The 124,897-nt window shown below is 43.6% G+C and overlaps 5 protein-coding genes across 10 annotated transcripts; 3 read left to right on the forward strand and 2 right to left on the reverse strand.

Moving 5' to 3' along the window:
• Positions 1-49,557: 49,557 nt before the first annotated feature.
• Positions 49,558-67,864, reverse strand: CFAP210 (cilia and flagella associated protein 210). Of its 3 annotated transcripts, none has more exons than XR_014551936.1 (10): positions 67,745-67,864; positions 66,505-66,719; positions 63,788-63,961; positions 62,175-62,368; positions 60,624-60,780; positions 58,662-58,801; positions 56,952-57,144; positions 56,277-56,441; positions 54,015-55,336; positions 49,558-49,968 (listed from the first exon to the last, which is right to left on the reverse strand). XR_014551936.1 is itself a non-coding variant. In XM_083630163.1 (9 exons), exons 1-9 carry the CDS (start codon positions 67,818-67,820, stop codon positions 54,998-55,000), a joined length of 1,659 nt encoding a protein of 552 aa, XP_083486289.1. In that variant the 5' UTR covers positions 67,821-67,852; the 3' UTR covers positions 54,880-54,997. The 3 variants fall into 3 exon arrangements, 1 of the variants encoding a protein (XP_083486289.1); XR_014551937.1 differs by having other exon boundaries at positions 67,739-67,863; XM_083630163.1 differs by lacking the exon at positions 49,558-49,968 and having other exon boundaries at positions 54,880-55,336; positions 67,739-67,852.
• Positions 67,865-67,909: 45 nt separating this feature from the next.
• Positions 67,910-75,348, forward strand: PHOSPHO2 (phosphatase, orphan 2). Of its 3 annotated transcripts, XM_083572955.1 has the most exons (4): positions 67,910-67,998; positions 70,684-70,814; positions 71,798-71,840; positions 72,793-75,348. In XM_083572955.1, the coding sequence occupies exon 4, from the start codon at positions 72,814-72,816 to the stop codon at positions 73,534-73,536; it is 723 nt and encodes a 240-aa protein (XP_083429081.1). In that variant the 5' UTR covers positions 67,910-67,998; positions 70,684-70,814; positions 71,798-71,840; positions 72,793-72,813; the 3' UTR covers positions 73,537-75,348. The 3 variants fall into 3 exon arrangements, with proteins under 3 accessions (XP_083429081.1, XP_083429080.1, XP_083429079.1); XM_083572953.1 differs by lacking the exon at positions 67,910-67,998 and having other exon boundaries at positions 70,688-70,821; positions 71,804-71,840; XM_083572954.1 differs by lacking the exons at positions 67,910-67,998; positions 71,798-71,840 and having other exon boundaries at positions 70,682-70,814.
• Positions 75,349-78,053: 2,705 nt separating this feature from the next.
• KLHL23 (kelch like family member 23) lies at positions 78,054-88,055 on the forward strand. Its single transcript, XM_083629971.1, has 4 exons — positions 78,054-78,240; positions 81,658-82,872; positions 83,781-83,933; positions 85,662-88,055. The coding sequence occupies exons 2-4, from the start codon at positions 81,660-81,662 to the stop codon at positions 86,006-86,008; spliced, it is 1,713 nt and encodes a 570-aa protein (XP_083486097.1). The 5' UTR covers positions 78,054-78,240; positions 81,658-81,659; the 3' UTR covers positions 86,009-88,055.
• A 1,700-nt stretch (positions 88,056-89,755) lies between these two features.
• Positions 89,756-111,964, forward strand: SSB (small RNA binding exonuclease protection factor La). The gene is made up of 12 exons (XM_083571289.1): positions 89,756-89,914; positions 95,438-95,512; positions 96,225-96,328; positions 97,427-97,601; positions 99,307-99,414; positions 99,522-99,622; positions 102,402-102,473; positions 102,578-102,620; positions 104,964-105,104; positions 109,138-109,324; positions 110,246-110,374; positions 111,098-111,964. The coding sequence occupies exons 2-12, from the start codon at positions 95,447-95,449 to the stop codon at positions 111,196-111,198; spliced, it is 1,227 nt and encodes a 408-aa protein (XP_083427415.1). The 5' UTR covers positions 89,756-89,914; positions 95,438-95,446; the 3' UTR covers positions 111,199-111,964.
• On the reverse strand, positions 111,012-121,654 carry METTL5 (methyltransferase 5, N6-adenosine). 2 transcript variants are annotated; one of them, XM_083572731.1, is made up of 8 exons: positions 121,609-121,654; positions 120,127-120,247; positions 118,681-118,795; positions 116,998-117,179; positions 115,650-115,732; positions 115,342-115,393; positions 113,588-113,637; positions 111,012-111,316 (listed from the first exon to the last, which is right to left on the reverse strand). In XM_083572731.1, exons 2-8 carry the CDS (start codon positions 120,233-120,235, stop codon positions 111,251-111,253), a joined length of 657 nt encoding a protein of 218 aa, XP_083428857.1. In that variant the 5' UTR covers positions 120,236-120,247; positions 121,609-121,654; the 3' UTR covers positions 111,012-111,250. The 2 variants fall into 2 exon arrangements, with proteins under 2 accessions (XP_083428857.1, XP_083428856.1); XM_083572730.1 differs by lacking the exon at positions 121,609-121,654 and adding an exon at positions 121,266-121,451.
• Between the last annotated feature and the right edge of the window lie 3,243 nt (positions 121,655-124,897).

Raw genomic sequence — 124,897 nt, forward strand, 5'->3', positions numbered from 1 at the left:
TTGCTACCCTTAATATATTTTAGTGACATATTTGCACACACAATGCATTGACTAGATTTCCCACCCAACTCCTAATACATCCTTTTGGGTGAATTAAATCCATATTAGTAATTGTGAGTGGGGAGAAGGGAAGGATAATAATTCTGGACTAATTAATCCAGAGTAAATGAATACATGTATTTGATATAACTTCTAGCTGGTTTTTTTAATTATTATTATTAAATTTCATGCAGACACAAGCTAGGCTTTGTTTAGCCATTAAGTAGAAAGAGAGAGAGAGAGAGAGAGAGAGAGAGAGAGAGAGAGAGAGAGAGGTTTTCCTGTGTGTTTGTCAAGATCAATCATCAGTCAAAGCTAAGCCAGGCTTATCAAAAGCAAATTCTCATTTCTTGTGAAACAAAGTAAGTTTATACCCAACGCTGTACCCAAATGCATAAGTAAATAATAATGTGCATTCTGTGCAGATTTATGCCACAAGTTCATAAGCAGTGCTGTTTAAATCATGGTTTCTGTAAAATATGTTGCCGATTTTAGATGAGCAACCAAATATGTTGATGTCGTGTGTGTATGTGTTTAAAAAAGCCTACCCTGGATTTTATTTGGAGATCAAAGTGCATACCCTGAAACTATTTATTTGACTTCTCTCCATGTATCAAAATGAAATCATCTGCTTTCACTAGATTTTTCAACCTTGTCATACTGAGCCAAAAAAATATTCTTACAGCTGGTGAAAGGAGATCAGCTATACCGTATCTTGGAGCAAATGATGAATTTATTAAGATGTTGAAACAGATCTTAATTACCTGGCTTACACTGAAATGATTTGCAGTGTTTATTTATTCTTTCCTTCAAAATTATGAACTTTGAGGTGGGTAGAATTCAACCAGAAGTTTGTAAATTCTGGTCACACGTCAGCCCAAGCCTCACTTGTGGTGATGGTTGTAATTGAAGTTCAAAAAACTGGTTCGAATGGAACAGGCCGTTCACATATTCTCAGGGTTTACCCCACAGTTTGAAAAGTTGAACTATTTCATCAGTTTTCTTCCCTGTCACCACACAAATGGAAGCTCTCTTCTTTGCTGACAACAGATAATTGGATTTATGCTTGCTCGTGGTTAGATAAAAAGGCTCCCTCCTTAGTGCAGAACCGCTGTACAGACCTCCTGTTATCTGTACAGTTTGGTTTTTTTTAATAAAAAAAAAGCATCCTCTCACATCAGAGAAATGAAAAATGCCATTTTATTTGATGCTTCTGGTATTAAATGCCTATTGCCACTATTGGGGTCATTGTCATCATCTATATTTATATCCTGCCTTTTCCCTAAAGAACTCAAACAGTGCCGGATTTAAGTATAAGCTAAACAAGCTATAGCTCAGGGCCCCACTCTCTTGGGGGCCCCCAAAAAAATTAAAGGGGAAAAAACTGGATGTACATTTCCAAAATATAAGATAAAAAACAAATAAAATAAAACCTACATACAGCAACAGTGTTTGCGTTGTGTAGGCTCCTATGGTGTAGGTAATGGCCTGCTAGCCCACTCCCTAAATTTTCACTGGTTTGTTCATTTCTGTATGTAGGGTGCCTACATTCTGCATGAACTGGTTGCATGGCAACATGTGCAAAAGGCTTTAGATACCTATTGTTGTTGTTGTTTGGTTGTTTAGTTGTGTCCGACTCTTTGTGACTCCATGGACCAGAGCACGCCAGGCACTCCTGTCTTCCACTGCCTCCCGCAGTTTGGTCAAACTCACATTGGTAGCTTCAGGAACACTGTCCAACCATCTTGTCCTCTGTCGTCCCCTTCTCCTTGTGCCCTCCATCTTTCCCAACATCAGGGTCTTTTCCAGGGAGTCTTCTCTTCTCATGAGGTGGCCAAAGTACTGGAGCCTCAGCTTCAGGATCTGTGCTTCCAGTGAGCACTCAGGGCTGATTTCCTTCAGAATGGATAGGTTTGATTTTCTTGCAGTCCGTGGGACTCTCAAGAGCCTCCTCCAGCACCATAATTCAAAAAAAAATACCTATTAGGTCCATAAATTACCATATAGCATATATTCAACACAAAAAACAGCTGGACAATTTGTTGTTGACAAAGGACAGCTGGACATATAAAGGGCCCCATGACCTTCAGTAGCTTAGGGCCTCATCAAATGTAAATTTGGCCCTGAGCTCAAAGCAGCATAAATAGTTTGACTTCCGAAATGTTGGAAAACCAAGGCGCAGCTTCTGATTGGTGCAAGCACCCCAGAAACAATAGCCAACAGCTGCATCAGACGTTCGGCTTCTGAAAAATGTTCAAAAACTGGAACACTTACTTCCAGGTTTTCGGTGATTGGGAACCCAGGCGTTTGAGAACCAAGGCACCACTGTACTGTGTTGCAAAACGATGTGTGTCTAAAAAGTCTTTCGTCACCAGCTTGAAAAATTTGGAAAGCTCTGCCCTAGGGGCCGGGATAGCATTGGACTGTGGGCTGCATCAATAGTACTGAAGGTCCCAGAATCATATTAAAAGCTTTCAAAATCAGGTTGTGTTTTTTTTAAAAAAAGGCAAGAAAGCATCTCTTCTGTAAACCCACATCAAAGCACATCAAACAAGCAGGTGGTATTTTCATATCGCTCTTTCCTATGGGGTACTGATCTCAGGTCAGTGAGGGCTCATGCGTGAAAATCCTAACAGTTCATCATAGCAAAGCTTTGTATCAGAAAGTATCAGAGGATAAGGAAGCCATGCATGTTATGGAGGAAGCTGTTTTCACAACCCTCTTTGAGAGGTGCATTTTGAATGATGGGGGTCCCTTGAAATGGAAGATAAGGAAGTAACTAGAGGACATGCCCTTATCCAAGATCAGAATGTTTTTATCACCCACAGCAATTTTCCATTGCTGGATTTGCTATGAACCATAAGGTGCGGCTGAACCGAGTTCTACAAAAAAGGCTCCCAAAATAAATGGAAAAAAACTACATGTATATATGACAATATTGAGCGTGCCTTTCCAAACGTAGACATTTGCTTTCGTATATTTTTAACATTAATGGTTACAAATTGCTCGCTTTTGACAAGATTTGGCTTCTTTCCCTTTCGAGAAAAGAAGATACTTTTATTCCACCCACAACACAAGAATCTCTGTGGAGAGGACAATTGAATTGATAATGCATCAATAAACTTCTAGCTTGTGCGCTGCGCACTGCACATGAAACATAATAAGAATGTACCACGGGACAAGTTACTGTCGTTATATGTTGTTCTTGTATTTACATGAAAACCAATGAAAATTATTGGGGGTGGGGGGTGGAGTTGCTCAGCTGAGAGTTCATTTTCTCAGTTGAAGCATATGTTGAAAAATAAATTTTTGTTTCGCAGTTTATTGTTGTATATATTTTTAATTAGATATATATGGGGGCAGCAAAGTCTTTCAAGTGCTTAGGGTCCCTGAAGGGTTGCAGCCCTGCTTCATATTTCTGTGCTCTTATTTTACCATTATCATTATTGCTCTTATTTTACCGTCATCATGTGCTCATATTTTACCATTATTTTATTTTTTATTGAGAGCCAGTGTGGTGTAGTGGTTAAGAGTGGTAGTCTCGTAATCTGGTGAACCGGGTTCGCGTCTCCGCTCCTCCACATGCAGCTGCTGGGTGACCTTGGGCTAGTCACACTTCTCTGAAGTCTCTCAGCCCCACTCACCTCACAGAGTGTTTGTTGTGGGGGAGGAAGGGAAAGGAGAATGTGAGCCGCTTTGAGACTCCTGAAGGGGAGTGAAAGGCGGGATATCAAATCCAATTTACTTTTTTACATCACAGCATGTTGGCTTCTTCGCTGTTTCAATTCCCATTTTGGGATTCCCCACCAAACACATACACACAAAACTCAATGTGTCATGTAAGTGAACCCAAAGTATAACCCCCGTAAGGGATTAGTGCGAATTAAGCTTGCCAAAGACTCAGCCACTGTTCAGCTTGGCGAGAAAAGAGGAGACATTCTATACGTCGAACTGCAAAGCCGCTGTTGCCAGCACAAACTCACTTTGTTTTCACATCTGCTCATGTGCTTAATCTCACTTATTTCTTTAGGAAACTCAGGAGGCGTATCTATAGCTGGAACCCCTTTAGGGATGGGGGCAAACTTGGTTAAGAATGGCAAAAGCATTCTGTGAACTTTAATATATATATATATTCAGCTAATTCAGAGTCACAGCAAAGCCACTTTCATAACATGAGAAGCAGAGAGAGAAGCCAAAGTTTGCAGCAATATCAAGACTAGCTGGTTGGGTCCCTCCTCCTCCTCCGGTTTCAAAGATCAGGGGGAAATTAAATGCTTCCTCTGCTACGACAACAGGGTCCACTTAGGAATGGAAATTAATTGTTGGATTCAGAGTTAACTGTTAATAAATAACAGGGCTTTTATTTTTTAGCCAAAACTCGCCGGAACTGAGTCCTGGCATCTTTCAGGTGGGAAATAAGGACACTTGGAGGGTCTGCATGTATTTGTGGTGTGGATATTATATTGAACATAATGTACGTTCTTCGGGATTTTGGATTATTTTGATCATACTCTCAGGCTGCAATCTTACACCCGGTTACATAGAACCAAGCTTCACTGAACCCAAGGGGGCTTACTTCTGAGCAAACAATGCATAGAGTCCGGCTGCACAGATATTGCTACGATTCTCAGAGATTACGTTGCAAAGAAAGTACTTCTGTCTGAAAATCGGCAGGTGTCCAAGAGATGACAAATGAGAATCTATTTTAAAATATTATTTCAATGTGAGACATCTGACTCCGCTAGAGCTAACAGGCCATGCTTTGATCTCTGCCCAGGTACCATCAGAAACAATATTTCATTCTGAAGCCAACCTCAAAATCTATATTGAGATGGCGACTTGAAACATAAGACTGCTCACCCCTTGAGACCTCCCTCAAGTTTAATTAGAGATAACAGGTGTTACAGCAGATCACACTGACTCTCAGAGGCAAGGAAACTTGCCATGGTGCATTTTTGCGGCTATATTAACGTTGATCTTAAACTGAGCGAGCACTAGCTTCAGTGGATAAATAGCAGTGTTCCGTTTATAATGAGAGTGTGCTGGTAATGCCATTCTGAGTGTTGTTCTGTAAGTCAGGGAAAGGGGCACAGTGACATAGAGTGAGGGTGCCCCGGGCGCAAAATTGTTAGGGCTACAAAATGTCCACAACCGGTGCTGCCTCAATACAGCTATGTGCTTCCGTCGCTGGGCTCGGTGGAAAACGGCCTCTCCTTGCGAACCAGGAAGTGACCTCTCCAGACAACGGAACGACTCTTCGTTTCTTATCTCTGCGGCTTCAATCTCCTGGGTGATGCGGATGCCATTAGGCAGTTGAATGCACATGTGTAGTCCACCCGTTTCCCTCCCACCCACCCCTCCATGTAGCCCCGGACACTGGCAACCCATGTTATGCCACTGAAGGGGACATGTATTCCTCTGGTGTTGTTTGACTACAACTCCCACGGTGGTGGCTGGGGCTAATAGGAGCTGGAGTTCAACAACGTCCTATTATAATGTCATAAACAAAGTGGGGGGTAGAGGGGAGAGCCGTAGCCCATTGCCCAGTACCTCTTTGTGAATTTGTCTAATCCACTCTGAAAGCCACCGAACTTAAAATAACGATAAGCGTTATAGTCTTGTGATCCTCCCATCACACAAAATGCAAGAATTAAAGTCGTTATCTCCTGGCTTAAATAATGGACAACGAAGACTGATTAATGACTATTTAGCAACTCATAACCTTTTGACCCAGTGAAGGTTTGGCTAGCAAGGTTTGTGATAGAGACAGGCGTAATTATGAATGGACAATTGATAGCTATTGTGTTTTGGATGGATGCAGGCTAGTTGATCACCAAGACAGAAAACTTCGCCTTAAGAGGGACATTAATCAGAGAACAATAAAATATCATCTTTTTGTGATCCTCCTGTCATACAAAATGGAAGAATTAAATTTCCATCTCTCCTGATCCTGGACAAACTGTCTAGAAGATGGAGAAGGAGGGCTGATTAAGGGCTATTTAGTAATCATAATCTTTTGACACAACACAAGTCTGGCAATCAAGATTAATACTTTCACCCAGTGATGGATACAAGCATAATGATGAATGGATATTTAGCAACCATTACGTTTTTGGCTGATGCAGTCTAGCTGACAACCAAGATGGATAACTTTGCGTTATAACGGACATTATCAGAATGATTTTTTTTAAAAAAAAACCTGTTATAAACTTCTGACCATATGATACAGGCCTGTCTCTGAAGATGAATCCCTTAGCCATTATAACAAGCAAAGAACATTTTCTCCTGCACCCCTTGGGAGATACTTAGGAGTAATCTTCCCCCAAGCTTCTTCTATCCTGAATCCAAGGAAAACTGACACAAAGGCTCTCCTGAACCTTGTTGAGGCAAGAGGGGAAACGAAACAATACTGTAATACACTGAGGGATTTTGTGGTGAAGTCTTTGGCAGCGAGTGTCTGAGATGTTGTAATGCCACAGAGGAGAGGGGCACATAGAAGGATCTTTGGCTGCCATTGACTGAGTTGCGACAGAAGGCAAAGGCAGGCTGAAAAGCCTCAACAAGATTGGAAAGAAGCAGCAAAAACCTAGAAAATGAGAAATCTATAGACTGAGAAGCTAAACAGACTGAGAGAAATAGAGTTAGACCAGCGGAACCCCATCAAACCAAACTTGCCCTCTTCCAGTTTCTCACCCCAGGTGAGGGTTGCAGGCCTGTCTCCCACAATGCCTAGCTTTCTGATTCCATACCCTGACTGACAGGAGAGCACCCATAACCATGGGAAGACCCAAAGTGATGACCCAAAGAGTTGATATCCTCTGGTGTCACCCTGTTTGAGGATAACTTTGCTGCAGTCAACCTCACCACCCGTGGCAGAGCCTGTTCTAATAATAATAATATGAATAATATGAATACAATAGTACCTCGGGTTACATACGCTTCAGGTTACATACGCTTCAGGTTACAGACTCCGCTAACCCAGAAATAGTGCTTCAGGTTAAGAACTTTGCTTCAGGATAAGAACAGAAATCGGGCTCCGGCGGCACGGCAACAGCAGGAGGCCCCATTAGCTGAAGTGGTGCTTCAGGTTAAGAACAGTTTCAGGTTAAGAACGGACCTCCAGAACGAATTAAGTACTTAACCCGAGGTACCACTGTAATTTATTTGTACCCCGTCCATCTGGCCGGGTTCCCCCAGCCACTCTGGGCGGCTTCCAACAAAGATAAAAAATACATTAAAATGTCACACATTAAAAACTTCCCTGAACAGGGCTTCCTTCAGATGTCTTCTAAATGTTAGGTAGTTGTTTATCTCCTTGACATCTGAAGGGAAGGCATTCCACAGTGAGGGTGCCACTACCGAGAAGGCCCTCTGCCTGGTTCTCTGTAGCTTTGCTTCTCGCAGTGAGGGAACAGCCAGAAGGCCCTCGGCGCTGGACCTCAGTGTCCGGGCAGAACGATGGGGGTGGAGACGCTCCTCCTTACAGTAGGACAATGTCACGGACTAGCTAGATGCAGAAAAATGGTGGGAGGTACCAGCCAGGGAGCCCCCAAGGTAACCACCCAGGGAAGAAGTATCAGAGCCAGGGGAGTGGCAGTAGGACAATGATGAGTGCTTGGAGGGAGACAAAGGAGCAGACTGGAAGGAGGAGGTGCTGGAAGCTGAAGAGGCAACAGGGTTTCGTGAGCAGGAAGAGGCCGTGAAAGAGAGCAGTCCAAAAGCAGAGGCAGAAGCAGAGGCTGGAAAAGAAGGAGGTGAAGAGGCAGAGTTGACGCAGGCTCCCTGGCAAGAAGGCAGGGAGTCTCCCCCTCCTGCTGTGACCAGCTCCCCTCACCCTGGTCTCACAGAACATGCAGGGAAATGAAGAGAGCAGAGCAACGAGAGATAAGGTGGGGGAGCCATAGGCTGCTGGGGAAGAGTCTTAGAGAGCAGTGGGAAGGTGAGGACCTTCAATCCTCACAACTGCCTCATTGGGGCAAGACCTACTGGGAAGAGTTGCTGCGACCACTAGGCTGGCACTGTTTGGGTTTCTTTGAATAAACATTGGGTGTTTTATTGCTCACCTACCTCCAACTCTGGCTTCTGATAGACACAGGACTCGTTTCCATGCCCCTTTGTCTCACAATTTTCCCCACGTGTCCTGTGGAATTGACGTTTCTTCCGATTCAGCAGTAAACCACAGATTTTCCCAGAGAAAGCAGAGGGGCATAAGAAAATACCTCTCAGACCTGTGCCTAGAAATCTCAAGACAAACAGAAGTGTGGAAGAGTCCACACTCTGGATGGCTGGGATTAATTGTTTGAAAAAACAACAACCTCAAAACAGTTTACAAAAGCCCTCTTTGACTTAGTCCTCTGTACGCCTGCTCCTTGCGGTAGCACTGATCATTAGCCCAGGTAAGCTATTCAACACCTCTTGTTTGATCTTTGGAGGTCAGTCCAAAAAATAGGCACAAATTAAATATTTCAAACTTAAATAGAGGTAGTGGACCAAACATTACCCATATGGATTCCAGGATGCCGGTGAGCTGGAAGGGAGATAAATGTGCTGTCAGAGTAGTACCTCTGCATGAACCTGCTGTTGATAGTGGCTCTTTATCTGCAGATCATTTATGGAGGTGAGTTGTGAAGTCAAATCTGGGTCACATATACATGGATAACAGTTCCTACGCTGGTATATACAACAAGTACAGGGCCGTCTTAAGCATATTGTGCCGGTCCCGATGGTTAACCGTGTGGTGAGGTCCCAGTCCAGTCCGAGGTCGAGGGTGCGGTATGGAGGCTGTCCATCAAAGCTGAAGCAGGGTCCAAGGCAGGGAGTCAGGTGAGGTCAGGAACTTTGGCACAGGAGCAGGACAGGATGCAGGCAGGAACAGGCTAGCAACAATGTTGCTCCCGCAACCTGGGACTGTGGCTGGCCGGCTTTTATCTGCCCCGAGGCATAGGGTGGCCCCAGTCCACAGGTGACCTGCCTCTGCTGGCCTGGAGGCGAGCACTCCTCCTGCAGGAACTTAGTTCCCTCTGCCTTTCTGCCCTGAGCCTCTGCAGCTCAGGAGAGGCTGGAGGGCTACCAGACCCAGAGGCAACCTCCTCCTCCCCTGACGGGGCTGAGAGTGGAGCACCTGCAAGCAATGGGTCCTCCATCACCTCAGGAGCCAGAGCAGGCTCAGCTGATGCCTGCAACTGAGGATCCAGCACAGGTGAGGACCCTTCAGGCTCATGCCCCAGCCCCGGCCCAGCTGGTTCTGGAGGCGTGGACTCCTGTGCAGGCTGGGATTCCTCAGGTTCAGCCTCCGAGTCCGAATCCCAGGCCATCACAAATAGGCACAAATATTTCAAACTTAAATAGAGGTAATGGACCAAACATTACCAATATGGATTCCAGGATGCCGGTGAGCTGGAAGGGAGATAAATGTGCTGTCAGAGTAGTACCTCTGCATGAACCTGCTGTTGATAGTGGCTCTTTATCTGCAGATCATTTATGGAGGTGTGTTGCGAAGTCAAATCTGGGTCACATATGCCTGGATAACAGTTCCTATGCTGGTATATACAAGTACAGGCCCATCTTAAGCATATCCAGTGCCATGGTGCAAAGATCCCTCCAGCGCCTCCCCTTCCCAGAGTTGTTGACCTTTTTTTAGGGATGGAGGAGGCAGGCAGCAGCTAGAGGGCAGCTCCTCCGGCAAGGAAGAGGTGGAGGCTGAACACGGCGCCTCCCGGCTCAGCCAGCCGCTTCATGCCGCAGTGGCTACGGCAGGCAGCACACCGAGTGAGCGGGCCTGTGCTGAGCGTAGGCTCGGTTTTTTCCCTTTTAGCTTTCTGGCGCCCCGCAGAATTCAGCACCTGCAGGCTAAAAGGGAAAAAACCGAGTCGCTGCTCGGTGGAAGCAGCTCACACGCCCCCCCCCCCCCGCTCACTCAGCGTGCTCGTTTGGTGTTCCCCAGACTCTCGCCTGGTGCCCTCTAGAACTTGCTGCCCTGGCGCCCCGCGCCACTAGCCTCTATGGATAAGACGGGCCTGAACAAGTGCAAATGCAATCTGGAGTGCAGTGGGTGAGGGGGGGAAATCATAGAATTAGAAGGGATCCTGAGGATTATCTAGTCCAACCCCCTGAAATGCAGGAATATGCAGCTGTCCCTTACGGGCATCGAACCTGCAACCTTGGCATTATCATCACCATGCCCTAACCAACTGAGCTAGGATAAGCTTGCTGTGTTTCAAGCTCCTAATGTGTACATAGCCTTGTTCTCCTTTCCTGTTTCTCTTCTCCCTCGGCCTCCCCTCAAGCACAGAGAAGGCTGCCTTTGACTGCTTTTAAGAAAACACTACCTGACATTAAGGTGCCTCCCCATTGCACTAAACTATCCGAGCTCTTTAAAATAGCTCACAATAGCTTTTCTTAAAAAAAAAAAAAAAAGTTCAGGTTTCCATTGTAAAATGAAAATATATATATATTTTTATGCCAGGGAGGCAAAAGTCATGACATCTCATTAGGAACTGGGCACAAAAGATAATAATCAACAGTAACAGTATGATGATAGCAGCTTAAGAACATACGGTATCAACTCTCTTAGCAGTGTCAGGGTTTTGTTTTGTTTTTAATAAGATTGTATAATTATCCAGGGCTTCGTCTTGCAAACATTTGAGTAGAGATTTTGTCACCCACAACTAATTAGTTGTTCCTTTTGTTCGCCGCCTTCTTTTTCCTCTCTCTTTTATTATATAAAAAAAGCTCCTTTCTAAATCTCTGACCATTTTGAAACCATTTTAAAGCATGTGCTGTGGATTCTGTTTGGAACAATTACACTCACAGTAAATAAAGGTAAAGGGACCCCTGAACATTAGGTCCAGTCGTGACCAACTCTGGGGTTGCGGCGCTCATCTAGCTTTACTGGCCGAGGGAGTCAGCGTACAGCTTCTGGGTCATATGGCCAGCATGACTAAGCCACTTCTGGGGAAACCAGAGCAGCGCACAGAAACGCCATATACCTTCCTGCCGGAGCGGTACCTATTTATCTACTTGCACTTTGACGTGCTTTCGAACTGCTAGGTTGGCAGGAGCAGGGTCCAAGCAACGGGAGCTCACCCCGTCGCAGGGATTCGAACCGCTGACCTTCTGATCGGCAAGTCCTAGGCTCTGTGGTTTAACCCACAGCACCACCCGTGTCCCTCTCACAGTAAATACTACTCACCAATCTGTCCTCTTTCCCACGGGCCCGATTACGGCAATGAAAGACTTGATATTTCTGCCAACTATGTTTTACTCAGAGAAGACCTACTGAAAATTAGTCATGGCCATTTATTTCAATGGGTCTACGTGGCAGTCATCTACTGTTCAAGGATTTTATATGTTTCTTTTACTGCTGAGGCATAAAATGGGTAGAAATCAATGAAAACATTGCATTGGTGCAAGAATTTCTGCATGCCTGACAGAACAATTTCCCCTCTCCCCCTATTCTTGGGGTGCTCTTGACTCCCCGGAGCAGATTGCGGGGTGCATAGGGGGAGGAGAGGGGGCAATCCCCGGTTTCTCTAGCGGGAGCCCTTGTGCTGGCTTCCACTAACTGCTGCTGCTTCTTCTTCTTTGGCGACCACTCATAGCCAGGTAAGATTGTCTTCCATAAACACGGTTTTAACAGTGAGTCTGTAAGTGACTGTGGAGGTCAATTCTGGATCCACATGTCCCTCCACAGTGGGCCAAAGGTTTCTGGGTGGGAGTTGATCATGGTGAGGGTTTGCCAAGTGTGCCTTCCTCTTAGCACATTTCTCCCTTGCGTCCTGAGTTTGAGAGTCTTCAAAGCCCATGACAACTTTGGTAAAGGCTGTTCTCCAGTTGGAGCACTCGCAGGCCAGTGTTTCCCAATTGTTGGTGTTTATACCGCATTTTTAAAAATTTGCCTTGAGAGAGTCTTTAAACCTCTTTTGTTGACCACCAGCACTACACTTTCCATTTTTAAGTTGGGAATAGAGCAGTTGCTTTGGAAGATGATAATCAGGCATCCGCACAAAATGAACAGTCCAACGAAGTTGACGTTGAAGAATCATTGCTTCGACACTGCCAACCAAGCAGTTCGAAAGCACGTCAAAGTGCAAGTAGATAAATAGGTACCACTCCAGCAGGAAGGTAAACGGCGTTTCCGTGCGCTGCTCTGGTTCGCCAGAAGCGGCTTAGTCATGCTGGCCACATGACCCGGAAGCTGTATGCCGGCTCCCTCAGCCAGTAAAGTGAGATGAGCGCCGCAACCCCAGAGTTGGTCATGACTGGACCTAATGGCCAGGGGTCCCTTTACCTTTACCTTTATACCAGTCAGGAGGCAAGAGTCAGAGGCAGGGGAAACTTCAGAGCTGGAGGGTGGAGCACAGGATGAGTCGGAGGAAGAAGCCAGTTAGGCAAAAGTGAAGGGTTGGGTGCTTCCCTACCCTCTTCTACACCACTGCCACCCAGAACCAGGAGGGGACTGCAGAGGGAAGAGCAGAGGCATATTCTAGGCAGGCTTAGTCTCCAGCTGTGTGTGTGCAGCCTGTCAGGGAGAGGTACATAAACGGTTGGAAAGGCAGTGGTCCTTTGTTGCTGCAACTGCAGACCTTGGAATGGCTGCCTAGACACTAGACAGGTGTGTGTTGGCCATAGAAACAACTGTAAGTGTCCGTGTCAGCCATCGACAGACGGAGCCAACTAATTCTAGTTTTCTTGCCGTCCTAGGGGAAGCGAACAGCCAGGCCACTCCCTAGACTGGTTATAAGTACGGATGAAGGAAAGTGGGACTGCCTGAGGGCAGAATGTAGCTGGTGGGGCAGCATCCCACTTGCCCTAATTAACCAGCCTCAACTGGTCTTTAATTCATTGCCATAGGAGCCAATTCCTAGGGGCCAAGGTCCCTAGCTAGACTGGTGACTGGGAACAGCTGCTGAGACCATATAACACCGGTCTTGAAAGAACTACACTGGCTCCCAGTACGTTTCCGAGCACAATTCAAAGTGTTGGTGCTGACCTTTAAAGCCCTAAACGGCCTCGGCCCAGTATACATGAAGGAGCGTCTCCACCTCCATCGTTCTGCCTGGACACTGAGGTCCAGCGCCGAGGGCCTTCTGGTGGTTCCCTCGCTGCGAGAAGCCAAGTTACAGGGAACCAGGCGGAGGGCCTTCTCGGTAGTGGCACCCGCCCTGTGGAACGCCCTACTACCAGATGTCAAAGAGAAAAACACTACCTGACTTTTAGAAGACATCTGAAGGCAGCCCTGTTTAGGGAAGCTTTTAATGTTTAATAGGTTATTGTATTTTAGTGTTTTGTTGGAAGCCGCCCACAGTGGCTGGGGAAACCCAGCCAGATGGGCGGGGTATAAATTATTATTATTATTAAATATTTGAGGGGGCCAGGGGCTGTGCAAAGTTGATGGGCATCGCCTTTCAAATGGGGTGTGTGTGTGCTGTGTCTTAGGATCAATTATGTAAGGCAAGCCCAACCCCCAATATTTTATTCAAGATGGCACCCCTGTTTCATGTCATGCTTTGCATCTCCTATTTAATGGTCCCTGCAGAAGATGCGACCTTAATAATTGCTGTGGTATTTGGAAAGGACTTTGTTAAGCTTAAAGGCTGCGAACCACCACCCATTTACACTATTATAATTGGAATAATCGTAACAGGGCTATTTCCTATAGAACAGCCTCTGAAATAATGAGCTGGGAAGGGGGAGAATAATTAAAGTGCATTTCAATACCTAGGCAATTTAAGGGATAAGGGTTAACAACTGGCAAAAGATCCACATCTTATTAAGTGTTTGGGAATTGATGGCCTTTTGTGAAATGTGTGTAGAGATTCTGGGCATTTTTTGAAGAAATGCTGTAAGATGCAAATCATAACACCCACAAAGCTAATTCCTTTTTTATTGGCCATTACAGGGACCCATAAAACAACAACAACAAAAAGATAATTAACTTCAATATAGCTGACATTTAAATAATCACTACTTGGTATTTCAGATATATAACTGTTGGTAACCTTTATGGTGAAATCACATCTGTTCTTCAGAATGGCATTTTTGAAAAGTAGCTCTGTGTGCAAAGCAGAAGGATGAAATTAATTTGTGGCTATTATTTACACCCATCCATCTGACCAGGTTGCCCCAGCCACTGTCAGTGGCTTCCAGCATATATAAAAACATAATAAAACAGTAAACAGTAAACAACTTCCCTATACAGGGCTGCCTTCTGATGTCTTCTAAAGGTTGTATCTCCTTGGCTGAGGGGTTGCATAAGTCCATACTCTCCAACATTTCTCTCATGAAAAGAGGGATATCCTAAGGAAAAGTGGGATCAAATCAGAAACCAAGATGGCCTCTGTAAATCCAGGATTGTCCCCGGAAAATAGGGACACTTGGAGGGTCTGAGATAGGGATTCTCTGGCTTTAGCAAAACAAACAAACAGCAAAACTAATCACTAAGCCCCTCTGGGAGTCTACCCAGATCTAAGGGCTGTTGAAGTCAGTGGGGCTGATTTTCAGATAAAAGGGGTTAGGATTGCAGCACAATTCAAAGAAAATGTTAAAAAGAGGGGCAATGAAAATCTTGCCTGATAGCGGAATAAAAAGCAATGAAATGCTTTTTCGTACCTGTGGGAATGTTTAGGGATGCGGGGGAGGATATATTGCCTAAGATATCCTATCCCAACTTGTCTTTACAAGTTCAACAAAATCAGCAGAGTTAACATTCCGCTTTTTTAAACACACGCACAGCAGATAGCTTGCTCAAACTCGTTGGAGTCTCTGTAAATATTTCCTGGTATTTTCCCCGTTTAATCCCTCCTAAAATAAGATGCTACACAGTCTTCTGTATAAAACGTTTACTCACAAGTAATCATCTGTTCACACAAAGGTTCCCAGAAGGCAGACTTAAAAGGTTAGAACATAGTTTAAATGTGGTGACTATCTCCTTATGGGAGAAAGCCCCCCTTTTCTTCTCTTGGCCTGGAGCCAAGGGTACATTTAAGTAGTGCTGTTGTTAAGATGGCATCTATAGAGACAAAGAGGAGACAAGATGGTCGCCAACCTGTGGTTCTGATTCTTTCTACTCCATCTCAAGTTACACATAGGAAGTTTCGTCTCAGTCCTGGAAAGCAGGAAGTTCCGGCTGGAGGACTGAGACAACCTTCATGTCTACTCTAGCAATGTTGTGTTTGACTGCACCTGATTCTTACATCCCACAGTACCTTGGTTGATGAACACCTTAGCAGTCGAATGTTTTGGCTCCCAAACACCGCAAACCCAGAAGTGAGTGTTCCGGTTTGCACAGGTTCTTTTGGAAGCCAGATGTCTGGCACGGCTTCCGATTGGCTGCAGGAAGCTCCTGCAGCCAATCGGAAGCCTCGCCTTGGAAGTCAAAAGTTTTGGAAGTCAAAAGGGTTTCCATTTGGCTTCCAAGGTACGACTGTATAGTGATACAGCAGGGGTGAGAACCTGTGGCCGTCCATATGTTTTTGGATTACAGCTCCCATAATCCCTGGCTGCTGCTACTGATGGGAGTCCAGCAACATCTGCCGGGCCACAGATTCCCCATCCCTGTGACACAGTGTGGGCAATACCTAGCAAACATTATTCAGCTTTGTAAAATTGTCACTAGGATTCAGACAGGCAATTTTCATGTTCTGCCATGGGATTACATAGCTGTTAAATAAAAACAACTAATGAATTGTGGGTTTCATACTTGTATTATGTCAAGCGCTTTCTGCAAAAACAGCATGTAGCGTTCTTAAAATACAGGAGCTGACAGATGTAGCAAGGCTTCCAGCATTGCAGAAAGACTTCACGTGAAACGAAAATGACATTCTTCCTGAGAGTTGGAACATATATTTATAAAGCCTTTCATCGTTTCCCCCCCTTCCATTTGTAGATAGAACATGTGTTGCTTTTGCTTGTCTTTGACAGAGTGGAACTCCAAATGTTTTTTGGCCGGGAGTCAGTGAGACTGTTTGAAGCATTCTTAAGTGTATGTGTGTCAGTAGTCAAAGGGACTTTGAATGTAAACACAGAAATGGAAGGAAATCATAAACACAGAGATGATTTTCCACTTAGAATTAATGGCCAACTTTAGGCATTTTTCCTTGTTTTTGTTAAAAGCGTAGGAGTTACATGAGAGAGAAAACGATGGCAACATGAGTGACAGAAAATAAAGTCTGTGTTGTTTTTTTCAAGGCATCTAGAAGTCCTCATGTCTGATATAAATAGTACAGACCAATCTAGCTAGGGAAAGGGTTTTTTAAATAAAGCATTGGTGCTTAGTTAGGGCTCCCATACTTCCGGAGGTGAAAATCTGGACACAAAAATTGTTGAGCTGCTTTTTCTTTTTGCGTGTGTCAAAGTTGTTGAGCTTCCCAAAATCTCCCCCCCCCCAAAAAAAAAACAGTTTTAAAGCAATTTCAAAAGCATTTTGGCAAAAAAACCAAAAACACACACAATGGGTTGCCATACGCCCGGGTTTTCCTGGACATTTTAAACAGCTGCCAGAATTTCCACCCAGACAAGACTTTCGGCAGCCGAATCCTGGCAATGTCCAGGTTTTTCCGGACGTATGGCAGTCCTGTCTTAGTACAATGATGAAGACCATGTGATTATGTACATAACTGCCTAGAGAAATCTTTGTGCAGGGTGAGGTACCTAGGGCCTTCCAGAGGCTGGTATTCTATCTCATCATCCCTGTGTCAGCATCGCCCTTGAGCCAGTGTCACCAACTGGACTCATCCACTTCAGCCCCGACTGGGCTAGGCGAGCTGGGTAGCACTTCCAGAGACCACCTTCTGCACAGGAACAGGTCAAAGTGCTGTGGACTCACAGCTTAGAGTTGTGAGCACCGGATTCACTTCCACAAGAAGACAGTCATCACACAGCAGAGTATAGGAGAGTCTAGCAGAGCATATAAACAACTCAGAGAGCAGCTCTGTAGAATATCTTCTTTATTCTATCTACAACTATTATACAACTATATACAGAGCTAAATAGGTCTAAGCATAAATGAATGCTGCACTGCACTGAGTGTCTGCAGCTGCTCTTAGCAGCAACCTTATCTATACACACGATCTCTAACACTCAGTCTCTCTCTCTCCGACACACTGACTGACTGACTCTTTGATGTGGTGCTGGAGCAGAATAAGTAGAGAGCAGAACACCGCCCCTCCTCTCTGGAAAATCACCAGACTCATCAGGAGATTCTTGGATATGGGAGGGGTGAAATCTCCTCACCCTGACCACTGGCCATGTTGAGAAGGCACCATCTCAGAAACAGCTCGCGACAAGGCTTTTGAACTGCCTTGGGTACCAGTTCCATTTCCAAGACAGGTGCAGGGTAGAGGACTGGATTGGAACCAATACCATCAGCTGAGGGCAGCAGGACAGCTGGCCCAGATTCGCCCCCATTTTGCTCCCCAAATACCTCCTTTCTGGAGTTTCTTGTGGCTACTGCTGGTAGTTAGTTACAGCTTTCACCCACCTGCTATTTGGGCAGGTTCTCTGTGTTGTATTGGAACCCCATGAGTCTCCCTGCTGGCAGCGCTGGGTCAAAAGGCATCTCTGCATCATCCAAACTCCCTCTGACCTGGAGGGGAACCCAATGACTCTCCATGCTGGCAACGCTGGGTCAAAAGGCATCTCTGCATCATCCAATCTCCCTCCAGCACAGTAGATTGGAGATTTGGGTTTCCATTGTGACAGTGTAAACAGAGGCGGGTTCAGGGCAGTGTGATTGATTCTTGCACCCGCCACCAAGCCTAAGGGGCGCTGCAAGGTGCTGCAACTGTGACAAAGCGAATTGTGCAGAACAGGAAGCAAGAGATGAGGGGCGCCAAATTTTCGCCTCAGGCACGGCACCGCTGAAATTTGAAAAACCAAAATCTACCCCTGGGTGTAAATGCCACAAGTGAAACAGGACATGTATTTTGGTGAACTACAGTACCTGGACTTAAATACAGGAACAGATATAAATCTGCTTGCCTGAGGCTTTTATTTTCTCCTTCCTTCCCCTTTCACACACCCCTAGCGCCTGATATTTATCTAGATGAATAAAAAGAGCAAGGAAAAGCTAGCAGACAAACACTACACATTCATTCTGAGTCTTAAAAAAAGAAGTCCAGAAATAAAGACATTGTTCAGTAGTTCCTAGAGATACCATCAGTGCACTCAAAAGTCTGCGGAGAAGAAGAGTATTCCTTTCCCACATCCCAAAAAGGGTGTTTCCACTGGCAAGGATAATGCAAAACTAAGTAAATGGCAAAAAATAGCTCCACAAAAGCTTTTCTCACAAATTTTCTATGGTAGGAAGGAAGATAGGGCTTATGAAAGTGTACCCAACATTTGAACTTTAAAATCTCTTAACAGTAAGCACCTATGACCCTTTTTCCACCGATGATATTTATTTTGAGGGGATAGTGTTGAAGTTGAGATAAAGCTATTGACTGCACATTTTCACTGTGAAGTACAGAGGTACCTCGAGTTACAGACGCTTCAGGTTACAGACTCTGCTAACCCAGAAATAGTACCTCAGGTTAAGAACTTTGCTTCAGGATGAGAACAGAAATCGCACGGCAGTGGTGCGGCGACAACCTGAGGCTCCATTAGCTAAAGTGGTACCTCAGGTTAAGAACAGTTTCAGGTTAAGAACGGACCTCCAGAACAAGTAAAGTTTTTAACCCGAGGTACCACTGTAAGCTGATTTTGCTGGATGATGATGCTCTCTGTGGAAATTTGTTTACTGTAGAGAATCATAATGTCTAGATAGCTGTGCTACTTTCTTTATGCAGCAAGCAAACGTTAAATTCCAAAATGCTATGCCGTAGTTGCCTGCTAAAAATATTGCTTACTTAAACAGGCACACAAGAGTACCATTCTCATATTAGTTGTGAACCGGTTGTTGCAGAATACATACTTTGTATCTAGAAGGTCCCAAGGGAACATTGGAAAGCTTGGGAAAACGAAGCCCTGAGAAAGACCTCTCCCCCCAGACCTTAGAGCGCTGCTGACAATCAGAGCCGACAGTACAGGAATCATGAATCAGTCGTCTGAGCGCAAGACAACTTTATATGAGATTAAAATCTAGTTCCAAGCAAACACTATCCCTTAAAAGCAGGGATGGGGAACCTGCAGGTCTACCAATTTTGTTGGAACTAGTAAAGGTAAAGGGACCCCTGACCATTAGATCCAGTCATGACCCACTCTGGGGTTGAAAAAGCGCTCATCTCGCTTGGCCGAGGGAGCCAGCATACAGCTTCCGGGTCATGTGGCCAGCATGACTAAGCCACTTCTGGTGAACCAGAGCAGTGCATGGAAACACCGTTTACCTTCCCGCCGGAGCGGTACCTATTTATCTACTTGCACTTTGACGTGCTTTCAAACTGCTAGGTTGGCAGGAGCAGGGACCAAGCAATGGGAGCTCACCCCATCGTGGGGATTCGAACTGCCAGCCTTCTGATCGGCAAGTCCTAGGCTCTGTGGTTTAACCCACAGCGCCACCCGCATCCTACATTCCCCTTAAGGAGTCTCAAAGCAGCTAACATTCTCCTTTCCCTTCCTCCCCCACAACAAACACTCTGTGAGGCAAGTGGGGCTGAGAGACTTCAGAGAAGTGTGACTGGCCCAAGGTCACCCAGCAGCTGCATGTGGAGGAGCAGGGAATCAAACCTGGTTCACCAGATTATGAGTCCACCGCTCTTAACCACTACACCACACTGGCTGCAGAGTTGTAGAGCTGGAAAGGGACCACAAGCCCAACTCCCTGTCGTGCAGGAATCTTTTGCCCGATGTGGGGCTTGAACCCATGACCCTCATATTAAGAGTCTCATGCTGTACTGACGGAGCTATCCACAGTCATGGATGCTGCCCTGCTTGCTGGCATTAGTGGATGATTTTGAAATCTGGGCAGGCATATGTGGGTCAAACTCTGGAAGCAGTAAGGAGTGAGGGAGGCCCTGAACCCAAACCCAAATAAATACATTCTTGTTCTTTATTTGCACACGATTTGGCTGTGGGCAGTCTTATTTATGCATCCAAGAAAAGAACCAGAATCCAGCTATCTATCCTTTTTCCTTTCATACTGGAGAAACTTAAGAGTATGGCTTGTTTACAAATCGCCAGTACTTCAAACAAAGACTCCAGTAGGATGGGAGATGCACCCAGCAGACAGAAGTATCAGAGAAGTTCAGACATAAGGAAAGTACAGCAACCTTACTTCAGAGAAAAGTCCAAGTGTCTTTGTCTAATGTTATATTTGGCAGCACTGCTGGGTTATATGGTTACAACAAAGCAAAAGAAAACAGAGCTACAGGCAGATTAGAATTAACTGGATTTCATGCATGTGAATTAATTCCCCGGAAGCTCAAGGACCATGTGCGCAACTTCTGCTCATCTTGCTGAAATCTGACACTGTCACAGCTTTGCTGATGGCTGAATTGCCACTCGTACCTGTGGCGTATCACCAGGCTTTGGCAAAATACAGTCCACACTTAACCAGAGCTTCACACAGTGATGTGGGACAGAATATAGTGGTACCTTGGGTTACATACACTTCAGGTTACATACGCTTCGGGTTACACACTCCGCTAACCCAGAAATAGTGCTTCAGGTTAAGAACTTTGCTTCAGGATGAGAACAGAAATCGTGCTCCGGTGGCATGGCAGCAGCAGGAGGCCCCATTAGCTAAAGTGGTGCTTCAGGTTAAGAACAGTTTCAGGTTAAGAACGGATCTCCGGAACAAATTAAGTACTTAACCTGAGGTACCACTGTACTTTAAAAATTGCATTTTCCGGTGGATAATTTTCCATTTCTAACCATCTACTAGATATATTTTTGGCAGGTAGCATCAACAGAGATTCTTGGCTTGCTTGGGAGCTCAGCTTTTCCTCTCTCACACAGCAAGAGCTGCCCATATGTTCAAACCCTCCAAGTGTCCCTATTTTCCAGGGACAGTCCTGGATTTACAGAAGCCATCCCAGTTTGTGATTTGTCCTGCTTTTCCTTAGGACATCGCTATTTTCATCAGAGAAATGTTGGAGGGTATGGAGTTATGCGACCCCCGAGCCAAGGAGATAAGTACAGTGGTACCTTGGTTCTCAAAGTTAATCCATTTCAGGAGTCCATTCGACTCCTGAAACGATTCAAAAACCAAGGCGTGGCTTCCAATTGGCTGGAGGAGCTTCCTGCACTCAAACGGAAGCCGCGTCGGACGTTCGACTTTCGAAAAACATTCGCAAACCAGAACACTTCCAGGTTTGCAGCATTTGGGAGCCAATTTGTTAGACAACTAAGCCATTTGAGAACCATTTTGTGGTGTTTGTACAGAGCCCCCAGTCGTTTCACGGACTATTGACCTGTACATCACTGCTTTATTTTTCCGCTGCCACCAGCCAGGTTTCTTCTGGTGAAATACTGGTCTCAGTCAGGTTGTAAAGTCAACAATGAAGATTAAAGTTTATTGAAGCACAAACAAGTTTTTAATATGTTCAGAACAGTTTCTCAAATGTGCGCCCTTAACTAGATGTGGCACTATCTCACACTGTCACACTCTTTTCTCTCAGATCTATCCCTGTCTCTCACTCTGTCACAACCATTATGTTCAACTTTTTCTGCCTCTGTCTGACCCTCACTCCTCTATCTCCCCATGGTGAATCCCTATACAACCTTTAAAAGACATCTGAAGGCATCCCTATATAGATAAGTTTTTCAATGTTTAATGTTTTATTATGGTTTTGTATATGTTGGAAGCCACCCAGAGTGGCTGGGGAAACCCAGTCAGACAGCTGGGGTATACATAATAAAATTATGGTTATGACTATGGAATAGGACATTGATATTTTCATCGGTGAAATGTTGGAGAGTTTGACATGCAACCCAGTCAGACGTTCAGGGCATTATTATTATTATTATTATTATTATTATTATTATTATTATTATTATGAAATAGTACGCCCCTATTTTCATTGGAGAAATGTTGGAGGGTATGTCTGCTGGATGGTGTCCATCATTTACAAATCTATAGTCATACCTTGGTTTTCAAACAGCTTAGTTCTCGAACACTTTGGCTCCCAAACGCCGCAAACCCGGAAGTGACTGCTCCGGCTTTCAAACTATTTCTGGAAGCCGAACGTCCAATGGGGCTTCTGTAGCTTCCGACTGGCTACAGGAGCTTCCTAAAGCCAATCAAAAGATGCACTTTGGCTTCCAAATGTTTTGGAAGTCGACCGGACTTCCGGAACAGATTCTGTTCGACTTCTGAGGTTTGAATGTACTTCTGATAATAGTACACTTGCATACAAAAGCAGATGGCGGAAATAAAAGTGAATGGAGAGAGTGTTGAAGTAAGACCTGGGAGACCAGGGTTCGAATCCCCACTCAGCCATGAAGGTCACTGGGTGACCTTGGGCCAGTCACCATCCCTTAGCCTAACCTACCTCAAAGAGTTGTGAGGATGAAATGGGGAATAGGAGAACCATGTGCCCCACCCTGAGCTCCTTAGAAGTTAAAAGTGGTATATAAATGTAAAAACACTGCAGATGTTTGTGACAGCAGTCATGAAATTAAAAGACGCCTGCTTCTTGGGAGAAAAGCAATGAGAAACCTAGACAGCATCTTAAAAAGCAGAGACATCACCTTGCCAACAAAGGTCCGTATAGTTAAAGCTATGGTTTTCCCAGTAGTGATGTATGGAAGTAAGAGCTGGACCATAAAGAAGGCTGATCACCGAAGAATTGATGCTTTTGAATTATGGTGCTGGAGGAGACTCTTGAGAGTCCCATGGACTGCAAGAAGATCAAACGCATCCATTCTGAAGGAAATCAGCCCTGAGTGCTCACTGGAAGGACAGATCCTGAAGCTGAGGCTCCAATACTTTGGCCACCTCATGAGAAGAGAAGACTACCTGCAAAAGACCCTGATGTTGGGAAAGATGGAGGGCGCAAGGAGAAGGGGACGACCGAGGACGAGATGGTTGGACAGTGTTCTCGAAGCTACCAGCATGAGTTTGACCAAACTGTGGGACGCAGTGGAAGACAGGAGTACCTGGCGTGCTCTGGTCCATGGGGTCACGAAGAGTCGGACATGACTAAATGACTAAACAACAATAACAACAACAAATGTATAACGAAATAAATGGGTTCTAATATTCAACATATGGCAAAATTTCCTATCCAGGTAAGGCAAGGCAACAAGTTTCTCAGGCTGAAAGGTTGGCTTAGAAAGAAATGATTTATAGGGCTCAGTGTGTCTGCATTGCCTTGTGTCCAAAAGACGTGCGTTCACAGTGTTGCCTTTTCCATGGTAATTCATGAGGATGCTCTCCAATGAAAAACCCAGTTCAAGCACCAGAAATTTCAGGAGGCTCTGGACTGGGCGAAGAGCTTTTTTCTTAAAGACAATCGCACAAACAAAAATGAGGTGAAAGGTTTTTGCAAAATAAGGGCTTTGCATCTGAGGTTTTCTTAATTTTCTATACGGCACTTGTTTCTTTAGGCTCACAAAGTGTATGCTCGCCAGGAAGGCTATAAGCAAAACTACACTATTTGAACAGCTGAAGATCAGTTCAGAGAGTTTTTGATGGGAATATTGTGACCTCCGGACACTCTCTTTTGGCAGCTGTTCTCAAAAGCTGGAGAAATTCAAGGGGCACAAGAATTCTTCTCTTAATTCAATGAAGATTAAAAAGACACAATGTTTTTGGCCGAGACACCAAAAGTGCATTTCATATAACTTTTTTAAAATAGGCATCTTTTCTGACAGATTATTATACATGTTATAAAATGTTCTCATTTATATCTACAGTGTCCATCGTTACACAAATATCCTCCTGCCTCATGAAGGCTGCAGTCCCATACCCTGCAAGGATGAATGACCTAACTCAATGGGGCTTGCTTCTGAGTATACATGTATGGCATTTTGCTGTTAATTAAGGTTTACCTCTCCATCAGTTCTTTAAGACAAAGGCAGGTGATAGGCTAACCGGCCTGTAATTTCCAAGATCCACCCTGGATCCTCCAAGAGGTAAGGTTTATTGACTGCCATCTATCAATATCTCGAGAATCCTCTTTGATTATTTTGTTTATATTAACAATTACTAAGTTATATATTTTGGAATCAACCTACCTAAATATTTAATAGAGCTGGCACAAATTCAGAATTGGTATTGGTTAAGTGAATGGACAATTAAATTTTCACCTATTGGCATCAGTTCCAATTTGGACCAATTGGTAGAGTATCCTGATATCTTACCAAAAGCATCAATTGTTTGCATCCATTGAGGATACTGGTTTGAGGCTTCAAAAGAAACAGAAGAATTTCATCCGCAAATGACACCAATTTGTACTCAACTGAATTGTGAACTGCTCCGTGAATCTTACAGTGTTGTCTAATAGTGCGAGCCAGTGGACTTCCGGTTAGCGCCAGCGCTTAATGGCGGATCTCACCCGGAGCTCCGGGAGAGATCTGCTTCGTGGGTTCGGGTCCTGTCAGCTACGGCGAAGCGGGGACCCTCAAAAATCACAGGCGCATTGCCTGTGAACCGGAGACTCGGCGGGCACCTTTGCGCCCCCCCGACGCTGTGAAATAGCCTTTTTAAAGGCTGCGGAGCAGCGGAGGGGTTTTGGAGCGGTGCTGAGAGTCGTCTTCACCCAGCCTGCGAAGCAAAGCCGCGTCGCCATTAGCGGAGAGCGCTGATTTCTTCCGGTGAAATTGGATTAAATGAACAACTATCCGTGAGTAGGATTGACCGCTAAAATATAATTGGACTCTAAAAGTAAAGAAATTGGGCACCGAGACGGACAAGCACTAAAAAGGAAGTCTGCTTTCCGTTCTGTAGCAAGATCAAAGCGAAAGGCACTCTAGCTGTAACTGCTTGAGAGGAAATTTGTGGGAATTAAGAAATCCACCACCAAAGCAAAGAACTCCCTCCCCGAAGGCAGGAGGGGGGGGAAGAAGATTTTAAAGTGTTTCCCTGCCAATTTAAAAGAATTGAATTAAGTACCGCTGCTCTTTTACCTGGGATCGGACTGCCGGAGAAAAGGAACCGGCTAAGGACTGTTGTTATAAGAAGGCTAAAAAGTATCTTTAATTGACTTTGGCTACTTCCAACTTGAAACATTGATTTTGTTGCATTGCAAAGTTACTTACAGGACACTATTGATTGGGATCCCCTTGAAAGAGAAAAGAAAAATTGGACTAGGAAAACTTTTGTTATTTTTTTTGAAGAGTGTGGGACTATTTTGAGAAGTAAAGAATTGACTCTACGCCCTCTAGAGGACTTACAAATTGTTTCAGCAACAAGTGGAGTTTAAAATCTGAGAACTTTTGTTTGATAGCTCAAAAGTGTGGGAATGACCTTGACTAAAAGACTTTGTTATGGCAGATGGTAAAGAGAAAGGGGATTTACAAGAAACAACCTTGAGATCTGGCAGACAATACAAAATTGACCCTTCCATGCAAAGAAGGGCTTCTGTAATAGGAGCCTCTGGAACTACAGTTGTTGCAAAGTCAAAAGTGAAAGCAATGTCTACAGAAGAATCATTTGCTAAGGTACTGGAGAAGATAAATGACTCTTTGGAGGAATTAAAAAAGCAAGGCGCAGAGACTAAACTACAAGTTGCTGAAACTAAAGTACAAGTTGCTGAAACAAATAAAAAAATTGAAGAAATCTCTGGGAAAATTGACTTAAATACAAAAAGTATAACTGACCTTGGGAACAAAGTGAACTCAAATGCAGAAGCAATTGGGAAATTATTGGAAGATTCATCTACAACACGAAAGATAGCCGAGGAAGCTAAGGAAATTGCAACTGCTGCGGAGGAAAAATTTCCACCAGTTTACAAGAAACTGGATGAGTATGAGTTGGCACTCTCTATGCAGGGTATGCAACGTAAGGAGAGGAATTTAAGGATTAGACTTGTGCCGGAAAAGGAAGGAGATAACTTGGTGGACTATTTGACAAAAGAATTTTCTGATTTTTGGAAGCAGGAGTTGGAGAAAGAAGATTTTAAGATAGAAAGTGCATTTAGATTGGGAACAAGGCAGAAGAAGAATCGACCCAGAGATTGTCTTATAACTCTAAAATCAAAGGAGGAGCGAGATAAAATACTGAACCTGCATTACCAAACAACCCTTCGAATTGAATATTTTTATATTGAGATCTTTAAAGACATTCCTAAGAGTATCTTGGACGCAAGAGGACATTATAAGGACCTGGTGATATTGCTGAAAAGGAACTACATACCATTCAGGTGGGAGTTTCCCCAAGGCTTGTCTTTCAAATACAAGGGGAAGAAGAGAAGAATAAAGACTGTGAGTGATAAAGACAAGTTCCTGGGAGAACACGAAGAAGACCTACAGAAAGAGACATTTCCAGGACAAGGGCATCCGTCACTGGACACGAACACGGTACCACCGACAGATGAGGAACAAAAACAGGGAGCTGTAGGAGGAAGGAGTAAATAATCCCATCATGGCTCTGCAACTTCTAACCTGGAATTGTAACGGTTTGAACATTCCCAGAAAGAGGAAAAATATATTTCATGTCTTAAAGAAAGACCAACTGGACTTGATTTGTCTACAAGAGACTCATGTGACAAGAGCACATAGAAAATTATTAATAAATAAAAGACTGGGACAGGAATTTATATCCTCAGACAGAGTAAAAAAGAGAGGAGTGGTGATTTATGCAAAAGAAAAGTTGCAACCGAAACAAATTTTTAAAGATGATCAAGGAAGATATTTGGCAATTGAAATTCAATCCCAAGGAGAGAAGTATTTGATAGTGGGAATCTACGCACCAAATGAAGGGAAAGCTGAATTCTTTAAGAAGTTGCATGAAATCTTGATGGACCATATGGATTACAAATTAATTTTGATGGGAGATATGAATGGAGTAGTTTCAACAAATATGGACAAAGCACAAAGACAGGTAATAACAAAAGATGGAAGACTACCAAAGACTTTTTTTGAAATGACTGACAATATGGACTTGATTGATATTTGGAGAACAAAACACCCATTAGAAAGAGAGGGAACCTTCTTTTCTGAAGCCAAAATGACATGGACAAGGATTGACCAAATTTGGGTGACTAGCAGTATGGCGCCGAATATAAAAAAAGTAGAAATCTGCCCAAAAACTTTCTCCGACCATAATGCTGTAAAGATGGTGATGAGGCAAACAACAACTGGTTCCTTCAGATGGAGAATGAATGACACCTTATTCAGAGATGAGGAGATTTGCAAGAAGGCCCAAAAAACTTTGAAAGACTACTTTGAAATCAACTTAAGGTCTAAAGTAGAAAAAAGAATAGTATGGGACGCAAGCAAAGCCGTGATGAGAGGGTTTTTAATTCAGCAAAATACTTTAAAGAAAAGAAAGCAAAATGAGAAGAAGGAGAGAATTTTGGAAAAGATAAAAGAAGGGGAAAAACAATTAAGATCGAAGCCAAAATCCCAAGAGATTTTAAGAGAAATTAAATTTCATCAAACACAATATATGGAACTGATGAATCAAGAATTAGAGTGGAAAATTAAACAAATGAGACAAAAGACCTTTGAATCTGCTGACAAATGTGGTAGGTTATTGGCTTGGCAAATAAAGAAGAGACAAAAACTCAACACGGTGACAAATATAGAGGTGGAAGGAAAGAATATAAGCAACCCAGCGGAAATCAGGAACTGTTTTCAGAACTACTTTAGACAACTCTACACACAAGGGCCGCAGAATGAAATGGATATACAACAATTCCTCGAGAAAAATGGGCTGAAAAAGGTTTCGCAGGAAAGTAAAACAATTTTGAATCAGGAGATATCAGCACAAGAAATAGAAGATGCCATTCAAGGCATGACGCTGGGCAAATCCCCCGGGCCGGATGGACTGACTTCTAAATATTATAAAGTTTTGAAGGAAGGACTGATACAGCCTTTGAAGGAAGTCTGTAATGAGATTATGGAGGGGAAAAGGGCACCTGATACGTGGAGTGAGGCCTATATCACACTTATACCAAAGACAGAGACTGAAAAGACTCAACTTAAAAACTACCGACCCATCTCGTTATTGAATGTGGATTACAAAATCTTTGCTGACATTTTAGCAAAGAGACTGAAAAGAGTTTTGATGGAGGAGATTCATGGGGACCAAGCGGGCTTTCTCCCAAAAAGGCATTTGTCGAACAATGTAAGGAATATAATTGACATTTTGGAAAAGCTGGAAGTGAATATAAACACTAAGGCTGTTTTGATATTTGTGGATGCCGAGAAAGCCTTTGACAACATTTCTTGGAGTTTTATGTTGAAGAACCTCCGGGGGATGGGGGTAGGCCAAGGGTTTGAGAATGGTATAGGTGCAATATACTCTGAACAGAAAGCGAAATTAATTGTAAATAATGTGGTTACAGAAGAGTTCAAGATTGAAAAAGGGACACGTCAGGGGTGCCCTATCTCCCCACTACTTTTTATATCGGTCCTGGAGGTTTTGCTTAATATGATTAGGAGGGACCAGTTGGTTAAAGGGATTCAGGTCGGAGCTAAACAATATAAATTGAGAGCATTTGCAGATGATTTAGTACTTACATTGCAAGAGCCAGAAGCTAGCACGAAAAGAGTTTTGGAAATAATTCAAGAGTTTGGTCAAATGGCAGGATTTAAATTGAATAAGTCTAAGACAAAGGTTTTGGAGAAAAATTTGACACAGATAGAAAAGGAAAGGTTTCAGAATGAGACAGGGTTGACTGTGGTTAAAAAAGTGAAATATTTGGGTATAAATATGACAGCTAAAAATGTGAATTTGTTTAAAGATAATTACGAAAAAACTTGGAGAGAAGTGAAAAAAGATTTGGAGATTTGGTCCAACTTAAAGCTTTCCTTGTTAGGCCGTATTGCAGTTATAAAAATGAATGTATTGCCAAGAATGTTGTTTTTGTTCCAAGCATTGCAAATAATGGATAAAATGGATTGTTTCAAGAAGTGGCAAAAAGACATATCTAAATTTGTCTGGCAGGGCAAAAAGCCCAGAATTAAATTTAAGATATTAACGGATTCAAAGGAAAGAGGGGGGTTTGCCCTGCCGGACTTTAAATTGTACTATGAAGCGGCAGCCTTCTGCTGGCTGAAAGAATGGCTGCTTCTTGAAAACACAGACATTTTGGATTTGGAAGGTTTTAACAATATTTTTGGGTGGAATGCATATTTGTGGTATGACAAGGTTAAAGCACATAAAAGTTTTAAAAATCATATTGTCAGAAAAGCACTATTAAATGTCTGGGTTAGATATAAAGACTTGCTGGAAAATAAAACTCCAAGGTGGCTGTCGCCAATGGAAGCTAAGGCAGTTAAAAAGTTAAATATGGAGTCCAAGTGGCCAAGATACTGGGAAATTTTGGAAAAGGAAGGGGACAAACTGAGATTGCAGAGTTTTGAGAAATTAAAAGGGAAGGTGAGAGACTGGTTGCACTATCATCAAATAAATGAAGCGTTTAAACTGGACAGTAAAATTGGCTTCCAGGTGGAAAAATCAAAATTGGAGACAGAACTGTTAGAACCCAGTACTAAAAATTTGTCAAAAATGTACAATTTGCTGCTGAAATGGAATACACAAGATGAAACGGTTAAATCGGTCATGATTAAATGGGCTCAGGACATTGGTCATAATATTTTGTTTGCTGACTGGGAAAAGTTGTGGACCACCGGGATGAAATTTACGGCATGTAATGCCTTAAGAGAAAACATTATGAAAATGATATATAGGTGGTACATAACCCCAGTCAAGCTTGCAAAGATTTACCATTTGCCTGACAATAAATGTTGGAAATGTAAAGAAACTGAAGGTACATTTTTTCATCTTTGGTGGACTTGCCCGAAGATTAAGGTATTCTGGGAAATGATCTATAATGAACTTAAAAAGGTATTTAAATATACTTTCCCCAAGAAACCAGAGGCCTTTCTCTTGGGTATTGTCGGCCAAGGGGTGTTAAAGACGGATATAACTTTCTTTATGTATGCTACAACAGCAGCTAGAATACTCATTGCGAAGTACTGGAAGACGCAAGAGCTACCCACACTGGAAGAATGGCAGATGAAGGTGATAGACTACATGGGCTTGGCAGAAATGACGAGCAGAATCCGAAACCAGGGAAGAGAAGCAGCACAAGAAGAATGGAAAAAATTTAAAGACTATTTAAAGAAATATTACAAAATTAATGAAAGTTAGAATGATGTTGGACTGGAAAGTAAATGGTTACTATTAGCTATGGTTAAGACAAGGAGAATAAGGAAGACTAGTCTAAATTTAAATTAAAATAAGGGAAGATTTGCTGAACAATCGATAAGAATTTGGAATACAGAAAAGGGAGGCATGAGGAAGTCGGGGAAGAAAGGTATAAGAAATTAGGATATGAAATGATACATGTTTTTTGTTCTGTTTTTGTCTTTGTATGTTTATGTATGTTGTGTTTATATGGAAAAAATAAAAATATTATAAATAATAATAATAATAATAATAGTGCGAGCCAGTGGGGTCTAAACATATATTAAAAAGCAAGGGGGAAGGGGGACATCCTTGTCTAGTTCCTCAGGCCAATGGAAAAAAAGCAGACATAACACTGTTCACTTAAACTCTAGATGCATGTGAAACGTACAGTACTTACAAACATAAAATTATAAGAATACAACCATACACATCCACATTTAAAGATTCCTCTGTATCTCTGGACTTCCCACCCTCCCTTTCATGGGTCCTATTATTAAACCTTTTCTACTGCATCTTTTTCAATAGTCCATATTTTATATACGGTAACTCCATTATCTCCACAGTACTTGTTACATTACAAGTGTAATTCCAATCCTGCTAATGTTTTCATCTGCTTACAGTGGTCTCCAAGATAAATTATAAATTTCCCCCATTCTTTGTTAAAGTTTTGGTCTTCTTGGTTCTTGAGCTTTCCGGATAGTTTTTGCCATTTCGGCATAATCCAACGGTTTAATTTGCCATTCTTCTCTGGTCAGGACTTTACCTTCTTTCCATCTTTGGGCTAACCCGTTTTATAAAATCTAACGGAGATCCAAATTTAGTTAAAGCTACTTCTATATACTCATTTAAGGCATCTAGATAGTTTACCACTTTGCCGTGGCTGGAATACATATGGAGCCAGTCTGTGCGAGGGTAGGTGAAGTCACCCGTTACTATAACATTCCCTCTTTCCTTGATTTCGGTATTCATCTCAAGCTCTCCCTGAGGATTTTGATCGGGGGTGACAGCACGTTCCCAGAACTAAATTACTCTTCTGCTGCGAGGCCCTTTCCAAACGCAGCTCATAACATGAGGACCCAGAAGGAGTCTTGCAAGAAGATGGACTGGCGATGTCAGAGAGATGGTGGACAGCAGCTCCCAACGGGGTGGAGAAAGCAACTGTTTTGTCTGTAAGACCAGCCCCAACAACTAGGACTTCAATCTAAAGCAGTAAATTTTGGTACGAATAAGACTGCACGTTAGTGTGGGAAAAGGAAGAAGTGTGGGAAAATCTAAAGAGTGCTGGGAGGTGGCATAACTTTGTATGACCTCTGCTCAGCATTCCCAGAGACAAAGTGTACTGCAATGCTCATAAAATTGCGGTATCTTCCTGCACAGATGCCCAATTTGATTTCTAAGTGCTACCCATCCTCCTAAAAGCAATACAGTCGTACCTTGGAAGTCAAACGGAACCCGTTTATTATGTATTATGTAGCACCACGTTTTATGCTACTGCTGCTACTGGTTGGCTGATTGTTTCAGTTTCTGATTTGATCCTGAAACGTCCTGCTTTCACTTAGGTAAAGGTAAAGGGACCCCTGACCTTAGGTTCAGTCATGACCAACTCTGGGGTTGCGGCGCTCTTCTCGCTTTATTGGCCGAGGGAGCCAGCGTACAGCTTCCAGGTCATGTGGGCAGCATGACTAAGCCACTTCTGGCGAACCAGAGCAGCGCACAGAAACACCGTTTACCTTCCCGCCAGAGCGGTACCTATTTATCTACTTGCACTTTGACGTGCTTTCGAACTGCTAGGTTGGCAGGAGCAGGGACCGAGCAACGGGAGCTCACCCCGTCGCAGGGATTCGAACTGCCGACCTTCTGATCAGCAATTCCTAGGCTCTGTGGTTTAACCCACAGCGCCACCCACGTCCCCCTGCTTTCGCTTAGGACATCCCTATTGTCATCAGAGAAATGTTGGAGGCTATGGAGTTATGAGACCCCCAAGCCAAGGAGATAAGTAACTATTCAACCTTTAGAAGACATCTGAAGGCAGCCCTGTATAGGGAAGTTGTTTAATGTTTTATTATGCTTTTACATATGTTGGAAGCCACCCAGAGTAGCTGGGGCAACCCAATCAGATAGGTGGAGTATAAATACTCGGTGGAGTATAAATAATAAATTATGATTATGATGATTATGGAACAGGACAGTCCTATTTTCATCGGAGAAAAGTTGGAGAATATGCATAGGGGAACAGAGGAAGCTGCCTTCTACCTGAATTTGGTATCAGGCTTTTGTATCATTTTTGCATCCCGGGCTCTGCGTTAACTCTTGTGCTGGTGGAATTTGTTCAAGGAGGTGTTAATTCATTAATCTGGGGTGAGGGCAGAGAGGTTCGAGCATCTTACGTTTGCTTTGCTCTGTTTTTTGATTGCCATTTGTTCGCAGCCTTGAGTCTCTTTTGGAGAAAAATGAAATAAATACCAGGCCAGACTATTTGGCCCATACAGCCTAGTACAGTGGTACCTCAGGTTACATACGCTTCAGGTTACAGACTCCGCTAACCCAGAAATAGTGCTTCAGGTTAAGAACTTTGCTTCAGGATGAGAACAGAAATCGTGCTCCGGCGGCGCAGCAGCAGCAGGAGGCCCCATTAGCTAAAGTGGTGCTTCAGGTTAAGAACAGTTTCAGGTTAAGAACAGACCTCCAGAACGAATTAAGTACTTAACCCGAGGTACCACTGTACTGTCTTCTCTGATTGGGGATGGCTTTCCAAAGTCTCAGGAGATGCCAGGGGCCTGGAACCTTCTGGAAGCAAGGTGTGAGCTCTGCCAGCTTGCTCTCTGCCCTTCCCCAAAATGAGGAGAGCATGCCCTCCAACATTTCAGCTTGTGGTCCACAAAGACCTCTAGATTCTTTCCACATGCACTGCTAGTAAGCCAGATGTTCCCCATCCTATATTTGTGCATCTGATTCTTCCTTCCTAAGTGCAGAACCTGACATTTATCCCTACTGAAATTCAATTTCTTAGCTTGTGCCCACTTCTCCAATCCATTAATAGCATTTTGAATTCAGGTTCTGTCTTCTGCAGCGTTAGCTACCGTTCCTAGTTCAAGGGTGGAGGAATACCCCTACTTGTGCAAAGGGGGGGAATGCATCCCTAGAATAAAGTCTGGCCTGTAAGGCACCTCCAACCTCAGTGGCTGCTGACATACTTTGCACACCTCAAGGGGCCAGATCTTAAGAGGCAAGGCTTGCCAAGAGTATTATCTACAGGGCTGGAATAAATGGAGAGGTCTCTCTCGTGACACTAGGACCCAATGGAGCCATCCGCTGGAGGTGAACACCGGAAGGTATAGGGCATTTCTTGGATGAAAATAGGGATGTCCTATTCCGTCATCATCATTTTATTATTTATATATCTAAAAACATAACAAAACAGTAAACATTTTTTAAAAAAATCAACTTCCCTATACAGCGGTACCTCGGGTTACAGACGCTTCAGGTTACAGACACTTCAGGTTACAGACTCCGCTAACACAGAAATAGTACCTCGGGTTAAGAACTTTGCTTCAGGATGAGAACAGAAATCGTGTGCCAGTGGCACAGCGGGAGGCCCCATTAGCTAAAGTGGTGCTTCAGGTTAAGAACAGTTTCAGGTTAAGAATGGACCTCCAGAACGAATTAAGTACTTAACCTGAGGTACCACTGTACAGGGCTGCCTTCCAATGTCTTCTAAAGCTTGTATAGTTACTTATCTCCTTGGCTCAGGACTCACGTTACTCCATACCCTCCAACATTTCTCCGGTAGAAATATGGACGTCCTGAGGGAAAGCGGGATCAATTCAGAAACCGCAACGGCTTCTGTAAATCTGGGACTGTCCCCGGAAAATAGGGACACTTAGAAGCTGCAAGGAGAGCAGTTCTTGTAGCGATGACAATCCTAGACTGAAAATATGAACGGAGGCCTCTGCATGTATGTGGCTTCAGGGGGTCTATCTGAAGATTTATAGGACTTGAACGGCTGCCATCTGCATATGAAACTTGAACCAGTCCGAAATGGCCGAGTTCATTTTGAGAGGAACCCTGCTCCCGGGCAGGCCAACAGACTGGAGTATGAAATGTTATGAAAACATAGCAGACACATGGCTGAGCAAACCCTTCTGGAAGGTTCCCTCTGCGAGAATTAAAGGCTTAAGAAAGAGCACTTCAAAGAGGCATGTATTAATCCTTCCTAGAACCAGAAGGACCTGGGGTAGGGGGTTAGATTCCCCCCCCTACAAATAGATGTGGACTTCCGCACACAATCTTTCTCCTTTCTTCTTGCCCACGCCTCTTTTAGCCTGATGGTTTTATTTAATCGGTGGATTCTGTTAAGGTTATTTATAGCCCACTTTTCCTCTCCAAGGATCCCACTGCTTGTTGCAAAATACAAATACATAAAATCATCACCACTGCCTAGAACATTTGGTGCACAATGAAAGTACACTGCTTCCCCCTCAAAAAAACCTGGGAACTGCTGTTTCCCCTCATGGAGCTACGTTTCCCTGCACCCTTAACAAACTACAATTCCCAAGATTCTTGGTGGGGGAGACAATTGCTTTAAAGGCATGGTGTTGTTCTGCCCAAAATGTTGGGGTTGTGTCTCCTGCACTGTTTGAGCTCAGCCCTCTCATTCTGAGCTAAGTTGTTGCGTAACGTTTTTATAATATCTGCTGGGATATAAGAGCTAACCCAACTGTGATGGGATGTTGAGTTGCTTGTGCGTAAAGTTCCTAGTCCCTCAGTGTTTGGCTAAGTCCACAAACCACTGTCTGTAACGGAGCTCCATAAGCATGGCTCCGTCAGTCGCTGGCAGAATCCGACAGTGGGCGTTTACGGAATTTCTTCCAGCATAACAGCTCCTTAACGGAAACACGTCTTCTGGACTCTCTACGTGACAGTTTCCGGCGAAGAGTGGGTGTCCCTATAGGAGGTCCTGAAACCTCCCCGCTGTTCTCGCTGGAATTGTCTCTGAGCAATTCTTCTGACTCGCTTTCCCTTGGAGCTCTTTCTCTCCCCCTGCTGGTTCCCTCCTCCGCTGATAAGTCTCTCTCAACCTCTGGGAGCCCTTGCACCACCGGTTCTTCCGATGACAGTTCCCTGACACCAACTGTGAGATTTATTAAGAAACTGCTCACATCGTGGCTCATTACATCCAACTAGTTTCTTCTCAAAGAGTCTAACTGTTAAGTTGTGGGTGAACATATCAGACGACACAGCGATTATTCAAGCAGCTCTTGTTTATTCACAGGCCAGAACAGAACAGAACTGAAGGGCTCAGCCAGCCTGCTTATATAGAGCTCCACTACAACGTAACTGTAACAACTTTCTGTAACTATCCAATCACTGAATGTCACTTTCGATCCCTTATTTGCATATGTGGCCCTGAGTAAAAGCTATCTACAGTGTCCCCTGCTGGCCCAGGGTGAGAACTTCAGTACATAACACTTCTTTTTTTTAACTCGGATACGAAAGGATTCCTGGAATGTACAGTCAGATGTTTCCACTGGACTGAATAAGAATAATCTACAAAGTGAGATGAAACATTGATAGTTAAATAAGACTAGCTTATATAAGGGGGACTAGCTTTCTGTCTTTTCTTTTTTAAAAAGTTATTTATTTGGTTTTTCAGATTAAAATTTCACAGTCACATAGCCAATAAACAACACAGAAACAAGATTCCAAAGGGTCTCCTGGACTTCCCTTCTCCCCTTTGTGGGTCCTGTTGTTAATCATTTCCTCCTCCATCTTTTATGATAATCCAAATCTTTTACCTCTCCATTGTGTCCAAAATTCACCATTAAACTACAAGTGATATTCTAGTCCTACTAACGATCTTAACTGTTTACGATGGTTTTTAAGATAAGTTATAAATTCCCCCCATTCCTTGTTAAAATTTTGGTCTTCCTCATTTCTGATTCTTCCGGTCATTTTTGCCATTTCAGAATTATCCATCAAATTGATCTGCCATTCTTCTCTGGTAGGGACTTTATATTCTTTCCATCTCTGGGCCAATAACATTCGTGCAGCAATGGTCACATACATAAATAGTCTTTTCTGCTCCCTTGGGATTTTGGCACCTAGAATTCCTAAAAGGAAGGATTTGTGTTTTTAAGAAAAAGTTATTTTAAACATTTTTTTTCAACTCATTGTATGTCGTTTTGAGATTGAGGTTGAATCCTGACAAGACAGAAGTACTGTTTTTTGGGGACGGGGGCGGGCAGGTGTGGGGGACTCCCTGGTCCTGAATGGGGTAACTGTGCCCCTGAAGGACCAGGTGTGCAGCCTGGGAGTCATTTTGGACTCATACCTGTCCATGGAGGCGCAGGTTAATTCTGTGTCTAGGGCGGCTGTCTACCAGCTCCACCTGGTACGAGGCTGAGACCCTACCTGCCCGCAGACTGTCTCGCCAGAGTGGTGCATACTCTAGTTATCTCCTGCTTGGACTACTGCAATGCGCTCTACATGGGGCTACCTTTGAAGGTGACCCGGAAACTGCAATTAATCCAGAATGCAGCAGCTAGACTGGTGACTGGGAGTGGCCACCGGGACCACATAACACTGGTACTGAGAGATCTGCATTGGCTCCCAGTACGTTTCCGAGCACAATTCAAAGTGTTGATGCTGACCTTTAAAGCCCTAAATGGCCTTGGCCCAGTATACCTGAAGGAGCGTCTCCACCCCCATTGTTCAGCCCGGACACTGAGATCCAGCGCCGAGGGCCTTCTGGCGGTTCCCTCATTGCGAGAAGTAAGGTTACAGGGAACCAGACAGAGGGCCTTCTCGGTAGTGGCGCCCGCTCTGTGGAACGCCCTCCCTTCATATGTGAAGGAAATAAGCAGCTATCTTATCTTTAAAAGACATCTGAAGGCAGCCCTGTTTAGAGAAGTTTTTAATATTTAATGCTGTACTGTTTTTATCACTTGCTTGGGAGCCGCCCAGAGTGGCGGGGAAAACTCAGCCAGATGGGTGGGGTTCAATAACAAATAACAAATAACAAATAACAACAAATAGCAAATAACAAATAATAATTATTATATTTCCCAAAATTCCTTTACTACCTTACATTTCCACCACATATGATAAAAGGTGCCTTCTTTTTCCTAACATTTCCAGCATACATTTGACCCCTTTTTACACGTTTTTGCAAATTTTCCAGGAGTTAAACACCAACAGCACATCATTTTCATCAGGGGGACTAGCTTTCAATCCTAGGCACCATCCATGACTTGGAAGCAAGTCCTCAATTGAAATCAACAGAGCTGGTCTGTATAGCATCAGGGAGCAAGTCAGAGAGTTATCTCCAGCGGAAGCCAAGTGCCTCTTGAAACCTGTTTTGGGTGTCCAGCTGAGAAGAATGCAAAGGCCTTCCTGAAATAACTTGATACGAAGCTGCAGATGGCAGGGGTGCTGGCACAGTCAGTTTGGTTCTGGCCGGACTTGTTGCTCGGAAACTGAAGCTTACAGAAGCATCCTGAGCTGGCAGACACAGAGCTTGTTAGATTCTGTAGGAAGGAAGGGAGCAGCTGGCTTGTTCCATCATGCTAGCATATACCCCTCCTGCTTTTGTTCGCCGTGAGCACACCCCTGCAGTTCTTTATCGATCTGCAGATTTAGATAAAAGTCCTCCACTCCCAACCTGAAACACATCATTATAGCCTGGAGTCTTCTCTCCCTCCAAAGGAAACTAATCTTCAAGAGAGTTTCCAATGGGGTTGGTCAAAGGAAGGCTGTCTTGGAAGAAAGAGTCTAAGTTTTTGACTGTGGTCCCAACATCATTTGCACATATCGGCCCAGTATACCTGATGGAGCGTCTCCACCCCCATCGTTCAGCCCAGACACTTGAGGTCCAGCTCCGACGGCCTTCTGGCGGTTCCCTGAGAGCCAGTGTGGTGTAGTGGTTTAGAGTGGTGGACTTGTAATCTGGTGAACCGGGTTCGCGTCTCCGCTCCTCCACATGCAGCTGCTGGGTGACCTTGGGCTAGTCACACTTCTCTGAAGTCTCTCAGCCTCACTCACCTCACAGAGTGTTTGTTGTGGGGGAGGAAGGGAAAGGAGATTGTTAGCCACTTTGAGACTCCTTAGGGTAGTAATAAAGCGGGATATCAAATCCAAACTCTTCTTCTTCTTCCCTTACTGTGAGAAGTGAGGTTACAGGGAACCAGGCAGAGGGCCTTCTCGGTAGTGGTGCCCTCCCTGTGGAATGCCCTCCCATCAGATGTCAAGCAAACAAGCAACTACCTGGCTTTCAGAAGACATTTATCCTTACAACAGCCCTGAGAGGCAGGGCAAAATCACATGGAAAACAAAACCATAGCTGATCATTGCTGACTCTTAAAGTGAAAAGTGAAAACGAGGCCAATTTCCACCCCAAACCGTCTTGGAGCACGCGGGTGGCACTGTGGTTTAAACCGCTGAGCCTCTTGGGCTTGCCGATCAGAAGGTCGGCGGTTCGAATTCCTGTGACGGGGTGAGCTCCCATTGCTCCTGCCAACCTAGCAGTTCGAAAGCATGCCAAAAAGTGCAAGTAGATAAATAGGTACCGCTCCGGCGGGAAGGTAAACAGTGTTTCCAGGCACTGCTCTGGTTTCCCCAGAAGCAGCTTAGTCATGCTGGCCACATGACTTGGAAAAACTGACTGCGGACAAACGCCGGCTCCCTCGGCCAGTAAAGCGAGATGAGCGCCGCAACCCCAGAGTCATTCGCGACTTGACTTAACTGTCAGGGGTCCTTTACCTTTACCTTTACCAGAGATGTATAAGATTAGAAGGTAGATTAGAAGCTGTTGCCCAGATGATTTAATGGGGAGAAATGAAAGTTCTGAATATAACTCCATGCTTTAAACTTAAAAAACAAAACAACCCACAGGCTAATATCTGTTAAATACATTAAACCACATATTTATCATTTATTATCTTATTGGTCATAAGTGGAACAGCCTCCCATGACAGATGGCAGACTGTCCTTCCTTGGGAGGTTTTAAAGCTGAGGTTGGGTGTGTGATCTAGCTAAGATTCCTGCATTGGAGTCCCTTCCAACTCTACAGTTCTATGATTCTAGGTTCCCTGCTGCATAAAAGCAGCTTAAAGTGAAACAAAAACTGATCGCCTACTGCAGCAGGGATCCAGTTTGGCTTGGACTATTTTTTGTGGCATGCTCTCCCTAAGTCATGGGCAGAGAAAAGGAAGAGTGCTCTGAAAGAATTTGTACTTTTCTGTACTGTGCTACGAAGATCTCTGGTTCCCTCTTGTGACTAACTAAGGCAAAGCGAATGTGCTTTTGCGTTTTCTTTTTCGATTCACCAAATACCAATAGCCATCCTCTGTGGCATTGAGAGGGGAAAATAGATACAAATAAATGTTGTGGTCTAGTGGCAGCAAAGATTCCAGAGTAAAGAGAATACAGTGGTACCTCGGGTTAAGTACTTAATTCGTTCCGGAGGTCCGTTCTTAACCTGAAACTGTTCTTAACCTGAAGCGCCACATTAGCTAATGGGGCCTCCTGCTGCCACCGCGCTGCTTTTGTGCAATTTCTGTTCTCAGCCTGAAGCAAAGTTCTTAACCCGAGGTAATATTTCTAGCTTAGCGGAGTCTGTAACCTGAAGCGTATGTAACCTGAAGTGTATGTAACCTGAAGCATATGTAACCCGAGGTACCACTGTATAGGCTGCTTCATTAATGGCCATACAGAACACAGCAGTGGCAAACAATGAAGGTTTGGGGGGTGGGGGAGAGACACAACCTCAGAGGCAGCAAAGAGAAAAGGAGACTTAAAGCATGGAGGGCTAAAACAGAGGACTTTGAGTGCAGCAACTTTTAGTCCTAGGTGTGGAGATACCCTGAGGAAAGGGGGTCGTGGCTCTAGCATTTTGGAGAGTGATGAAAGCTGTACAATGAAGCATCATAGGAACCTCACTTTGAGAAGAGTCTCAGATCTCCTTGACAAACTAGCAAGTGACTCCCCAAGTCAACTCTACGGAACTGTGAACACTCAGGTCTCTGGAGGAATCCTGTTTTGCTTTCTGTGCAATGTTAAACACAGGTGCCAAGGTACCTGACATAGACAGTCAGTATAGTGACATGGGACTAAGCTATACAGCCGCCAATAAAACGTTTGAAGTGTCTTGCAAAGTGCAATATGCAAATGTGACACTAGATGGTGACGGCAAGCTATGGCAAACACAATGTATTTTTCAAAACTTTTTTTTTTTAAAGCACCTTCACAGCGTTTTTTTTATATGTGCGTAGATTCCACCACGGTGTCAATTTACCAAGTTCCTTGGGGAAATGTTGCCTTCTCCTGGCGTATCACACAAATACTTCCCTATCCCTCTGCCAGGGTGCTGTCAGCAGCTCCTGGCTAGTTGCCTGGGAAAGTATAAAGACAAGGAAAAGTTCCTTACAGTCCTTTTTTATTTCAAACTTTACAGAGAGAGGCTGTAGAACCCAGCTTCTTGGATAATGGCGTGTTCCCGAGTGAATCTCCACCCCACTTCTCTCCCACTTCCTCATTCGTCATCACCATCACCTCCTCTACGTGTGACACTACGTGCCCTCTGTCTCCAAGCTCTTTGCTCTCCTACTTTCAAGGCTCGCCAGGTTCCGGGAGATGGAGGGTCTGGAATGCTTTCTAGTGACAACGCGTCAGCCAGCTGTTCTGGCTCTCCCATGACTTCCCAACTTTTCCCCACATCTGTCTCTGAGCTATGACCTCCTGTTGTAAATCTATACTGTCTTCCTCTTCCTCCTCCCTGGAAGGGTCAGGATCCACTACTACTACTCCTCTGCCCAGCCCCTGGCATCCTCATGAGAATGCCAGGGTCTATTCTCCTTGCAGACCATGCCACTGCCAATGTTTCTTACTGGCACAACAATGCCAAGGGTCGCAGCTGCGGCGGCTTTGAAAGCAAGTAAGTTAGTTGGGCAACACCTTCTACCCAGGTGCAGAGGAACAAAAGGCCTGTGTTCAGACCATAAGAATGAAGTGAAACACCTGGTGCTTGGTCCACCTATTTTATCTGATGGAATATTAACACATGCTATGTATTAATGTTAATCATTTCACTTGAAGGGGGGAGCTTTGGGTTATATGACTTAAACACCTGAATACACCAACACCCCAAATACTGCCTTATCTCTGGCAATGTTTTTTTTTTTGTATTATTAAGTCTTTATAACAATGCAAAATATCAGAGAGCTAGATAAACAATACATTTATTTGCACCTCCCAACCCTTCATTCTGCAAGCCATTGGAGGCACGAAAGGTTCAGAAGCCATCTTCAGTTGTGTGTGTGTGTGCACTTTGTGTACCTAGGAAAGCAATCAGTTTGCATGGATGTCGAAAGAGAAGGAGCCAGTGTCTCAATGCAGCTGACTCTGGGCAGAGATAAATGTGTTACTTTGTCAATAATAAATATATTCCTCCAGCCGATGGAGCATTGATCCAAGAGTCCTCCCTGGATGAGATAATGTAATTGACAGGAGCAAAACAGCGACTCGTACAACTTTGCTTCCCTGCGCATCAACAAAATAGAAAATTGTCCCTTCGGTGTTCAGGAAGAAAAATCAATGGTTGTTTATTTCCACTTTTCCAACCCACTTTTTGGGTTGGATGACACTGCACCTGTCGGTGATCAAACTTTCAGCTGCTATCAGCTAAAATGTCATTATGGGACAGTATTTGTGAATTATAGATGATTTGCCAAAAGAATCCTCAAAATCTAATTTACCACTAATCATATTAAAAGATTTCATCCTTCCCCCTCTGCCTGGTTCCCTGTAACCTCACTTCTCGCAGTGAGGGAACAGCCAGAAGGCCCTCGGCGCTGGACCTCAGTGCCCGGGCAGAACAATGGGGGTGGAGATGCTCCACCTTACAGTAAGGCAATGTCATGGACTAGCTAGATGCAGAAAAATGGCGGGAGATACCAGCCAGGGAGCCCCAAAGGGAACTCCTTCAATGGATACCCCAGTTGGCTTCCTACCTGAATATATTTGTTTGTTGAATTAATTGCTTTAGAGTTTGGTAACTTCTTAGGTCAAAGGAGAGGGAGAATAGTTTGCCCTGGTCTCATTGCCCTGTTGCTGAACTCACACAGCAGCCCAACCCACTGTGTTATGCTATGTCTACGTGCAAAAGCTGGACGTGAGATGGGTCTAGCAGCATGGTCCTCTCCCTCCCTCCAGTTGTTAATTGTACACAAGGAGAATATCCGAGTAGATCGATGCTTTCTTCACGTGCCTGCATCAACATGTTGGGTGGCACCTTAGCTGTCAAACCTTATCGGACGCATGATATGTTATTAGCTGAATACATCTCAGCAAACCTTCATTAGGTTTTAACCAACCCGACACTCTTCCTGCGTTTGTGCTTTGCTGAACACAAGCGGGAACAGAGTTTCCTGTGCGATGGCAATAACATCTGCTCGACTTTGTTGTTGGCTGCTCGAGAAAGTCGAAGACGGTGCCCCGCGATCTATGGAAAGCTGCATAGCCTTATCTGATCCTTACCAGATATTGCTGGAGGAAATTGACTATGAGGGCTGGGCCCTACTTAGGAAATAATTTTTTTTACAAAAAACAACTGTCAGTCAAAATGTCATTAGATAAGCACTTTTGTACACTTTCGCCTAGTCCTTCTAGGCAATGCAGTCCAAAGTAGCACGCAGACCAAAGAAAAACAGCATGTTGCATACACTTATATATTTTCCTTTGGTAATCAGCCGTATGACTTTTTCTGGCACAGCACGATGCCAAAATAAATTGATGTGAGCTATTATTTTTATCCTCTTCCAAAAACTTTTAAAAGCATTTTTAAATGTCAAACAATTGTGGGACTTTCTTCCAGGTACATCAGAAGCTGCCTTTACAGTGAGTCAGACCATTGGTTCATGTAGGTCAGTATCATCTAGTTGTTGTGGCTGATTGTGGCTCTCCAAGGTTCCAGATAAGGGATATTTCAATGCTTTTGGAAGGATTGAACCTGAACTATAGCTGTTTCTTCACATATGCATAGGATCAGGCTGTTGATCTTTTTTATTATTATTATTATTATTATTATTATTATTATTATTATTATTATTAAAAGCTGGCTGGCTGCTAGACAGACAGACAGACATCTGGTTTTTATTCAAGGTCAGGTCAGTACCGACCCCAAGAAAACCAAATGCAAACACCAAATGGAACCAAACAGTAGTGCAATTAGGAATATACATAGGGGATGTTCATTTTCCAAACCAACAAAAATTCTATTACAATATGTAAAATATTTTAAGTATCTGACTTATGATGGTACTGTACTTTGCCTGTCCTAAGTAAATGTAGCAGTAGTCGGACATAGTCGTTTTACATATGCTTCCCTAAAATTATTTGTGAGGTTTTCCATATTCTTGTCCTGGGGAGTATTTCTGATAAAAAATAAGACAATGGAATAATAATTCTATTTTTGCTTTGATGGCTCCATGTACGTTGTTGACTTACAAAGCATCTAATGACTGTCACCATTTCCTTTGAGTCGCCTCATAAAACTGAAATGACTGGAAGTGAGGGTAATAACTGCAATGGAAATTAGAAGAGAAAGGGAAACAGGATACATTTTGAGTAGCCTGAAATATACAGCCAAATCATTTCTTCATATATTTTTGCTTTGGCTGCCGTGAACGATGTGAAGCACCTATGTCCTCACCGTGATATCCAAGAGGACAGAGCACGAGACTCAATCTCGGGTCACGGGTTCAAGTCCCACATTGCATGAAAGATGCCTACATTGCAAGGGACAGACCAGATGAGCCTTATGGTCCCTTCCAACTCTATAATTCTATGTTTATCACTCAGTGAGGGTGTTTGGATGGCTTAATTTGAAGACAGGTTGTTGAGATATTGCAAATGGGTCATTGACTATAGTTATAAAAACTTCTCCGAGCCTCCCCTTTCAGAAAGGGTAAATCCTAAATAAACGCTGTGCAGACACTGCCCTAAATTTGCTTGCATCGGAAGCAAGCCACGGGTGGCGCTGTGGTCTAAACCAGTGCTCCCCAACCTTTTTATCGCCGCGGACCGGTAAATGTTTGATAATTTTTCCGTGGCCCACTTGTTTTGATTTAATAATTTTAATTTAATTGTATTTAAACATGCCTTCAAAATAAAATACAGCTACACCAAAAAATGAATATAAAGTGATTTATTTTATTTAACTCACTAGAATGCCAAATCAACGAGAACCCTGAGCTTGTTTCTTTGCAACGAGACGGTTCCACCTGGGGGTAATAGGAGACAATGACACCCGAAGTGTGTTGCTTATGTCCAGTTTATTCCGTTGTTTTGTTTTGGTTGCTGTCACTGCAGAAAACCCCGCTTCACACAGATAGGTTGTCGGAAATGACAATAGGGGTTTAAATGCTGTGGTGGCAATCTCAGGGTATTCCGCCATGACTTTAATCCAGAACATCGGCAGAGTTGTTGTCTCGAACGTAGTGAAATATATATATATATCACAAAAGATGACTGTGCCCCCTTTCAATACAGAGATGCCAGGGTTCCCCTTTCAATACAGAGATGCCCCAGCATTCCCCCTTTCAATACAGAGATCATCGTGCCATAGTGCTGAGTCTCCTCAATAGCAGAGAACCCCCGACCCCCCTCCGTGCACTTATGCCTGAACCCGCACAAACACATTCGACCCAGGAGTTGTTGACCTAAATAAGTGCAATAGGCCTGGGTGAATGAGAGGGCATTCTAATAAAACCATTGCTGCTCCTCTTTCCTTTTGATAGTGCTGAGTCCCCCCCTCCGTGCACTTACCTCACAGCAGCTTCTCTTCAGTCCCCGAGTCTCCAACCTCGAGTCCTCAGTCCTCCCGTGGCGCCTCCTCCTCGGCCAATGGCATGAGGTTTGCCTTTCGGCCAATCAGGAAGCGTGAGGACCCGCTCCGATTGGCCAGGAGGAGCATCAGTGTAACAATAGCGAATTTTCATTCGCTATTGTCACACAATGGGCGGGCTTGAGAGGGCGCAATGTTCTGCGCCTCGGCCGCCCGCACAGTGAAATGATTTGAAGTTCCTTGGGCGGCCCGGTGCCGATTGATCCACGGACCGGCACCGGTCCGCGGCCCGGGGGTTGGGGAACACTGGTCTAAACCACTGAGTGTCTTGGGCTTGCCAATTGGAAGGTTGGCAATTCGAATCCACAGTATAGGGTGTGCTCCCATGGCTCTGTCCCAGCTCCTGCCAACCTAGCAGTTCGAAAGCACTCCAGTGCAAGTAGATAAATAGGTACTGCTGCGGCAGGAAGGTAAACGGCGTTTCCGTGCACTCTGGTTTCCATCATGGTGTTCCGTTGCGCCACAAGCGGTTTAGTCATGCTGGCCACATAACCCGGAAAGCTGTCTGTGGACAAATGCCGGCTCCCTTGGCCTGAAAAGCGAGATGAGTGAGACTTCCGGGTTAGCGCCTCCGGCAATGGCGGAATTCCTCTGATCAGGAGGATCCGCTCCGTGGAAATCAGGGTCTGGTCGCCACGGTGAAGGCGGAGACCCACTAAAAACCACAGGCAGGAGAAGCCTGTGGACGTGGGATTCGGCTGGCACCTTTTGCGCCTCCCCTACTCGCGGGGAAACCTGGTTTCGGGGATCCGGAGCGACGTGGGGTGAGTGGAGCGGTGCTTCGAATTGACTGCTTCTTTCACGGAGTGAAGCCGCATTGCTGTTGCCGGAGAGCACTGACTTTTTCCTGTGGACAATTGGACTTTAAACAACTACCCGTGAGTAGAAGGGAAAATTGGATCTTTAAACATTTTAATTTGGCACTGAAACGGGAAGGTTTCAAACAGGAAGTCCGCCTTCCTCTTTTGTAAATAGACTGAAGCAAAGATGCTGCAAGCTAAAGTCTTGGAAAGCCTTTCGTAAAGGATTAAATTTCCATCGGTTAAAATCATTAAACCCCCCCTTGGAAGCAGGGGAAGAGGGGGGAAATTTTGGACCTAGTAACCCTGCAGGAGAGAGTGATGAAAATCAAATTACCACCTCTCTGAACCTGGAAACGGGCTGCCAGGAAGATTGACGTCTTGGGAGAGTTCACTGACTGTGAACAGAACGTATGTTGACAGCTAGCTAAATAAGAGAAATATATTGTTTCCATTGTCCTCTTCTGCGTTTTAAAAGGAGGAAAAGTAACTGAAAATTGAAACTAATTTTATTGCTTAAACTGTGCTTGAATGGATTGATACAAGTGGAGACTGTTTCCCTCTAGAGGGAGTTTTTGAAACTGTTACAAGAGTGGAGCTGGGGAATCTCCAGCTGCAAGATAAGAAACTGTGAGAATCAGAGATTGACCTTGGACCACTTAAGAATGTCGACAGACGAAGCCTTAGTGACTGCATTTTGTAAGATAAGCTATTCGCTGGAACAGCTCCACAAGAAGATGGATGTTATGACTACTAAAATTGATAACTTGGGACAAAAAGTGAACATCAATACAGAAATTATTCAGGATTCGACACAGGAATCTACTTCGACAGGACAAATTGGGGAGAAGACGAAGGAGAAAGTTGTTGTTGTTGTTGAACCTAAAGTAATACAAGTGGGGGCCTCAGCCTTACAGAGGCAAATTGAGGTCTATAAGTTGAGGCCTTTTATGATTGAATATAGAAAAAACCAGATTTTGAGGGTCGGAGCCCTGCTTGGACTGGAGAAGGAAAGTTGGATAGATCCTTTAATGCAGGGATTTACTGACCGTTGGGACCTGGATTTGGGTTAGGAGGTGATTGGAGTTGTGGGGGCCTTTGGATTTGGAGGAATTTTGAAACATGTCCTGAAATATTATATGGACCTTAGTTTTAACTATGGAAAGTTGGCTGACCTGTTGAGAAGGAATAAAAGCATTGTTAGGTTGGAGTCTCCCTGAGATCTGCTCTTCAGCATCAAAGAATATGAAGAAGACCTGCAGAAGGGACTTGGAAAAGAGTTAAGAGCCTCGGACAGAAGATCTCCAGGTTGATGAACTATATGGAATTGATGGAAAGGACTGGCAGAATCCGAGACCAGGGAGGAGAGATGGTGGAAGAAGATTGGAAAAGTTTAAAGTTTATATATAGAAATACTGTAAAATTAATGAGTGTTAGAAAAATGTTGGAATGAAATTTTATGGCTTTAGTAGAAATGTTATAAGGAGTTAAGCATAAATAAGTACTTTAGCATTAATGGAAAATAAGGTTAAAAATATGTTAAGATATTTATATGACAAAAAATAGAGAAAGATGGAAAGGAATTGCTGAAACAATTAACAGAAGTGGAATACAAAAAGGGAGGTGAGAGGAGGTCGATGAAACAAGGGAATGAAAGATAGAGTATTGAAATGGTATGATGTATGTTTTTAAATTGTTGTTTTGTTTTGTTTAGTTTAATGTGTTAAGGTTGCGTTTTGTATTGTTTATATATTGTATTGTATTGTTGTTTTTTCTCTCTTTTGTTTTTTTTCCTTGTCTTTATTCTTCTCTTTTTTCTTGTAAGTTTTAAAAGTAATAAATATTATTTTTTTTAAAAAAAGAAAAGCGAGATGAGCGCCGCCACCCCAGTCGCCTTTGACTGGACTTAACCGTCCAGGGGTCCTTTACCTTTTTTTGCAAGGGAAGCATTCATCCCACAGTAAGCACCTGCCTGAAAGCACCTTGAGACTCAAAGATGATTCCACTGTATCCAATAGCAGTGTTTTAAACCCCTCCCCTGAAAGAATTTACACTGCATATTCAGTCATCATGCAGTAGCACACTGTTAAGACCCTATCATCTCACACTGCAAGTGGGTATTGTTTCCCCTCCCTCATTTCCTTATCTAAAACAAACACCTTCTCGCATGTGCAAAAGGGCTGCTTTCCCTGATTTCTTTGTTTTCTTCATGCAGGGAGGTGTATTCTAGCAGGCAACCCACAACTTGAAGTTGGAAGCGATACATTCCCAGCAAAGCTATGCCACGTGATATTTCTGGCCATAGAGTAACCTGCCTGTCATGTGCAAGGGCTGGCTTGACATTGCTCATGGCAGAAAACATGACACCGATACTAGAAACTAGCAGCAGTACAGTCTACAGCAAAGCTTTCCAAGCTGTGTGTTGCGACACACTAGTGTGTCAGTTTCAGTGTGCACAAACGCTCCCTGTGCTCTTCCCAGGGCTGGAAAAGGATTAGTTTAACCTCTGGTTTGCTAGTAAAACTGAATTACTGTGTCGTGAAATGCCTAAAAAAGTGTGAAGAGTTTGGAAAGCCCTGGTCCACAGCAATGCAGCAAGCTAGGGAAGTCAAATGGCAGTACAGGTTATTCTCGTAAGCTGATATATATAATTGATCCTACTTGTCTAATTTTCTCTCTATTTAGGTCATGAATCTCCTGATCCAAAGAGCTGCCTCTAAATTAAGTCCTATTCAGACTAGCAGCTGTATCTGTAATCTTTTCTTCTTACAGTTTGATTCTAAAAGACCATTTGGGGAAATGAGGTCCTGTTTCAGCTATATGAAGTGGTTCAGTGTCTCAAGCATGATCGCTGCTGTCTCAAGCATCTATACGATAGGCTGCACTGTAGGCCTGGTCTCTGTGGTATGCCACTTTGCATGTCTCTGGTTCTGCATCCCCAAAGGACCCTGTTTTACTACAAAATAGGATTCTGAATCCTAGCCTTTGTGGAGAGGTGTTTTCTGGAATGTAACCTGTACCCCAGATTCAGCATCAAGATTTTCCATGGGCTCTTCGCTGTTGAACTGGTTGGCCTTGCGGCAGCTGCTAATAAATAGAATTCTGAAGCTGAGCTACTATCTCCGGGTGACATCACTAAAACCACAAACTAATGTATCCCTTTATACCTGGGGAGTTCCCCAGTAGGTAGATCCCCCTACCTTGCCTGTAGGTGGCCTCGTATTGTGCCTTACTGAGAGGCATGGAACCAACAAGTTACCTACATGCAGTGCAAATACTAGATGTCTAAATTCCCAACGCCAGTTGTATATCTGCACCCACCTTGTGCAAGCAATTCCCAAACCTGAAAGGAAAACTTATTTTGTCTGCATATCTCCTTTGCAACACCAGAGGTATGACACTAATTGGGTTGGGGGATCCAATTTAAATTGGCCTTAAGCAACATCTGAAGCTCATGATACAGGAACCACACTAAGGTTCAGTAGCTCTGGTTAAGTAGATGGGAAAAACCATTTCGGCATCCCACTTTTATTGCATTTAGCTCCCTGGAGGAAAGGCAGGACAGAAATGTAATAAATAAATGCTGCAGTTTGTTTTCATTTTATTTAAAACACCACTGCTATTCGTTTTTTGGTAAAGAGGTTTCCAATGCATTTCTATAAACAGTTTTGCTTTATAAAAGTCAACACCGAACAATATTGTTCCCTGGGCACTATGTCAACTCCAAAACTGCAAAATGATGTCATAACAAAGCTTTTATTACAAGTAAACAGTGCATTGCTGGAAATTATCCTTTACTACGTTGTAAGCCATCTCACATTTAAGATAAACTATTGCTTCTTTTCACTGTTCATCAAAGAGGCACTTATGCTGAGGTCTTAGTTATCTGTTGATTAAAATATTGCTTAAAGGCTAGATGATGATTGATCAAGAAGGGGTGACAGAAGATCTACAGGTACATAGTTCATGACTTACGCATACTAAGGGTCGAACTATTTTTTTTTTTTTTTATAATATATTTATTAAAGTTTTCAAATAAAGCATATATTAGATAAGCACTTATCATTGTCCATTTAACATCTTTCAATTGTTACATGGGACTCCCCCACACCTCCCGCATACACTTACATCATTATTAAATTAGTTTCAAACAAATTATCATTTAATTCATCTTAATTAATAATCTTAATTTGGTTTGGCATATAATTCAACCTTAAATCTAATTTAATGGTAGACAATTGTCTGCACTGGCATCCAATTCAACACTCAGCCAAATTACAATATTTTTGTAAATAAATCTTAAATTTCCTCCAGTCTTCTTCCATCCTTTCTTCTCCCTGGTCTCGAATTCTGCCAGTCATCTCGGCTAGTTGCATATAGTCCATCAGTTGCATCTGCCATTCTTCCACAGTGGGTAGCTCCTAAGTTTTCCAATTCTTGGCAATTAATATTCTTGCTGCTGTTGTTGCGTACAAAAAGAATGTTCTGTCCTCTTTTAACACACTCTGGCCGACAATACCCAGGAGAAAGGCCTCTGATTTCTTAGTGAAGGTGTATTTAAACACCTTTTTTAATTCATTATATATCTTCTCCCAAAAGGCCTTCACTCTAGGGCAGGTCCACCAGAGGTGAAAAAATGTTCCTTCATTTTCCTTACATTTCCAACATTTGCTATCAGACGAATGGTATATTTTAGCCAGTTTAACAGGGGTCATGTACCATCTATACATCATTTTCATCACATTTTCCTTCAACGCATTACATGCAGTGAAGTTCAGCCCAGAGGTCCACAACCTTTCCCAATCTTCAAACATAATATTATACCCAATATCCTGCGCCCATTTTATCATTGTTGATTTTACCATTTCGTCATGTGTGTTCCATTTCAGCAGCAAGTTATACATTCTTGAAAGTACCTTAGTCTTAGGTTCTAACAGTTCAGTTTCTAACTTTGACTTTTCCACTTGGAATCCTAGCTTTTTGTCATTTTTAAACACTTCTTTAATCTGAGCATAGTGTAACCAGTCTCGCACTTTGTCTCTCATCTTTTCTAAACTCTGCAACTTCCAGTTGTCACCATCCTTTTCTATTATCTCCCAATATTTTGGCCAGTTGGCCTCCATATTGGCTCTTTTCCGAGCCTTAGCCTCCAGGGGTGACAGCCACCTCGGAGTTTTATTCTCCAGTAAGTCTTTATATTTTGTCCAGACATTAAAGACTGATTTTCTGACAATATGGTTCTTGAAGGCCTTATTTATCTTAGCTTTATCATACCATAAATATGCATGCCATCCAAACGCATTATTAAAACCTTCCAAATCCAAGACATCCGTATCTTCAAGAAGTAACCAATCTTTTAACCAGCAGAAAGCTGCAGCTTCATAATACAACTTTAAATCTGGCAGGGCAAAGCCCCCTCTTTCTTTCGCATCTGTTAATATTTTAAATTTGATTCTGGGCTTTTTGCCCTGCCAGACAAATTTAGAAATATCTTTCTGCCACTTCCGGAAGCACTCTGTCTTGTCTACAATCTGCAGTGTCTGAAACAAAAATAACATTTTTGGCAATACATTCATCTTGATGGCAGCTATTCGGCCTAACAAAGAAAGTTTTAATCTTGACCAACTATCCAAGTCTCTCTTAATCTCTGACCAACATTTTTCATAATTATCTTTAAATAAACTCAGATTTTTTGCTGTTATGTTTACCCCTAGGTATTTAACTTTTTTAACCACATTTAGTTCTGTCTCTTTCTGAAGCTGTTCCAACTCAATATCTGTCACGTTTTTCCCCAAAACTTTAGTTTTTTGCTTATTTAACTTAAATCCTGCCACTCGACCAAAGTTTTGAATCAGTTGTAGTACTCTTTTCAAACTAGACTCCGGCTCCTGTAATGTCAGAACTAGGTCATCTGCAAAAGCTTTAAGCTTATATTGTTTCGCTCCGACCTGAATCCCTTCCACCAACCGGTCCCCCCTAATCATATTCAGGAGCACTTCCAGAACCGAAATAAACAGTAATGGGGAAATCGGGCAGCCTTGTCGTGTACCTTTTTCAATTTTAAACTCTTCTGTAACCACATTGTTAACTATCAGTTTAGCCTTTTGTTCTGAATATATTGCCTCAATCCCGTTCTCAAACCCCCGTCCCACTCCCATTTCTTTTAAATTCCCCTTCATAAATTTCCAATAAATGTTGTCAAAGGCTTTCTCCGCGTCTATAAAAATTAAAACTGCTTTAGTGTTTATGTTTGTTTGTAAAAGTTCCAAAATGTCTATGATGTTCCTTGTGTTAGTAAACATGTGTCTGCCCGGGAGAAAGCCTGCCTGGTCTTTATGGATTATCTCACTTAAAACTTTCTTAAATCTTCGTGCCAAAACATCTGCAAATATTTTGTAATCCACATTTAAAAGGGAGATGGGACGGTAATTCTTGAGTTGTGTCTTTTCAGTTTCTGACTTTGGAATCAATGTGATAAATGCTTCTTTCCACGATTCAGGCGCCTTCTTCCCCTCCATTATTTCATTACTGACCTCCAACAAAGGTTGTATCAAATAATCCTTCAATGTCTTGTAGTAGTTAGAGGTCAGTCCATCTGGCCCTGGTGATTTGCCCTGTTTCAGACTCAGGATGGCCTGTTCAATCTCTTGTCGTGTTATTTTGCCATTTAAAATTGTTTTATTTTCTTCTGACAGCTTTGCTAATCCATTTCTCTCCAAAAATTGTGTAATCTCTATTTCATCTTGTGGCCCTTGAGTATATAACTTTTTAAAATACCTCTGGAAGCACTTTCTAATCTCTCCCGGGTTCTGAATGTTCCTTCCTTCAACCTCTAAGTTTGTTACTGTATTTAATCTTTGTCTCCTTTTCAACTGCCAAGCTAGCAGTTTCCCACATTTATTTGCCGATTCAAAAGTTTTTTGTTTCATTGTTTTAATCTTCCATTCTATTTCCTGATTTATCAGCTTGGAATATTGCGCCTGATAAAGTTTAATTTCTCTCAGAATCGGTTGGGACTTCGGGTTAGATCTTAACTTCTTCTCCAACTCTTTGATACTTTCCAGAATTTTATCTTTCTTTTCATTTTGCAGTCTTTTCTTTAAGGAATTCTGTTGAATCAAGAACCCTCTCATCACAGCTTTACTTGCATCCCAGATAGTTCTTTTTTCCACCGTAGTGTTCAAATTAATCTCAAAATAGTCCTTTAAGGTTTTTTGGGCCTTCTTTACAATTCTTTGATCTCTAAACAGGCCATCATTCATCTTCCATCTAAAGGAGCCGATTGGGATCAATGTCATATCCATTCTCAAGGCGTTATGGTCGGAGCATGTTTTGGGGCAGATTTCCACCTTCCTCACCTTAGGTGCCAGACTTCTAGTTATCCATATTTGGTCGATTCGTGTCCAAGTCAGTTGAGCTTCAGAAAAGAATGTTCCTTCTCTTCCCAGGGGGTTTCTAACTCTCCAGATGTCAACCCAGTCCATATTGTCAGTCATTTCAAAAAAGGTCTTAGGTAGTCTTCCCTCTTTAGTAATGTTCTGGTTCTGTGACTTATCCATATTTGTTGATACGACCCCGTTCATGTCCCCCATCATAATGACGTTGTTGTAATCCAGATAATCCAGCATGATCTCGTGCAACTTCTTATAAAAATCCGATTTTCCTTCATTTGGAGCATAAATTCCTAATATCAAAATTTTTTCTCCTTGATACTGTACTTCTATTGCGAGGATTCTTCCACTTTCATCTTTAAAGAGAAATTTTGGTGAAAGGCTCTCTTTTGCATAGATCACTACACCTCTCTTTTTAACTGTATCCGATGATATAAATTCTTGACCAAGCTTTTTATTTATTAACACCTTTCTATGGAGCCTAATCACATGTGTTTCTTGTAAGCATATAATGTCCAATTGTTCCTTTTTTAGAATATGAAAAATTTTAGACCTTTTTTCGGGACTGTTACAGCCATTTATGTTCCAACTCAAAAGCTGCAGAGACATCCTGGATAGATCTGGTTATTCTTTCCTAAGGGTCGAACTATTCCTACTTTGTGTAGAAAACCAACCACTGCTCATCTTCCTTTTAATCTTCCAAGTTGATGGCACTTCCCAATCTGACACGCAAAGCAGCGAGGGGCAGTTGAAAGGGAACAAGAGATGCTATCTTCCTGTTGCATTTATTCTGCAGCCCTAACTACTTTATATTCCGTCTGGCCCAAAATGAGGTTTCCCAGTCAAGGGGGTGAGGGAAAAGATAAGCACCTCTGTTCCCAACTACAGTTACTTCCTTGTATATGGCTCCCTACCTTGAGTGCCACAGTCCCTCCAATGCATGACGTTTCTCTCTTTCACAAATAACCAGTGCAGTGGAGGGTAGGTGGGCTTTAACTCTTTTTGCCCCTCTCCCACAGTGGTCCCAATCCAGATCACTGCCTCCTATGTGCATGGGGGCGCCAGGGGAACGTCCATTAGCTTCGAGTGCAAAAAGCAGGAGAGGGGGAGTCCAATCCAGAATGAGAGCATAGTGAGGGTTAAATTGCATATACCTCCCCACAATGTCACAGTCTTGATCGGGATCAGGGAGTGGCATGCTGGCTGTGGAAAGAAAAATAGCCATGGGTGGGATTTTGGCCATCAAGAGGCAAATACCTGATCAGGAATCCTATGTTTAGAAGTGGCTAGTTAATGCTTTTAGCCTAAAAGGTTTAAACGGAAGAGGTACAGCAAATGGTTTGTTCGCGAAGTGCGTGTTATTTTTGGTGTTTGTACAGGTGGCAGAAACTGAAGGAATAAGGGAGTAGAAATTCCTGAAATAAAACTGAATAGAAAGGTGTGAATGGCTATTTTGGAACTTCTAAATGCTACACATCATTAGAGCTATGGATTTTCAAAGTTATACGTAAATATATTTGGATGGTTGCAACCTTTATTAAGGCATCTTAAACTTGCTAATTTTCTATTACAATTTGGGGTTATTTAAAAATGCATTAGACTTTCACTGTAGCATTCGGAAAGGTTTTCCTTACCATGAAAAACCTAGCCGACCCTTAGTGTGCCCATATTCATATTCATTTAACCATTTCATTTCTTGAGCTGTGTCACCTATAAACGGCAGCTTAGTAGGCTGCTTTTCACATGGCTGTTCATTTTCTCTAAAAACTGGTCTGTTTATACCTGAGTCACCTTCACTGAGTGCTTTCAAAAGAGGGTAAAGATTCCGAGTTGTCTTGGATTGCTCATCAATGATTTTCTTTGCGTACTTCTGGAATTCCTGCTCCTTGAATAATAAAATGCGTTCTTTTTGTCTGACATAGTCCGTCTCCGCTTGTTTCTCACGATCTTCTTTTAACTTTTTTTCGACCTGCATTGGAAGGGAGGAGGGAAATCTTAAATATATCCAACAATAATTTTATAATATATTAAAACTGAAACTATAAAGTTATAGATGTCCTGATTCCAATAATAATAATAATTAGCACACAACTGAAGCACTAGCTAGGATAAATGATATTGTGTGGGTGCAATCCTTGTTCTATAAAGTTAATAAACATTGTGAGTGGGACACAAGTACAGCATTAACTACTGAATGTAAAATTCAGCATTCTGAGAATCCCAGTTTAATCCAGTGAAACTAAGCTTTAAGTATCTGTAATGGCATTTGTCTATTTTCTTCCCTCCCTGCGCTCACGCGGTCTCTTTCATTCATTGCCACTGTTGTTTGCCGCTTGGGAGCAGGGAACCTGTCAGTTTTTGCCTATTTAAATATTTAAAATACCACCTACACTTCCAAAACATGGAATATCCCCCTCATCTGATTTTGGGAAATTCCCCCTCCCTTCCTCTGACAACGCCCCGGAAACCTACACTGTGCAGGACCCCCTATAACCCTCTGGAGAGGACTGGTGTGCAGAGGAGGGAGAGAGAGACAGAAGGAGACAGAGACGGAGAAAGAAAGAAAGAAAGAAAGAAAGAAAGAAAGAAAGAAAGAAAGAAAGAAAGAATACTTCTGTGAGTTTTCTGCTCATGATATTCAGGATTCAAGCCTCTGACTATTACACTACAGTGATGATGTTCCCGGTTTTCTTTGATTTCTGACAGTATGCAAGGTTCCTTTCTCTAAGGCATTTGTCATCTGGAGACAAAGGAAGCCTGTCTCTGGGACTTCATCCATTTGCAGGTGCAGAGGGCAGTTTTCTCACTCAAGACTGCCCTCTCAAGCACTAGACAGAAATGTACAAGTCATATTCCACTTCCGCCCTTTTAAAAGAAGTTTACTTTGTAAACTTAATGCCCATACTTACTATCTGCATGACATGGAAGTCTTGTAATTTTAAGTTTGCACAATGATTTCTATGTTTCTTGTCTTTCTCCAGTTCTTGGAAAATCCGATCTGCTTCTATTTGTCCACGAAGTATTTCTTGAGCCTCTAGCCTGTCCTGTTTTTCTTTCTCTTCTTTCCTTTTAATCTATAACAACACAATCCAGTTCTTATCCTGTGGTAGTGAAGCCTAATATCTGATGACTCTTTAACCTGCTACTAACATTAAGAGTTACATATATGCAATTTTGATATTCTGGGCAACCAATTTTAAAATACTTTTATGTGTAAGCCAATCTCACTATTTTGAGGGAATTTGCTTTCATGAAAGCTGCTCAGGAACACAGTGCCTGTGTAAAAGAAGTATATTTTTTGAGATGAAAGGTTGCATCCAACACTGTCCACTTGCAAACTGAACTTCTGCTCTCTCAATGCAACTTCACCTTTCTCTCCCTCCCTTGTGGTCTTCCACATACCCTCAAAATCTGCTCTACATGGCTGCGGGATCCTCTGAAACCTATTATGGGGTGCACGGGGGAAGAGGTAAAAGTGAAATCCAGTTGTGCAAGCAGACTGCTGACCCAATGCTGGATTCCATCCCAACTGATAAATAAGAAATGATGAAACAGAAAAGCATGCTTAATTTTATTTTTCTTACCACATTCATTCTGTGCTCTGTGATGGATTTCAGTTCAGCATTGTTCTTTTCTTCTTTTTCTTTGCGTTCTCTCTCCAGCTGTGCATCCGTCTCTGCAATGTCCCTAGCGATACGCTCATCCTCATCATCAGCCTCCTTTTTCATATGAGCCAGGAGGCGGCTAGTAATGTTGTCTCTGTGCTCCTCCATTAACCTGCAATGGTTCAGCCATAAGTGCCAAGATTCATCAACTGCATGCTGTGAGGGGAGGCCTGGGGCATGCCTTGATTAAACTACCAAACTGGATAAAACCACACTCCTCTATGCCAATCAGAGGAAGGACTGATGCTCTGTATCTCTACCCATACGTGACACCTGGTGCCAGACAGGTGGCGAGCTGGCTGCCAAGGAGCAATCAGGAGCCTTAAAACGCTCCCAGTTATTCCTCGGTGAGGGAGGCTCGCTGTCAGCGATCTTCAGCTGATTGGTGGTGATAGCAAAGTCACCAGGTTAACATGAAGTCAGCAAAGTTAACACAAGCAACAGCTGATTTACACGCGTCCAATTGGCGCACGACTGTGCACACGCACATCACAGCGACCCGGATGTGGCTGGAAAAGGAGGAGGGCTTATGTGCACTCTGCCATTGTGTGTGATGACCCAGAATGCAAATCGGGAGTTGCCTGTAAATAAATAAATAAATAAATAAATCGGCACTACAGTGTTCCTGACCTGTTGGTGGCTACCCAAAGTCAGCTTGCGGTCAGCATCAATCAGCTGACTAGTGCCCACTGGGGTCAGATGTACTATGGAGTTGCTGCTTGCCTGAAGTGGGCTTCACAAGCTAGCTGGAATCTGCACTTGCAGCAAGCCCCAAACATAGTTTGCTGTAAGTGCAAGTATCTCTTTGAAGGGCCGGCTTGAATTGAAGCTGGTGGCAGAAGAATATTTCTCTGCGGTTGCAGTTCAAGCGGCACCTGCAAAGAAATTCTAGTTTGCTTGGAGTCACTTGTGACGTCGGGTGATTGACACTTGTCAGAATGGCCCACAGTACATCACCGAGGTAACTATCTGGCCCACTGGCTGCATCCTATTCCTCATCCGTGCCTCTGTATAATAGTCATCTCTTATACTGGTTCCTAGGCAGGTCTGCGGGTACATTTGTTTGTTTATTGATTTCTATCCTGCCCTTCCACCCAGGGCAGCAGACACGGCAGTCTAAAAAACAGTTTTAAAACATTATCTCAAATCAGTGATCTTACGGTTGGGAGATTGCTTGGCAACTCTATGTATGCTGCCTTGGGTTCCGCGACGGAAGAAATGCAGGATGCAAATGTTATCAGTCAAATAAAATAAAAAAAGAGTTCGCAGCAGAGTAAAACTGAATTGAGAGTCCTTGGTCCCACAGAGCAGGATTCAACAAACAAGTCCTGCTAGCAGAGGCTTCTAAGAATCTTCATTAGTGCAACAGGACTGCCCCCCCCCCGCCCCCCATTCCCCTGAAATTGGCTCTGTTGGGACCAAGAAGAACCCCCAGAAGAATATGATGGTGAGGAGGGGGGATTGTTGTCAGGCAAGCGGAAACGCTGGCGCAGATGCAAGAACAGCCGCAGTGTTACTTTCCTTTCATAATATCTGTGTGCAAGATGGGGTCTCTACTGTAATGCTAGAAAACTGTGCCTTGTTTTATTTGGGTAATGTGTTTCCATTCCCCGCTCACATTCTGCCTACCTGTGCATTTCATCTTCTTTTGCTTTTCTCAGCTTAGCCATTGCCTGCTTTGCTCTATAATGTGCTCGGACTTTATCATCCTCTTCCTCTTCTTTTTGCTTCTCGATAGCCTTGAGAGTCACCTGGTCAGCAACATGTGCCTTTAAAAAAACACACGAAAAAACTCAGAATGCGTGTTTTGTTTACCAAAATAAGTGTCGAGCAGAGCACACTATAGATAAGTCGACTGGCTGGAGGATAATTGGAGGAAGCCCTGCTGCCTCCTGCTGGTCAGGGTAGAAGGTGGATTTTTGTTTTTTGCTGATCCTTGGCCGGCCCTGCTTGACAAAAGACCCCAAACACCCTGTATCAAGGGCTTGGCCAGCTATCATCAGTGGGAGCACCACCAGCAGTAGCTCTCCAATGACCTGTGCCTTCACTGGGCAAACTGGGGCTGGAATGACACTTCTGCCCAATCCTAACTATTTCCAAGTCGCAGAGGGAAGAAGAAGAAGAAGAAGAAGAAGAAGAAGAAGAAGAAGAAGAAGAGGAGGAGGAGTTTGGATTTGATATCCCGCTTTATCACTACCCAAAGGAGTCTCAAAGCGGCTAACATTCTCCTTTCCCTTCCTTCCCCACAACAAACACTCTGTGAGGTGAGTGGGGCTGAGAGACTTCAGAGAAGTGTGACTAGCCCAAGGTCACCCAGCAGCTGCATGTGGAGGAGCAGGGAATCGAACCCAGTTCACCAGATTACGAGTCTACCGCTCTTAACCACTACACCAGAGGGGTGGCGCAGAATCTTTACATAAGGCTTCACTGCGTTTGCACCAGTTAGGCCCGAGCTATGGAAGATGACAGAAAAGATCATGAAGAACGTTATGTATTTATGCAAAGTACAGAGTTGGGGGAAGGAGATTTATAGGGATTTGTTCCTGTTTTCGACATCAAAGGAGCAAGAAGCGGTGGTGACAGTGCAAATATAAGACAGCATATTAATGTCATCTCGTGTAAACATGGGTACCAATGTTGGAGCTGTGTAGCTGTTATGGAGCTCCTGAAACCTTGTCCTTGAAAAAGTGCACCTTGTGGCTTGTATTGGTCCCGATACAGACAACTCGCTGCAAAAATATGACTGAACTCCAATTTTTGCACTGCTTACAAATCCCCGCCCTTTGTGCACCTAACTAGAAGTCATTTCTGTCAAGTATGGAGACTATTGGCATTGTTTCATATGCAGGTTCCACAAAGATATCAACAGGTGATGAAACACGAATGGGAAATGCCCTTTAGACTTTGCCCAGAAGGCAACTTTGTCAACAGCTGGTTTGACACTATAGCAGAGTTAGACTGTACCACCTTCACTAAAACAGTCGTATTTTGGTTTTTGAACAGTTTAGTTCTTGAACATTTTGGCTCCCGAATGCCGCAAACCCAGAAGTGAGTGTTCCGGTTTGCAAACTATTTTTAGAAGCTGAACATCCAACGGGGCTTCTGTGGCTTTCGAATGGCTGCAAGAGCAGCCAATCGGAAGCCACGCTTTGGTTTCTGAACGTTTCAGAAGTTGAACGGACTTCCAGAACGGATCCTGTTTGACTTCCAAGGTACGACTGTATTACCAATATCCAATCTGCCATTGGGATTAGTAGAGAGCACCATCATCTGTGTGAACCTCACAGCTGCTGAATTAGCAGTTCCTTAACAATTACCTATTCAAACAAAATTGTGCCTGGAGGCAGCCTCTCTCTCCTGACCTTTGAACTAAAGGCTCCCCTACAAAGTCATATCTGAAAAGCAATGACACAAGCTCTTGGCCTAAGCACTAGAAACCGACTTCCCCTCCGTTTGTCATAAGCAGGCCTGTGAGTAATTTGACTGGTAATTTGTCCAAGTTCAGCACCTAGTCAAAGTCCAGTGGAAACTGAAATGCGTTTTTTCATATCCTACGTTCCATACATTTGGCTACTAACTCCCATTTCATACCTGATGCTCCTTTCTACGCCTGATTTTGTCTTCACGCTCCTCCTGCTCTTTCTGCAGCACTTCCTGTTGATTTAGCCGGACCTGCTCCTGAATCTCTGCCCTTTCCCTTTTGTCTTCCAGCCTGCTCAGTTCTGCTAGACGTTCGTGCTCTTTTATCCTAAAACATGGAAAAGATTGGTCAATGAGCCATGTCTAAAGTTCCTCTACAATTGGCAGAAGTTCTGGATGCTCAAGAAGACTGGTACAGGTGGACTGCGGTTATTCGCAGGACTTCTTTTTCTCTCTCTCTCGAAAGGTGTACCCCCACTTTTCAATCAAATTATCTCCACTACGATTTTTAAAACATTAAAACAGTTTGGAAAATTAAAAATCCTACCAGTGCCCTTGCTCCTCTGGCTGATAAGCAGAGGCTAGGGTAGCCTTCCTCTCAATTATTATTTACTGAATTTATATACTGCCCTATACCCCGGGGTCTCAGGGCGGTTCACAGAATAAAATCAAGATATAAAACCACAAAACACCTAATAAAAATAAAAACAACAACCCAACAGCCCCCCTCCCCACAACAACAACAACAACAACAAAAAGTTTTAAAAGGGCATAGGATGCAAATTGGATCAACCAAAGGCCAGGTTAAAAAGGAACGTTTTTGCCTGGTGCCTAAAGGTATGAAGGTGCCAGGCGAACTTCCCTAGGGAGAGCATTCCACGGACGGGGAGCCACTGCAGAGAAGGCCTGTTCTTGTGTTGCCACCCTCCAAACCTCTCGAGGAGGCACATGAAGAAAGGCCTCAGAAGATGATCTCAGAGTCCGGTAGGTTCTTATGGAAAGAGGTGGTCCTTGAGGTATTGCGGTCCTTAGCCGTTTAATTCTGAACTCTCAGATCAACTGGCAGTTGGAGCAGAGCGTTCTTTAATTTAAGGAGTGGGGGGAGGAAGGAACCAGGCAAAGGGCCTACTCGGTGGTGGCACCCACCCTGTGGAACACCCTCCTATCAGATGTCAAGGAAATAAACAACTATCTGACTTTTAGAAGATATCCGAAGGTAGTGCTGTTTAGGGAGGTTTTTAATATTTGATGTTTTATTATGTTTTTAATCTGTTGGGAGCCGCCCAGAGTGGCTGAGGAAACCCAGCCGGATGGGCAGGGTATAATTAATAAATCATCATCATCATCACTGTCTGGCCAATGGTTGAGGCCAGGCTGGCCTTCAACTCGCCACTTGTATTGTTCCTAAAAGAATCCCTGCGAAGGTCCTTATTCTGTTGACTAGCAGCAGAAGCCTTCCCCTCACTTCTGGAGTCCCAGGGCGAATGGTACTTGGAGTATAAATTCCTTCCAGCAGTGAGAGGGAGTAAGGAGTTACAGCTGCTAATTCAGAACATGGTCCAATATGGTATGTTTTGGTTTCCTGCCCCATCCCCCAGCAAATGTTAAAACAGATCAGCTTCTATGTTGTTGCTTTATGGGGCAAATGTGCTTACGCCACAAATGACACATTTATTTTATTCTGTGGGCTTAAAAAACAGAGCTCTTGCTAATTATATTTACTGTTCCAGTTGATCCTTGCTGAGTTGCACTCTCTTCCTACGGTTCTCTCTAATCTTTTCCTCTTCTTTTCGTACGGCTTTTTGACGTTCACGTTCTACTTCTTCGTCTCTGCAGCGGTACAGGTTCTCTTTTACCTTTTTAAATTCAATCTGAGCATCTCTTTCTTTTAAGCATTCGGTAAGTAAGAGGGCTCTCTGCAAAATAAAATTGCAACGTTTGATAGGGATTCTTTTTATTGTTTTATTTAAACAACAAACAATATTTTAAAGCAATAAATGATGCACCAGTGATGTAAGTATTATACAAATGACGTTTCCCCTTAACAACAGTAGCTGATAATTTCTAATGTGTTAAGAGAGAGAACTCTGAAAGTTAAGTTACATGATACTTTATAACATGTGGGGGTTTATATTGTCTTGTGCTTTGTTATTCCAATATATTATAAACAAATTCAATTACTCTATAAAATGAACATGAGAATGTCTTCCTTTTCTAACTCTGACCATGTTTGTCGATTTTATCATATTTACAACCTCCCATATTTTGATTATCCAGTTCTCTGCTGATAAGAGTTTTTTCTTCTTTCCACTTAGGAGCTAATAGTTATACAAGCAACAGTCAATAAATTTATAACCATCTCTCTATTGTCTGTTAAAACGCGATCTTTCACATACCCAAACAATATTGGGTACGTGAGTTCATTAGAAATGTATACCCTGCTATAATATCAATTTCTTTTACATATTTCAACCCAAAGAATCTTTGTTTTGGGACAAGTCCAAAAAATATGACACATATCTGCATTTGTTGCTTTACATAACCAGCATACTGTATATTGCTTGTTGTCCTAGATATATGGTTCAATCTTACTAGTGGAAAGTACCATTGAGATATAAGTTTAAATTTGATATAATTAGAGAAGTTTGCCAACTCACAAGGTTGGGGGGGGGGACCCATGAGCCTAAGTCACTTGGTTCATGCCACAAAGGTATAGGGACTGGAGCCGACATGGGAAAGCAGGTTGCTCTGATCTCTGGGTAGAGGCAGAGAGCTGGGTGCTGGCTCTGCTTGCTTCATCAAACAAGTTGACGGAGGAAAGCAAGTTTCTTTCAACTGGGGAAGGTCAAGTAAACAGGATGCTATCTCAGAGTCCCTGTACCAGTCTTTCTTCAATAGCCTCGGAATCTGCTCCTGTCTGGGGCCTATACACATTAAGATGAGGTGAGGGGTGGCAGCCATTCCTAGACAGTTTGGATGTGACTGGCCTGCTTTGCAAAGAAAGGTATAAGCTGGTTCTCATGGCCTCACACAGAGCTATTACCTTCTTCCAATATTAATGATCTGTGTCGATGAAACCAGTTTTTCAAATTTGTTAAGAGGGCTACCTGATAGCAGTTTTTTACTGATGGGAATGCTAGTCCCCCCCCCCCATTGCTTATTGTTTTCCCAGATACTCTCGGCTTCTTCTGACCCCAAGCAAAGCTTATTAACAGCCATTTTGATTGTGCCTATTTCCCTCATTTAATACAGCTTCTATGTTGAACATATCCCCCACATTAAAGTGAAATAATAATAATAATAATAATAATAATAATAATAATAATAAATGTTACATGGAAGTCTTTCACTCTCTCATTCTGGTAGTACTGATAGAGTTTGGATTCTGCCACCGCCTCTTTTCGCTTCTGTGCTTCATACTTTGCTTCTTCTAGGTCAACCTTTCTTTTTTCTTCCTCATCCCTCTCCTGACGCTCTTTCTTGGCTTTCAGTTTCGCTTGTGCCATACCCTGCAATGCAATATTTTATTCATTCATTCATTCATTCATTCATTCATTCTTGTTGCAATCTGTCTGTCTCAAGAAAAAATGAAGTACACCTCTGGGAATGAAGTCAAACTGATGTGTTAGCAGCACCAAAGTGACCTCATCGGGGCACAAGCCTGGGCAGTGTGTATAGACGTCCTGTGCTGCCCAGACAAGATCCACCCCATCCCCCTTTCAGTCTAGCTGATTTGGTCGAAAGAGAAGCAGAGTGATATGTTTGGCACCAGCTTGGCTGCAGGAGTTGCCAAAAAGAATCCTAAAAGGCGCCAACCGTCTTAGGGACTGCAGGGTTTACTTCTTAGCCTTTTCTTCTCCTGAAGATATCCCACAAGGCAGTAGAGGTTTAGGATCAGTTTTTTCCTTCTCCTAGATGGGCTACCTTCCCAGGTTAACAAGCCCCATCTGTCCTCACGTCCCTCTATAGCACATATAGAAACTGCCTTCTTGACAACTGGACCCACTATTAGTCTTATCCATTCAATCCACCAGAGCCTGTCTTTGCAAACCCTAACTCACCTAGGGTTTGAGACCCATCAGCTACCCACACCTGGTTTATCCAGCCAGCTGAAGCCACTCCCAGGGAGTTGCTGCTGTCACAGGTGAGAGCTGAAGGCAGGGTGGGGACCAAAGGTGGATAAACTAACCCAGAAGGAGTATGACATGTACCCCACCAGAGGTACTGCCCCTCCCCATAACCCTACGCACCCAACTTCCTTGCATGATGCATTGTAATAAAGTACTCAACTAAGACATTTGGTCTAGAGTAGTAAACATGCATTTGTTCATTTATAAACTACTAACTACGAACTTTTTTCCCCATATAACCCACTGCTCTGGCACACGCATGCTGCACATTATGACACCAAGCAAGGCACCCAATGCCGCAGATACAATGTCAGTGTTGAGGATCAGAATGTTGTTGTTTAAACTAGCATCAATAACACTAATACTCAGCAGAATGAGCAGCAGAGAGCAAGGATCTGCTGTTTTCGCCGGCTGGGCTGACTCCTCCCCTCACCTTCACAGAGGCTTGTCCTGTGAGAAGGAGCAGGACCATCTGATCTGAGGATGACGGTATTGGGTGTCTATGAGCCATGAGCCTACCTGCTATGATGCCACAAAGTGTTGGCAGATTTCATTTAGGCCCCAGGAGATGAAGGCCCCACCCAGTAAGGTCAACAACTTCTGGCTGCATTGCAGTCACTTCCAGGTAGGTTGGGTTGCCAGGCTATTTCTCAGGAGCCACCAACAAACAAACAAACAATGATCAGCCTGTTTCCATCCAATCTGTTGATTTATAAAACCTTGTACCTTTAAGATCATGGTGCCTGTCTTTTCTTTGATCCCTGCCATATCCCCTTTTCCTATTTTGTCATGTAGTTTTTTAGTCTGTAAACCTGAGGGCAGGGGCTGTGTTATTTTTCTCAATTTGTAAGCTCCTCTGGGAGCTTTCCTGGTTGAGGAGTGGGGCCTATACATGTAAATAGTGCTCAACAGCCTGCATAGTAAATCAGTGTTATTTTTTATCTACTGCAATATGAGTTGACCTGAAAAATTCATGGTTGAGGCAAGTTCTGAACCCAGGACTTCCCAGCTCACACTATAAAATTATCATTATCATCGTTATTAGTTATTAAATCATCTGAAGATCACAGGGAGGTTTACAACATAAAAATGCAAAATGAGAACACAAGATACCTAAATAAAAAACAAAATCAAACCAACAATTTAATTTGATTTTAATTAATTTTATAATGAATGTTTTTAGAATGTTGGATTATTTTGATTGTTGTTAGCCGCCCTGAGCCCAGCTTCGGCTGGGGAGGGCAGGATATAAATAAAATTTATTATTATTATTATTATTATTTATTATAACAACCCCCCCTTGCAACTAACATATTTAAAAGGTCACAGAATATTTAATAAGTCAAAGGCCTGGTTATAAAGAAACATTTTTGGCTGGCACCTAAAGATAAATAATGAAGGTGCAAGGCAAGCCACGCTGGGGAGAGCATTCCACCAAAAGGGAACCACTGCAGAAAAGGAACATTCTTGTGTTGCCACCCTGCAGACCTCTCATGGAGATGGCATAGGAAGAAGGGCACCAGAAGATGATCTCAGGGTCCAGGTAGGTTCATATGGAGAGAGGTGCCCCTTGAGGCATTGTGGTCCTAAACCATTTAAGGCTTTACAGCAATTTGAATAGGGCCAGGAAACTGATTGGCAGCCAGTACAGTCGGGCCAGGATTGTTGTTAAATGCTCAAGCCATCTTCCCCCGGTGAGCAACCTGGCTGCCGAATTTTGCACCAGCTGAAATTTCTGAACCGTCTTCAGAGGCAGCCCCATGTATATCATGTTGCAGTAATCTATTGCTGATAAACACATATATTCTGATTTTACTGAAACACTTTTGACTGACCAACCCAGTAGTAAGAAAAAGGATAGAAATACAACCAGGACTGTCATAAACATTCCACAGGCACTGAAATGTATGTGTGTCACTTACCGCAATAGTGTTATGCCAGTTTTTCACAAGTGCTTGAGACTTTAAGTGCAGATCTTTCCGCTCCTTCCTTTCAGCACGAATCCGGGCTGCTTCTCTTGCTGGGGCGGTGAGGCTATCGTGAATCCTCTCCCATTCTTTTTTGGGAAGTATAGTTATTTGGCGGAGATCTACTCCCACCGGAAGAAATATTCCCTCCACAACATCATCTTCGTTTGCTAGATATGAAAAAAAGTTTTCTGTCAAATGCCGTTTACGACTCTTTCACCTTCTGGGCAAAATGATCATGCTGTCATACCAGGTTGAGATAGCAACCCTGGGCACGCTGTATGATGGAGACATCTTCACACTGCAACCCTAAAAACATTTTCATTCTCTGGTTTCAGTGCGAATGCTCCCATGTAAACGTTCATCGGATTAAAGCCTTATAGGTCTGCTGAGATGCAAACACTCCAGAGTTCAGGGGGACTTATTCCCAGATAAATGACAATGGACAGGATTTGTCAAAATATTGGGGCCATTGGCTACATTTTGTATTTTGGAAGGGCGCCATGGGCACCACCCCCTCTGGTAGCTTTTATTTGCCCTTCTCCAGCTCAATCATTCCTGCTACTTTCCCACCAGGGGCTTCAAAGATTGTGAATGACAAGCGCCGCCGCTGGCGTGGCGAGTCTTTGGTAAATGAGCTCACAAAGTCGAAAGTCCTTTAGTGAAACAGTAGATATACATTTCGGTAATACCTAGGTATATATGTATTTTGTTTTTCTAGCTTGATCAAAGTTATTTATTATTTCATAATTATTTCATAATAATAATTAAATAACAGGTGAGGCTGCTGATCCCTTATTTTCAAATCCGAAAGTTGACAGCTATGATAAAAATACCAAGACAAAAACACAAAATACATAATAATAATATTTCTTCAATTAAAATTTGTTTTCAACATTGCACTGTGCAAAGCTCCACGTGTGCCGTGTCGCAGCCACCTCTTGCAGACCAAACCCATCGATTCTGATTTCACCGAATCTCTTCTGACTGACCAACAACAACCCAGCAGGAAGAGAGAAGACAGAAAGACGACGGAGAAAACTCGCCCCGCAACCGCCCCGCATTTTGCCAGGGCGAAGGCGCCGAGCCTCATGAGGAGGCTCAAACTGGCAGCGGCTCCAGGGGCATCAACGGGGACCACCGCCGCCCTTCCTCCTCGGACCCCCAAGCAGCGCCTCCTTCCCCTCACACGCACGCGGGGCTGGGCGCTCCTGCCCTCGGCGCTTCTTGACGAGCACGGCCTGGCGGGCGGCGGCGGCGGCGGCCTTCATGGCGTGAGGCGACCCGCCGCCGACGCGACTCGGGGCCTTAGCGCGCGTGCGGCGGTTGCCAGGCAACGGCGGGACGGCGGCGTCGGCCGGGAGGGAAGTGACGCGACGTTCTGAGGCGGCGGCGCCAGAGTTGTCCGCGCGCCGCTCACGTGACCCGGCTTCGAAGGAGACGTTGCAGGTCAGTGCGGCCGGGCGAGTCCAGCCGCTGCTGCTGAAGCAGCGGCAGCAGCGGTTGTTGTTGTTGTTTGCTGTTGCGGCTCTTTACCCCCCCCCCTCCTCGTGCGCGTGCGCGGCGCCCCCCTCCCGCCGCTCAGCCGGTCCCTCTGCCTCGTCCTCCGCGCTTCCGCCGGGCTCCGGCCCGCAGGCGGCCCGAAGCCGGAGGGAGACGACCCGGGTTGGGTGGATGTGGGGTGGCGGGGTGGGGAGGGGAAGAAGGGACGGGGACAGGGTCTCCCCCGCAGGCTTTCCCCCTTTTTTTGCCGTGTGTGGGACTCCGATGATGTGGGACTCTTGTGTCCAGGGCAGCTGTTTATCAGCTCCATCTGGTACACAGGCTGAGACCCTACCTGCCTGCGGACTGTCTCGCCAGAGTGGTGCATGCTCTGGTTATCCCTTGCTTGGACCACTGCAATGCACTCTACGTGGGGCTACCTTTGAAGGTGACCCAGAAACTACAACTAATCCAGAATGCAGCAGCTAGACTGGTGACTGGGAGCAGCCCCCCGAGACCATATAACACCGGTCTTGAAAGACCTACACTGGCTCCCAGTATGTTTCCGAGCACAATTGGAAGTGTTGGTGCTGACCTTTAAAGCCCTAAATGGCCTCGGTCCAGTATACCTGAAGGAGCATCTCCACCCCCATCATTCTGCCCGGACACTGAGGTCCAGCTCCAAGGGCCTTATGGTGGTTCCCTCATTGCGAGAAGTGAGGTTACAGGGAACCAGACAGAGGGCCTTCTCGGTAGTGGCACCTGCCCTGTGGAACGCCCTCCCACCAGATGTCAAAGAGAAAAATAACTACCAAATTTTTAGAAGACATCTGAAGGCAGCCCTGTTTAGGGAAGCTTTTAATGTTTAATAGGTTATTGTACTTTAGTGGTTTTTTGGAAGTCGCCTAGAGTGGCTGGGGAAACCCAGCCAGATGGGCGGGGTATAAATAATAAATTATTATTATTATTATTATGCAATGAAGGCGCTCGGTGCTGGTCTGCCCAATTATTATAGAGAGGTGGAAGGGACCCCCGAGGGTCATCCAGCCCAACCCCACTGCTCCAGCCAAGCATCCAACGTCTGCTTTAAAAAAAACTCCAAGGAAGGAGAGTGTTCCACTGTCGGGACAGCTCTTGCTGTCAGAAAGTTCTTCTTGATGTCCTAATGTTTTTTATTTTTATTTTTTACTTATTAAATTTGCATATCACCCTATACCAGCGAAGGGACGCGGGTGGCACTGTGGGTTAAACCACAGAGCCTAGGACTTGCCGATCAGAAGGTTGGCGGTTCGAATCCCCACGACGGAGTGAGCTCCCGTTGCTCGGTCCCAGCTCCTGCCAACCTAGCAGTTTGAAAGCACGTCAAAGTGCAAGGAGATAAATAGGTACCGATCCGGCAGGAAGGTAAACGCCGTTTCCATGCACTGCTCTGGTTCGCCAGAAGCGGCTTAATCATGCTTGCCACATGACCTGGAAGCTGTATGCCGGCTCCCTTGGCCAGTAAAGTGAGATGAGTGCCGCAACCCCAGAGTCTTGTCACAACTGGACCTAATGGTCAGGGGTCCCTTTACCTTTACCCTATACTGGCAGTTTTCCTTTCTTTGTAATTTGAAGCCATTGGTACTGGAGCAGGAGAAAACCATCTTGTTCCCTCTTCCATGTGACAGCCCTTGAGATAGTTGGAGGTGGCTGTCCCATATCTCCTCTCTGCTTATCCAACCTGCACATACCCAGCTCCCTCAACCCTTCCTCACAAGGCTTGGTTTCCAGACCCTCGATCATCTCAGTTGCCCTCCTCTGCACACGTTCCAGCTTGTCAACGTCCTTAAATTGTGGTTGCCCAGTACTGGACACAGTATTCCAGGTGTGGTCTGACCAAGGCAGAATAGAGCGGGACTATGACTTCCCTTGATTGGAACACTATACAGCCTAGAATAGCATTAGCTTTTCTTGCTGCTGCATCACACTGTTGACTCAGGTTCACCTTGTGGTCTGCTAAGACCCCTAGATCCTTTTCACATGCACAACCGGCAAGCCAGGTGTTCTCCATCTTATATTTGTGCAGTGGATTATTCCTGCCCAAGTGCAGAACCTATTGAAATTCATTTTCTTAGTTTTGGCCCAGTTCTCCAATCTGTTAAGGTCCTCTTGAATCCCAATACTGCCTTCAGCGGCATTGGCTACCACTCCCAGTTTGGTGTCAGCTGCAAACTTTTATGGGCATCCTTTCAATACCTTCATCCAAGTTGTTTATAAAGATGTTGAACAACAACAGGCCCAGGAGATAACCCTGCAGCACCCCACTTGTCACTTTTTTCCAGGATGATGAGGAACCATTAGTGAGCACTCTCTCGGATCCCATCAGGCAACCAGCTACAAATCCACCTAACAGTTTCTTCACCTTGCTCATACTTTACCAGCTTCTTTGCAAGAATAACATGAGGGACTTTGTCCACAGCCTTACTGAATTGTGCCTTCCCTTAAAAAATAATAATCAAAAAGTGTGCAAGTCAATGTATGTTGTAAATATTATGAATACGACTCAGCTGTTGGGGAGCTGAGAAAGCAGTAACTGCCTTTATAGGCTTAAATATACACATGTATGCTCTCACCTGAATTTCCTTGGCTCTTCTTTCCTCTCTTCCTAACTAGATCTGTGGCGGCAGCGATGGAAAGCTCCAGACGGCAGCTTGCTTGGGAACTGCTGGGAGGGAGCTGAATAGTGGAGCAGGTTACCAGACTTTTTCTGTCTCCTGTTGTTTCTTCCTTCCCCTCAGGACAAGGTAAATAGTGTTCTAATGTTGAGCACTGACCCAAACTGTCTGCTGCTTAGGAAGAGCAGGGCTGCCAGCTGAATGAAGAACTGTACTGTACATGCCAGAGGCCTGTCAACTGCTTGCCCTCACAGCAAAATGTTTATCCCTAAATGCAAGTGTCATTTGCTGCAGAGATTGCAAGGAGTTTGGGGGGCTGAGGATGTTTACATGCAGTTTATGTTGATAAACAGGGAATGGGAAGTAAGGTTAAGTCACTTCCCTGTTTGTTGCCTGTGTCCAGTACTTTTCTTTGGCTATATATATATATGAGGTGCCGCTACTCATCTCTTTATAAAAGTGCTGCGCATCTGAGCACACAATGATTGCAAAAAAAGAAGTGACTGACTCCATATAGGTGAGCACTGTCACAAAAACCCCTCTACCTGTGTCTAAAGAACGCAAAAGCGGTTCAGAGTCTAGCGTGGATCATCTTACTTTATGCAATTGTGTGAATGCATATTTATTTTCTTGATCTGTTCTTGTCTCGCACTGTCTCCAAATTATTCATGTTCAACCAAGCAGTGCTTCGTAATGGTTCTGCTGGGATGAAAAGCAAGATTCTAAGCAAGTTGGCTCAAAGATTCAAAGATAACTACTACTGACAATGTGCTTAGAATTGCAGCCCGATAATCTTTCAATGAAAACTGAAGCGTTGCCAAAGTTCTGCTTTGTGTTTATGTATTAAGTCAATAGCTGGCACAATATTTATGTGCATGTTTATATTCATACCCTGCTTTTAAGCCAAAATTGACTCCCAAAGTGACTTCCAATTAAGTACAATATAATTAATGACATGTTAGTATGGAAGGTGCACTTCTTCCAGCTCCTGGCATTTGATGTCATAATCCCATCTGAAAGCAGCCCCTCTAATCTACTACTAGGGTCTTCTGACACTTAGATATACAATTTGTATAATTTTGTCATTACATTATGTTATTTTGTCTAAATAGAAAAAGAAGTTGGGATCACATTCTTTGTGTTGGACTTGTACTGGTGAGTCCTGGGTTCAAAACCTCAGTCTTCTCACTATAGCCATTATCTCAAAACCTACTCTATCTCCCGAGGTTATTGTGAAGATAAAATAGGAGTGTCACCTTGAGCTCCTTAGAGATAGACTAGGATGATAATGTAAGTAGTCTTGTGTCTCTTTATGTACAGATATTACAAAGGGATCTGCATTCATATTGGGGGGAAACTGCTTTTTGTCTGACACCCTCCAATGAATTCAGATTTCAAACATCAGTGTTGGCCAGTGAGTACCACTGTGTTGTTTCACTATTAGATTATCCACCTTTTGTGATGTACACCTGGCATTGCAACATGCATGTGTGCATATTTGTGTGTGTCCACTTCAGGTCTAGACTGACCTGCTTGAAACATAACAAACTGTGCTTTATTGTTATGAGCACAATCTGCAGTGATGCTTGACCTCTATCCTCCTTTTTCATCTCCCCTCACACAAGAGGGGAGGAGCTTAAAACCTGAGAATCTGATTTGTAATAAACTGCAGTTTGCTGTTTCATTCAACTGCACCAAACTATAGCTTGCTATCAGACTTTTATCTGAAACCTATAAGGCAAGAATGGGGAACCTATGGCCTCGAGATTCACCAGACTACAGTTCCTGTCATCCCTGACCGTTGGCCTTGTTAGCTGGGGCTGAAAGGAACTGGAATCCAACATCAGCTGAAGGGTCAAAAATTCCCCACACCTGCTATAGGGTATGGTAAATAATTGCATATTCCAAACGGGTTTCATATCATAGGATACTGTAGATTGTAATACAGTACTTTCAAAAGCACACTTGAATACTGCCACACACAACCTGATTTCTGAATGAGAGACAGTATTTTTTTCAGGCATAATTCCATTTCTAAGATCATGGTCAGACTGTAATATAATACAGTAATAGCATACTTAAGCAAATAATTCTTTCTTATTTCCAGGTTTATATTTATCCAACAACAATGAAGGTTCTTCTGGTTTTTGATTTTGACCATACAGTTGTAGATGAAAACAGTGATACTTGGATTGTGAAATGTGCACCAGCTTCCAAGCTTCCTGATGAAATTAAAAATTCCTATCGAAAAGGATACTGGACAGAATATATGGGCAGAGTCTTCCGATACCTGGGGGACATTGGCATAAGAGAAGATGAGATGAAAAGAACTATGACAGCAATCCCTTTTACTACAGGAATGAAAGAGCTGATAGATTTTATTGGCAAGCACAAAGACTTTTTTGACTGCATAATTATATCAGATTCCAATGCAATATTTATTGATTGGATTTTAAAAGCTGCTGATGTATCTCAAGTATTTGATGAAGTGTTTACAAATCCTGCAAGTTTCAATGACTGTGGCTCTCTCACTGTGCAGAATTGTCACGCTCATGATTGTGCAAAGTGTCCTATTAACCTCTGCAAGAGAAAAGTCTTGGAAGAATTCTTAGAACATTTAAAGCCCAAGGTGAAATACTCACAAGTTATATATATAGGCGACGGTGGGAATGACCTGTGCCCAGTAATGTGTTTGAAAAAAAGCGATGTTGTTATGCCAAGACAAGGGTATATGTTGGAGAGCTTGATTTCGCAGTTGTCTCAGAATCTTGTTCCCGTGGAGGCATCGGTTGTCGTCTGGTCATCTGGATTTGAGATCCTGGCCTACTTAGACGTACTTACAAAAGGATAGAACTAATTAATACTGGCAAATGGGTGGTGCTCTCTGAATCTTCTCACAGCAGAATCGTTTCTTTATGAATGTTAGGGGGGGAAATAACACTTTGTTTATGCTACTTTGATTCATTGTCTTCCCTTGTGCAAACTCGGTGGGGTGAGGTTCCTGAGAAAGGAGGGAAATTCTTAAAAGAAGCAGCAGGTTCCGAAGGTTGCAGTTCTGTAGACACTTACCAGCAAGTCCCGTTGAACTCTAGAGGGCTTACTTCTGAGTAGACATGTATAGGATTGCACTGGAAGTCATTGTTAAATATAATTGCCATGTAATAGCTATGTTACATGAGATAAGCTGTCAGCAGGGTATGTTTTATGAGATATAGAAACTGTTTCCCTCTAATTATCTGATGGAGAGGAGAAATGCAGCCAGAGCTATAGCTAACACTGCACTGTTGTGCCTCGGTGCTACGTTCAGCAACAGCTATCCATTTAAGATAATATGATAGGTATCCCTATGAGCTAACTTTTAAAAGGTTGTTAATATCATGTGGGATGTGGCTTTGACTTCTCGTCTTGTGAACATCCCTCACCCGGAGCCCCTTGCAGCCATTATAATTCAGCTGCTATTTGCAAGAAACGTAGAACTTCCACACTGTATGTGAGTAACAAGCCATTTCTGTATAACCTTCTGAAGCTCTTTTCTTGAGGGAGAGTTGCTTCCTTTAGCCACAAAATCAGCCTAGAAATGGGGGCTAATTTTGTCGCGCACACATCTCATCCCCACGCATCTCATCCCAGCGTGGCTCTTTTACATTATTTAGCAAACAGCCAGCATAATTCAGCATCAGCCACTAATCACAAAGTGAAAGTTGATACCATGTGTAGGCAGCATTAACAAGGAATAAATGTGAGCAACACTTGAAGGTTTTGTGTTGTCTGACTTCACGTGCCCATGCAGTGTCTGCTTTAATTGCATATGCCCTGTGAAGAAATTAAAAGAGATGATGGAATGATACCTGTACTCCTCGTAACAGGCAAAAAGGTGCTTCGTATTAATGCAGCCTTCCATGTTTGCTTGGAAGTAATTCTCGCTAATTTCAATAGGATTTACTTCCGTGTATGTGTGCATAGGATTGCAGCCTTAAAACAGAAGTCAGTTTTGCTAAAACGAGTGTCCTGTGTATGATAATGTTGGAAAGGAGAATGTATCGATCCAATTTTGATGCATCTTAATGAAAGTTCCTGTGACTGAGACACCATGTTTTGTACCTCTTTGTAATACCTCTGAGGATATTACCCAGGAGTTTGTGGTCCATCTTCCTATGACATTTTATTAGCATTAGAATGGTCTGTCTGAAATGAAAGGTTTGAAAAGTGGCATATATTGATAAACAGTATTGTGTTGACCCTTTTACCCTATCGTGAAAGGTGATTGTGTTAAAATGTTTTGCTTAATATGTGGAAAAAAATATTTAGATAAATTGGTTTTCCTTCCAGTTTTTGAAAGCATACACAAAGAGTAAAGAGCATAACTTGGTAGGCTTCCAGATTCTAGTAGTTTGGTGGCAAACATCCCTTTGATGAGTTTACTTAGCAATCTGCTAAAATTCAAATACTGAGGTACAGTGATTAGTGGATTTCCTTGAAGATCCATTTCTTGCCCAGTTGTTATTTTGTCTGCATACAATGTGCCTGCTGCAATTTTTGGAGTATGAATATTCTTTAAAAATAAGACAGATATAAATTTAATTTATCCTGTTTGTAGTTTTGTATTTAAGGATTCATGCTTATATAAAGAATACTTAATTAAATATTTTATTAAGTAACTACATTACAGTTTGAGGTCTTTTGCTTTAATGTAAAATCTTCCTGCAGTGGAAATAAACAGAAGCAACCTACATTTGTATAAACAGATCTGGTATTACAGAGATACTCAAGCGATTTTTGCACTCTTGACAGTGAAAGAACAAAAATACAATGGCAGTAATCCCACTGAATCAACTCTAATACAAATAACCTGTAACTGGTCTCAGTCAGCACCCCGAAACCCTTCTAAAATAACATTTCTACCTACTAAAAACTATGAAAATGTCAAGTTTTGCAGGGAAGGCGTTTCAAAGTTGTGCAGCCACAGAAAACGACTTGCTGCGAGTCATTGCCAAGCTGCTGCTAAGTTCTGGAAACATTAACCTATCCTTGCATGCTCCCTTTCCTTTTTAGAAAAAAAAAATTGCTCTGCTGTAGCACACTACTTTCAGTGTAAACTCCTTACATGAGAAGGTCATAGGAGAAGCGAATGTTTAGGTTCAGGATGTTACAGGAATTCTAAGGTCTCAAATATAGAATAAATGTTGATAATTGCACAAGGTAAACACACATACATAAGTACCGGTATATAAGCCAAATGTCTAAAATAGTATTGGAGAGCAATCCCAAAGCCATCTTGGCTTTCCTAAAGACTCTAAATATTTCCTCTGCCTCCTTAATCCCCCTTGCCTGCGAACAGATAGGCAGATAGCAATCTGGGGAAGTTCCTGAAGGGATTCCTCTCCTATATCTATGAACCTCCTTTGTATTAATTGTCATTGTTGGCCCAGATGCTCTGCATTGAGGGATGTCTGGTGGGCATCCTGATTGGCTGAAAGGCATAGTTAAAGCTATGGTATTCCCAGTATTGATGTATGGAAGTGAGAGCTGAACCATAAAGAAGGCTGATCGCAGAAGAATTGATGCTTTTGAATTATGGTGCTGGAGGAGACTCTTGAGTCCCATGGACTGCAAGAAGATCAAACCTTCTTAAGGAAATCAGCCCTGAGTGCTCACTGGAAGGACAGATCCTGAAGCTGAGGCTCCAATACTTTGGCCACCTCATGAGAAGAGAAGACTCCCTGGAAAAGACCCTGATGCTGGGAAAGACTGAGGGCACAAGGAGAAGGGGACGACAGAGGACGAGAAGGTTGGATAGTGTTCTCCTCTTTCACCCTCATTAAAAGCTTCTTTAATTCCTCCTCACTTTCTGCCACCAAGGTTGTATCATCTGCATATCTGAGGTTGTTGATATTTCTTCCAGCAATCTTAATTCCGGCTTGGGATTCATCCAGCCCAGCCTTTCGCATGATGAATTCTACATATAAGTCAAATAAGTAGGGAGACAATATACAGCCTTGTCGTACTCCTTTCCCAATTTTGAACCAATCAGTTGTTCCATATCCAGTTCTAACTGTAGCTTCTTGTCCCACATAGAGATTTCTCAGGAGACAGATGAGGTGATCAGGCACACCCATTTCTTTAAGAATTTGCCATAGTTTGCTGTGGTCGACACAGTCAAAGGCTTTTGCATAGTCAATGAAAAAGAAGTAGATGTCTTTCTGGAACTCTCTTGCTTTCTCCATAATCCAGCACATGTTTGCAATTTGGTCTCTGGTTCCTCTGCCTCTTCGAAATCCAGCTTGCACTTGTGGGAGTTCTCGGTCCACTTACTGCTTAAGCCTGCCTTGTAGAATTTTAAGCATAACCTTGCTAGCGTCCGTTATTTGTAGGGCATAGGAATTCATTCATTTCCCCCCCAAAATATAGTCTGTCCCCCACAAGGTCTGAGGGACCCCCACAAGGTCTGAGGGACAGTGGACTGGCCCCCTGCTGAAAAAGTTTGCTGACTCCTGTTATATGTCCATCCGGCACTGCCACACACCCTTCAGGCCCCCTCAAGCCCCCAAGTCAGCCTGGGAAGCCTGTTGTTGTTTAGTTGTTTAGTCGTGTCCAACTCTTCGTGACCCCGTGGACCAGAGCACGCCAGGCACTCCTGTCTTCCACTGCCTCCTGCAGTTTGGTCAAACTAATGTTGGTAGCTTCGAGAACACTGTCCAACCATCTTGTCCTCTGTCATCCCCTTCTCCTTGTTCCTTCAATTTTTCCCAGCATCAGGGTCTTTTCCAGGGAGTCTTCTCTTCTCATGAGGTGGCCAAAGTACTGGAGTCTCAGCTTCAGGATCTGTCCTTCCAGTGAGCACTCAGGGCTGATTTCCTTCAGAATGGATAGGTATGATCTACTTGCAGTCCATGGGACTCTCAAGAGTCTCCTCCAGCACCAGAATTCAAAAGCCTGAGGCAGAAGCTATTAAAAGGACCTCGTTGCCTTCGGTCTCCAGGGAGCAGCGAGCGGACACCACCTCGCGGGGAGGAGGGAGAGGCAGCCGAGGCACCAAAATAGGAGCTGCTGCTGCTGCCGGTGCTTCTGCTGCTGCCGCCGTGCAGGCCATCTGCTCGCGGACAGCTTGGCAAGCGGCGCCTCTTCTTCCCAAAGATGGTCAAAGAAAGGGTCGCGCCGGGTGCCGCTGCCGCCGGGAGCCTGAGGAAAGCGCCGCCGCCTTTGGTTTCCCCCAAAAGATCCGCGGCCAACACTTCTGACCCGCGCACACTCGCGGGGGAATTGCAACCGGTCGCCCGGGGGCGCAGCAGCCGGCGCGCAGCGAGCCCATTTTTTTGCCGGTCCCCCTCGGTCGAGGCAGCAAGAGGCGAACTAGCGGGGTCTCTCCTCCATGCGCGCACAAGGGCCATCCTGAGGGGAGCGCGCGCTCCACGCGCAGCAGCCTGAGGCGATAGAAACGCGCGGCGAGGGGAGCCGCCTTTTGTCTCGCGCTTTTTTTCTCTTAATTTCGGGAAGCGGGCGCGCGCCTCCCCTCCTCCGCGCTCGCGCCGCCGCCGAGGTTGCGCGTGGAGAGCAGGTGGGTCTCCGCGCCGCGCGCCGCTGTGGGTTTGTTTGTGTGGGGCGAGGTGTCTCTGTCACGATACACGCGCGAGCGAGAGGGGTGTCTGTTTGGGTCGCGCTCTCGGCCTTTGGGAAATGTCTGAAGAGGCAGGCGACCACCTTCGCTCTCACCAAACCGAGCCCGTTTCCTATCCAAGGCAAGGCGGGGGCTTTTCCCCCTTTACTAGTCTTCTTCCCGAGCGCGCGGAACAAAACGCGGCAGACGCGTGACTTCGAATTGGCTCCCTTTTGTCTCGCTGCCGGTGCAGGACAAACTGCTGGCTTTTGTCTGCAGGCGCCGGTTTAGGTATAAGCTAAACAAGCTATAGCTTTTTGGGGGGCACCCCCAAAAATCACGAGTCTGTAAATTGTGCTTCTGAAGGAACTTTTTATTTCCAAATGCCAGTGTGTCTGCATTATTTTGTTATGAATAAAAAATAATTTTAAGTCAGAGCTTAATAATTATTTCACTATTAATATACTTCTTGTGTTTCACTATTAATATACTTCGTAATAAGAATAAGAATATATTCTTTATACCCTGCCCATCTGGCTAGGCTTCCCCAGCCACTCTGGGCGGCTTCCAACAAAATATTAAAATACAATAGTCTTCATTGCATCATCATCATCATCATCATCATCATCATCATCATAATTATTATTATTATTTATTTATACCCCGCCCATCTGGCTGGGTTTCCCCAGCCACTCTGGGCGACTTCCAAAAAACCACTAAAGTACAATAACCTATTAAACATTAAAAGCTTCCCTAAACAGGGCTGCCTTCAGATGTCTTCTAAAAGTTTGGTAGTTGTTGTTCTCTTTGACATCTGGTGGGAGGGCGTTCCACAGGACGGGCGCCACTACCAAGAAGGCCTTCTGCCTGGTTCCCTGTAACATAATTGTATTTTACTATTAATATACTTCTTAATTGTATTTCAGTTCAACAATGATTTTGATAAAATGCATATTTTGTTATGTGCAAATGGCTTCGGATACCTCTTAGGTCCGTAAATTACCATATAGCATATATTCAACACAAAAAAACAGCGACAATTTGTTGTTGACAAAGGGCAGCAGAGATATAAAGGGCCACATTACCTTCAGTAGCTTAGGGCCTCATCAAATCTAAATCTGGCCCTGGCAGGCGCTGTGCTTTTGAACGCGTGCATAGCAGCAGGAGCCCAGACTTTCCTGCGCTCTCGTGTGCGATGCTGCGTCCGGTGATCCGAAGGGAGAAGTTGCAATCCCACTTAATGGTGGAAGACGCCCCATTGAATCCAGTAGGTTACGCAGCTGCAAATAAAACGTTCCGAGGGTGCTGTAAAGTTGCATTGTACAAATGTGACACTAGATGGCGATGGTGAGCTATGGAAAATTCAATACTGTATATGTTTTTCAAATCGTTTTTTTTTTTTTAAAAAAAAAAGCTTTTAATAATTTATTATTTATACCTCGCCCATCTGGCTGGGACTCCCCAGCCACTCTGGATGGCTCCCAACAGAATATTAAAAACACCATCAAACATTAAAAACTTGCCTTCAGATGTCTTCTAAAAGTCAGATAGAATAAGAATAAATAAGAATTTTCACATCCTTTTTTATATGTGTCTCGATTCCACCTAGGACATACTTCCAAGTAAGCCTGTTTAATGTTGCGCTGTAAGTCCCATTACATTAAACGGGAGTCACTCCCTACTAGCCGTGCAATCCTACGACGCATGTCCACTCAGAAGTAAACCCCATTGTGTTGCATAGGTTTTACTTCTGGATAAGTGTGCTTAGGATTGCACTGATTCGTGTTTCATATGCTTTAAAAAAATTTAAAAATTCAATGATTGGTCACTGAACCGAATACAAGTTTTTGGAAACTGTGAAGTCAAAATTTTATTTTATTTCTATTTAACCATCCCATCTGGTGCCTGTTAATTGAGAGATGTATTGCTATATAAGTATGTTTGTTTATACAGTATATATTCTTTCTTTCAAGAGAAATAGAGCACTGTCTGAGGTAATTTGATGCTGTTCCATTGTTAAACAAGATGGTTAGTGCCTGATGTATCATACTTTGATATTTTGTTAATGTATATAAATTATTAAAAATGAAATAGTTTTAATCCAGACAGGTGGAGTTATGTGTTGAAATCCATGGGAGAGATTGGGGGGGGTCAAGGTAAGGATAAGGAGCTTGCTTAGGATTTGGGAGAGTACACAAGTTACATAATCAGAGTGATTTAACGTGATTAATTATTTCAGCAGCAGCATGCTTGCCAGAGCTGATGGGACCAGGGTGACTGGTTCTAGTACTTGCATGTACAGTGGTACCTCAGGTTAAGAACTTAATTCGTTCTGGAGGTCCATTCTTAACCTGAAACTGTTCTTAACCTGAGACACGACTTTAGCTAATGGGGCCTCCAGCTGCCGCCGCACGATTTCTGTTCTCATCCTGAAGTAAAGTTCTTAACCCGAGGTACTATTTCTGGGTTAGCGGCGTCTGTAACCTGAAGCGTATGTAACCTGAAGCGTCTGTAACCCAAGGTACCACTGTGCAACTTCCACTGAGTCAGGAGGGCCTTAAAATGATATTTCCAGGGAAATATTTATTTTAAAGTTTCTTTTCCTCAAGTATATTCTGTCTGCAGTCTTATATCAGTAGTACACTACTTTAACCTTCATGTGGGTATACACTTCTATCTAAAATATGGCAAGACATAGTGATGGTGTCCACAAAAGGCAATTTATACTGGAACTAGATAAAGAAGATGATTATGAGCCCATTCTTCCATAAGTGTGCATTTACTTATTTATACCTCATTTCCTTGTTGATACCTAACACTAGACTTAGCTCTTTGTATTCTATGCCTTATGGATTCTACCATATTGTGAGAGCCAGATCTGGATTTTCTTATACCTTCTCCTTTTTGGGGTACTCTTGGTATGAGAAAATCTGGATTGAAGGAGAAGTGTGGGAGGACAGTGATTTGAAGGAGAGCATCATAGAGCATCACAGAGAATTAATAGAGATACAGGAAGCTTAATGTCTCCATTAAACAACAGTATGGATGAGCCCAAAATGAATACAGTGGTACCTCGGTTTGTGAACGTCTCAGAAGTCAAACGTTTTGAACACCAAAAACCTGGAAGTAAATGATTCCGTTTTTGAATGCACCTCAGATGTCAAACGGCTTCCAACGAGTTTTCAATTTTCTCTATTAAATTTGCAGACTGCCCTTTGCACCTCGGTTATCAAACGTTTCAGAACTTGGACGGTCTTCCAGAACAGATTATGTTCGAAAACCGAGGTGCCATGGTATATTAATTCAGTAGGGCTTACTTCTGAGTAAGCAGGCTCTACTATCTTCATTGCTTTACCATTTCTTGACATTTTATTGCAGTGATGGCATTGACTGAGCAGGAGGAATATACCTATATATACAGAGACAGCTCTCATCCTGTGGAGTTCTTGGATGCATTCAGAACATTCTACCTTGAAGGTGTATTCACTGATATTGCCCTTCAGTGTGCATCAGGCGTGGTTTTCCATTGCCATAAAGCTGTGCTAGCTGCTTGCAGCAACTATTTCAAGGCCATGTTCACCTCTGACATGAAAGAGAAGACTAAGAACCAGGTCAAACTTTCTGGGCTCAGTCCCACAATACTGGAATCCCTGGTGATTTACGCTTACACATCAGAGATTCAAATAACAAAGAGAAATGTCCAAAGCCTGCTCCAAGCAGCAGACCTCCTTCAGTTTGCCTCGGTGAAAAAAGCCTGTGAGCGGTTTCTGATACGGCACTTGGATGTCGACAACTGCCTGGGAATGCACTCCTTTGCAGAATACCACGTCTGCTCAGAGCTGGAGAAGGAATCTAGAAGGATATTGTTATCGAGATTTGATGAGGTGTGGGCACAGGAAGAATTTTTGGAAATCAGCAGCGAGAAGCTCCAGTTTATTCTCTCCAGAAAGAACCTCGGCCTTTGGAAAGAGGGGGCAGCCGTGGAACCCATTGTTAAGTGGATAGCCTACGACGTGGAAAAGAGAAGCGAGTGCATTTATGATCTGCTGAGCTGCCTCGAAGCCGATTTAGATGAAATGTATCTGAGGTCAGCTTTAAGCTTGCACAAGAAAAGCCGGCTGAATGAAAACAAGATCCGCTCTCTGATACACAACGCGCTGCGCCCCAACCCAAAAGCAGTTCCTACGAGGTCTACGGCTGTTATGTACGTGATTGGAGGGTACTACTGGCATCCTTTATCTGAGGTGCATGCATGGGATCCAGTCGCCAATGTCTGGATCCAGGGAGCTGACATGCCGGACCACGCGAGGGAAAGTTATGCAGTTGCTAGTCTGGGACCCAACATTTATGTGACAGGCGGCTATAGAACAGACAATATAGAATCCCTGGATGTCATGTGGATATACAACTGTGAAGCCGATGAATGGGTTGAAGGCTGCCCGATGCTTCATGCAAGGTACTACCACTGCGCAGTTACCTTGAGCGGCTGCATCTATGCTTTAGGGGGTTACAGAAAAGGGGCTCCAGCTGAAGAAGCAGAATTCTATGACCCTTTAAAAAAGACATGGGTCCCTATTGCAAACATGATTAAAGGTAAGTGGAATATTGCGTGCTTATTCGTATTTTCGCATGTGTCTTTTAAAAAAAATCAATGAATATTTTTCCCCTCTCCCCTAGGATACACAATTTATTTTTTTGTTCAAGCTTTTAAAAGACAGCCTGATCAGCCTTCTGCCCATGAAAAGAAATGTGTGAGATGCAATTGCTTGAGTGAAGAAACATTGTCAGTTGCATTTTTTACTTAGAATTTATGTTTGGCTATTACAACAGAATTTCTGCTCCAACGCAATCTTACAATAAGTTTGTTCTGGTATAAGTTTTCGGGTGCATGCACACTTCTTCAGATACGTGCATGCACACGAAAGCTTATACCAGAACAAACTTAGTTGGTGCTACTGGACAATTTTAATTATTATTATTTTTATTTCTACTGTGTCATACCAACACCTGAATCTGCAATCTATCACTGTAGCTTAAGCTTCAAGTGCATTCATTGTGCTTATTAGCCGTTCATAACTCGTTATCAGGAACACATTTCTCTTAATGTTTTGGATATTATTGTCTTCTGTTAAATCATTTGAAGTTCTTGTGTTGCCTTCCTCAACAAATTTCAAATGAAAATATACAAACTTGTGCATTCTCACTTATAAGCTTGATCAGCAGAATATATTGCCATACCTACCTTGTTTCTTCTTAAGCACTGTGACCAAATGCACATATATAAAATTATTGGAAAGACTTCCAAGATAAACCAGAAAATGCCTTTAGTGTATTGTACAATTTATTATGAAATCATTTTAAATCTTGATTTTATAGTTCTGTATTTCTATACCATTGCTTATATATTGTACCATTATTTATATATTAGTTGTATTACTAACTTGATGGTGAATGTTACTCAGTTTTAAAGCTTTTTAACAATTTCAGTTTTTATTAATTAGGGGTTGGGAATGCCACAGCCTGTGTCTTGAATGAAGTTATCTATGTCACTGGAGGTCACTACGGTTATCGGGGAAGCTGCACTTACGACAAAGTTCAAAGTTACCACTCTAATATTAATGAATGGAATGTCATCACCACCAGTCCGTATCCAGGTAAGCTTTACTTCCGCTCGGTGGTTTGAATAATTGCCTTCCAAAAGCAGCAATTTGCCTGTTTTTCGTCCAAGAAAAGAAATATCTGCAGCTGCTCTGCTGATTTGCACCCACACGTTAACATTCAAAAGCTCACAGCCAGCTAGCAATACTAGGGCATTAACAGGCATTGTTGAGTAACCCACTTCCTTGCAGGGAGCCCACTGCTGACTCACAGAACCTGCTACTCCCCTTCCTTTGCTGTTTCTGCCTGTTCAGTTTTTCCCCAGTGCTTTTGTATTATGGCCCCCACACTCTGTTCCTGCTGTACTTCTACCATTTAGGTATTGTAGATTTGGAAGGTGTGGGAATGTTCAGGGAGGCAAGAGAGGATATATTGTTTAGTAATAATATCCTTCCTAACTTGCGCTAGCAAGTTCTATAATTTAGCAGAGTTTTAACATTCCCCTTTAAACGCACAGCGGGTAGCTGATTGCAAGCTTGTTTAAGCTTCTCACCATAGATTTCTGGTAAGATCCCTTCCTTCTCCATCTTCCTTTTGTTGCGTGAGCTGCCGTGACTGTCAGTCTGCAGTCACTGGGGTGAACCCCCCATATGGGGTAGATCCACATGTATATATACCTTTGTAACTAGGTCTGCCTTCAGGGATCCAACTATTAACTGATGATGTGAATAAACTACTTTTATATATCTTAAACAAGATTGTGGCGTGTTTATTCTTTTAAGAGGGAAATAAGGGATCTTACCAGGAATCTATACAGTGATACCTCTGGTTACGTACTTAATTTGTTCCGGAGGTCCATTCTTAACCTGAAACTGTTCTTAACCTGAAGCACCACTTTAGCTAATGGGGCCTCCCGCTGCTGCCGCACCGCCACTGCGCGATTTCTGTTCTCATCCTGAAGCAAAGTTCCTAACCCGAGGTACTATTTCTGGGTTAGCGGAGTCTGTAACCTGAAGCGTATGTAATCTGAAGCATATGTAATCCGAGGTACCACTGTACTGAGAAGCTTAAACAAGCCTGCAACCAGCTACCCGCAGTGCGTTTAAAGGGGAATGTTAAAACTCTGCTAAATTATAGAACTTGCTAGGGCAAGTTAAGGTAAAGGTAAAGGGACCCCTGACCATTAGGTCCAGTCGTGGCTGACTCTGGGGTTGCGGCGCTCATCTCACTTTATTGGCTGAGAGAGCCGGCGTACAGCTTCCGGGTCATGTGGCCAGCATGACTAAGCCGCTTCTGGCGAACCAGAGCAGCGCACGGAAACGCCATTTACCTTCCCGCCGGAGTGGTACCTATTTATCTACTTGCACTTTGAGGTGCTTTCGGACTGCTAGGTTGGCAGGAGCAGGGACCGAGCAATGGGAGCTCACCCCGTCGCGGGGATTCGAACCGCCGACCTTCTGATCGGCAAGTCCTAGGCTCTGTGGTTTAACCCACAGCGCCACCCACATCCCTTCAGCGCAAGTTAGGAAGGATATTAATAAACAATATATCCTCTCTTGCCTCCCTGAACATTCCCACAGAAGGGACCCTGTGGACCATCTAGTCCAGCCCCCTGCAATGCAGGTATACGGTATGCAGCTGTTCCATACGGGGACCGAACCTGCAACCTTGGCATTATCAGCGCCACGCTCTAACCAACTGAGCAATCCTGCTGCCTGCCCTTTTTCTTCCTTTTCTTCAAATGCTTATTCAGTGTTTTCCGGCACTCTCTGTTTTACCTGTAGAATATGGGCTGTGTTCCATTGCACTGGAGAACAAGCTGTACCTTGTGGGTGGACAATCGACGGTGACGGATTGCTATGACCCAGAGCAGAATGTGTGGAAACAGAAGGCTGATATGATAGAAAGGAGGATGGAGTGCGGCGCTGTCGTCATGAATGGATGCATCTATGTGACAGGGGGCTATTCCTCTTCCAAAGGGTCGTATTTGCAGAACATTGAGAAGTACGATCCTGAATGCGATACATGGGCAATTGTGGGGAATCTCCCCAGTTCTATGCGTTCGCATGGCTGTGTCTGCCTGTACAGTGTGCTAGAGGTTGAAAATGCCACTTATGGGACAAGGAACTAATAATATAAGGGAGCCCAAAAGTAGAGGAAGGTGACCCGCCACCTAATGATGGCACTTAGCCTATGGTATTCAGGCACTATGGAACACTACTCCGTTTGGCTTTTATTGACACTAAGCCTAGTGCATCAACTCCAGTTAAGCTCCAATATTGTTGATATAAGGGCTACCACCTCTTTTGTTACTACTGTTCTCTGCCCTACAAGCAATGTGAATGTTTGGTTGCTGCCAGAGCCAGATCTGATTAACTGTTGGGGGGTTAGGGCAGGCATAGGCAAACTCCGGCCCTCCAGGTGTTTGGGACTACAATTCCCACCATCCCTAGCTAACAGTGGTCAGGGATGATGGGAATTGTAGTCCCAAACATCTGGAGGGCCAGAGTTTGCCTATGCCTGGGTTAGGGTTTTATATTTCTAAAGGGAGGACAAACATTGGCTTTTGTGTGTGTGTGTGAACCAAGTTATTTTTTGCACCAAATAAGGTCTTAAAGCCCATGTTAAGCAGGGATGAGGAGGAGCCTTTAACCTTCCATATATTGCTAAACTCCAAGTCTCATCAGCATGACTGATGGTCATGGATGATAGGTGCTGTAGTCCAAGGCATCTGGGAGAGGTTCTCCATCTCTGGTATAACATCTCCATTTTATCTCAGGACCATAGCAAACTGCAGACTTGGGATTCTCATAATACCCAGCACAATCCCCCCTTTTTCCCCACTCTGCCCTTGACATTTGGAAAGTTGTTTGGCTTTACGTACAAGCTCTGTAAGGGTTGAACTCAGCAGGTTGGTCACTATTTTGTGATATTTTTAATCGGTCCTAAAATAGTTATTGTGCTACTGTTGCTTTTGGATTTTTGTCCGAGAGACAGACACCACTGCCTACAATTTATGTCTAATCAATAGGTGGCATCTACGCTACAGTTGACCTCCCTTATTAATTTTATGGTACTACTGTGCTGCCGTTGTGTATGAACGGGACAATAGCTATCAAAATAAAATATAGGTGGGGTGTGTGGAAATGAGCACAACTCCCTAATTTTAGGGTCATACGAGGTTAGGCAGTGGTACTTTCTTGGATCTGACTGGGCAGAAGACCTCGCTTTCTGTACATTACCTGACTCACTACCCTATAAATTTGAACAATGTGCTTTTCAAATGCATTTTGGACTAGAAATGTTTCGTTTATCTTTCACAGTTGTAAAACTACTTTTGCATATCATGTTTGTGTTTCAGAATGACGATCTAAAAAGGGCTTTTTGAGAATGTAAACAATTGAATTTGTGGTCTAGGCCACTGACGATAACCAGCTGCTTATAAAACATTGCCTCCTTTTCTTTCTTTGGCTTACATAGCACCAAATGCTAAGCCAAACTATGCATTACCATGAACAAGCAAGTGTGCAACTAAAAAGTCATGGCCACTTCACTCTTACCCTGGTCCTGCAGCTACCATGCTACAGACACCTATACCATGGTTTGACTTAGCATTACATGTAACCCTGAGTTCATGGTTTGTCTTCCCTGATAAGTCAAGCACAAACCTTGGGGACAGCTCATTGCGGAGCTTTGAGCAAGACAAACCACGTGTCCAGGTTTGCCTGTAATGCTAATGGATTGGCTCCTGGCAGCATGGCAACCACAGGAATGGAGAGGGTGAGGAGCAAAGCAGTCACAATAATTTTAAGAATTACTATTTGGATTTTAGTTCAAAAGTACCAGCACTGTAATATCACTTCAGTACTTTTCTTATTTCCAAAAAAGTTGCTTCACCAGCACAATGATAGCAAATACTAAGAAAAGGAGCCCACCTGTAACAGTTTCAGGATGACAATGCAGGAGACATCAGCATAAATGTTTACAAACTGCGAGTGCCACTGTTCCAGTCACGACTTCAGAGTTATTACTATACCTGGAACATTATTATTTATGGAAGCGGAAAAGGATTAGAATGTAGAGCTTTCAGGTTCTTGTTACAATTGTATTTGTTGTTGTTGTCTATATTTAATTTATATTTAATTCACGTTAAGTATGTTGTGCATTTGATAAAAATTTGTAAAGTGTGATTTACTTTTAGGAGTAAACAAAATGCTGCACTGTTTTCTAAATTGTAAAGAATACACTACTTGAAACCCTTTTTCAAGATGTGCTCATTAACTTTGGGGAAAAACAAAAGACTAATCTAATATCTTATACCACTGAAAACACAGCCAACCTCAACTTTTGCAGGGTTTGCATTTTGGGTCATCGCTCGCTTCCGTGAAATCGTGTGCAATTGAAAAAGCCTGCAAACACCCCATTACCTCGGGTTAAGAACTTAATTCGTTCTGGAGGTCTGTTCTTAACCTGAAACTGTTCTTAATCTGAAGCACCACTTCAGCTAATTGGGCCTCCCGCTGCTGCTTCCCGCGTCTGTAACCGGAAGCGTATGTAACCCAAGGTACCACTGTATTCCACCCCAGCTCAACTGCTGCCATCCACCTCTTCAGTGTGGTGTAGTGGTTAAGAGCGGTAGACTCGTAACCTGGTGAACCGGGTCCACTTCCCCGCTCCTCCGCATGCAGCTGCTGGGTGACCTTGGGCTAGTCACACTTCTCTGAAGTCTCTCAGCCTCACTCACCTCACAGAGTGTTTGTTGTGGGGGAGGAAGGGAAAGGAGAATGTCAGCCGCTTTGAGACTCCTTTGGGTAGTGATAAAGCGGGATATCAAATCCAAACTCCTCCTCTTCTGTTCACCCTGGGTCGCTTCAGGGTTTGGTGATGTGTGCATGTGAACGATTGTTCACATAACAGTATTGGTAGTGCCTAAAATGGGAGTTGCCTGTAGCACATCTGGAAATGTGTTTAGGACCGAGAGGGAAGAATACAGTTTCCTTGAAGTAACCTCAGCCATTTTTTCTCAACCATGCCAACAGGCTTTCGAGAAGCGATCAAATAAATAATTATATCATTGGTTACAGTCTGGGGGGGATGGGGTGGGGTATACTTACGCAATACATCAATAGTACACCATTGTGCCTTTTGTACGTTCAGGTCCCAATGTATTAGAAATATACCCCATTTCTCAGTGAATGTGTTATTTGACTGTAGTTACGTACATTAATTTAATCACAAATGCAGTACACCAAATCCCCAATAACCAATCTGATATTAATGGAAACGTTTTGCTTTTTCCTGTTTATGGAAAATTCTATGGAAGTTCACACTACTTTGAAGACTTCAATCCCGTTTGACTGACCTGAGCAAGGGAATAATAACCCGCAGCTGAAAAGCAGGGCAATGGGTCAAATGAGCACAGGTCAAATGAGATATGTTAAGCCCATATCTGCACCCGATTGCCAAACAGGTGGGTGCTGCAGCTTATGATCAATCAATAATCAGAGATGTGTACTTCATACATGCTCAGAGAGGTGCTTTATTTACTTTTTTATTGATTACCTAGCTTCCAATGCGAGCTGCGAGGCTGTCGTCACTTACTTCCCGCTTTAACAAAATCGATATGCTATGCTAAAAAACAAACGAGGCTGGCTTTACCCTGAATATTTTTGTTTCACTGTCAGAAATTTCTTCCTGATGTTTAGCCATAGAATCGCACGCAAGACGATCATATTAAGAGCTGCACGGTGCGCGCCCGCTTCCTGCCCCTTTGCCGGCGGAGGGAGAGATCCTTGCAACCCATTCTGACAACCCGCTGCTCGCTGGGCACCTTCCGAGGATCCGGATTCAGGAGGCGGGCACCGCGGAAGCCCAGCCCTCGTGGGCCGGGCCGGGGAAAGGGGTGCGGCCAGCGCCGCACAGGCTGCTGGGCTGGCCGGCGAGAGGAGGACGGGAGCGCGTAAAGGCGCACGGAGAAGCGGCGCCGGCGGCCTACGCGATCTAGAGGAGGAGAGGCCGGGCTTTGCTTTGGGCGAAGGTTGGTTCGTTTCCGCGGGCGCGTAATCCTGGCTCCGGGGCTTTTGGGGAGCGCCTGCCTTACGCGCGGCTGCCCGGAGCTCGTTCCAGGCTTGGGTGGAAGTCCCCACGTGCATCCCGGGTGGGCTCCCCGGGTGGGATTTCGGGCTTCGCCGCACCGGGTGGGCAGGTGGGTGGGGAGCGAGGAGGGTCGGCTTGCTTGCGCGCCTCCGCCGGCGACGGGTTCCCACGACGAGGCCTGCTCTTTTCCCCCAGCCCGGGGAAGGAGCTGAGCTACAAACAGGGCCCGTGTGCGCGCAGCAGAAGGAAATGCTGGAGGTTCAAAGCCCAGGAGAGTTAAGATTTCTTTCCCCCGGGCGCTTGCTCGCTGTAACGCTCTCCAGACGTGACCTACACGTGTAGGTCAAACCCCGGAATGCGGTGATCGCGGGGTCTCTTTGGGGAGCACGGATGCGCCGCTTGGCGTGATGGGGGGAGTAATCCGTCTCTTTTCCCGCTTTAAGGCTTCCCACGCGTGTTTTTTCTTGACTTTGCTTTTAACGCACGCGAAGTGCGCGTGAAGGCGGAGCAGGGAACTTCTCGGAACACGCAGGCGACGTGTTCAAGGGAGAAACTTGCATTTTAAATGCCCAGGGAGCTTTTTCCTATTGGAGGTGGCCGGCGAGGAAGAGCACCACGCTGCGCTCTTGTGCGCGCAGGTTTGGACCACGTGGAGGATGGTTTGATTGGCAGCTGGGAGTCCTTTACTGCAAATGCTCACGGAGGAGTGGCAAAGGCTCGACTTTCCGATCCTTCGGGTTTTTGTTTTGCTTCCCTTTCTCACATGAGTAATACACAAGAGAAGAGTTCTCTGTTGTTTTTTTTTAGTATCTCATTTGGTAAAAGTGAGCTCAGGCTGATATCAGCCATGCGGCGTGACTTCTTGGAATCGGTGGCCGGTATCTAGAACCAGCGGCGCTCTTTAATCTCTTAGTGTTTCTCAAACTTGGATATCCAGCTGTTGTTGGACTACAACTCCCATCATCCCTAGCTAGCAGGACCAAGTGGTCAGGGATGATGGGAGTTGTAGTCCAACAACCGCTGGGACCCCAGTTTTAAGGTAAGGGTCCAGCAGTACAGGCTGTTTAGCAGGGCTGGGCAATAAATTGCCATACCATTGAGTACCGATATTGAAATAACATTGTGATAAATGTTTGAACATGGCAATATAGCTGTGAACAAAAGGTGGACACTTAACAGCTTCCCAGGGGGTAGCTCTGCTGAACAGAATACTTTGCAGATAATTTTCAGGCATGGTGTCTTCAGCTATGTTTGCCCTCTCCTTCATCCCTCCTAACTGCTAAGAAATCATCTTTCCACTTAAAGGTAAAGGGACCCCTGGCCATTAGGTCCAGTCATGGCCGACTCTGGGGTTGCGGCGCTCATCTCGCTTTACTGACTGAGGGAGCTGGCGTACAGCTTCCGGGTCATGTGGCCAGCATGACTAAGCCGCTTCTGGCGAACCAGAGCAGCGCACGGAAACGCCGTTTACCTTCCCGCCAGATGGGTACCTATTTATCTACTTGCACTTGACATGCTTTCGAACTGCTAGGTTGGCAGGAGCAGGGACCGAACAACGGGAGCTCACCCCGTCGCAGGGATTCGACCACCGACCTTCTGATCGGCAAGTCTTAGGCTCTGTGGTTTAACCCACAGCGCCACCCGCGTCCCGTCAGGATAGATTTGATTTAAATCAGATTGATTTAAATCACTAGTCATTAAGACTTGATTTAAATCATTTTTTTACAGAAAGACTCATTCTTGCTGGTATAATCTTAATATTTACAACCAGATGAAGGTTTCATTTTTGGAACCGCTAGGTTGGCAGGAGCAGGGACCAAGCAAAGGGAGCTCACCCCGTCGCGGGGATTCGAACCGCCGACCTTCTGAGGCAAGTCCTAGGCTCTGTGGTTTAATCCACAGCGCCACCTGCGTCCCTCTAACAATACAGGAGGGACCCCCCCCCCACAGCTAGACAAAGAGGCAAAGTAAACAAAGAACTGGAAAACATTTCTTCCCTCACCCCTGAAAAAAAGAGGGGGAAGAGTTTTTATTTTCATTTTCTGGTGGTGTTTTTTGTTGTTGGTTCTCCTTAAATAGCTTTCCTCCATATCAGAAAGGAAGGGGTTGTTGTTGTTGTTGTTGTTTACAGGAGACTATCTTTTTGCCCTCCCTCCCTTTGATAAAAATGGAGAAATTGGTGGGAGGGGGAGTTTTGGGGGGGTGGGGAGAAGATTTCGCTGGCTGCCTAATGCTGAAATGGGAGGTTGGGTACCATGTGAGAATGATGGGGAGGGTATAGAGACTAATACAAATTATCAGAAACAGGAACAGAGTTTTTTTAACAAGCCAATCTTACTGATCAGTGACTACAGTATCATATGAGCACTGATCATTTGTATTAGTCTATAAATAGCGCTTAGTGACATTGTTATTGGCCATCGTTTGTGTTATATTGTTCAGAGTGGCCAGGCGCAAATTGGCCAGGCGCATTTTGCACTGAGCTATTGCGGTTCGAATCCCCACGACGGGGTGATCTTGTGTTCCTCGGTCCCTGCTCCTGCCAACCTAGCAGTTTGAAAGCACGTCAACGTGCAAGTAGATAAATAGGTACCGCTCTGGAAGGAAGGTAAACGGCGCTTCCATGCGCTGCACTGGTTTGCCAGAAGCGGCTTGGTCATGCTGGCCACATGACCCGGAAGCTGTACGCCGGCTCCCTCGGTCAATAAAGTGAGATGAGTGCTGCAACCCCAGAGTCGGCCACGACTGGACCTAATGGTCAAGGGTCCCTTTACCTTTACCTATTGGCCACTTGTGCCCAAGTGAAGGTGCCTGGACCCCAGGATGACACCTGACATCACCTGGATGTGCACACCTGGGGGTTGTTGGATCTTGACCGTTTTCACACATTAATACCCACAATCCTATAGAACTCTATCAGCCATATCTTACCTGCACAATTTCAGGAACCAAAATGCTTTCAGTGCGCAGCCTTAACAAGAACAGTGAACAACGCTGTAGTTAATTGTTGCAGCTTGTTTTCACTTACCATACTTTTCCGTGTATAAGACGCCCCCTATTTTGGGGGGCTCAAATTTAAGAAAATGGGGGGAGAGCTTGAGCTTTTTTTTGTGAAGGATTGCTCAGAGTTGTGGAGCTTTTTTGGGGTGGGGGATTACCCTGGGTTGTTCAGCTTTTTTTAGGAGAGGTTGCCGAAAATCGCTCACCTGCACGCGTAGCAAAACCCAACTCTCGTCTGTCCCCTTGCCGGCAGAAGCTGACAATAGCCCGCCCAATTGGCGCAGCGTCAGCCAGTCAACACCACCCATTGACGCAGCAACCAATAACACTCACAATAGCTGCTGACAGTCGCGGCAGCAACCAATCAAACGTCCACCCTATGCACTACCCAGGTATAAGACGAACCTCATTTTTTAGCATGATTTTTACATAATAAAACTTAGTCTTATACACATAAAAGTATGGTACTTCACCCCTCTGCCCTCCTCATAGTTGTGAAGGACGTTCTCATGTTTTGAATGATCTGTGTCACCATTAAGAAAAAGAAGTCAGGATATATGTGGACTGCCCCTTGATAAAGTGACTTTTCTTCTTTTAAGTTCTCAAATTCCTTAACCCAGCTCAAGCTGGTCAGCAGAACTTGCCAGGTGTTTTAACTGATAATCAGTCACAACCAGTCCATCCTTTGAAAATAATTTCATTTAAAAACATTTGTAGCATTAACGTGAAATGTTTTGTAATGTGAAATTAAGAGGTTGATTTGTAAACAAGAATGTGATATTTTAAGGTGACTATAGGATAAGGAAACGACTACGGGAATGCGAAAAATATGTTATAGACTATAGGGATGTCAGAAAGAAAGATAGAAGGAAGTCTAAGCTCATTTTGAGCAAATAATATAAGTTGTGAATATGTGTATTGAATTAAATGAAATATGGAAAAATTCAATAAAAATTATGCTAAAAAAAAATGAAAATAATTTAGAGTTGTCTTGCCCCAAAATGGCAACTAGACATTCTGTTTCTGTGACTAATCTTGGTTTAAGGAGCTATTTGGTGTCTAGCTTATACATCTGAGTTTCTAACAGGGGCTCATGGTCCTCTGCTGCCCAAAGGGCAGGGCCGGCCCACCCATGAGACAAGTGGAAGCAACCACCTCAGGTGGCAGGACCTGATGTAGATAGTGACTCACCCCTACTTCCCTGGCTGGGAGGGGGACTCCATTCTGCAGCTCGCCTCAAATGGCAAAATATATTGGGCCGGCCCTGCCAAAGGGTAACGGATAGTGCTATTTCTTATTTTCATTAGGCACTGTGGGGAGATGCTGGATGTCCTGAACCTGTGCCAGGAGGTGGCTCAAATCTGAAATGTGGGGTGTATGTTTTTTCAGACTTGCTTGGAAATCAATATACATTTACAACAGCGTTCGAAATTTGCCAGGTGCATTTTGCACCCGGTCATTGGCCACTTGCGACCAAGTGAAGATGCCTGGGCGTCAGGATGGCGCCTGATGTTTCCTCCATCTGGCCTGGGAACCCTTGGGTCTTGCCTGTTTTCACATACTAGCAACACATCCTGTAGAATTCAGCCTGTGATATTTTATCTGCACAATCAAGTTCAATTTCAGGAACCAAAAAGTCATATTGAAAAACATTACTTTCGAGCCAAAAGAAGGCAACTAGGCATTTTGTTTTGGCGACTGTCAGGGTGGATTTGATTTAAATCACTAATCATTAAGACTTGATTTAAATCATTTTTTTTTGCAGAAATATTCATTCTTGCTGGTATAATCTTAATATTTACAACCAGAGAAAGCTTTCATTTTTGGAATAAAATTTTTTCAGTGTAGTTTTTACAGTTATATCAAAAATTATTGATTTGGTTATACTATTAGAAATAAAAAGACAGGTAATTATGAAATTATTGTTTATATTTGGACAACTTTTCTGCTGTACTTTATCGGAAGGAGAAAAATAATCATTTCCTTAATAACAATTTAAACAATTTATTTAACTAAAACAATAACATTATAGCATATGTAGCCATGTTAACTGATGTGGTTAAACAATTAAAAAAAAAACTTAGACTGAGTTTTAAGACACATGAAAAACTTAAAACAAATCCTTATTTCCTGATGAATAGCCTTTGGACTATAATGTAACTTAAATACAAAACTATCTTTAGAATTTTTTTTCGTCCAGATGCATTTAAATTAAAAAAAAATAATTTAAATTGAAAAATTCCAATTTTAAAAATATATATATATTTTTAAAAATCTTCGATTTTTATCCACCCTGGTGACTGTAAACCCGTTTGCTGCCTAGTTTATATCTCTGTGTTTCTAACACAGATTTAAAAGAAGAATATAGAATATTATAGAAGAATATTCTATAATAATAGGCGCAATTGCTGATAAAGTGGGGTCTAAACCATTTAAATGATGCGAAGTGTTGCTCTGATTACAGGTGGCGAAAATGGCCGAAAATGGAGACAGTGAAAACATGTCTGACTTGGAAAGGAAGGTCTGCCAACAGATTGAGGTACGAATATTGAGACTAGCATAGCATTAATGCAAAACGCCCGTTATAAACTTTGTGTAGCTGTCTTGGTTGAGTACTTAAAATGAGGATTCCTCACAGCTTAGAACTGTTTTATTCCTGGTATCAGCCTGATGTTTTGGAATAGGACTCCTCATCTGCACAGCTTTGCTGGCCGATCGCTGATAAAGTACAATACTTCTTAAGCTGAACAGACTTTTGCAAAAACAAAGATTAAAAACAGCCTTGAAAAGTCAGGCAAGGAGCTATAAAGGGTTCTGCAGCTGCAGAAATTCTCCGTTTGTTCTGATGACGCATGAGGCGGGATGCAGTTCAGGAGACTGAGATGCAGTCCAGAACTGAATTGTCAGAACAATTTTAAGCATCCACAAATTGTGACCAGTGTCACAATTACCTTTTGGGGGGGAGCGGTTTGAACTCAGTAATGTAGCTTCATCTGTGCTGATATTTTTCATACATCAAGCTTCTGGCAAGCAGTTTGTAATATAAAACCATTGAGGGAATGACGTTAAGGCATTTTAAAATGTTGAACAGAAATCCGGACGTTTTTCACCTGGCGCTCAGGAATGTGTGCCGTAAATTCCAATAACTCTCTTAAGAAAGGCTTATGGAAGCTGACTTTTTGGTGCTAAATGAAGCAGTAGGTTGTCTTTGGCTTCTAATATTTGTCTTGCTCTTCGTACCTGCGTCATAGTACTATTTTGGCGACCACAACTTGCCACGGGACAAGTTCCTCCAGGAGAAGATCAAGCTAGACGACGGCTGGGTGACTTTGGAAACGTTAATCAAATTCAACAGGTAAATCTATGGGTGCTTATTCAAAGTTAACTGAAAGGAAGGGGAAGCGGGGATGGGGTTTTTGTTGAGTCCTAGGAGTCCTGCCTCCCTCATCTTCTCCCCTGTGCTTCATCCCATGTTGTCCAGCAAGGCTTTGAGGCAGACTTCTTCAACCTCGGCCCTCCAGATGTTTTGAGACTACAATTCCCATCATCCCTGACCACTGGTCCTGCTAGCTAGGGATCATGGGAGTTGTAGGCCAAAAGCATCTGGAGCAGCCTTTCTCAACCTGTGGGTCCCCAGATGTTGTTGGACTACAACTCCCATCTACCCTAGCTAGCAAGGCCAGAGCTCAGGGATGATGGGAGTTGTAGTCCAACAACGTCTGGGGACCCACAGGTTGAGAACTGCTGATCTGGAGGGCCGAAGTTGAGGAAGCCTGCTTTAAGTGGTGGTAAGTGAGGAGAAAACTACAGGTTGAGGAGTAAAACTATTTCTGTGAGCTTCTTACGTAACCTTACTTTGGCATCCAAGCCAGTATGTTCAGTAGAAGGTAATGGTTTCAGTTTTAAGGATTTGTGCAGCCTTCATCATGTTATTTGAATGCAATGCAAACAAAATTTATAATAGTTTTTATGAATTTAGTACAAATCCAATAAAAGCCACATTATCACAGTACCCAATCACAATCCAATTAAAAACAGAGCGATTATTCAAAAACCAAATTAACAATTTGAGGTGACTTCTGTGCACTGGGTTTCAGGATACAAGGTTCTTATTTCTTCCTGCTTTCATAATCTTCATAAATCCATTTACAGCAGTTCCGATCTTAATCTTTCGTTTAACAGCCACTGGTTTCTTGACTTTCATTTGTAGTTGCAAATTTATTAACTTTCATTTCTGCAAAAGGAGTTTGTGTCCAATACGTTTCCTGTGTGAGATACTCATTTTCCATCTATTTCTTCATTTTTCCTGATGTAATCCAATCATAAAGGGCACCTATGCTTCCACATTTTCGCTCAGGTTGTATTTAGAGGAGATTTAATATAATTGATTTTTTTTAAAAAAAAAAAGATAAAAATAACCTCTTTTTACCCACCTTTCTACTTTCCTTCCTAGATTAAATCGTCTCACGAAAGACTTCGATGTAATAGTGGGGGCGTTGAAAAAATCAACAACTGAGCTGATGGAAATTAGCGAAGACAAAGCTAAAGTCCGAAGATCTCCAAACAAACCTTTGCCGGAAGTGACGGAGCAATATAAGAACGCGGTTAAAAGCAGATCTGTGTATATTGTAAGTGGGAACGATAATGTGTTTTAATGCAACCGGAATTCAAAACGTTCTAGTTTGGGGGACCCCAGTCCTGCATGAAAATTTCTTTGCCATAACCGAGGACATCCTGTGTGTTGCAAAGGATTCTGGGAAGCATATTGTAGGCCCTGGGTGAATTGAAAATGCACTTTTCCCCAGGGAAGATCTTCAGTGCTACCTTGGTTCTCAAGTTTAATCTGTTCTGGAAGTCCATTCCAAAACCAAAGTGTTCCAAAACCAAGGCGCACTTTCTCATAGAAAGTAATGCAAAATGGATTAATCCGTTCGAGGTTTTTAAAAACAACCCTTGAAACAGCAATTTAATATGAATTTTACTATCTTAACGAGACCACTGATCCATAAAACGAAAGCAATAAACAATGTACTGCAGTCACACAATCAAGCCATCAGTAGCTGAACTGGGTTCCACACAGTCACAAAAACAAAACAAAAAGAGACACAAAAATGCAAAATAAATAGCAAAAACAGACAGACCTCAGCGTAACACTCAAAACGGAAGTGTGGTACTCAAATCAGAAGCGTAACACTCAAAATGGAGCACGTTTGGCTTCCGAAAAAAGTTCGCAACCCGGAACACTTACTTCCGGGTTTGCAGTGTTTGTGTTCCAAGTTGTTTGAGTACCAAGGCGTTTGAGAACCAAGGTATCACTGTACTATGAAAATGATGAAGCTGAGCCTTCAGGGCCTCTAATCCCAGAGGAGCCTCAGAAGTGACTTTAGCCCACAATGCTTAAAAAAAGCTGGGTCTAGTCGACGCAAGTTGAGTCGCACGACTCAAATTGATTATTTTTTGGTTGTATATATTTCAGGGTGGATTTGATTTACATCACATCAATTTAAATCACTAGTCAGTAAGACTTGATTTAAATCATTTTTTTTTACAGAAAGACTCATTCTTTCTGGTGTAATCTTAATATTTACAACCAAATGAAGGTTTCATTTTTGGAATAAGAAATTTTCAGAGTAGTTTTTGCAGTTGTATAAAAAATGGCTGATTTGGTTATACTATTAGAAATGCATAGATAATTGTGAAATTATTGTGAGGTTTAATAAGTTAACTGTTTATATTTGGACAGCTTTTCTGTTGTACTTTATTGGAAATTATTGGAAATTATTTAAACAATTTATTTAACTAAAACAATAACATGTTTGTTAACTGATGTGGTTAAACATTAAAAAAACACACACCTTAGACTGAGTTTTAGCACACATGAAAAACTTAAAACAAATCCTTATTTCTTGATGAATAGTCTTTGGACTGCAATGTAACTTAAATAGAAAACTATATTTAGAAAGATTTTTCCTCAAAAAGCATTTTATTTTAAAAATCCAATTTGAATTAAAAAAACCTCTGATTTAAATTTAAAAATCGGTTTTTTTATTTTTAAAAAAATCATTGATTTTTATCCACTGTGCCCCATATTATGTTACCTGGTAATGAGCAGTTTAGCTTAAGTTGGCTAATTCTGCTTGACATTCGATTTTTGCTTGTCATGAGGGAGGCTCTCAAATATCGTTCTTTACCGCTATCCCTCCTGCTTATGGGTATTGTTCACAAACCGGTGGCAAGACTACGCCCGTGTAAATACCCTAAACGTCCCCAGATAGGTGTTTGCATAAACGTGTCTCTGAATATGAAGTCACTGACCGAATCCTTGATTTTCAGAAAGGTTTTCCACAGGATGCAACCCTTGATGATATCAAGGAATGGCTAGATAGTAAAGGCAAAGTTGAAAACATTCAGATGCGGAAAACCATTCAGAAAACGTTCAAGGTAACTCCTTTTCGTCAAAGCTCTGCAGCTCTTTTCAATTATTATTTTTTCCTGTGGGAATCTTCCACCGATCTAAATTAAAACACCTCCTTTCTTACCTCCTTCAGGGATCAGTATTTGCAGTATTTGATAGCGTTGAATCTGCCAAACAGTTCGTTGAAACTCCAAACCAAAAATACAAGGACACGGAGCTTATTGTACTTTTCAGGTGAGTTATGTATTTGATATCGTAATGCTTTGACTTATAGATTGTTACTAGTCACCCATTTGCTACCAGGCCAGTGTGTTACTACAGTGGTACCTCGGGTTAAGTACTTAATTCATTCTGGAGGTCTGTTCTTAACCTGAAACTGTTCTTAACCTGAAGCACCACTTTAGCTAATGGGGCCTCCCGCTGCTGCTGCGCCGCTGGAGCCCGATTTCTGTTCTTATCCTGAAGCAAAGTTCTTAACCTGAAGCACTATTTCTGGGTTAGCGGAGTCTGTAACCTGAAGCGTATGTAACCTGAAGCGTATGTAACCCGAGGTACCACTGTAAATGGTTGTACTTAACCAATTTATTGGTTTTATTCTTTTTGCAAACTGCTTTGAGGTGTGTGGGCTTTTTAAAATTGTTATTACATTTCATTCCATTTCACCTTTAATTTGTATACTGCAAGGTAGTTTACAAGGTGAAGAAGCAACAAAATAGACAGCAAAGATAACCATCTGATCCGATGCAAAAAAAGAAAAGTCACAGTAACTTTGAAATAAGCAACTTAATCCATTAGACTATTATAGTAAACAGCAAAAATCGGCAAATAATAATTTATCAAGTGGTGTATACATTTTATGAAATAAAACCCCCGAGACTTAATTTTGAAGTAAGATTGGCAGCCTGCTAAGGACAGGGAGGTGTATTATTCTAACCGTCAGATACATCAGACTTCTCTGTGTTTCTGACCAGTATACGATCTCTTTCTCCCTCCTGCTCCTAGATTTGATCCTTATAGTAACTCAGTGAAATATGTTAACCTGAAAGATGGTGGCCAACTGGCCCAAGTCACTGTTAGCCTCCCTACTAAATTCCCCATCATGCCTGTGGGCTTTGTTGACTGAGGGCTGATGGAAGTCCAGCAACATCTGAAGGGATGCAGGCTAGCCACCCTCAAAATTTGGATTTGAATCCGGCCTAGGTCCGAATCCCATTCCGCCTTCCTGCTCCCATCACTTTCCTCCGAGGCAGCTTTCCCTGACCTGGAGCCCTTCCTAATGTTGAATATAACGCCCTTCATCTGAATAGGTGGCCTTGGATATTGGGACTTGTAGGGCATCAGATGTGGGAATGTTGTGGACAGTAGGAGAGGATATATTGATTAAATATTATCTTTCCTCACTGAATGCTAGTGAGTCAGTAGCAGAGTACATTACCCAGTATACTGCAGGAGGTTCGTTGGTAGATTCGTTTGAATCTCTTTACTTAAGCCAGTGGTGTCCAAACTTTTTTCAAAGAGGGCCAGATTTGATGAAATGAAGGGCCGTGGGGGCCGGCCAAAGTGGTTGAGCTATTTACCCCAAAGTTGTTTTTTTAGGGTTGAGCTGAGCTTCTTTTAGGATTGAGGGTTTTTTTGCATTTTACCCCAGGAAATAAACTATCACAGGGGCCAGATTAAACTGACCGGTGGGCCGGATTGGGCCCCCAAAACGGACTTTGGACATGCCTGACTTAAGCAGTCCGATCTGGCTTTGTCCAGATTCCTGGCAATTTCCCCTTTTATCCCTCTTAAAAAGACACAACGGTCTTCTTTTAAAAGTACTAAGAAGTTTACTCACATTCAGTTCACAGTTGGTTCCCCAAAGGCAGGCTTTAGCTTGGAGTTACAGAAGAGAGTTGGAGCTCACGTGCTGCTGGCTGAGAGCCAGCAGACAGCAAAATACATTAGTATCAGAAGAGAGCAGCAAAAGTCAGATAGGAAGATCTGACTGGCCTTTTACTCAGAGTCATGCCCATCTACCTGGTCACACTCAGGGGAGGACGCTCTGGACAGGTGTGACAGGAAGTCCTCCTGGCTGGAGTAACACCCCCCCCTGTCTGTATCCACTCTGGGCAAACAGGAAGTGTTGTACAGTGGTACCTCAGGTTACATATGCTTCAGGTTACAGACTCTGCTAACCCAGAAATAGTGCTTCAGGTTAAGAACTTTGCTTCAGGATGAGAACAGAAATCGGGCTCCGGCAGCGCAGCAGCAGCTGAAGGCCCCATTAGGTAAAGTCATGCTTCAGGTTAAGAACAGTTTCAGGTTAAGTACGGACCTCCGGAACGAATTAAGTACTTAACCTGAGGTACCACTGTACTTGACTGCTTATGTTATATCCCACACCAAGTTATAAAGGCAAGCTTTGATAGCCTTGGCAAAGGATCCTACGATCAAGGCTGGAGTGGACGTTTGCTTGTAAGTCTCTTGGCAGACGCTTTTCCTTTTGGGTGTGCTGCGCTCTAGTCCATTACACCAAGTGCTAGAAAATGGGTCTGGGGGGGGGGGTCTTCTGTCTTGCTCTGCCTGCCTGCCCTCTAGCATCATAGAATCATAGAGCTGGAAGGAATCTTAGCTATAAAGCATCCATGACAGATGGCCCTCCAACCTCTGCTTAAGACCATCCAAGGAAGGAGAGTCCGCAACCTCCCGATGGAGATCTTTCTTTCCACTGGCAATGGTAGCGATTTCTTGCAGTCTGAGGAACAGAGGACAGTGGGGAGAAGAGTCTCATCGTGCTTTGAGGGGGAAACAGATGGCCAGTTTTAATAAGAGCTGTTTTTTTTTTTTCTTGCTACAAAGCCAGTCTTTCTGTCAACGCTAATTGGTCACCATTGTCTATAGCAGCGCCAAGGCGGCGATTAGCTTGCTTCAAAGAACAGCCAGACATCTTAAGGGTGGCTTTCATATTCCTTTCCGTTGCATATAGTGCCCCTAAATTGGCTCGCGTAATTGAATTATATATTCCGTGCAGGGATGATTACTTTGCGAAGAAGAACGACGAGAAAAAACGGAACAGATTGGAAGCGAAAGCAAAGGCCAAGCAGTAAGCGGAGACTTTTTAACCTCGCAATTATCATCTCCTCTTTGTTTGCCAGCAGTGCGCTCTGCTTAACTACACAACCCTTTTTCTTATTTTTTTTGTCGCAGGGAGAAAGAGGAGAAACAGAAGCAAGCGGAAGATGCGGAAATGGTACATGCCCCTTGATTTCACTGTCAAAACTGTGTAATCCACAGTGCCTCTGTTTCCCCTGTATAATTTAGAAGGATAAGGTGGAAGAATAAAGACTTGAAAAGCAATTAGCTAAGACCAGCTTGAGTCTTCTCTCCTGGACCTGATAAGAACAATAAAACAAACAGGAAATTTTCACCTGGCTTCTCCAAAACACACAATGCTGTTTAGTCCCCCCCCCCCAAAAGGTAAAGGGACCCCTGACCATTAGGTCCAGTCGTGGCCGGCTCTGGGGTTGCTGCGCTCATCTCGCTTTATTGGCCGAGGGAGCCGACGTACAGCTTCCGGGTCATGTGGCCAGCATGACTAAGCCGCTTCTGGCGAACCAGAGCAGCGCACGGAAACGCCGTTTACCTTCCCGCCGGAGCGGTACCTATTTATCTACTTGCACTTTGACGTGCTTTCAAACTGCTGCGTTGCCAGGAGCAGGGACCGAGCGACGGGAGCTCGCCCCATACGCACTTGATTTCTTACACATTCTGGGACTGAGCCAGCAGTCGGCCCCAACATCTGTTTTCAGTGCAAAGGCTCAATCCTAGAGCATATGAAGTAAGTAGGAAATGCCCCTGAGCAGGTACAGAGTGCATTTTTGTCCCAGGTATGAGTAACTGGCCGTGGACTGGCACTAGCTGTAAGGAGGGTTTGTACAGGAACCTGAACCTTGACAACATTTCTTCTGCTGATAATTCCCCGTACGGGACAGCTGCATATTCCTGCATTGCAGAGGGTTGGACTAGATGATCCTCAGGGTCCCTTTCAACAATACAATTCTCTGATTCTTCTAGAAATTAACTCCTGAGTGCCTCGTTTATAAGGGCTGTTTGCCTAGTGCTGCTGGAGGTATAGGAGACCTAGAAAGCAGTTCTGCTCCTTTTTATGTCATTAGGTCGGCCTTGTATTTAACACCTTGCGGGGTAGACAAAAATCACCTGGAATTTCATTCCGACAAAGGAGCTGGCTGGAGGAGGAAGGGCCTTCTCTTCCAGTCCACTTGGTAGAAGGGTTTATTTAAAAAGCTAGTCACAAACTTTTCATGCTAGTCGCAGACTTAATTAGCCAAGGCTACATTTAGGCCATACAGTGGAAAAGGCTGTTCTGACCCAGATGGGAGAGAATTGTCATGAAAAGGTTTGTAAGAGTTGTGTGGGTAAGGCTAAAGGCAACAGTACTGTTTGGTTTCAAGCTTCTTCCAAAATAAGTCTTTCGGAGACTTAAAACTCAATTGCCAAAGTCTGTCTGGGGTTGTGATACCCCCTTTTTGAGGATAATACTTTTTATTAATTTTCAATTACAATCCAATAATAGCCTCATTATAACAATGCCAAATTATAATACAATGAATAATAACAATCATTGAGATGCCAAATTATACAATTTAGGTCCCCCCCCCCACGTGATAGAATTGATGGTTTAGTGATTTACTTTGTTTCTGCGCTCCAGAATCTTACAAATTTCAATTGCGCTCCAATCAGACCGGAGTGTAATACTCCTCCTCATACCAGTGTCCTGTGCTACAGTAGCTTTCCTGGAAGAAGCAGGTCACCCCCTCCCCATTCCAGATTTTATGTGATCATGGGTACCTTTGTGTACATGGGTTGGGGGAGGGAGATGAGCAGTGCCAAATAAATTCACATTCTTGAAGTTGCGGTTGCAAGACTTTGAGCGTATTGGTTTTGTGTTGGTTCCACTATATACTGCAGGAAGGTGTGATCCAGGGTACTGTTGTCTTAACCGAGGTTAGAGCGCCGGAGCATGCTTGGGAAACTGAACCTTAAAATAAAGCAGCACATAGCTGGATGCATGCAACTCAAAATGCGACGGCTATCACGAGCCACCAGCAGCACTATGCAGCCAACAGCACTGAAGGAATGTTCCACTTTGGGCGTTCTCTTTCATGACATCATAATCACATGATGGAAGGGGGTGGAGCTGTGTTGGTTGGGGAATGGGTCCTCCCAAAGTGTGGACGGCAGTGGGGGGTGCAGGGCCATGGAGCCAGTTGAGGAGTGTGGAGGTACAGTGGTGTGGCCCCCACCCTTCCTCCATGTGATTATGGTAGCATGAGAATCTCTGAATGGGGCCATTTAACAGCTAGGAACTTGGAAACTCGCTAATGGTCTTATCTACAAGCTTGATCTCCCCCCCCACACACCTTGGAACGTTCCAAGTTTGTGTACATCTCATTGCCCAAGTGCTGGGAAGCTTAAAAACCCATCTCTTGCTTGAAGTCTTGTTCAGTCCTGCGGGGTACAAATGTCTGTCCTGTCTAATGGAATCTTTTCCCTCCCCTTTTGTAAATGAAAGAAATCTCTGGAGGAGAAGCAAGGCTGCTTGCTGAAGTTCTTTGGAGACCTGGAAGATCAGACTTGCCGAGAAGACCTCCATGCCCTTTTCTCTGGCCATGGCGAAATTAAATGGATAGACTTTGTCAGAGGTGCCAAAGAGGTCAGACCCGGGGCGTTGCTGCATCTGGCGAAATGTTAACAACAAAATGGGGCGATGTTTTCAGGTTTTGCTGCGCTCGCTGCCCGATATGAAGGTGGTTTTCTTCGAAACGTATACATCAGGGATGTCCAACTCCCCAGAGACTGCGATCTACTCACAGAATAAAAATCTGGCAGTGATCTACCCCTTCAGGTCAAAGTGGAGCTTTTCTTAGGGAGGAAAGACAAAGTTGTGGAGCTTTTTTTTAGACGGGGAGGGAAAAAGTCGCTCACTGAAAGATTGCTCAGGAAACAATCAGCCTCACAGCGAAAACTCCAACTTGCGTTCTAGCGATCATGTGCAAATGGAGGACGGGGAGAGGGGGTGAGGCCAGATGCTCTTTTTCCCCAGCAAAGTGGGAAAAGTCAGTGATCAACCGCAATCGATCAGTAGATCGCAGTTGACCTGTTGGACATCACTGGTATGTACGATCTGCTAGTACTGAAAATCAGAATGGAAAACTTGGCAGAAACATTTGTTGTTGTTTTTTTTTTTAAAATAATTTTTTATTAAAGGTTTTTATAACAACAACAAACATATAACAAATACATAAACAGACAAAAACAAAACAAAAACATGTACCATTTCATATCTTAATTTCTTATACCTTTCTTCCCCGACTTCCTCATGCCTCCCTTTTCTGTATTCCAAATTCTTATCAATTACTCAGCAAATCTTCCCTTATTTTAATTTGAATTTAATCTAATCTTCCTTATTCTCCTTGTCTTAACCCTTGCTAATAGTAACCATTTACTTTCCAGTCCAACATCATTCTAACTTTCATTAACTTTGTAATATTTCTTTAAATAGTCCTTGAATTTTTTCCATTCTTCTTGCGCTGCTTCTCTTCCCTGGTTTCGGATTCTGCTCGTCATTTCTGCCAGGCCCATGTAGTCTATCACCTTCATCTGCCATTCTTCCAGTGTGGGTAGTTCTTGTGACTTCCAGTACTTCGCAATAAGTATTCTAGCTGCTGTTGTAGTGTACAAAAAGAAAGTTATATCCGTCTTTAACACCCCCTGTCCGACAATGCCCAAGAGAAAGGCCTCTGGTTTCTTAGGGAAAGTATATTTAAATACCTTTTTAAGTTCATTATAGATCATTTCCCAGAATGCCTTAATCTTCGGGCACGTCCACCAAAGGTGAAAGAATGTACCCTCCTTTTCTTTACATTTCCAACATTTATTATCAGGCAAGTGGTAAATCTTTGCAAGCTTGACTGGGGTTATGTACCACCTATATATCATTTTCATAATGTTTTCTCTTAGAGCATTACATGCCGTAAATTTCATCCCGGTGGTCCACAACTTTTCCCAATCGGCAAACAAAATATTATGACCAATGTCCTGAGCCCATTTAATCATAGCTGATTTAACCGTTTCGTCTTGTGTGTTCCATTTCAGCAGCAAATTGTACATTTTTGACAAATTCTTAGTACTGGGGAAAACTTGGCAGAAACATTTTATTCCTTCTATCCAAGGCGCACTCATAAAAGCAGGGAGCATAAATTTCATTCTTGCTTGCTAGACAGAATGCTGTGATTGCTTCGCTTTTTTCTTCTAAGCGGCAAATTAATAGGTAGAGGTAAAACTTTGCATTGTGATGAATAACTAACGGGTCTCAAACCTAGGAGACCTGTGGCTTGCCTTAAAATGTTCTGCACTCCCGCCAGCCCCAGCTGGTGGTCACAAGTGATGGAGGTTGTAGTCTGAACAGCACCTAAAGGGTGTCTGCTTTTGCCATCCCTCCCTTAAACAAATTGGGTGGTATTTCAACTAAGATTTACTCAAAGTTAGGTCCATAAATTTCAGTGGTTCAACTCTTGAGTAATACCTCCCATGGATTTGCCACACGAGCGATGTCCCAGGAACCAGAGCTAGTATAAAACACCCCAGGAAATTCTGGCAGCTACTAGCTGAAGGAGCCACAGCTAGCTTTGGGAGGCCTGCTTTATGCTCACAAGCTACTGGAACTGGTTGATTCCCTTCTGTAGTCTGCTATAGCATCTTCTCCTGGGAAAGAGAGAATAGTTAAAGGGCAGAGTTGTGGGTAGTGACCCACGTGCTGCTTTAAGAACACAGAAAGCAGTATTGTCTATATTGACCGGTAGCAGTTATCTGGGATTTCAGACAGAAATTTCTCCCGGCCCTACCTGGAGATGGCAGGGATTAAACCTGGGACCTTCTGTGGGCAAAATCGATGCTTCGGCACCGAGCCACTGTTCTTCGGATCATAAGGTTGTCCTGTCTGGCTTAGGCCTCAAATGAAAAGAACAGCAACTAATGCCAGTACAGTCGTACCTTGGAAGCCCAGGGCCTTTGAACTCAAAAGTTCTGGCTCCCAAAGAATTGAAAACCAGAAGTGATTGTTCCGGTTTTCGAAGGATTTTCGGAAGCCAAATGTCCGGCGCTCCTGCAGCTGATTGGAAGCCACACCTTGGTTTTTTAACTGTTCTGGGAGTCAAATGGACTCCTGGAACAGATTAAATTAAAAAAAACCAAGGTACGACTGTGGTACCTCTGGTTATGCACTTAATTCGTTCCAGAGGTCCGTTCTTAACCTGAAACCATTCTTAACCTGAATTACCACTTTAGCTAATGGGGCCTGCTGCACTGCCAGCGCGCGATTTCAGTTCTCATCCTGAGGTAAAGTTCTTAACCCGAGGTACTACTTACATGTTAGCAGAGTTTGTAACTTGAAGTGTTTGTAACCCGAGGCACCACTGTAGTGGCTTATCTAAATTTTTCACAATAATAAACACATGCCTTTTCATAAAAGCACCAGTTTTACGCCAAGTGCATAATGACTTTCAGATATGGAGACACTGAGGAGCACAATATAAAACAGAGTAAAACTGTAATGTAATAATTATATAAGCACCTAATACCACTTAACCTCTGTCCGAGTTGTATTACATGTGGCCAATACAGACCAAATACCGCTTGTGTTTGTGCACACCTATACGATGTCAGCATTTATTTGTACGGTTGTTCAAGGCTTTGACCTTTTTAAAAGAGCTATCGTCTTGTATCTGTGCACTGTGTTCATGCCACACCCCAGTAGAGCCATTCTTGCGTCGGCTACTGCGTGCACGCACCTGTTATATGCCACCACATGCCCCGATATCTGTGAGCTATCGTGATAGATGAGTCTGCGCATGGTGTGAATTTGGTGCTTTTCTGAAGAAGCGCATGACATGCCAGCTATGCTGCTGCAGCGCTAAAAACGAAATAGGAGTACAGTGGTACCTCAGGTTAAGTACGTAATTCTTAATTTGTTCCGGAGGTCCGTACTTAACCTGAAACTGTTCTTAACCTGAAGCACCACTTTAGCTAATGGGGCCTCCTGCTGCTTTTGCGCCGCCCGAGCACAATTTCTGTTCTCATCCTCAAGCAAAGTTCTTAACCTGAGATAATATTTCTGGGTTAGCGGAGTCTGTAACCTGAAGCGAATGTAACCTGAAGCGTATGTAACTCGAGGTACCACTGTACTTAACAGTGGGCCACCTTGAGAAGGCTCAGAGGAGTGATCAGTTATGTTCCTGGGCAACTGCTGTCAAATACAGTCATACCTCATGTTATGGCCGCTTCAGGTTACGTGTTTTCGGGTTGTGGACAATGAGAAACCCGGAAGTACCGGAATGGGTTACTTCCGGGTTTCACCGCTTGTGCAGAAGCGCCAAATCGCGCCTGTGAAGACGCGGCGCTTCAGGATGCGAACGCTGCAGGTTGCAGACGTGCCTCCGTCACAGATTACGTCTGCAACCCGAGGTTCCACTGTAGACTGTTCCAATAAACCTAGTTTAGGCCGAGGCCTCGTGGGAGTGCTTGGCCTGCATGATCCTTACCACTGCATCCGTTACGACTCGGTGGCAAATTTTAGCTATCGAATCGCCACTTTGGCCGTCTCGTCTGACCACAGGGAAGCCATAGAAAGAAAATGTCTGAGCGAACGGTTGTGTATTGAGATAACAAACTTGCGTTTCTGCACACAGGGAATCATCCTGTTCAAGAGCAGCGCCAAAGAAGCGCTGGATAAAGCCCAGGCGGCAAATGACGGGAGCCTGCAGCTGCGAGGCAGAGAGGTGATGTGGGACGTGTTGGAAGGAGACGTGGCGAGAGAAGCGCTCAAGAAAATCATGGAGGGGCAGCAAGAACTGTTGAACAAAAAGAAAGGAAAAGGTGACGTTTTGCCTTGATTTTTTATTCTTCTTTCATTTAGTTTACCTTCTTGGAAGACTTATTATGCAGATAGCTGGTGTTGAGCAAAGCAGTGGGCTGCTCTTCTCAAGTAGGGTCCCGGTCTGGGGATCTGTAGAGCAAACGTTTCTGGACTCTTCGGTAGCTCACAGAAGCTATGTAAGGACACAAAGATGAGTCTGGCTGGATCAGACCAGGGAGCTATCTTGTCCAGAAATGGTTTAATGCAGCGGTGGACCAGTTGCCTTTGGGAAACCTGCAAGCCAGACATGAGGCCTAGGCCAATGCCAGAATAGCTCACTTGGTAGAGCATGACTCTCTTGATCTCAGGGTTGTGTGTTTGAGCTTCATGTTGGGCAAAGCATACCTGCATTGCAAGGGGTTGGTCTAGGTGACTCTTGTGGTCCCGATTCTACGAATGCTGGAAGAGCAGCAGTGGGGGCGGGGCTTTGGAGGGGACTGCAAAACTGGTGGTGAACTGGACTGTGCAGCAGAGGGGAAAGCCTATGAAATAAGATCATGCTGGGGCAGTGAGAGCGCACTGGGGATGTAATCCAAATTCTGCAACTGATTCGCACACCTCATTGCTTGTGGTTGGATGGGCAGACTAACTCTCGGCACCGTGCGTGGAGCGGATGCACGAGTTCTGCCGGCGGGGTTTGATCTATGAAGGCTCACCCGCACATACCGGCAAAATGCTTGGGGAGCGTTGCACGTGAATATGCTTTGCAGAAGGGTCCAGGGTTCAAGTTCCGGGCAGAGCAAAAGTGGAAAACCGCTGCCTGTCAACATTTGGCTTAGATAGTTGAGGTTGGAGTTTTCTTACCCTCTTGAGATGCGTTGCGGGAAGCCCCTAAAGCTGAATATTAAGCGGCCTAAGACGTGCCTATTCTTGCCTAACAGGCCGCAAAGGTAAAGGAAAAGGTGGCAAGGGACCTCAAGGTGCGCAGGACAGGAAAGTGAAATTCCAAGGCAAGAAAACGAAGTTTGAGAGTGAAGATGAAGAAGAGGGGGAAGACGAAAGTGTGACAGGTGAGCGCTTTCCTTTATTAGAACAAGATTCTGAATGCATGCATTGGGTTTAGTATCACATACTCTTAATACTGGCTGGGGTTTTTCCTGGTTCCAAATGCAGCTTCCCACTGCAGAATAAAAGGGCTAGGTAAGGAATAAGCCTCAGCAACTCAAGTCTCACATACTTTAGGTTGAATGTCTTTGCAGAATGGTTTACCCGGAACAGGCAAAAATAGTGCTGTGCAACAGAGGCTCCAGCCAACCTGATCTTTCAAGGAGCCTTGGCAGGGCAAGTAATAAAAAGGCAGTATTAATCTCCACGAAAAAGCCAGAAGGCCAGTAAGATTGGTTGGCAACTCATAGCTCAACGCCAAAATACATTCCCAGCACACTGGGCTGTGTTTACCATCCAGCTTGTTCAGGCTTTTGCAGCTGGGGGGAAATGGCTGATCAGTCAAAATAGGCTCAGAGGCCTCTGTTACTTCAAAATAGTCACTTTACAGCTGAATCTGTTTCACCTTGAACAGCTGCAGGTCCAAGGGGAAAATGGCTGTCTGATGGTCGCAAGCATTCCTCGATATTGTTCCATTCAAATACGTAGCATAAGCATTTGGTGGTGTTCTGAGAGAGGCACCAAGGACGGTTGCGCAAAAAGTTTCAGTAATACTTGCTTTATTGGCAGAGGTACGGATCTGGCTGTTTTATAGATCAAGTACCGAGTTAACTCTTGGATGTTTTTAGGGGCGGCGAGTCCAAAGAAAAGACCACTGGAAGAGGCTGAGAAGGAAGAGCCTGCCCGCAAACAGCTAAAGACAGAAAATGGAGCTGGAGATGCAGAATAGCCCTCCAAAAAAGCATTGAGGGTTTTGCTTAAAAGAAACAAATGATTTGTTTTCAATCATTCCTCCGTTCATCCTGTTTTCTGCAAGAGAATCTAATAAAATCGACTTCGATGTCCACCTGCAAAAAGGGGATAGAAGAAAGAGTTATATTTCTTTGGGATTTTTTTCTTTTTAAAAAACATATCTTTTTATAATAGCTATTGGAGTGAAATCGAACTGTGTTGTCCCTCTTAGCATAAATGGGACTTCCCTTTTCCCTCTATTCTCCCCTTACAACCCCCTGCATGTCCCCCCCCCCCCCCAGTATGCTCTGGAGGATTGGGGGCAGGGACTGTGGCCTGGATAAAAGCATAAATTGTTTGTTATACAATGCACCAAGAGTTGCCAACTCTTTTTGTGGGCCACACACACTAATTACGGCAACCTTTTCTATTAGCTGCAACTGAATGCTCTTTTCGAGCCTAATTTCAGCAGTGGGGAAAGGCAGGGCAGCCGTGGGTACCGGGAAAGGCTTCTGCAGGAAAATCTCTGCCCACCTCCGTAACCCCTGGGCCAAAGGGGAAAGGCTCAAGAAAACTGAACCACCTTCATTCAAAACTATGTACAAAAGTTGTATTTAGTAGATACCAAATAAACTTAACGTGCTTCAGTGTTGGAATTGAATGAATTATATTGCATTAAGTTTCAAAAGTGGAACAATAGGTGTACCACCGTCTTGAGTTTGATGGGAAAGGTGGGCTTAAATAAAGCAAAATGTGTACAGTTACCCGACTTGAGTGATTCGATTCTGAACTGCTTGCCACTGCTTCTGTTAAATAGCTACCTTTGAATTTCATTTGCTTTTTCTGTTTACCACCACAATGGGAGTTGGGTTGTGTGTGATCAACCTGGTGTCTGTAAAAGCCTTTCTTGGCATCCCTCAAGCAACCAGGGGCACCTGTCATTTAAGTTGGTTTTTCTTGCTTTGCCACATGGGATTTTTTTTTTTTAGACGGGGAGAGTCAAGGAAGAGGAAACTGCCATTTTTCTCCCCACCAGCCACATAGAGCCCCTTAGAGGGCCTTTTTTCCCCCCAAAATGGGGGGGGGGAGAAGAGAAGGAAGAAGGGCCACCTTGCTTGCTCAGTTATTGCTTGCCTGCCAGCAGGGAGTTGCTTAGTACTGCAGAGGGCCTTTAAAAAAAACCTGAGTGGGGATAACCCTGTACAGTGGTACCTCGGGTTAAGTACTTAATTCGTTCAGGAGGTCCGTTCTTAACCTGAAGCACCACTTTAGCTAATGGGGCCTCCTGCTGCTGCTGCGCTGCAGGAGCACGATTTCTGTTCTCATCCTGAAGCAAAGTTCTTAACCCGAGGTAGTATTTCTGGGTTAGCGGAGTCTGTAACCTGAAGCACCACTGTATATGTGAGAAAGATTGGGGGTGGGTTGCCTGTGAGAAAATAGGTGGGTGTATCCACCTTGTATATTTTTGCTTCTACTTGAATATGGTGCTTTCTAGCAACAGCACTTGCGTGTGAAAAATCAATATGGTGTAATCCATAATGTGGACCAGCAGGACACAGATGACTTCATGCTCTGTTAGTAAACAGAGGCTTAGTGTAATGTTTACCTGGATCTCTGCTGGCCAACACTTAGGTTGTACCGCCTGCTTGTATCACCACCAGTTTGTTTAGGGGGATGTGTACCTGTACAGTGGTACTTCGGTTCTCAAACTTAGCCTGTTCCAAAACCAAAGCGTTCCAAAACCAAGGCACGCTTTCCCATAGAAGGTAATGCAAAACGGATTAATCCGTTCCAGACTTTTAAACAGCAATTTAACATGAATTTTACTATCTAACGAGACCACTGATCATTAAAATGAAAGCAATAATCAATGTACTGTACTATAAAATAAATAAGACAGTATTATAGATGATAAAAATTGTTTGGATTGGGGGCTTTTATCCATTTCCGCAGTGTCACAATCAATCAGCAGCTGAACTGGGGTTCCACACAGTCACAAAAACAAATTAACTGAAAAAGCCTCAAAAATGCAAAATAAATAGCAAAAACAAAAACAATTGTTCAAAAACCGGAACACTTGCTTCCGGGTTTTGAGAACCAAGGTACCACTGTATACATAATCATGTTCAAAACAGGTTTCATGTTATACGTTAGAGTTAAGTGGCTTCTAGGGCTGAGCCATTCTTAAGGTCTCTGCTCCCACAGAGTTGATTCTCGGGATCCTGATTTCTGTTCCTGGATCCACCTTTAGTGCCTGAACAGTTCAGTCACAGAATACACAGAGCTCCTTGCCTAAAAGGTTTTCATACGTGGTCCTAAGCCCATGCTTCAGTTAAAACTACCAAGTTCCTATATTCACTCTGGCTCAAGAGTGATTTAATACTTGCCGATTTCTTCTTGTGAAACTTGAACGAGGCTGGTAGGTCGTATCTCAGTTCTGAAAACAAAATGAGTAAACACATTAAGCTGTAATGGATGGTATCAGGCAATTATGTCTCTGGGTGTAAACGGCAAAAGCATTAGGGAATAATGATGCAAAAGCAGGTTAATTGGAATAAGGAAGGAAACACAAGTTTCCACGGACTAAATGCATTTTAGATACACGGCCTGTTTTTCCAGGGCCATCAGATGCTGTATGATAAGGATTCTGGGAGAGGGAAGCAGGCAGCTGAAAGAAACAAAGCCTGAGCTAAATGAATAATGCACTCGCCAAAAAGGAGGACTATCTACCATCTGCTGCCCTCGAGGAAGGTTGTTGCAGGCTTGTTATGCATGCTGCATTTTTTTGAAAAAAGCATTTTGATATTTGTAATCTGTCTTACAAGGTCCATATAGTTAAAGCTATGGTTTTCCCAGTAGCGATGTATGGAAGTGAGAGCTGGACCATAAAGAAGGCTGATGGCCAAAGAATTGATGCTTTTGAATTATGGTGCTGGAGGAGACTCTTGAGAGTCCCATGGACTGCAAGAAGATCAAACGTATCCATTCTGAAGGAAATCAACCCTGAGTCCTCACTGGAAGGACAGATCCTGAAGCTGAGGCTCCAATACTTTGGCCACCTCATGAGAAGAGAAGACTACCTGCAAAAGACCCTGATGTTGGGAAAGATGGAGGGCGCAAGGAGAAGGGGACGACCGAGGACGAGATGGTTGGACAGTGTTCTCGAAGCTACCAGCATGAGTTTGACCAAACTGCGGGAGGCAGTGGAAGACAGGAGTGCCTGGCGTGCTCTGGTCCATGGGGTCACGAAGAGTCAGACACGACTAAACAACTAAACAACAACAATCTGTCTTAGAAGAATCTATCCCAGTGTTTGCCAAATGTGGGTCTCCAGGTGTTTTTTGGACTACAATTCCCATCATCCCTGACCACTGGTCTTGCTAGTGAGGGATGATGGGAGTTGTAGTCCAAAAACAGCAGGAGGTAAGGCAGGATATAAATTAAAATAAAATGGATATTGGAGGTCAGGGACATTATTTGTCTAAGGTTTGCATGAGGGGGGCCTACATTATCGGACAAGCAGTAAAGCACCTGATCTACTTCTAAAATGCAATTTAAAAGATTTTTAAAAATTGTCTGCTCTTATTTAACCATACTTATTTCCCTTAATAGCCAAGTTCTCAGGGCAACTCAACCGGAAAAAGCAAAAGTGGCTCCTATAGCGTACGTAATCAAGTCAGCATCGTTGTAGCTCTTACAAAGTGACTTTTGGAAGCAGCTCTTTTGAGTTTCATTTTTTTAGGCACTATAAGACAACCCAAATACGGTCAAACCTCGGTTCCCAAACGCCTCTGTTCTGGAACGTTTCGGCTCCCGAACGCCAAAAACCCGGAAGTAAGCGATCCGGTTTTCAAACATTTTTCGGGAGCCGAACATCTGATGCGGCTTCCGCTTGAGTGCAGGAAGCTCCTGCAACCAATCAGAAGCCACGCCTCGGTTACCAAACGTTTCAGAAGCCGAATGGGCTTTTGTAACAGATTACGTTCAACAACCGAGGTTTGACTGTATTAGGCGTAACCTGTGTTTTCATTTTTTATTAAATTCAGGTTGCTCTTCCTCACAACAGCCTCCCATCTAGCCCAAACCTCCAGCAAGGGGAACCATGTGCCTTTTAAGGCTGATCTAAACAGTCAGCTCTTACCTGCTAAAACTTCCATTTTCACGTTCCATTCGTCTGCTTTCTTCTGGATATGCTAAGCATGGAAGAAATGCAAGGTGTTTAGTGGTCACCTTGACAATCGGCAGAAGCGTGCCTGATCTTTTGAACTGACGCAACAGCTGCGATAGGACTGCTTCCATCATGACCAAAGGGTAAGAATCCTAAACACTGACTTCTAATGTAGCTGATCGTGAAATTATGATCTTTGTGTCCCCAGAGCTCCCATAAGTTCTGACCCACTCAGTTCCTGTACTGTAGGTGGAAAGAAGACAAACTTGTTTGAGATGTACCTGTCGGGTCGAAGTCTTGTGCAAGGAATATACAGCTGTTCTTGCCAACTGCAATGCTGTCTTGAGAAAAGCCATATCCATGCCTAGGAAATTAAAGATGGTTGTTAAGTTTCAAATCGCCTATTGAATGAGCCAAAGCAAAACTTGTTTTACTGAAACAGGTAGCAATCTTGAAAGGTGCGATGACAAACATTAAATTGATTTTAAGCTTTGACCGGCAGCATCAAGTGAAACTTGCATCACTTTTGGAAAAAAATGTTTTCTTTAATTTGGAAGCCAAATGTGTCTCTTCCAGGTTTTCAGCATTGAAAGCCTAATTAAACAGTATATTTGAATATTCAGCTTCCCTGCCCAAGAAGAGTAAATATTTTAGCTACCTGTTCCTGTCCAACATCATGCTTTTAGCTACAACCTTAAACGAATTAATGCATCTTTCTGCAATAGGTGACAGACCTTACTGACGAGTGGGAAGGAACAGAAGCGATGTGCCTAAACTTCAGTAAAACTTTTGCCATTTTCAGATGACTTACTCCGCCCACCCAACCCCCCCCCAAAAAAACAGGGAAGGTTTTTGCCCCCTATTAAATAAAGGTAAAGGACCCCTGACCATTAGGTCCAGTCGTGACCGACTCTGGCGTTGCGGTGCTCATCTCGCTTTATTGGCCGAGGGAGCCGGCGTACAGCTTCCGGGTCATGTGGCCAGCATGACTAAGCCGCTTCTGGCGAATCAGAGCAGTGCACGGAAACACCGTTTACCTTCCTGCCGAAGCGGTACCTATTTATCTACTTGCACTTTGACGTGCTTTCGAACCGCTAGGTGGGCAGGAGCAGGGACCAAGCAACGGGAGCTCACTCCGTCCCGGGGATTCAAACCGCCGACCTTCTGATCAGCAAATCCTAGGCTCTGTGGTTTAACCCACAGCGCCACCCATGTCCCTTTTAGATGCCCCCTATTAGATGGCTACAATATGCTGGCTAAAGTAGCATATGCTTGGAAATATTAACAAGCAGAACATCACAAGCCTCTATCCTAAATCTAGTGCTAAATGTAGAAAGAAAGTGAACACTTTTGAAGAACAGAAGGAATTGGGTTTGCACAGCCTAGGAGGAGAGCAAAACAGGATTGGTGAAATGAGTCTTCCAATATATGGAAGATGCATGAGGATAAATCCTTATTAACACCACACATGCAGCCTAAAAAAAATGGCACTAGACTTTAGAAATCGCCACCCTTAACACAATCCAAAAGTAAGTACCGAAAGAAATTGCCGAGAAGCGTAATTACAAAACATTTAGTTTGTAAAGCTAGTTGCTTTATCACTGGAAATAAGGGTGCATCATTACCAACCTTTATTGTGCTTCGTTCCAAAGGGAGGATTCATAATGACTGTATCAAAGGTTTTTGGCATTCTGTCAGACAAAGAACACACATTGCACTGGACCAAATCAATATTTGTCAGCTCAAATTCTTCAGCGTTCTTGCTAAATACTTCCAAGGCATCAGCATCTATGTCAAATCCTATACATAACCTGGAAAAGGGGAAAATGAAAAACAGCAATTACAGTTATGAATATTTCTAGTTACAGGTAGGTTGCCGACCAACTAAGTTTGTTATTGGTATGAGCTTTCGTGTGCTTGCACACTTATCTGAAGTGGTATCTGAAGAAGTGTGCATGCACACGAAAGCTCATACGAATAACAAACTGAGCTGGTCTATAAGGCGCTACTCGAAGGATTTTTTTAAAATTTTGTTTGAGTTACGAATATGTTGATGTTATTCCAGGTATAGGTAAAAGGTAAAGGACCCCGGACGGATAAGTCCAGTCAAAGGGCTTGCAGCGCTCATCTTGCTTTCAGGCCGAGGGAGCCAGCGTTTGTCCACAGTTAGTTTTCTGGGTCATGTGGCCAGCACGTCTAAACCACTTCTGGCGCACGGAGGACCGTGACAAGTGCCAGAGCGCACAGAAACGCCGTTTACCTTCCCGCTGCAGCGGTACCTATTTATCTACTTGCACTGGTGTGCTTTCAAACTGCTGGGTTGGCAGGAGCTGGAAGCTCACTCCGTGGCGGGGATTCAAACCACCGACCTTCTGATCAGCAAGCCCAAGAGGCTCAATGGTTTAGACCACAGCGCCACCTGCGTCCCTATTCCTGGTATATGTGTACTGTGAAAGAAGGACTGGTCTTACTTTCCCCACTTGACTAAGGGAGGAGCAAAGTGGGGAAACACATGAGCTTTGTGCACAGTCAAGTTAAACAAACCATACTCTGTGGCTCAGTGTGGCGTTTGAAGGCAGCCAGTGTATTTAGGAATACACATTATATTCAAAGCAACAAAGCATGGCTAGACTGCATCCCTACTCAGCAGTGTATCCAATTTATGCCTGCAGTTTTCAAATCAATATGGATACAAGCCATTACTCAGCAGGTCCCAGGTTCAATCCCCAGCATCAATAGGTGGGATTGAAATGTCCCCAAACTGCAACTCTGCAGAACCACTGCAATTCACTATAAACAATACTGAGTTAGACAGACCAATGGTTTCACTCAGTACAGTGGTACCTCGGTTTAAGAACAGTCTGGTTTAAGAACAATTCGGTTTACAAACTTCGCAAAACTGGAAATAGTGTCTTGGTTTGAGAACTTTACCTTGGTCTAAGAACAGAATCCGAACGATGGAAGGGCACCGGCGGCAGGAGGCCTCATTAGGGAAAACACGCCTTGGTTTAAGAATGGTTTTGGTTTAAGAGCAGACTTCTGGAACGGATTAAGTTTGTAAACCAAGATACCACTGTATTAGGGATTTCCTAATGCACATGTATAATAGGTCCAGGTCTTTTAGTACAGGTCCAGATCAGGACGCTAGCCTTTAACGTAAAACCCTTTCTAAAATTTACTAACTGCACTTTTATAGGTTGACTGGCTTCATCAAGGCTTTCTGGTTACACACTTTTATCATTTTTCAGAAATACATCCAGTATCGGCACCCATTATGAGAAAGCAAGAAACACATTGCTGTAAGGGACCTACCCTGCTCCCAACATGGCACTTCCAATGCTCAAGACACCACAACCGCACCCAAGATCTGCAACAGTCTTGTTTTCAATATCACCGAAAGTATTGTGAATTGTATAAAGCATACATGCTAGATGACAAAAACAAAGAAATACAGGTGACAGGTTCCGGGCAAATACAAAACCATACTGTAAGGCTGGAATGAATTGCAGGCCTCTAATCTATCCCCTTTTCGCCAGCTGAATAGTTTCCTATTAAGTCCAAGCACTCCCAGCCAACCAGCCAACTTAATAATAATAATAATAATAATAATAATAATAATAATACATTTTTATTTATACCCCGCCCTCCCCAGCCAAGACCAGGCTCAGGGTGGCTAACAACCAATAATAAAAACAAGTTGATTAAAATACAATTTAAAAGATTAAGATACAATATTAAAACAATTAGGGAGCAATCTCATGATAGGAGGCGAAAGGAAAAAGAAAAAGGGGAAGGGAATCAAACTGATTCTGAGCCAAAGGCCAGGTGGAACAACTCTGTCTTACAGGCCCTGCGGAAAGAAATCAGATCCCGCAGGGCCCTGGTCTCATGAGGCAGAGCGTTCCACCAGGCCGGAGCCAGTGTTGAGAAGGCCCTGGCTCTGGTTGAGGCTAATCTAACTTCCTTAGGGCCCGGGACCTCTAGGGTGTTGCTATTTATGGACCTTGAGGCTCTCCGTGGGGCATACCAGGAGAGGCGGTCTCGTAGGTACGAGGGTCCTAGGCCGTGAAGGGCTTTAAAAGTCAAAACCAGCACCTTAAATCTGACCCTGTACTCCACCGGGAGCCAATGCAGCTGGAAAAGCAAGTGGGCAAGGCAAGCTAAGAAGACTAAAGTAAATATATTTGCAAGACAGGTTGTAAAAAATCCAGGTGGCTCAAGCCAGTGATTAGCACAGAACAAGTCAAACAAGAACGTGTTTCTGTTCATGACCCCAAAATATGGGAATTATCTTGATAGCATGTGTTCTTCCACTAAACCATTTTGAACATGGACTCTTGCTTTTCAGAAGCATAACAAGACAGTCATAATTCAATATTCACCATCAATTAGCAACTTAAGCTCCAGGGATACAAATTTAGCTCTTGACTTCCTTGACAGCCCCAGGAGAAAAACATGTTTTATCCACAACTTAAAGCTTCTTAATGAGAATTTTTGCTGCCCACATGACTTAAATTTAATGCTAAATATACATGATTGCTATATACATAATCCACACCATAGGTTCTAGAATGAGGCTGCTTTCTTGAATTAGCATTTGCAGAATAGATTTATAGGGTTGCATCCAAGTCACAGTAAATCCATTTAAATCAATAAATTTAAGTTAGTCATTTTTAGCTTAACCCTTTTGTTTTCAATAGGTCTCCTCTGAGTATGTTAGCCATACTGTTAAGAAATAGAAAAAATATTGAGATTTACCTGCAATATGTGGTCTTGTTGGATATTGCTCAAGCAGAAGTTTTGGATTCTCAAAATCATCAACTTGTTGAAGATTGCTCTCCAGTTCTTTAAGTTTTAACTTCTTCATGTTTAGTTTAAGCTTGAAGGGAAATTTATAATCAGATATACATAGGAATTAAACATGGACATGATTGTTACATGCATGCACTGGGTTCAAGAGCACAATTCCTGTTTTTCTTTGTTTTTGTCCTCTGCCACCTATATTTATTAAAGTTTTAGGAAAGAACATAAATAATACAGCAGCGAGTCAACAGATTAAATTTGTAAAAAAAGATAACATGTTACCAAGCACGATAAAACAACAACTTTATTAGTTATACCCTGCCCATCTGACTAGGTTGTACTGGCCACTCTGGGTGGCTTCCAACATATATTAAAAAAATTATAAAACATCCAGCATTTAAAAGCTTCCCTATGCAGGGTTGCCTTCAGATGCCTTCCAACTTTTCTTTCAATTTCTAACACTTAGAATTTTTCACTTATTCATCCCTTCAATTTAAAAGCCACAATATAACAGTCCTCCAGGCACCATACAAGGTACGATGACAATGCTATAAAACAAGCTTATGAATTAAATACAGAAAACACATGACCGTAAAACCAAACAAATCACTCTTTTGAAAACTGCCAAGAGAAGGAAATGCTGCAGCGCTATGACAGTTGGAACAAATAAGCAAAATAATGTGAAATGGTAGCACCCCACTAAAACAAAACAAAACCCCACCCTACAATAGAGTAAAACTTTTCTTCAGGCCAATTTAAAAAGAGCACAGACTCTCAGGCTGGATGCTAGTAAGGAGAGAAACAGGCAGGAAAGAAAATGGTGCCAGGCCTTATGAAACTGAAGCCATCAGGCCTTCAGTATACGTGGACCAATATTTTTTAATGTGCTTCAAGAATCGTGAGACATGAGAGATCATTGGGGAATTTCTCAAAATTGGGGAGAGCTCAAAATCGAGCCCCCTGGTATTGGAACAGTTGGCATTAGTAATTGAATCACAATTAGGTATTGTTATAATGAGGCTATTATTTGATTACAATTAAAAAATAATTTAATAAAAATTTAATAAAAAAATCGAGCCCCCTTGCACGCTTACTCGGAAGTAAAGCTGCACCTGAATGAAGCCTGAACGAGACAGCAACTGTCCCAAAGGGAAAAGGAGCTTCTCTTCCAGCGTTGTATTCGTGTTCCCGAGAAGATAGTGCAAAGAGCAACAGCAGCAACGAGGTTTCTTTTTTGGAAAATAAAATAATACTAATTTTATCATTCATATGCCGCCCATCTGACTGGGCTGCTCCCAACCAAATATTAAAAACACAATGAAACTTCAAGCATTAAAAAAAAAAACTCCCTGAAAAAACTTCAGATGCCTTCTAAAAGTCAAATAGTTGTTCACAAGAATAAGCACCCGAAGTGTCTTCCAAGAAGATGCCTTTTACCTTCTTCGCTGCAGCCTCCACGCCACGGAAGATCACATTTCCGCTTTGTGCGGTTTCTTAAGGGATCCCCTGTACACAAAAGAAACAGCAGCCCCCTCGCTTTAGTTCCTCTTGCTGCTGCTGCAGCGAAAACCCGGAGCAGGAATCCGGCGCCTGCCCTGGAAACGCGAGAAATGGGATGGAAACTGTCACTTTCGATGCACAAGCATAGCTGTCAACTTTCAGATGTGAAAATAAGCAACTTTCAGATTTGAAAATCAGCAGCCTAGAAAATAAGGGATCAGCAGCCTCATCTGTCCCGGGGACAGTCTACGGGATATCTAACTATCCGGGATAGCAGCGGGAAACGGCGCTGGAATAAGGGGATTTCCCGCAGAAAAAGGGAAGGTTGACAGCTATGTGTATATTTCAAAAAGTAAAGAACCCAGGACACTGCGAAAGTTGTGAGGCTTTTTTAAAATTATTTTTTAATTTTTTAAAATTATTTTTTAGGAAGACCCCCCCCCCCACTGTGATTTTTCTTTTGGAAAATAGTTTTATAAAATAAATAGTTTTATTTGATTTTACAAATGAAAAATTAGTTACAATGCCTAATAAAGGTAAAGGGACCCCTGACCAATAGGTCCAGTCGTGACCAACTCTGGGGTTGCGGCGCACATCTCGCTTTATTGGCCGAGGGAGCCGGCGTACAGCTTCCGGGTTATGTGGCCAGCATGACTAAGCCGCTTCTGGCGAACCAGAGCAGCGCACGGAAACGCCGTACACCTTCCCACCACAGCGGTACCTATTTATCAACTTGCACTGCATGCTTTCGAACTGCTAGGTTGGCAGGAGCTGGGATCGAGCGGGTGGTGCTGTGGTCTAAACCACTGAGCCTCTTGGGCTTGCCAATTAGAAGGTCGGCAGTTCGAAGCCCTGCACCGGGGTGAGCTCCTGTTGCTCAGTCCCTGCTCCTGCCAACCTAACAATGCCGAATACATATCCATAAAATGAGATTTCTCTGAATCTCGCAACTTTCCCCCACCCCCTCCATGGCTCCTATTGTCAGCATTTCCAACTGCATATCATTTCATAGACTGTGTTTGGTATCTATCCATATTGTCCATGATATTTGTTACATTACAAGCGAAGTTAAAACCCTGCTAATGTTTTCATCTGCTTTCGATCAACTTGCCTAAGATCCAGGACAAAGCACCACCTTTTGAAAATTCAAACCAGACGTCAATTCCGCCTTTGAAATCCAGTTCATGTCTGGGAAAATCCGGACGTATGGCGGTCCTACACCAGTGAGAAGCGGTTTGGGGAGCGAGATTGATTCAGCACAGTTGGCTTCCCTTCTGCCTAAAAGCCCCATTGGATCAGAGTGGTGGATCCACCCAGTTCTGCGCAGATTTTTAAGCGATTGCAAACCCGCTTAACGCCCAGGATTCAAACATGCTAACTTCAGTACAGATGGCAGCTGTTAACTATTGCATTTCATGTAAGCCGCTTATGTAAGATGTTACGTGTTAAGTTGTGGGTGAACAGATCAGACGACACAGCGATTCTTCAAATAGCTCTTGTTTATTCACAGGCCAGAACTGAACTGAACTGAAGGGTTCAGCCAGCCTGCTTATACAGAGCTTCACTACAACGCAACTGTAACAACTTTCTGTAACTATCCAATCAGTGAACGTCACTTTCAAGCCCTTATTTGCCTATGTGGACCTGAGTGATATCTACAATATCCCCCTGCTGGCCCAGGCTGAGAACCTCAGTACATAACATTACGGGGAAGCAGCATACAATTCTCGGCCAAATAAGCTGCTTTCGGAAACCTAACGCCCGCCGGTAGCACAAGCCAATGCATGCCTACTCAGAAGCAAGTCCTGTTGAGTTAATTGGGATTTACTCCCAAATTGATGTAGCTTTTGGGGAGCTATCTGGGGTGAAAGGGCAGCCAGTGCCCAATTAAACCCTGTGGCGGCCCCTAGGCAGTTGGAATCTCAGTGCCCCCCTAGCAAATGATCTCCCAATACTTAATTGTAATTTTCTTTCAAGATCAAATCAATATTATTTCAATCTGTTGTCGTGGAGTCCCTAAAAGGTGTGGGGGCCCTAGGTCTACTCTGCCAATTTGGTAATCCGGCACTGAAGACACCCAGGCGCATTGATTCAAAACTTTCTGTGGCTTTTGCATATTTGCAACCATTTGTTTCGTCACTTTTAGTGCTGGGCCTTCTATACCGCTGCCTGCAGCGACAGAGGTTAACAGAGTGCTATCAGGAGTGGGGTGCATCCAAGGCAACAGTATATACAGTGGAATACCCTTCCTTGATTATTTTCTTTCAAGAACAAATCAAAATTATTTTAATCCATTGTTGTGGGGCCCCTAAAAGGCATGGGACCCATAGGCGGTGCCTACTCCATGGGGATAGCCAGGATTTTTGTTGACCGGGGGACAGAACCTCAGATTTTATTTTTACTAATTTTGGGGAGGGGGCAGCAGCCCTCTCTGCCCATGGCCTACTCTACCTTTCTGGTAATCTAGCACTGCTTCCAAATCTAGTGGGTGCCTGAAGCGAAGGACTATCGGTCAAAAAAGTCATCAACCTTCCTTATGCGTGGCTCAAGGGCCGTTCGTGTGAATGCCACCACACGGTTGTTCCCCAGGGGTGCCCAAACTTTTGTAAAAGAGGGCCAGATTTGATGAACTGAACATGCGTGAAAGCTGATCTTAGTTGCTGAGGACTGAAGTTGTTGAGCTTTTTTTACGATTTTACCCCAAAGTTGTTGAGCTTTTTTTACGATTTTACCCCAAAGTTGTTGAGCTTTCTTTAGAATTGAAGTTGTTGAAATAAAATAAACTGCCACAGGGGCCGGATTAGGCCCTCGAAACAGACTTTGGACATGCTTGCCTTAAAACCAGCGTTTCCTAAGCTTGGGTCTCCAGCTGTGTTTGAACTACAACTCCCATCTTCCCTAGTTAGCAGGACCAGTGGTCAGGAATGATGGGAATTGTAGTCCAAAAAAAAAACAAAACCCAAAAACCAGCTGTGGTAACCCAAGTTTGGGGAACAGTACTTGGCGGGTTGTTTCTTTTATTTTGATTTTACATTTTGTGGCTTTATATCTTGATTTTGTTCTGTCAACTGCCCTGAGACCTCTGGGCATAGGGCGGTATATAACAACAACAACAACACAACCCAGAGGAGCCAACTTGAATAGAATATTGTGGGGTGGGTCAGGTAAACCTCACCTCACATGACCGATCACCTGATGCGGTGCAAAATGCCCATTAACTTTGGCC

The sequence above is a fragment of the Podarcis filfolensis genome, assembly GCF_964270895.1.
Source record: "Podarcis filfolensis genome assembly, chromosome: 1".
Lineage (NCBI taxonomy): Eukaryota > Metazoa > Chordata > Lepidosauria > Squamata > Lacertidae > Podarcis > Podarcis filfolensis.

Excerpts from the sequence above, each read along its gene's own strand:
- CFAP210 (XM_083630163.1), bottom strand. The coding sequence starts at position 67,820 with ATGAAGGCCGCCGCCGCCGCCGCCCGCCAGGCCGTGCTCGTCAAGAAG. Across the intron at positions 63,962-66,504 it reads ACTGGCATAACACTATTGCG|GGTATGGCACAAGCGAAACT; the intron begins GTAAGTGACACA and ends ATTGCATTGCAG. Across the intron at positions 62,369-63,787 it reads AGAGAGTGAAAGACTTCCAT|AGAGCCCTCTTACTTACCGA; the intron begins GTAACATTTATT and ends TTTATTTTGCAG.
- PHOSPHO2 (XM_083572955.1), top strand. The coding sequence starts at position 72,814 with ATGAAGGTTCTTCTGGTTTTTGATTTTGACCATACAGTTGTAGATGAA.
- KLHL23 (XM_083629971.1), top strand. The coding sequence starts at position 81,660 with ATGGCATTGACTGAGCAGGAGGAATATACCTATATATACAGAGACAGC. Across the intron at positions 82,873-83,780 it reads TATTGCAAACATGATTAAAG|GGGTTGGGAATGCCACAGCC; the intron begins GTAAGTGGAATA and ends TTTATTAATTAG. Across the intron at positions 83,934-85,661 it reads CACCACCAGTCCGTATCCAG|AATATGGGCTGTGTTCCATT; the intron begins GTAAGCTTTACT and ends TTTTACCTGTAG.
- SSB (XM_083571289.1), top strand. The coding sequence starts at position 95,447 with ATGGCCGAAAATGGAGACAGTGAAAACATGTCTGACTTGGAAAGGAAG. Across the intron at positions 102,474-102,577 it reads GCGAAAGCAAAGGCCAAGCA|GGAGAAAGAGGAGAAACAGA; the intron begins GTAAGCGGAGAC and ends TTTTTGTCGCAG. Across the intron at positions 109,325-110,245 it reads GAACAAAAAGAAAGGAAAAG|GCCGCAAAGGTAAAGGAAAA; the intron begins GTGACGTTTTGC and ends CTTGCCTAACAG.
- METTL5 (XM_083572730.1), bottom strand. The coding sequence starts at position 121,436 with ATGATAAAATTAGTATTATTTTATTTTCCAAAAAAGAAACCTCGTTGC. Across the intron at positions 120,248-121,265 it reads AGGTGCAGCTTTACTTCCGA|CTTAAACTAAACATGAAGAA; the intron begins GTAAGCGTGCAA and ends TTTCCCTTCAAG. Across the intron at positions 115,394-115,649 it reads ACAAGACTTCGACCCGACAG|CATATCCAGAAGAAAGCAGA; the intron begins GTACATCTCAAA and ends TTCCATGCTTAG.